At 36.8% G+C, this 125,038-nt stretch overlaps 4 protein-coding genes across 12 annotated transcripts; 3 read left to right on the top strand and 1 right to left on the bottom strand.

The window, feature by feature from the left end:
- Positions 1-14,519: 14,519 nt before the first annotated feature.
- On the top strand, positions 14,520-18,674 carry PMCH (pro-melanin concentrating hormone). Its single transcript, XM_037390340.1, has 2 exons — positions 14,520-17,767; positions 18,296-18,674. Exons 1-2 carry the CDS (start codon positions 17,528-17,530, stop codon positions 18,650-18,652), a joined length of 597 nt encoding a protein of 198 aa, XP_037246237.1. The 5' UTR covers positions 14,520-17,527; the 3' UTR covers positions 18,653-18,674.
- A 45-nt stretch (positions 18,675-18,719) lies between these two features.
- LOC119149258 (PARP1 binding protein) lies at positions 18,720-76,157 on the bottom strand. Of its 4 annotated transcripts, none has more exons than XM_037390328.1 (11): positions 76,052-76,157; positions 74,247-74,399; positions 64,300-64,530; positions 62,470-62,580; positions 60,923-61,093; positions 56,691-56,845; positions 41,325-41,508; positions 35,867-36,045; positions 31,427-31,503; positions 20,116-20,268; positions 18,720-19,464 (listed from the first exon to the last, which is right to left on the bottom strand). In XM_037390328.1, exons 2-11 carry the CDS (start codon positions 74,394-74,396, stop codon positions 19,130-19,132), a joined length of 1,746 nt encoding a protein of 581 aa, XP_037246225.1. In that variant the 5' UTR covers positions 74,397-74,399; positions 76,052-76,157; the 3' UTR covers positions 18,720-19,129. The 4 variants fall into 4 exon arrangements, with proteins under 4 accessions (XP_037246225.1, XP_037246224.1, XP_037246226.1 ...); XM_037390327.1 differs by having other exon boundaries at positions 20,116-20,266; positions 31,422-31,503; XM_037390329.1 differs by lacking the exon at positions 18,720-19,464 and adding an exon at positions 19,547-19,583 and having other exon boundaries at positions 20,116-20,266; positions 31,422-31,503.
- Positions 76,158-76,164: 7 nt separating this feature from the next.
- NUP37 (nucleoporin 37) lies at positions 76,165-101,011 on the top strand. Of its 3 annotated transcripts, XM_037390332.1 has the most exons (11): positions 76,200-76,269; positions 76,651-76,703; positions 77,631-77,850; positions 80,064-80,188; positions 81,167-81,239; positions 87,189-87,283; positions 96,757-96,847; positions 98,613-98,794; positions 99,328-99,378; positions 99,759-99,852; positions 100,668-101,007. In XM_037390332.1, the coding sequence occupies exons 3-11, from the start codon at positions 77,695-77,697 to the stop codon at positions 100,779-100,781; spliced, it is 981 nt and encodes a 326-aa protein (XP_037246229.1). In that variant the 5' UTR covers positions 76,200-76,269; positions 76,651-76,703; positions 77,631-77,694; the 3' UTR covers positions 100,782-101,007. The 3 variants fall into 3 exon arrangements, with proteins under 3 accessions (XP_037246228.1, XP_037246229.1, XP_037246231.1); XM_037390331.1 differs by lacking the exon at positions 76,651-76,703 and having other exon boundaries at positions 76,165-76,269; positions 100,668-101,011; XM_037390334.1 differs by lacking the exons at positions 76,200-76,269; positions 76,651-76,703 and adding an exon at positions 79,538-79,565 and having other exon boundaries at positions 77,741-77,850; positions 100,668-101,011.
- A 3,904-nt stretch (positions 101,012-104,915) lies between these two features.
- On the top strand, positions 104,916-121,106 carry WASHC3 (WASH complex subunit 3). 4 transcript variants are annotated; one of them, XM_037390336.1, is made up of 8 exons: positions 104,916-105,070; positions 106,712-106,810; positions 109,099-109,164; positions 110,554-110,682; positions 112,181-112,288; positions 114,695-114,787; positions 115,992-116,056; positions 119,326-121,106. In XM_037390336.1, the coding sequence occupies exons 1-8, from the start codon at positions 105,020-105,022 to the stop codon at positions 119,408-119,410; spliced, it is 696 nt and encodes a 231-aa protein (XP_037246233.1). In that variant the 5' UTR covers positions 104,916-105,019; the 3' UTR covers positions 119,411-121,106. The 4 variants fall into 4 exon arrangements, with proteins under 4 accessions (XP_037246233.1, XP_037246232.1, XP_037246235.1 ...); XM_037390335.1 differs by having other exon boundaries at positions 104,918-105,070; positions 112,178-112,288; XM_037390338.1 differs by lacking the exon at positions 114,695-114,787 and having other exon boundaries at positions 104,923-105,070.
- The last annotated feature ends 3,932 nt before the right edge of the window (positions 121,107-125,038 follow it).

A 125,038-nucleotide genomic window follows, 5' to 3' on the forward strand; every position in this document is an offset into this window, starting at 1 on the left:
CATCCATTCATTCCCTGGAGTCTAAGAAAGCATGAACTCAGACAGAAGGTTGTCTTTCAGTTGGGAAACTTAATGGGTCTCTCTTCTTCTAGCCATTTTAATGAAACCAAAATGAAAGTTAATGGAAGTTGATTAGTTGTTATTAATCATTAATATTAATAACTTTCATGAAAACTCTTTATTTGCAAGAGCTCTACTTCTCCTACACTCTCCAGACAAATTTGGTTGAAATTGGCAGGGAGGTAGAAGATGACAACACACTTACAAAATCTACACACTCTGTGACTGCCCAAGTCTCATTTCCTTAAGGAGTCAGGTTAAAAAACATCAGGTATGTGTCAGAAATTTTGTCATTCTTTTTTAGGTTACAGATCATTGAATTTCTTGTGGAACATGCTTTCTGTGCTCAATCAGCCCCAAGTTTGCTGGGATTTCTTTGTTCGTCTCACTATAATATACAATGCACTTAGCCATGATCAGCTGTACTATTTTCCCTCAGTGAAAACTAAAAGATGTTCCATTGAAAACAAATAGTATACAAATTGCCTGACCATTGGGCCATGGGTAGACGGTGAATAGCATCACGATAATCTTGTGAATTTTTCCCTGTATTTGCAGATCAGACAAGGTCAGGCAATAAATTCTGCTTCTATTCAGATACAATGTTAAGCCACAAGTACATTTCTCAGTGAATAATCTACAGGTAGATAAATTACCTACATCTAGTGAGGCATATGTAAAATATGCAGTGCAAATGCTCTTAATTCCTACCAGTTTCTGAAGCCAGCTAGATATAAAGCTAAGAACTGAATATGATGGTGTATGTCAGAGGTACTTGTTCCCCAGTGTTCTGCTGAAGAACAGAGGTTTTGTCAAATCAGTGTAGGGTTGTATTACAGTTGGACTACACTAATGTAGATTTTTTTATTTGAGGGTAAAATTAAATGCCAGTGAAAAAAACTAATATTCACCATCATCGTACTAAATTTCCCCCATTACACACAGAATCACTAAACTGGAACTAGGAAAGAGCTGTTACAATGCCACTGTCAATCCTATTGCAGTATATTACCTGCCCTGATTATGCAACCGGATTTGATGAACAGATATACAATGACATTAAAAGCCATTTTAGGAACTTTGATGGCAATAGAACAGGTTAATCATTGTAACACAGGCAGCAACACAGGACCAGTGCTGCAAAATACATTACCCAAGTTAATCACTGGCTCTACTGTTGAAATGCATAAGTTAGCAATAGGGTTAAGTGCTTTGTTGATATAAATCCACTTTTCTTTTTATTCTCTAAATAAGATGAGGTAGAAGTGATTATTTACCATCTCATTTGCAGCAATTCTTTGTCACCCTTTCCACAAATAGCATTCCTGCTACCAGTTGTCTCTCACTTTCAGAAGCACTTAGCACAAATGTGCTTCCACAGAATAAATCCCTAACAAAAACTATTTTTATGGCTATATATGTACGTATTTTACGTGAAAGGTCACACATAACAAGCGTTCCAGTTAAAATGTAGTAATTGTGTATCTGTGAATCCTTCAGACCCTATTTTGACTCTCTTACTAAGTGCCTAACTAACACATTTCACTTCTGGAAGTGAGAAATGAACCCCATGGATAAATTACACAAAATCTAATTATGTTATTTACCTTGCCCAGATACCAAATCACCACAGAGATCAGGAAAGTGATGATTAAAAGGATGAACTTAAAGGATTTAGCTCAAAACCTGTCTTATTAGCTAACTACTGCTCCAGTTCTTTTAAACTTTTCCATTTATAGCTTAAACTCCTACAGCTGGATTACTACTCATTGCCTTATAATTTTAGAAGGCCAAATTCTCCATGGTGTTGCAAACTCAGAATATTTTCAAGGACAGCAAACGTCATGTGGTAAACAAATTAATTAACAAAGAATAAAATATGTTCTATAATTTCCTAAATTTTCATCAAAATTATCCTCCCAAATGCCTTTTTATCTTAATTAATCCTTTTAAAATTATCTTGGCGCTACAACCAATTCTGGGTATAAATGATACAAAAACAGCAGAGCATATTACACTAATAAAGGAATGATAATAGATATAAAGATTAAGCTGCAGAAGTTAATGAATGGTTTGTAACATGTTGTATGCCAGAAAAATGTATGCAAAATCAAATATAAAAATTCTCACATACCTACCTATGCAAATGGACATCAAAAGTAGAGTTCTGGTTTTTACAACTTACTGTTACAATTTAAAAATATAGCTTCTGTTCTCTTCACTCCAAAGATTTTTGCTTATATAAAAGATCAAATAATGGGCTCCAGTCACAGTCTCAGACATGTGTGCATGAACCTAATCACTTATGCAGGTATTTCTTTTGTTAACAGGATACTTTTTTCAATGGCTGAATAGATAGTTAGTCATACTTAAGCATGATTATTAGGCAATTGCTGTGCAGTTGCAGTTTCTTGCTCTTAGTATAGCCTTTTGGATAGCTCACAAGGGACTCCAAAGACTGAAGAGGGATGCTCTCTCATTAGTTTTGTGACTATCAAGCATCATAATATAAACTGTATATAGCATACTTCATGCTGACTCAAGCTTTATATAGCAAAACAGAGAAAAAAATATATTTCTGCATGTACTTTTTTTTATTTTAGGCACTACAGTTGATTCATAATTTACCGATTAAGACTACTTCCTAATTTGAAAACTTAAAAGGAACAGAAAGGTCATAATTTACCATAGGTGTCTATATAAACCTCTGATTAAACTGAGACTTATCTGTCAAAAAAAGAATTGATATCTCACCTATTCCCAAAAGCACAGAGCCATTGTCCTTGAACTTCTAGAGTTATCTTGCATTTTCAACTCAATGTCGATTCAAAAGGCCCATTCTGCAGAGTATCAAGATACAGTTCCATTGATACTGGAACTAGTAAACAGTCTTGCTTTTAATTTACAGACTAACCATGATTCTTAGGAAAGAACACACAATTTAAAAACAATCTATGTTTATAGATTACATGAAGATTACAGGAAAATTAGGAAGGATGATACTTTTTGTGAAGGTGAAGAAAAGAGGAGTCACGGTCCTCTTTTCAACAGCAAAAATTATGTTAGACATGCAGGTAAAAGGTACTATCTATAAGTAAAGGGAGCCTCTGTTTATTCAGCATCAGTGGTCACATCAAGAAAGGACTTACAGCCACAAACAAACATAAAAATTCAGCTATAATGAAAGGAACCACTCTTACTCAAACAAGCAAAACACCTAAGCACTCTTCTCCAAAGAGGACACAGCACATAATCAGCTTGAAAGGGACAAAGTTACATTTAGTTCACAACATAACCTATCCTCATCAGCAAGACCTACAAACATCTCTAAATCACAGACAAGTCTTACAGTCCCTTGACTTGGTGCTTCTATCTTCATCAGCTGGCAATATCTAGGCTTTCTGTTTGGAAGCCTCCAAGGACATGTGTTCTGCCCAGAGCAGCAAACATATCCCTTTTCTCTTCTGCAAATTAGGCTGCTCACAGAATTAGTATTTACATACATATCTGATCTCTCACTCTTTAACAAATGTAGCCACCTGTCTCCAATAGCCAGTATTGCTAGACACATAAACGTCATGTAATACCACAAAATTTATTACTGACCTTTGACTGCATTACCTGTCTTTTGCCACCCTTTGCCAAGACTAACATGCCTAGCGTTTGAAGATTCCAATAAACTAATAATTAATACTAGTAACTACTGTTATTAGTATTATAAATCTTGACAGAGAAACATTTACACTTCTCCATGGGAATTTGCCCCCCAAATACCAAATACTCCTACTCTAGGCTGAGTTCGTTTCAGTCACATGCCAACGACATGGTTTTTTTTAATCTTGTGATATTTTAATATGTAAGATCAGTTATTTCATAGTCTGGCTGAGCTAGAAATGTCAAGTAATGCAAAGATCTCAACAAGACCCATTTCCCAGTCTCAGAATACTCAATGTTATACTCAAAAGAACTAACTTGACTATGTTTTTGTGTATGCATACATTTACACATAGAGCTTTATGTTAATGAAAAGCTATTGCTGGTTAATACCAGAATTGTTTTACATTTATATTCATTGTACTCTACCTACAATCTCTTTCGGACTAATAGTAAGTAAATATTCTGGCTGGTTTTAACAAACAAATGCAATAAATTGCATTCAGAGTTTTTCATTCTTAAAACAATTGTTCTGTAGAAGGTAGTATATACAGAATGTATTAAATGACATTACTATATATCTCATGGATTTAACATTTGTGAGAGCATAAGACCGCAACCTCCCACACGTGATGTTTCTGTGTGACAGAGACCCACTATGTTTTCAAACTATTGTAAGTGTAGGCATATACATACAAGTAACAAAACACTGCATTTTCATTCAGAGCCTTAGTTCAACACAGATCATACTTTTCAAAATAAATAGTGGAATACATCATCAATATAAATTTCTTATCTTTACATTTAAACTATAATTAACAATAACTTTTGATATAAAAACAACCTGCTTTCTATTTCACCACGTTTTCACTGTTCTAGTTCATTATCTGATGGCCAAATTCTGCTGTTTCCTAAAACAGGTATATTAATTATAAGTTTAACTTTAGTGATCTCTTTTGGTTGATAAAATGCTTACTGGTTTGACAAGCTTCATCTCTAAATGATTACAAGAAGTAACACGTCAGTGTTTAAAATGGGAAGGAAATATTATATAAACTTCTTGTCATAATTAAAACCAATTTTCCATTAAGCCCTCCAGCTCTCAAAAAATATGTAAAGTTAATGACAATACCTAGCAAAATGTAGAGCTTGCCTATTTCTAATGAAAAATTATTTGAAGGACTGCAATTAAGTACGTCATCGGAAGCATGATTTTGCAAAATCATCATGTGGCGAATACTGCAGGGACGATCTTATTCAATATAATCAATGTCATATGTAACTGTTTAGCTTTTGTACCCATTTTCATATGCTGATGATAAACAATTTCCTTACCATTCTAGAAATGTTTGCCTGTTTATGAAAGAAAATTCAACAGCAGAAAAAAATCCAGATGACTGCAATTGGTACAGTTCTCTAACATCCAAACACTGTTGTTTTTTAAGATTATCTTTGACTTCATCTACAAAAATATTCAAGAGATTATGCAATCAGAAATGATAGTGCAAGTGGAGTGCCAAATGTATGTAAGTATGCTTCACCAGTTTACCATAAAAATATCATAATAATGGGAAGAAACACTTTTTTTTATCTTTTGACTTCCATATGGGACAAGAAGGCAAATGAACCAGCTTGGCATCTACCCTGGACATCTTCATATCTTACCACACAGTTCTTCACATATTAATCCATGATTTTGATAGCTTATATGTTCAGTGTAGAGAAAATATTACATACTATGCATATATCAAAAATTAAGTCAGATTCAGAACTCAAGTAGGTCATATTCCTTGTAAAAAACTGTCAATAATTGTGGAACCATACCACATGGGTCGACTTCTCTATATTTTCTCCAACTTCCGTTTCTATTCATGCTTAACAACCGTATGGAATGTAATAAATATGCACTTGTTGCGCACTCATTAAATATGAAGAAAAAAATTGATCACCGCCACTTTCTACCAAAGAATGTATGGCTATATATATGGCTTTCCATAATTTGCCACCAATAAATATAATGTTCCCTTATTCAAAGGTCCTGTATTACATTTTCTGGAATTTTCTATGGCAGTAATTTAAGAAGTGTTACTGTAATTACATTTTAAAATTAAAAGTCATTGTAAATGTGTATGAAGTAGAAGTCACAAATACAGATGCTGAGAAAAGTCATTAATCATTAAAACTGTTCTTGCAAAAAGCAGTGATATTGCAAGACATATTTCAGACTTGCAAGACAGAAAACAAGATCATCACTTCAGGTTAAAAATACTTACCTAAATGCTAAACCCAGACGTATTTCCATTAAGTAAACTAATAAGAATAATTTTCACTACAAAAGATCAGAAAGAAAACTAGTTCACTCTGATCATATACAGATCACATTGTTATTAAACCTTTTCCCACTCACTTTTATCCCTGAAGAAACCATTTTTGTTTAATATTCCAGATTCTTTGATAGATAAACTAATAAATCAGGTAGCCCATGCAGGTTAAATATACATCTGCTGAAGCTGGAGATATAAATTGAAAGAAAGGTAAGGTAGTGTTATACAAATGGTCAGGAAAATGTAAATTTAGCAAACATGAGATTCCACCAATGTAAAAGTGGATCCAGAATTTTAAATCACTGAATAGTTGAAGCTGGAATGGACATCGTGATCTTCTAGTCCAACCCACTGCTCAAAGCAGGAACATCCCCTTTATGCATGTCCAGTTTCTTTAAATGCCCCCTAACCTGATCCTCCTCCACCAAAGGAAAGTCCTTGTTACTCCAGATGCTCCCTCTGGACTTGGGGATGTGGGATTCTTGAAGGCAAAACCTATCAGTAAAGACTGAGGCAAAACCAGCACTGAGCATCCTAGCATTTTTATGTCCTTTGGTGCCCAGTCCCCTGCCCCATTCAGCAGCAGACTCACATTTTCCAGATTCTTCCTTTTTCTGCTGAGAAACCTGCAGTCACTTTTGCCCTTCACACTCCTCACCAGATTCAACCCCATCTGGTCTTTGGTTTTTCTAAGCCAGTCCCCACACACTCAGTGTGTCTCTACAGTCTCCCAGGTCCCTACTTCCACATCCTTTATGATAATTGGTTGAGTCTCATTAGGAGCTTCTTGTTGATCAATGCAGGCCTCCTGCCACCTTCCCTTAACTTTCAGATAAACAAAACTTGAGTTTAGAGGAGGTGACTCAGCAACCCTGGACACACCTTCTCTCCAGGATTTCAACCCATGGTTTTGTCCCAAGCTAAACCCTAAAATGAGCAAAGTTTGTTCTTCTCGAATTCAAAGCTGTGATCCTATTTGCCCTGTCCTCTTCTCTCAGGATCCTGAACTGCACCATTTCATGGTCACTGCAGCCAAGGCCACGCCAGTCTTTACACCCAGTACCTAATTACTGATACCATGTCCATCAGAGTGCTTTCCCACATTGGCTTTTCTATCAATCTGTGTCAAGAAGTCATAATCAGTGCACTCCATATGTTTCCTGGACTGCTTGTGTTGCCCATCCAGCAGGCAGGAGTTTATAGATTTTATGATAAAAACTGATCTTAAAACCTGATTGTTCCTTTACAGGAATTGTCCAGCATGTTTCTTTAAAATTAATGATTGTAATTACAGATGGCATCTCTGAATCAGCAGGTAGTGTTAGCCATTTCTTGATGATGACTGCATATTAGCCACATCTTAGAAACTCTAGATTAGTTCAACTGAATCCAATTTCAGTAGTTCAGAAAAATAGCTAACGGCTAAAATTTCATTAAACAGAATTTTTTAAGCAATAAATCTGTGAAATGATCAGTAAGTCAAGTTTCCAAAAATTTTGAATTACGCTTGGGTAAGCAATGGGTAAACGCAATTTCTACCTCCCGTTTTGGTCAAGAAACACATCTGTCAAAAACATAGATGAGATTTCAATTTTGACTATCCCTACATAATACTAATTAAGAAAATCGTGGGGATTTTATTTATTTATTTTGCAATAAGCCCATTATTTTGAAGGACAAGCTGGTTTGAAGTGTGAAACAGTAAACAAGGGTACAGTAGATGGTGAGGAACAAAATCTGGCAAACCACTATATATCCAAATAAAATCACAATCCATGCAAAACAGCAATGACTCATCCAGCTGAAGCTGTAAACTATATCGGTTCCATTCTTTGTGTATAAGAACAACTTCCATTAAAAAGAAAATAAATTAAGATCTCACATATAAACACAATGTATGCTCAGCTGCCTCATACCCACATGTATAGCATAAAGGGCAAGGAACCCTTGTTTCCTTAAAAATCACCTACAACTCAATGTCTATAGCGGGCAGGGCCAGCAAAACCGAAAACAGAGTATGTTATGGGATGCATGCTGATAACATCTCAGAGAATCAGACATAACGTCAGCAAGTCATTATTCTTTGACTGTGAATCAATGTGGATACCACTATGAATGCAGACAGCATCCTCCCCCAAATGATCAGATAGAGTAACTGCATCTGCAAACAGCACTTTTGTCTGAAACTTGACATCTAAATGAATGACCAAGTTAAAGTCATAATGCTTGGCAAATTCATTGCAGCAGTACATTTTCCAAAGAAGACAGCTGATGTTGCTTTCCTTCAGGCAAAATGACCCTTAATATTCAAAATATGAGGTATGCCAAACAAATATTAAACATAGGGATATACTAGGCTAACCATTTTGATTTTTTGGTGGGAAATTAACTGAATATTACAAAATAGAGCTCTGGCTAAGGAAAATGTTTCACAATTCTGTATCATTGCAAATAATTATTGATATTCCACTAACAGTGCTATCGTAGTTAAAAGACATCCCTGATTAAAACAACCAGCATTAGTTCATAACTAGACATAATTTAAAAGCAGGTTGGTTTTGTTTCTAAATAACTGAAGTTTTGTGTAATTCTTTATCTTGTGGCATTGATCTTTGTAGACCTTGATGCTCATCTGTCCAGTGGATTGCTGCCCCAGTTAACAATCCCAGCACCAGTGTTTATAGACTTGTTAGAAGCTTGCTGACAGCACTGGATAAACAACAATTCACCCATAGGGATTGTCAAGACCAAAGCAGCAGGTGTCTGCCAGAGTAATTTGGCTGACTCCAACAGGCCCTGATTTAAGGGAATTATGAGGCAGGCTGGCATAGAGGTACATAATATGTCTAGAAACTTACATGATTTCTCCTGTGTAGCTTCCACTGGAATCGCCAGTGTGACTGCCATTCTGTGCAGTAACTCTTGAAAACTTTTATAAGTATCTGGCTGTACTTTTGACTATTAATGGTAACACAGTCTCATCTATAGACATAGGTAATTTAGTATAGAAACTGTATGATTAGCAGCCTGCAACTCCTCTTCCTCAGAGCCTGTGAGTCAGATGTTTCAAACATATACAAACTTCACATGCTTGAGATGATTAAGACCTGACTGTAATTAATATAACAGCAGTAGGTACAATTTGGCTAGATTGCTAGCATAGATAATAGTCAAGAAAAAATGTTGCAAGGATACAATAGTCACTAAATCATAATGTCACTCCTAGATCTTGATTAACAATTACAGGCATTGCTGTGACCTACTGCTTTAATTAAGAGATCAGAAATATTGTAAGGTTCTGTACACCACAGTGATAATACTGTTTGAATGGCAGGAGTAGAATTGTAGAATGGTCTGGGTTGGAAGGGACTTTAAAGTTTATCGAGTTCCAACCCCCCTGCCATGGGCAGGGACACCTTCCACTAGACTAGGTTGCTAGTGTAGACAGGGTTGCTAGAGTAAATAGTAGAATAGTCAGTATCAAGGTCTGGTATGGCAAACGAAAGAGGGAATACCAGGTGAGTCCTTTGTAGGTTTTGAATTCCACTTCACAGTAAGTATCAGTGATCAGTAAGGTATCTGATTCCCCATGCTAGGACCCAGGAGGAGAAACCCAGACCCATGCCTTAGTACATGACTCAGCTTACCACATGAAAAGTATAATAGAGTATTTCTGTGTTCTCTTCAGGCATCACAGGTGCTTGCAAACAACTCTGACTTTTGTACTTGTTTCAAGAATTACCTACAAAATAGCATATCTAAAGGACATACTTCACATGCAAAGCAGTGTAAAAATAATTTGTGGACTCATAATGCAATGTTATTCCTTCACAAGAAACCACATCTTAAAACTTGAGGGTTGTACTCTGTCATAAGAACAAAACATTAGTAGAAACAGTTCCGATGAAAATGCAATTCTTTTTAAAAGGGAATGAAAGCTAAAACCCAATTAAATAAAAATAAACATTATTGGTTTAAAAAAATAATCAGGTAACAACCAACCAGCTGTTTGGATTTTTACTGAGTCTCAGTTTATGTACAGCTGGTCTGTGGAAAGGAATTGTGGTAGAGTTGGTTTCATTCATCTTACAGCCCCAGGTGAGCAGTATGTCAAGTCTCCTCATGCAGACAGACTCAGAAGATCCAGCTCACTAAAAGAATCTGTACTGGCATGCTTGGAACCCAAATACACCTTCTGTAGAATTTATGGGTAAGACCTGTGACAACATTGGTAATAACATCCTTTACCTTACCCAGACTTCTTTCATATAAAGTTGCAAATAGAACTGCTGCTCGTCTCAAAAGCAAGCCCTGATCAGTCTTACGATCACTGTCTATCAGCACCAGTATTCACAGCCCCTCAGAGGGCTTGATCCGCTAACAGCTCTGGTAGCATTGGTCCAGCACTTTCAAAAGGCAATACTTCTAGAGAAATTCTCCTGCCTCAGTGTTAGTTATGCAGAACAAATGACTCACATCAGCACCATCAAAACCACATGAACAGTAATGGTGAAGAATAGAAATCACGGAATCCTAGTAGACTTGCACTGGACAGCCAGGTTCATGGCCTTTCCCAGATATCACGTACTCAGATGAAGTTCAAAATTGCAATTGCACTGCCTGCTTTTTCCTGTATTTTTTTAATTGGCTGAAATCCTCTCACCTGCCTGTAAAGAAAATGAGCCTGGTCTTTCTTAGCCTCTTTATTACTCTTATAATAACAGTAAGTTATAATAACAGGAAGTTCCTGCTGTTAGTTGGTTTCAGCAAAACTGACTGTGGCTCCCCCACAACAATTTTGCGTACTAGGGACTTCTCTCAGAAATGCAGATTCTTACATCAAAACAGACTAATTCAAACTCTTTTTACAGAATAAAAATGTAAGTGCAAAATAGACATAAAAAATTGTATTGAGTTTGCATGGCAAGGTTTTGGTACTGGGGGTGCCTACAGGGGTGGCTTCTGTGAGATGCCAGAAGCTTCCCCTATGTCTGATGGAGCCAGTGCCAGCTGGCTCCAAGACAGACCCACCGCTGGCCAAGGCCGAGCCCATCAGTGGCAGTGCCTCTGGGCTAACATATTTAAGAAGGGGGAAAAGTTGCTGTGCAACAGCAGCAGCAGCGATCAGAAGATAAGAGTGAGAGCATGAGAGGAACAACTCTGCAGACACCAGGGTCAGTGAATAAGGAGCAGGAGGCGGTGCTCCAGGTGCTGGAGAAGACCATGGTGAGGCAGGCTGTGCCCCTGCAGCCCATGGAGGTTAACAGTGGAGCAGATACCCACCTGCAGCCCATGGAGGACCCCACACCAGAGCAGGTGGATGCCCAAAGGAGGCTGTGACCCTGTGGGAAGCCCACACTGGAGCAGGGTCCTGGCAGGACCTGTGTCCCCATGGAGAAAGGAGCCCAGGCTGGAGCAGGTTTGCTGGCAGGACTTGTGACCCCATGGGGGACCTACGCTGGAGCAGTGTGTGGAGAGCTGCAGCCTGTGGGAAGAACTCACGCTGGAGAAGTTCATAGAAGACTCCCCTGTGTGGGAGGGACCTCATGCTGGAGCAGGGAAAATGTGCGAGGAATTCTCCCCCCAAGGAGAGTGGAGCAGCAGAAACAAGGTGTGATGAACTGACTGCCACCACCATTCCCCATCACCCTGTCCTGCTGGTGGGGAGGAGGCAGAAAAAACTGGGAGTAAAGTTAAGCCCAGGAAGGAGGGAGGAGTGGGAGGGAAGGTGTTTTAAGATTTGGTTTTATTTCTCATTATCCTACTCTGATTTGAGTGGTAATAAATTAAATCTTCCCCCAAGTCAATTCTGTTTTGCCCGAGTCAGTAGCTGGTGAATGATCTCCCTGTCCTTACCCTGATCCATAAGCCTTTCCTTATATTTTCTCTTCCCTGTCAAGCAGAGGAGGGGAGTGATAGAGTGGCTTTGGTGGGCACCTGGTGTCCAGCTAGGGTCAAACCAGCACAAGAATATAGTTTTTTTTGATGACGTACCATTGACTGAAGGGAAACAAAATAGTCTAAAGATATTCAAAAAGGTCAGGCATTCTGGCAGATACAGCAAAGCCTTCTAAAGACAGACTGAGGTTAATAAAGCTTAAAAAAAATTACATAAGGATTTAATCTATACTCTGAAGTCCAAAGCTATTCCTTGGGTTCTGATACTAATAAGCTTCTCTGCTTACAGATTTATCTTGAATCCAACAGCAGATAAAAATTTATTTGACTCTGCTGTAATCAATATATCAATATTTATAATTCTGCTATTCAATTTTTGCCTAGTAGGCAAGCTTTTATACAACATGTTCACCATCACCACTGCTTATTTATTCAGTAAGAAGCTAATATTGCTTGAGGAATCTTCCTTCCTCTTTCCACTTTACTGATTAATTGGGAATCCCTCAAGAGTTACATATGGACTGTTCCACAAAGTCTCTTGGAATAAGAAACTTAGTTATTGGGAGAGGGGATTGGTTTCAGGGTTTTTTTACTTGTTTTTAAACAGTGAAAAGAACAGTTCAATTCATTTAAAGCGTAGTCTATTGGCAATTCCCACAAGAGCAAACCGTTTTGTTCAGTAGGACGAATCCTAAGAAAGGACAGACACAATGACCAATACACCTATCATTATCATTTGCTAAAAGGAACTGTATATGCAACGTTCAGTTCTTCTGCTCGATAATTCTTTAAGAAAAATGTCTCTATGCAGTTCCTCCACATGAAATTCTGAAATTCCTTTCAAAATAACAAACAGCAGAAAATATTTTAACATTTTCCCAACTGTGGAATTTATTTATAATGCAAGCAAATGCAACGCTTCATTCTATAAATACATTGACTATAATTCAACAGAGGACTGAAATGGGTATACTGGATCTTGGGCAGAAACTCAGTAACTGTCACCTAAGATTGCAGGGATCCATCCCCACACTTTCCTTGTACAGTCTCCTGCCACATAAACAGAAGACGACTGAGTTCTCCAAATATTCAGAGCTGTACTCCTGCACAAGTCCAGAGCTGTTCTGCGTTATAAGCAGCATAGTGCCTACTTCACACTAAATCACCTTGTTGATTCTAGGTGAGGTGACTACCAAGTCAGCAGGGAGGAACAAGAAATCAGTGCTAGGCAAGAGTCTTAATTTCCTGCAGTCAGTAATGAAGTGTGTTAATTACCTATGTTACGTCCTGTGAACTGCTGATCAGAGGTTCTTTCCATTAATAGCACAGGGAATCTCCACTTTAATATTGCTTGCTAGATCAGGGGTGGGAGGGGTTTGCAACTAAAACATTTATGTTAGGTATTGAAGATAGACAGCCTATATAATGAGGCACTAACGTCACTGAAAGAAAGTGTTCACCTCCATGAGAAAGTTCCGGACTCTGGGTCCAAAATGAGCAAATGTACATGTAATGTAAGTGATACACCTAATACCCAAGAGGGGACTGGGATTTCAGATACAACTTATAACCTCATTAATTCCTGCTGACCAGCTGTAGCCAGCTTCTTGTCAAATGTGCTTGCTAGATTCCATTCACACTCCAGTTTGAAGCAGAATAACTGTCTAGCCCAAAACCAATACAGAAAACCAGGATTCCTCCTCAAGGCTTAAGAGGGATCTGCAGTTTTTAAACAAATAAATCTTTTCTGGATCTTTTTTGTTTTAACCTGCATTTGTATCAGTGCTAAACAAAATGCACAAATCCATTAACACCACAGGTCTATTCTTTTTAATCTGTCCAAGATCACCAGAAAAAGTATCAGGAGAAAAATAAATCTATGGCTGAAAAATTAAACATACTCACCTAAGTCTCAACACAATGCACAATGTATACTTCTAACTCTGTTGCCAAAATGTGTCTCTTAAAATAAATGCCAGAAATTTATTTTTTCTACCACAAAAAATATAAATCTAATATATTCGGTTATTTATCAAGGTAAGGAAATGCTATGTGGTTACTTAAAACTACCCAAATGTTTTAGGTGCCCCAGAAATAAGTCTCATGCACACAATTCCATGCTTCTGCATTCCGTAGGAATAAGACAGTCTGCATTTCCTTTTCTGCTACTAGAGGATCACACAAATGAAGGATTTCATGAAGATTTTGGATTTGGTTTTAAATGAGTCTTCCAAAGTGTCAGTATGTGTGGCTCTTGGTTCAATTGACAAATACTTTCTAACTGCACTCAAAAAGGACTGAAATAAGCTGTTTATACAAAATTTACAAGATCCAAAATTAAAAAAAAAAAAAAAAGCCCAAAACCCAAACAAAAACAAACCCTGAAAAAACATCAAAAGAAAAAAAAACCCACACCAACTTTTAAAATCAGAAGTATATGCTATTGGGCAAATTAACATTGACCAGGTACCTTTCTGCTATTTTAAGATTCACTAAAATTATTTCTTAAGGTTGCTCAAATGCTCGGTTGCCTTGCAAAGTTTTTAAATTCTGATAACAGTTAAAAAAAAAAAAGGCTTTATGTAAGATATGAGATACACCCGTTTTATTTATTGTTCAGTCATTACTAGGCATTGGGCTCAAACACTTAAACATGGCAATTACAGTAGATACAAGACCAAATAAAACTATTACAATTGTTTTATAACCCATTCTAGAAGTATTGAAAATGGGCATGAGGCAAATTCCAGACACATTATCACTTAGATTTTATTTACTTACATATACCACATCAAATTTCAGATGTTAAGAGTTTATATTTCCTTGTAACAAAATGCAATGTAAAAGCAAGATGACCTTATCAAAATAATTGTTATTACTCTATATGCAGCATTAGGTTATTATAAAAATAAAAAAGTTTTATAAACAATGATAAAAACGTAGAAGCTGGTATATTAAAACTTTTTACATTTTCACTAAAACGGCAAGTTTCAAGATGACAAGGAAAAAATGCAGGCAGTGTTAGGACTTACAAAGGCATTATGAAGAGGTGTACACAGTGCATTGCAAATCTGCAGGTGTACAAATGTTATCTACTGCTCTGAACAGTCAGAAAGTCACCGAATTTACAGACATATGCTATTGATTTTTTAGCGGTCTAATTAGGAGGTTCTACTAGTTATCATTAGAACCACCTCAGATCTTCAACGATCCTTAAAAATGAACAACCAGTTCGAAAAGTGCTAGAGGATACTGAATGGCGTACCCTAAGTTTGCCCTGATATTGTATTCTTCCATAGACATCAGCTTATAGACACAGTAGACAACTGATTAGACACTGTAGATGGACTTTTCAATTAATGCATGTCAATTGTTCTTATTTTACCTGTGTTTTGTATTAAATGAAAGAGAAGTGTTTGAAAGCAAGTCATGTGTGATCTATGCTGCATACCTGTGGGTATTACAGCTTCAGATAAGCAGAAACTCTTGCCACATACACAACGACTGGGGTGGATGTTTCCCAACTCTTAACTCATATGCCAGCATATAAAAAGAAAGGTTTGTTGCCAATGGCAGCTCCAAAGCACTCCTCTTGTTCTCCTAGGCTGAGCGAAATGAAAAGTACCATTAGAGAACAGAGATGGCTTTTGCTTTATCAAACTGAACAAAACTGTACAAATATTGAATGTGAGGGAAGAATACAAATCAGCAAAGGGCGGTTGGATCAGAAATATAAAACTGTATACAATTGACTTTCAAATTTGTCTCCTCTGTAGCCAGGCAATTAAAAGTCAAAGAAAAGAAACCATTTCAATTGCCCAGAGGCAAGCGCAGGCTCTACAGCAAGGAAATGAAAAGAATGAGAAGTAGTAGTTCTATTTGGCAGAGACACTCTGCCTGGAAAGGATTAAAAGCACTTTCCTCATTTGAGGAAAAGTGGGTATACCCAAAATGTCTCAGTCAAAATCTGCTTAGTCCAGCAGGATGTGTTTTCCCATGAAACTTCTTACCAAGAAGTTACTTTGGCAAGGCAGTCTGCTTTTCCAGGAAGTTTAGCAGCGAGCAGTGATTAAAAATACCACAGTTCCAATAACACCGGTCAGCCCTTCTACACAATGTCCTCAGTCTGTGGATTAGAGGGGTATCCTTGCCTGCTTTCAGCAGGAATCGTTTATTCTTTCCATACTTCCCTAGGACTATGCAACACCTCTCTAGCAGCAGTCATATTTCTTCCTTGGAATTTGTTCAATGGGTATAAAGACAAATTGTATACTTGCTATATGTGACTACCACTGATGTGTTGTAGGCTTGTCCAGGCAATTAAATATTGATCTTAATTTCTCCTTCACACCACATTAGTGGTAGGTACTAGTGAAGACCGTCAGAAAATCAGTAAAAGAAAAAAAAAAAAAAAAAGAGAGAACCACTATAAGAAATCACTTTTGCTAATAAAAATTTACATTTTATTCCTAGCATATGACAATACAGACAAAAAGCCAGAACAGCAAAATGGAGAGTGAGGGAAGAAGACAAGGGGGAACTGGTACTCCTTCCGCATAGTCAGTTTCTTGCTCAGTTTCCTAGTGGTTTGCCTTGTCTAGCAGGATGTTTGGCTTTCTCCACTAGAGTAAAACAAACATGAATTGAAGAGATGGGTACCAACTAAGAGGCACACAGCCACTGAATAGGTGGTTTGTATCACTGACATTGAAATTAGCTAAATTAGAGCTGGTCCCATTTGCTTTCCACATAAGGTAAAATAAATTAAAGAAATTTTATATATATATATATATATATATATGCTGAGACTCCTACATTTCCTTCCACAGAGTAATAGGTAGACTTCAAAGACTTTTAAAATGAAAAACTGAAGTTTACTTTTCCTTCTACATTCTTAGCAAGCATATCTGACTACATTACATTTGTAGCTGGAAAAGCTCCATTTTCAGAAAGAAGATGCAGATAAATATAATTACTTGGGCATTAATAAAGATTTCTAGACATAAGCTCTGAATAATGTAACCTGACATAATGGACATAGAAATACAAATTAATGATTTCAGCTCTAACCCAGTAAAGCAGTGTAAGCTATTGTTAAATGTCAAGCTTTTCAACTCTTTTGTGAATCACTTTTGATCAAAAACTATGATAGATTACACCTCTACAACAGTCCTGCTTACTTATGTAGATTAGTTCCTTTTCTTAAATTGCCTTAACTGGAGGTAAGGCTTTAAAAACAACACAAATGGACATCACTTTTTTCTGTGCACTCTGTTATAGTGACCCATCAAGAGGAATTAATCTGTGCTGTTCTAAAAACATACAAAGAAACAAATCATCCATGCTGAAAAAAACCCCACATTTAAGCAGTTCTAAGCAACAGATGGGATTAGAGGGATTATAGAAAAGGTTACTCCTTAATATGAGTCATTTTAAAAAGACTGAACTCATCAGCCATTGAAGTAGTTTCCATTCAATCCATAAAATATATAAAGTGGGCATAGATAGAGAACATCTTAATTTACAACTGGAAAAGACTTCTTAAAATTTGAAAACTGCTTAACTTCTATGCAAGTATTGAGTAACTAAGAATGTGTATCTCATCCTACATGTTAATTCTCTCTCTTTGTCTTTTTTCTCAAGGTTTTCTACTCTCAGTTTCAAAATCTCTGCAGAAGGTAGATGAAGATATGTTGCTAACCACATTAGGAAAAACTTTGCGAAATGGAGATACAACTGGGAACAGAGGAGCTATACCTTTGCTAAAGCATTATAAGACTGAAGACAGTAGTGTTTTGGATGAAGAAGATGACAGAAACGTGAAGTTTTTGGTGAGTTTTCAGTTTTATGTTTTGGCTTAATCATAAAACAAATATTCTCTTTATAGCCCTTTAGAAAACGTACAAGGATTTAAAGCAACAACCTGGTGAATATATAAAAAATAGCATACTATAGTCAAGAATAAATTTTCAACTGTAAGAATATAATTCCAACATTTTAAATGTGTTGGACAGTTGAATAAAAGAAATCTGATTTTTTACAGAATTATGTGTACCCAAAACTTGAGGAGGAAAAAGCCTGTATTTATATTTGATTCAGCATGTCCCTATATGCATCAACAGGTTTTTAACTTCACCAAATACAAGACTCATTATTTTCTCTCATTCCTTACCACAAAACCATTGCAGCCAAAGATGTAAAGCAATTAACTACTTTTAAACATTCTTATTAGATATGATTTTAAATAATCTTGAAATATAAATCACTTGCACTGCTAAGTATAAAGTATAAAAAGTCAAGTATAAAAAGTGACCACAACTGACTTTATTTACTGCTACTCTTGTTTTCCCTTAAAATAGGACACAGGCTCCAGACATGATTTCTTAAATCATGTTATGTCAATCAACTTAAGTAGAAAGCAACTACCTTATCTTGCACTGAAGGGAGCCATGGCTTTCCCAGCTGACACTGAAATTCGAAACATTGAATCAATACAGCAAAGAGAGACTGCAGATGAAGAAAATTTGCCTAAATTCCCTATAGGAAGAAGAGATTTTGATGGTAAAGATATTTTCATTTTACACAAAAATTATTTCATTCTCATAAAGTATAATGCAATGCCTATACAGGAATTTGATAAAGATTCATTTAGAAACTTCATGTCTATTGTGTTCAGTGCACGGGAGAGGAAGTATTTGTTAAGCTTGTTCAATTAGTATTTCCAGAGGCCATAAAGAATTCTAGATCTTTGATATTTTAAACTTCCAGATATTTTTTTTTCTCTGTAGTGCTCAGGTGTATGCTGGGAAGAGTCTATCGACCTTGTTGGCAAGTCTGAAAACTTCTGACCTACACCACCTTCTTTGAAGACCAAACATTTTATTATGAGTTTAATGTAACTTGAAGTTACTGTGTTTCAGTGTGGCTATACATATGCATCCAAAAATGCTTTCCCATAGCATTGTAGAAGGAGAAGTAATTCATTATCAAAAAAGAACATAGCTGTAACTACTAACAATGTATTGTTATCAAAAAATAAAAGACTTCCGCATAATCTAGGCTTGTAATTAATTGTCTAATATTACACACAAGCTCCTTCCATGTATTTTAGTATGAAAGGAAGCAGTTCATTAATTTCACCCTTTTCTTGCAAATCTGAACCAGCCAACATACCATATATGTCGAACAAAACCTTATAGTCGAAAAAAGTGAGTTAATTTTGCCTGACCAGCAATCAGCTTATTCTTGCTCGCAGTTTTGCTGTGTTTTCTTTTTCCACCAGTTTTGCTGTCTAATTCCTTCTGAGGATTGTTTGAAGTCTTAGGTCTTTTAGCAATTTTTTGCAAAGACAGTTCGCTTTCCTTATCGCAGATTACTTTGTCATTATTCAAATCCATCTGTTCATTCTTGGAGTTCTCACTTCTTGGCTGACAACTCAGCTTTCCCATTTCTGTGTAACTTCTAGTCTGGTGAACATTTTCAGAAATAGTTCCAAGCACTGGTACATCAAGACAGGAATTCATACCTTCTGTCATGTAAGAATATCAAAAACATATGTGAAGAAATAAAAAGTTACCTGGGATTATTCATTCTTTTTCTATCAGCGGACTGCCTGTGTGTTTTTTTAAATCAAAACTAGTGCTTTATCTGTAAAACAAAACTATGCTGGTCATTGCAGTTACATTTGCTAAGTGTTCCTAAGTGTATTGACAATTTAAAATGACATTGCTCAAAAACATGTAATAGCAACTAACTTAGGGATTTGGATTTATAATATTAAGGTATTGGAAAATATGATTAAAGAGCTTATAAGTTATATATATGATATGGTTTAGGGTGGAGTAAAAAATGTTTTCCCTTTTTAATGGCAAAAGATATAATTTAGCTTTCTTTTGTAAAGTAAGAAGAAACTTTTTCATAATATATGTAAAATGTATCAATTTTTTAACCAAGACAGCATCAATGCATATTTTTTTGAAACAGATTTATATTTCCAAAGCATTAACATTACAGTTTTGATGCTAAGACAGTTAACTGATCATAGCTTACAGACAGCAATGAGATGTCTTTTTTTTTTTTCTTGAAAACTCATTTGTACTTGAGTTTTACTAAAGCCTGGTTTGATAACACTTGAAATATTAACTATCACATTTACTTATTCAATCCTACTACAGCTTACCTGTGAGATACCCAGCTTTTAAATGTTGCTTTGGTGCAGGATGCATGCAGGTTGGAATTCGGCTACTGCTGAGGAAATGCTGATCCTTTGTTTCACTCAACTCGTTTTTATATGTACATGCAAACTGAGATTTGATTGAAGATGGTTTCATCTGCAAATAACAATCTGGTATTAGCTTTAATTATTTACAAAAGTAAAAGACAACACCTGCAAGATTAGTGAAATAATAAGTTTCCCCATTCTTCTTCCTTGAAAACTTTTTAGACCACATAAATACCAGAAAAATGAGTACACTCATGTAAAAAATATTTATGAAGTACTTATTTACAAAGTGTAAAGCCTTTCAAGAATATTTATAAATTCTTCTATTAAAGTCCTAAAACAATTTTTTTCACCTCTTTCAGAAAGTTACACATTAACTTTTAAAGCTTCAAGCTAAGATTTTCTGTCAAATTTAGCCCCCTCTTTCAGTAGACTGCAGATTCTAGACTCCGCCACTTTGAGTAGTTGTCCTAGCTGCTACGGTCAATTATCATACTTCTACGGGTCATCACCTTTGATTTGTCAGTTCATAAATGCCAAGTATATGACAAGTCTCACCACTTAACCAATTTATATGGAGGTAAGCATAACAGCAACACTGAAAAGTAATGATAAGGAATATAAACTAAGCTTCAATATACTTATACCTAAAATTGGAATATAAAGTATTATTTCAGATCTTTCTTTGGCAAATTTCAGATTTCCCATTTACTCACAAAATAAAGCCATTCCGTCTTTGAATGCCAATGCCTAATTCCACATTTGTCAAAACATACCCATACAGTGTAAGCTGCCAGAAACCTACAATAGTAAAAAGCACTGTTGTATCTGGTTGTGCATGCTCATGTCCACCTTCTAGTCTTGGAAGCAGGGAACCTAGTCTCAGCACAGGGAAATCAAAATATCGGGCTCAATGACAGAAAAAATATTTCAATATATTAAATATATCCATATTTAATGAATCCATGTTTACAGGTCAAACTTCCTCAGTTTACACTTAAATTACAGCTTCACAACAGCTTGGAATTTCAGGGTCAAGCTTTGTAATTTCTGACCAGTTTATCACAAATGCTATAGACTCTGCAAAATATATTCTACTCTCATTCCCACTGGATTATACAAAATCTGTTGAAAGGTACAGCACAGAAGAGATAATTACAATATATTACTTTTTTTAGCTAATAATTCTATTATAACATCACAGATTAAGTCATATTTGAGCTGAACAGGTGCTACATACAAATATCAGGAAAAAGCTAAAGCAAGAAACGTCACAAAAAATATTAGTGTATATATAGATAGATAAAAGGAATGATTTGTCAAGTATGAGGTTACAGCCACTTTTCTGCTGATTAAAAATTTTGTATTATGCAAGTCTATTTTTCCTCTTAACACAAGCATGTTTAAATTTTGCAGTTCAGGTTTGACCCTTATAGATATGTTTTTCTTCTAACTCAAAACCTCAGATTTAGACAGAATGAAATAAAATAATATGTTCCCAGAAACTTCCTTTCCCAGGGGCCTTCATCCACAAAATCCAGTCACAATTTACACCACTTTCATCAAATACTGGGTTTGTTCATAATAAGCTAACAGACTAACTTTTTATCATTGACATGCAACCTAAGTGTCTCTTCTTCTTCCTGATACTGCAGCTGACTACGTGAACACACCTAGTCTTTTCGGAAAAAAAGTAACCCATTTATTTACAGAAATGTAGTTCCTTCTGACTTAATATATCTGTACATATATAGTATTACCTTAAACCTCAGTATTCCCTTCTAGAGTTAAAAAGATCCAGTTGTCCATCCCTCCCAAACAGCCTGAGAAAGAAAGGTGGATTCATCAGGAGGAACTAGCCAGCCTGACTCTCAGCAATTCTAATCTTTTCCAAGTGTTAATCTACTCTGTACTTAAAACATTTCCTGTAAGGTAAGACTATATACATAGATATTTACAAGGTTTTGTGTGCTTTAAGTTTGTGCCTTAGCTCAATGAGTCATTAAGTGTATGTCATTAACTTTATACTCTTTTCAGAAAATGTTTTGAAGGCTAGAGAAGCCATATACAGAATAAGCTTAAAAAAAATTTAAGTAATTAAAAATGCAACTCTAATCCAATTTAAACCTAATCAACATCCTATTATATAATTACAATATTCAGACTATATGGGCTTACATTTTCTTTAATGTTACTGTAATATTAAAAAAAAAATATTCCTGTATTTGCTGTTTCTGAAACACTTCACCTTAATCCTTTAAAATTCCCTCAATTCTTAATTACTGTTCAGCAAGTGACAGACATAAAAAATTACACAATAATGCGCACAGGGTTCTATCACATATTCCTATTGCAAGAGGCAAATAACTTACTATTTGTGCTGAGCTGATGATCAACACAGCACAACAGCCATCAAACTTGAGCAAGAAAGCCTGACAGTTACCATTCTATAACCAATAAATCCAGTTATGTCTGGCGGTTTCTTTTTACCACCCCCATTCAACACTTCAATAATTCAGTTTGTGGGGATTTGAATATGTGAAGTCAAAAGGACAGAAATCTAGCTTAAATACAGAAAACTTGCAGCACAAACCCATCTGCCTGTTTCAACTTCACTGAAGCTTGAAATATGCCTCAAAACTTCACTCTACTGCACCACATACCAGTTAGCCATTTGCAAACAGTATACAAAGCTCTACCAAATATGACTGTTTCAGATGATGTTAGTACTAATCTAGAGGGTACATATAAATCACGAGTGCAAGACTGAATTTGTTGAAGCAGTCAAACTTCCCAGCTAGTCTAGGAATGTATATTTGCCAGTAAACACAAGTGAATGACACTGAGTGAAATAGCAGTAAGTAATTTTAGGAGGCTGAAGGCAGAACACAAAAGAGCACAAGTCTAGCGCTGAATTAAAAAGTAGAGTTTCACTGGAATGTTTTTAAAGAAAAAAAAAAGAAAAAAAAGGAGGAACTTAAAGCTTGATTGGAGTACACATAATAAAGCCTATCAACAGCTTGAAATAGCTTTCAGAAATTAGAGGTTTTTTATATTAGATTTCCTGAAATCCACTGCTTTGAGGGGACCCAGCTCTGGGAGAGCAAAAAGATGTTGGGAGCTCAATTTGCTAACCAAGTAGTTGCACACAAATGGCGTACAATGAATTCAGACTTAATATCCCCTCTCCTATTCACAAGCAAGCGGGATGCTGCTGTTATTCCTATACAAAGAAAGAAGTTCTGCTGTGTTTCAGAAAAAGGGGTTTGTTGTTATCACTGCTCAGCTGGAAGACAGTATGATAGAATTTAAGACAGCGTTTCAGAACATGTAGGTCAATTAGTAGCCCTAATGAGTAGATAAAGCAGGACATTCTCCCACCTTGACTTCTACATCTAGAGAAGTTTTTCAGTTGTTTGAGATGCTAATGTAAAACATCCATTTTTATATGAAGTATTAATGGTGCATGCTCTATTTATTTCTAAAAGTTAGTTGATAATCTATTCCAGATCTCCTTCGAGCAGCTACATACAGACAGTACTGCCAATATTTAGTCACTAAGAATGTTCAGATTTGGGTTTTGTACACTGGAATGGCATAATAGAATTTGAAAACCTACATCAGTAACAACAAACACATGTTTTTATTTTCTAGCCAAGCAATTAGAGTACAATTTGGAAGAGTAAAAGAGATGAAAAGAGAAAATGTATTTTCTCCACCCTTACCCTTGTCCTTAAAGAAAAATATATTAAAGGTAAGTTGAAAGACAAAGTTGAAAAAGCGAAGGGATGCAAAGGGAAGAGTTACAAAACAATAAATGGTAAGTATCATTGCCAAACCAAGGCATTATGTTACTCAAACATGAAAAATGTCCTGAATAGCTCAGGTAATGGCAAGCTTTTACTGTACTGAAACTCTCAGTTTTTTGTAGCATGATATCGTAGCAGTCTTTTGCTATCCCAAATTAATCTACAACTTTTGTGAGAACATTTAGCCTCAAATCACCTCATTACTGGGTTTCAAAAATACTCAAAACTCACAGCTGTGGGTCCTAGGAAAGTAGTTTAGGGGACTTGTAGAAACAAAAATGGTATTTTCTACACAAGTGCAGTTTATCAACTGACACTATAATAAAGTCTTTCTTCCAATTCTGTGCTGAACATAACCTTTTCCCCCTCCCCCTCTGTCCTCAAGATACTAATTTTTAGCAAACTCCATACACATCAAAGCTACTAGTCAGCTTAGTATTCTCCACAGTTATAATCCACTTAGAAATAAATATTTCTTGCTACAATAGATGAGACTACTATCTGAGGAAGATTGTTTTCTCTATTACTATGAATTTTCTGTTCACAATTACAGTGGGCATAAAGAAAACTCTTCATAACTTCCTGTTAATAGTTTTCCAAGTCACAGTTTATTTGTACTGGAATCACAAATAGGCAAAACAATTCTCTCAAATAACAGCATTTAGAGAACTAAGCAATAAAAAGTAACAGCAGTGCATGAAGCTAGATATTAAGTCATTTTATATAGGCACAAACAAGTCACATGAGAAAGGCAGACTGATGTTTTCCTTTGTGGAGCTTTTTCCTTGGAAGGATTTCTATACACAGCAAAATTACAATGAACTTCAAGCATGCCAGGATTTGTTAGAGTTCTTAAGACACAAATTCTTTTTAAAACTAAAACTACCGTTTCACTCCAAATTGGAGGGAAATGGTGCCTCATATACGAAAAGCTGTCTCCAGTTACATTAAGAAAAAAAGTGCCAAAGTCCTTGCAGCTGTTTCAGAGTAAATGTGTTAACAATGCAGCAGGATTTCTAAAACAATGTATTAAAAGGCCAAAACAATCCTGAGTTTATGAAAAAAGAACTGTCACCCTCATACACTGCATTCTGACAGCCTAATACCTTTTATTCCTTCTTAACGCCTGGAGTTCTGTTTCACCCGATCCCATCAGTTCAGAAAAGTATTTTACCTATAGCTTGAAAATCTAATTATTTTTTTATGGTACAGAGGACAAATGAAAATCTTATTCTGCAACAGTTTTGTTGTCTTAAGTTGCTCTTTAACCTAAACAAAGCACCAATAAGCAGGAGTTGCACAACCCCTTTGAAATCAACAGAAATAGTCAAACAATACGGTAGGATACCTATTTCAGATACATGAGTCTGATGCAAAGAAGTAGACATGAGGTTGGATGAACATTTCTTAGATAAAATACCCCTCTCCTGTCCCATTAAAATTTCTATATATTTTTTATAAAGCAGAAAAGAGTGATAAGAACAACTGACAATAAGAGACATAATTCAACAGATGCTCTATAGTCCTTTCTGCATTACAGAATCCTTCCACAAAACACCATTCACCAGAAAACACTCCACTTAAACACAACAAACTTGAAACTCTAAATCGTCTTCCAAAGGAAGATTGAGATTCTTACTCTTACCTGGTTCTGCTGGAGGGAATCAAAAAAATGCAACATGCTAGTTCCCCAGACTTCTTTCTCCTCAAGGGATCAGAGCTACAGCTTTGCCTCCTAACAAATGCCATTACAGTTAGGTGATCTTTCTGCATCTCTTCCAGTATTTAATGAGGATTGAAAGACAAAAATATTTCTTTGTCTTTCATTGCTGCCAAGAATTTGTTTTGGCACAATGGAAATACCCACAGATTTATTTTATTTTTAAACACCAATTCCAGTTTACTTTATCCACTCTCCGTATTTTTAGACACTAAACGCATATGCATGATGTTATGCCCTAGGTCTACTATTATCAATCTTTACTCCTCCACATAATTCTGCAGAAGTTGAGAACAGTTCCTCTTAAGGAAGGAGAGGGCATAATTAATTTTTTTTCTTTTTAAGTTTAGAGAAGTGTTTCTCCTTTCGCTTTACAGAGTTTCCTAAATTTCTTTATTTGATGGGACTCAGCATACAACCAAACCAACCATCACTACTGTGGTTTTCTTCCCCTCTCAAATATGGAAAAGGAGACTTTTATGGGACGAGTTCTAATGAGAGATCGTTAATTTGTACTACACACTATCTATAGAACCACCTACCAGAGGCAGCATGGTAAAAAGGTCCTTAGGACAATTTTATGGAACTAATGCTAACATCACACATACTGCATAAGAAACTTCTCAGAAGAATCACTGACATTGAGAAGAAACATCATATTGCTATTGTCTTATTCAAAAAAATAAATGTATGTTATCTCTTCCGAGTCAGTTAAAATTAGTGCATTATGCATAACAAAATTTACAACTGTGAATTTTACAAGCAATCTGTACACATTTCAAATAATAATGGAGACTGATATTCAGTGTTAAGAAGGTGATATTACTACAGTACTTGAGATCTGTGGTCATGGACAAGGAATTCATTGTGCTACGTGCTGCACAATAAAGACAGAACAAAATTTATTTCTACCAAGAGGCATTACAATTCAAGACAAGAAAATATATGGATTCACAGAGAAAGGAATTTAAGTTAGTCATTGTAACGGGCATCCATCTCAACACAACGCACAGCTAAGTTTTGGGGAGAGGTTGATTTAAAGGTATTGAAAAAGGTTTTAAAGGAGGATAATGAGTTCTGCAGATACCTGTTGGAAATCCCTGCAGCTGTAAGAAACAGTATAAAACAGACAGCTGAAAAAGCTGGCCTGAAAATTAACAAATGAACAATGAATATTGCTATTGCAGACAATGTAAGCAAGGATAGATACTCAAAGCAGAAAATCAGAAATAACTAGTGGGTTGAGATAGGTTAAAATAAGTAGCTTATATGTACTACAACTTAAAGGAACAGATTGAGATGCAAACAGAAGAATGGCATCTAGTGTCTAATCCCTTTAATAACAACTTTTTGTACAGCAATCTCAGTGGAGAAAGACAAGCTAAAGCTGCAACTACGAAGTCCAAGAAAAATACATGGGAGCACATGAAAAAGCAAAATGAACATTTAATAAGTTATAGTTGAGTGGAGATACTGATAGAGAAGAACATATTCCAGAAGTGTTCTGGAGTGAAAAAGTAACAGGTAGGATACCATCCTCAATGTTAAGTATACCAGGAAAGATAAACATACCATCTCAAGATCAACAACAGGATGGCATACAAGTAACAAAAGATGTCAGTATCAACACAAGGGACACTTAGGTCAGATGTAGATCTGTGAACTGTTCACAAAGACAATAGCTGAACTTCTGTTTGTAGATGTATTCATCCACAAAGAAGGTACCAGAAGAGAAAAGTAAAGACAGAGCTCTATAAAGTCTTCATAGAAAAAGGAAGAAAGGAAGAAGTAGAAACACGCAAAAGAAACTCTGTAGAAATTGTTAGAAAGGTAGAAAGAAAACCAGAAAAAGACAAAATGAAAGACGAAGATTGCAAGAAAGCAAGCAGAATCTTAAGTGAGAGGATGGAGGTTAAAGATTAATGGCAGAGAACTATCTGAGTTTTAGTTACAAAAGTCATTAATTGTTTGGCAACAGCAATTTTAGTTGACTGGAAGGAGAAGACAACTAAAGTGAACACAGGAATACCAGAAGAATAATTCCAGACTTCACAGGAATATAGTGTAGTTTAGGTGGCAATGTTTGGCTGACACACAGAAAATAGAAATGCAAACATAATGTGAAACACTCCGATATCTTATCTTGAGTAAGAGAACTCCATGCTGATACATAACTGAGGAACATTTACACTCCGAACCGCATGATTTTTATATTCACTTTTTTAAATGTAAAAACATCTTGAGATATTTGGCTGCAGTTCTGTCTCTGGTACAACAGGATACACTGGAAGAAAGCCAGTGAGGATGACTGATTGTGACTGCTAGAGGCAGTTTAGCAGCTTGAATGTTGCTCTAAGATATGAGCTGCATAGCCCCAAGCAGACAGTCAGTCATGTTACCATCCACATTGCTCAAGTAGGGGAACAGAGTCCACCATCACAGATCTAAACTACAAAAGATAACATCCTAACAAAGGTTTACAGTCTTCTAAAATGCCAAAGAAAGTTTAATAGTGTAAACCACAGCCTTTAGACCTTTTGATTGTTCTCTTTGAATTTTGATTTTCCTAAGAAAAAAGATCATTTATCATAGAATCATTTAGATTGGAAAATACCTTTGAGGTTATCAAGTCCAACTGTTAACCCAGGACTGCCAAGTCAATCACTAAACCATGTCCCTAAGAACCATACCTATGTGTTTTTTGAACACCTCCAGGGATGGTGATTCCACTACCTCCCTGGGCAGCCTGTTCCAATGCTTGACCACCCTTTCAGTGAAGAAATTTTTCCTAACATCCAATCTAAGCCTCCCCTGGTGTAACTTGAGGCTGTTTCCTCTTGTCTTTCCTTGTTATCTGGGAGAAGAAACCTACCCCCACCTGCCTACAACCTCCTTTCAGGCCGTTGTAGAGAGCAATTATGGTTCCCCCTGAGTGTCTTCCTCTCCAAACTAAACAACCCCAGTTCCCTCAGCTGCTCCTCATAACACTTGGGCTCCAGACCCTTCACCAGCTGCATTGGACTTCTCTGGACATGCTCCAGCACCTCAGTGTCCCTCTTGTAGTGAGTGGCCCAAAACTGAACATAGTGTTCGAGATGCAGCCTCACTGGTGCCGAGTACAGGGGGACAATCACTTCCCTTGTCCTGCTGGCTACACTCTTTTGGATACAAGCCAGGATGCTGCTGGTCTTTTCTTGGCCACCTGGGCACCCTGCTGGCTCATGTTCAGCTGGCTCTTAACCAGCACCCCCAGATCCTTTTCAGCCAGGCAGCTTTCCAGCCGCTCTGCCCCCAGCCTGTAGCGCTGTGTGGGGCTGGTGTGACCCAAGTGCAGGACCCAGCACTGAGCCTTGCTGAACCTCATACAGCTGGCCTCAGCCCATCATCCGTCCTGCCTGTCCTGATCCCTCTGCAGAGCCTTCCTGCCCTCCAGCAGATCAACACTTCCTCCAGCTTGGTGTCATATGCAAACTTACTGAGGGTGCACTCAATCTCCTTGTCCTGATCATCAGTAAAGATATTAAACCGGGCTGGCCCCAATACTAAGCCCTGGGGAAGACCATTTGTGACCAGCCACCAGCTGGATGTAACCCCATTCACCACCGCTCTTTGAGCTCAGCCATCCAGCCAGCTTTTAACCCACCACAGAATACACTCGTCCCAGACATGAGCAGGTGGTTTCTTCAGCAGAATACTGTGGAAGACTTGTCAAAGGCTTTACTAAGGTCCAGGTAGACAACATCCACAGCCTTTCCCTCATCCACTGGAGGGGTTATCTTGTCATAGAAGGAGATCAGGTTGGTCAAGAAGGACCTGCCTTTCATAAATCCATGTTGTCCTGGCCTGATCCCCCGGCTGTCCTGCAAGTGCCCTGTGATGGTGCTCAGGATGATCTGCTCCATAACCTCCCCCAGCACCGATGTCAGGCTATACATATTTCAATATAGTCATCCTCAATTATATTAGGAGGCACCAGGAGAGCACCACAATCAGTTCTAGAAGTTACCTGAAAGATCTCAAGAACTATTGGGTAAAACCATCACTATTGGGTAAAACCATTCTGTTTTGCTACAGGAACATTCTATTTCACCAATCATGGTGAAGCAAGGCTAGGACAAGAGTCCTATTGAAAAAGTCAGATTCTTTATTGTGTTAACAAGAATCACAGGGGTCACAGGACCCTTATTAGAGCCAAGCACTAAAAAAGCAGCACAGGAATGTCACTTTTGCATGCAATTCCTGCTCCTGAAGTAGAACTCATTCAATTACTCCGAGACCTCTGAAAGAACTACTCTTTGCACGGAAATGATGGTAGCTATTCTAGTATTTTTGATTAGCAAAAAAGTACTTCCCAAAAAAGTTAAAATAGTTTCATAATATGAATCAGTCTCAAGACTCATATTTTTGGTAGTTTCTGTCAAAAATCTTGTAAGTTTCCAGTAAAGGTCTCAAATGTGACAGGTAATTGCTTTTAGATAATAGTTTTTTCTATTTTGATACTGAACACATCTGTTCATGAATCCAATTACAAAACCTTCATTTAGATAAGGAAACTGTGTCAATGTATTATGCAAACAGCATATCACATTTTTGCTATGAGAAGCTATAATTTAAATATGCTGCTTATTGTAAAATTAATATGAAGATCCTTTATCAGCTTAAATCTTTCATTATTTGCCTATGAGTTTTAAGCTAAATAATTAGTGCATGTATACAAAATACCCATCACCCACCCCACTCCCATTCCAAAAAAAGCACATGGAACAAAGTTGGAGAATATTTAAAACATGCTGGAAATACTGACAGTGCTTTTCATTTTACTTCCTTTTCATGACCACCTACTTATCAAACATGTAACGTTAAAATTCCCATCAAGTCCAGTGGCTGTTCTAGAACCAATTCTGATGGCTTAAAACACCTCTGTTTTGTTCCTTATATACCAATTACATTTATGTTTCTATCTGTTGTCAGGACTGTTTGTAAAAAATATTAAATCACTACTTTAATTTAGTGCTCTGTTGAAATGCTGTGGAAAATACAAGCTTTGCCACTTTCCATAGTCCCAACATTCAAGTTTGACAATTTTGAGGAAAAAAGACTACATAAAATGCAGTACCCTGGAAGACTGCAATTTTCAGTCACATTGAAGTTGTTCTTTTTAATATTGCCACTCACAATACCAACATACTCCTGTAATGTTCCATTTCACCTACAAAATAGCAAACATTAGCATCTTTATTTTATTATTCACAAAGCAATGTTATGAAAATGTTCTCAGAATTTTATAAATAAAAAGCATCCCTCCCCCCCAAAAATGCAATGAAAAAGTCATTATTACACTTTTAGAATGCCTATATTATCAGAACTGAAATCAAGTGCCTGTGTTCAGTTCTAGTTCTGTTTTCACATAGCTTCAGATTTATTTCAATAAACCTATTGAAATACACAGATGGTTAAATGAAGAGATATATACTAACTCAGCATATACCCATTAAAATATCTTCATTAGAAGTACTTTTAAGTTTAAAGCCTTTCTCTTCTGGAGTTTTAGATATTTCCATTCATATTAGAACCCTGTTTGAGTTCAGCTAATCACCACAAGTAAATCAAATCACATTTCTTTAGCTATAGGACACATTTCAGCCAAGTATTTGAGAATTTGAACACCATTTTTTTTTTTTATTTTAACATTATTTCAGTGTATCTATAGTTGCATAGCAATTTGTACACGGTACCTTTTTTTTTTTTTCATCCATAGATTTCTGAATACGTTGTCTAAGAGGTTTTGGAGAAGATCCACTGGACTGTGCTGGAGATCTATATTAAAAAGAGATAAGAAGTATTTAGAATATGTAAAATAAATTAGTTAAGAAAAATAGTTACCATATTAAGTTCCTCAGAAGCAGGAAGGCAAGTATCTTAGCTCTCCAAGCCTTACTTTGTTTTCTCCCTTTCTAACCACGTGTACTGTGACAACTGAAGACAGCATAATGAAAACAAACATACAGTTCCAATTTCTGGTATCATTTTGCAGTATGTTTACACCATTGTAATTCTGCAGCTATAGTATTATTATTCGTAATGGTGGTGATGAGTTACCAAGTCACCATTCTACTTACACCCCTCTGAATAGCATCTGGTTGACATCCAGAATAGTTTTCCTCATATTTACAGACTTTTCAATAGAAATACTCACACAAAGAAAATGCTTCCGCCCTCCTATATTGCAGTATGTGAATAGTTACATACATTAACGAATCTCTTTAATGCATATAATGCAAAAAAATTATTGATACTTATAAGAGGGGATTTTTTGATCTTGAAATAAGAACTAATCTGTGCATCTGTAAATATTACTTCTCTGTTTATGCTCATAGCAGGCCAGTGTGCATGAGGGCAGTTTTTTTCAAAAATAACTCATTTTTATTTGATTTGTTTAGCTCATTCTATTCAATAATTCCATAAACAACATTTATTTTATTTAGCTTATTCTTTATTTTATTTATTTCTGTTTCTCTGTGATGCAAAATTTCTGCAGGACCTTGCAATGTTTTTACCATTTAAATTGCCAAAATACATAGCTTCAGCATGCTCCCATCTATGCTGATCTCATTCATGAGTCCTCTTTGTAACCTGCAACGACAAAATTCTCAGCATTCCACTTTTCCAACAACTAATGATTCCTCAGGCTAAGCAACTGATTAAATGATCACTGCTTCTCCAGTGCATGGATAGGTATTCTTTTCAGTGCCCACAGAAATGTGTTTTCAAAAGATTCTTTGTTTTGTACACCAGATCAACACCGCTATTCCTTAAACAGAAGGAAATTTTAAGAACCAAGAAAAGAATGAGCAAGTAGTAATGACTGACTTTAACATTACTAGGATAGGAAGATGATGGGAATGATATAAAAACAGCAGCAAAAAAAAAGTTGCCCCAAACCTCAAATAACTGTTGAACCTGCAAATCCAGAAAGAGAACCTTTATTGTAGAAAGTTATGAAAATACTTATCCATGGTCATGCAGAGTTTAACTCTAAAACATAAGTAATACCATTAATTATATCAGAATTACCTTACTTGGATTTCAATATCATCACTACATTTTTTATGTTTGCTTAAAAATTTAAAAATATTACGGGAAAAATAGCACACTTCTGCCTTGTAAGCAAGCAGCTTCAAAATACAAAAAAATAGCAACATAATTTTATTTGAACTTCTATAATGCAAATCTAAAAAGAGTATTTTCCAGAAGACTGAAAAATGAGGTGCTTACAGAAGGAAAACATCTGATTAATATATTAAAGGACAGATTAAATAAGAAAAACTTCAGCTTGGTTATGATGTTCTGAAACACTGAGGATGTATTGTCAGTGCTTACATTTTCAGTTCCCAAACACATGCATTTCATAAATTACAATTAAAATACTTCTAATTAAAGAAAGCCAAAAAAAATTACACCCCACAATAGCTGCTTCTTAGCAATAGCTTTTTTGCAGGATTTCACTGCAGAAAAATAAATCTACCCTACTGATCTAGAAATTTATTAAAAGAAAACAAAGCAAGAAAAATTCCTGAAATGCTGAAGTTTGAAAAAAAAGAGGTGCTCTCATTTAACCTCAGCCTTCACCTGAAAATTAACAGTGCTCTCTCAAACTGACCAGAGCACCTACAAAACTATTCACGAGCTTTAAACATATTTCTTCAATAATGAAAACTCTAGAAGTAAAACCTAAAACCAATGACTAACAGGTTGTCAGAAAACATAAAACAATAACTACCATATGGGATGACCATCAATCTGATACACAGAATCAGATTAGGAAAAAGAATCTGAAAACTGTAGAGATGTTTCCTGCCAAAGGTACTGCCATTCATCCTGTAAATTGTTCCAGATTTACTCTTAACAGCAGCTTGGCAAAAAGACTGCAGCAAACACTCTAGATCAAATATCTGAGACATAAGCATTAACAAAAATGTGCTGTACCATAGAGGTGCCTTACATTGACGTAAATCATAGTGACACCTTAGCTACTATCCTGTGTAGTATTAAGGTGTTCAGCATTCATAAAGCAATTGCAGCCTTACAGTAAAGCTGCTAGAGAAATGCAGAACACAAAGATTTGATAAAAATTGAGAACAGGTGTTATTTGCAAGTTTTATTTCAGTTTTTGTGATTTTTTTTATTCCTAAAATAATTATTTAGGATCAAAAACCAATGAATGAATTACTTCTTAATATTTTTTTTAAATGGAAGCATGCAGATAATATTTAAAAAAATACAGAAAAATGAAATCTAAAACAAATTGACCACTAATAATTACTAAGGAAAACACAAGAATTGTCTTGACCACAATATTAATTCCCAGAGAGCAGTACCTGCTTACACCTACACTGAGAAGATTTTAAGTCAAACAAATGTTTCTCCTGTTGGAGAAAACTCCAGAAAATTAATTCAGTTGACAAATCAAATGAGTAACTGAAACCAAAGCACTTACTGGGCACTGTTATTCAGAAATAAGTGCTTTAAAATCCATTTTAAATTGAAGAGCTACCTTTAAAAAAAAATAATCAAGATTGCTATCTCTGAATAGCAGCAATGTTTAATTCAGAAGAATTCAGATGGGCCTTGATTCCATTCACATAGAGCATTAACCTAGATCTGATTAAGCTCCTTTTTCATACTGATAAAAATACAGCCACGGTGAGGTTTATTAAATTAATGAAACAATTTAAAAAGCAATGTGGATCACTTTTTCTGAATCTGAAGTAATGGAAAATGGAAAAATAAGAGACTGAAATCAGGGTTATTTTAAGATTGTTACATAATGAAGTAGAAATTTATAGCTACAGCTATTCGCAGATATTTGAGAGATGAAAGAAATATTCCACAATATTTTGTTACAAGCTGCCTTTGGTATTCAAAATTATTACAGGTTTATTTAGAATTCTTATTAGTGAAACTAATTTTTTTTTTAATTTTTTATTAGAATGTGCTTCTTCCTTTGGTTTCAATAAAAGAGCTCAAACAGTAAATCTAATAGAACCCTTAAATTCTTTGACTTTTAGGATCCTCCATCTTCTAATTTAGGACTTATCACTTTTTCCTTCCTGTTACCTTCACAGCCTTGCACCTGCACACTCTGTTAGTGTTGTTATAGTGAGCTTTCATGGGAAACAACTGCAACCAGCAGAAGAAACATCCTCTGCTTCCCCACTTTTCCTACCCTTTTCATTGTAGCTCTTCTTTTATGTTAGGGAACCCAAAAATGTGCATACACAGAGTTTAATAAGCAACTGGCCACACAGCCCCTGCCCTGATGAACAGATAGATGCTCCAACCACCACTAAAGGCATCACCAGCAGTGACAACCAATATGGGATTTGATCAGGTCCTTATGATGACGATACAGTTGCTCTGGGAAAAGCACTATTGGGGAACCGACTGCTGTACTACAGAAGATGCTTGTCTGGGAAGCCTGGCTGCTTTACCTCCCAGCTGGCCACCAAGAGAGTTTTCTCTTTCCTCTCCTCTCCCTCTTTTATTCTTCCTCAAAAGCAACTTTCACCATTACAGTCAATGTATGCTACCAGCTACAGACCCTACTGAAATCTTTATGCATGTGAATTTGTTTCAACATCCTTTGTGGAGTACTATCCTGATTGGTGGATGATGATATGTAAAACTATTTTACTATTTAAAACTGAATCTGCAAAATAATTACTGTGTAGGAAGGAAACATGATATAATACAAACATTTCTTGTGTCATAGCTAGACAAAGGAGGCATCTTCAAGTTGAATTGTAATCTAATTAGCTACTGAACAGACAGCATTTGAACTTAGGACTTCAAACTCAACAGGTATTTGTACAGTTTGTTGCAAATGATCTTCTTTCATGGTTTTTGTGCAGCCCAGAAGCGTACTAGCTCAAAAAGTCCATATTACAAAAATGGAAGATATTTTCTGAAGATACAGAAAATGCAAATGAGGAGGTAGAATACTTCTGAGAACTTGAGACTATTCTAAGAATGCCTTCCCTTTACATCTAACCTCACAACAGACTGCACTTTGGTCATTTGCTTTGTGTAAGTAGTATCAATGCCTTTTTAGCCACTCAGTATAAGACCTTTAAAAATAAACAAACATAACACAAACACAAAAAAACCTTCTAGTACTCACCTGAAGAGTGTCAAAACAGAGGTGGTTCCGAACAAATTTAATCTTTCATCATCATATAATAGTTCTGCTGTGTTCTGGGTAGGAGGACTGACTGCTTCTTCATCCAGAAGAACGAGTAAGACCTTTACAGTGTGTCTGCCACAATACACAGTGCCATGATTTATGGAATGCAATTTTGGCTGAAAGTAAATAAAATTAAAAGGAATATACAACAGGAAAAGGTCAATGAGCAAGACCAACAGCTTGCTTCCAAAAGCAACCCATATCAGCACAAGGTGTTAAGAAGCCCCTCCTTCCCTTCCGCAGTAAGCATTTATGGGGAACCTGCCCATGGGTAAGTTTCTTCCTCATCCCAAGAAATGAGAAGAGTTTAGATCACTGCCAACTGGAGGTATACACTGATGAGCAAGTCACACAGATAAATATACAAATCTGTGATGAAGCCATGTAGCAGAAATTAACATACATTTTCTCACAACCAGTTTGAGTGCTATGTGGTACACAAACACATTCTGGTGAAGTCCAACTCCTCTGATTAACTGAATCTGGTAAAGCAGTTGGTTAAAAGTGAGGTTTCCATCAAGATTTGACAACAGAGGTACTTAACACAATCTCCCGTTGTTTGGAACAGGATGAATTCCTCACAATTTTCAAAAGAATAAAGAATTCCTTAAAGAAAATAATAATCCACATCTGGAAGTGCTCAATGCTACAGTCAACAGTACAGATGTAGAATTCCATAGCCACTATGGGACTGCAAGAATTGCAAGTTTGCTGTATTTTTCTTTAAAAGTACTAGGAGTTCCACAGAGAAATTTAGTGCTTAATACACACTAGTAGATTTTAAAAACTGTAGGCTTTCTTACTCACCAATACACAGAAACACTGAGTAGCCTGACTTTGTTCAGGACAGGACAAGCAATGAACTGCATTTATCTAATCAGTTAACTGCTTCTAAACACAGTCTTGAAAAGATCAAATTCTATTTCTCTCTCTATTTGATTACATCAATTAGTGTATGTAGCTTTCAAGAAACCATAGCAACACATGTCAGTCAGTTACTATAAGTTATAATCAATAGCTAGAAATAGCAATTACAGAAATGGTTGTTACTTGGCTTTACAGAATTGGCCTATTTCAGTACCATTTAATTTCCTCAAAATTTATTCTGAACCTCTTCAGTCATTACATCACCTCATAATAGATTTTTATAAAATGTCATGTGTGTCACAGTAAATCTGTCTTAATGAGAGAAGTACAAATTTGGCATCATCTTGACTAATTATACAAAAAGGAAAAAAAATAATCTTTAGAATATAACAAGCTCCTAACTGCCAAAAGATGACCTTCAGAAATCTCATGTACTACAAGAAGTGACCTGGTGTACCAACCATGGACTAAAAACTTATTGTCCAAGGCACAATAAGAACTTTAGGCAAGACAAGAATCCTTGCCATAAAAATCTTGTTTGTTAGTAAGTTTAAAATCATAATTCAAATTATTTTTTCAAGAAAATAGTTCATCAGTCTTTCAAGGATAGTGACCATTAGCTACTCCAGAGTATTCTTGTTAGGTCCAGAAACACCAGATCCCATTTACAGTAGTAATTTTCTCGGGAAGAAATTAATCATAATTCCCATTAGTCACTTTGCAGGCTTCATTCAACACAAGGTAGTGCTTAAAAGCAATAACTTTTCCTGGATCTCTAGATTCTTGAAAAACAAACAATGATCGAAGAAAACTGTCACTGCCAGCAGGGGAAAAAAAAAAAAAAGAAAAAAAAAAAAGGATTTTTCTAACAAAATAACTCTTTTCAGGTACATTTCATGAGGAAGCGGCCTTCCCAGGAGTTAGTGAAGGCATAATTTTCAGCTCTATAGTTAAGATCATATTTTAAATCTGCACTCAAAGAAATGATGCAATCTCTTACGTATGAAAAAACATAACATCCTGTCAAAGCCAGAACTTATTCTGAATATAGACTGTCTTTTCTGAAAAATTATAGCATCAGGGTTTGGGGGGTTCTATATAAAGTAAAAAAGAAAACAAAATAAAAAAACAAGCTTTATGTGAAACTCAGCATAGAACATGAATCTTTGCTGTCCTGAGATCTTAATGGAACAATACAGATGCTTTACATTTTTTATACAGCTCAAACTAATTTGGAAAACTTATGGGCTTTTTTGGTTTTTTTGGTTTTTTTTTTTTTCATTAGTAATGGTACCTACCCCTCTATACGGTTAGTAAAAAAATGTTCTTCTACACTAAGCTCTACTAAAATATGTAATTTGATAATAGTCTCAACATTTGCCTAAGCTCCCTTTTCCATCCCGTGTCTCTGTGAATCACACATTTAAGAATTATCATTACAATATGCATTCATCACACTCTCCACAAACTTCATTTACATTAACAAAAAAAAATTCCCTACACCAAAATCAAATAAGCATCATCAACAAATCAACACAACACCAACAAAGGCAGACAATTTACACACACTCCACCCCTTGTCCCTTCACCGCAATTACAAAAACAAAATTTCCCCAAACTTACTCTGTACTCTAGTGATGTTTAGTCCATATTTTGTCCGTTACCTCTCCCAATTAATGTCCTTATCTCCAGTTCCTCAGGCACCACATTGGGCACCACAAAGGACCATTGTGTGTTGACCTTGCCTAGCCACCAGGTGCCCACCAGGCTGCTCTATCACTCACCCTCTTCAACAGGACAGTGAGAGAAAATACGATGAAAAGCTCATGGGGTTGAGATAAGGACAGGGAGTTCATTATCAATTACCAACATGGGCAAAACAGACTTGACTTAAGGAAATTAATGTAATTCATTGCCAGTTAATCAGAATACAACCCCTACCTTCTTCCCATACTCAACTTCACGCCCTGCTCTTCTACCACCTTCCCCCAAGTGGCACAGGGGGGATGCAGAATGAGGAATGAGGGTTGTGGCCAATTTCTAACACTTTGTCTCTGCTGCTGCTTCTTCCTCACACTCTTCCTCTGCTCCTGCATGTGGTACCTCCAATGGGATACAGGCCTTCACAAACTTCTCCAGTGCAGGTCCTTCCCACAGGCTGTAGTTCTTCAAGAACTGCTGCAGCATCGGTCCTCTCCACCATGTACAGTCCTTCAGGAACAGACTGCTCCAGCATGGGTTGCCCATAAGGTCCTGCCAGAAAATGCGCTTCTGTGTGAGTTCCTCTCCATGGGCTACTGTTTCTGCCAGGAACCTGCTCCAGTGCGGGCTCTCCATGGGGTCACAGTTTCCTTCAGGGCACACCTGCTCCAGCATGGGGTCTTCCACAGGCTGCAGGGTGGATATCTGCTCTACTGTGTATCTCCATAGGCTGCAGAGGGACAACCTGCATCACACCATGGTCTTCAGTACAGGCTGCAGGGGAAATCTCTGCTCTGGTGCCTGGAGCACCTCCTTGCCCTCCTTCTTCACTGAGTTTGGTGTCTGTAGAGTTGCTTCTCTCACACGTTCTCACTCCTCTCTCCCCACTTCTGTTGCGCAGCACTTTTTACCCTTTCTTAAATGTTATCGCAGAGGCACTATGACCATTGCTGATTGCCTCAGCTTTGGCCAGCAACAGACCCACCCTGGAGCCAGCTGGAATTGGCTTTGTCCAATATGGGGGCAGCTTCTGGTGTCTTTTCACAGAAGCCACCCCTGCAGCCCTCCCTACTACCAAAACACAGCCACATAAACCCAATACTGCACTAGATTTGTCAAGCCAAGTGGCAGCTTAGTCACATCCAGACCACAGTCATGTCTGATGGCTCTCAGTTATATCCATATGGTAGTGAGTATGGATATACTGTAGTGAGTACATTGAAAAGAATTAGCTTCAAATCTATCATCCTCTGCTATGTACTCAAGTTTACTCACCGAGAAAAGCTGTGGTAGAATCTGACCATTCAGGAGCAGATGGGATGTTCCAACAATCAATTAACTTAAACTCAAGAATTGGCAAAAACTTCAACATAGAACCACAGCCTCACAGTAATATAATTACGTTCATAAGCTGCTTTCAGGTGCCCATTTTGAGAAAAATAACTTCACACTGCTATCAGTGGCATTAAGTATTTCACCACATTTCTTAACAATACCAGGATAAAACCACCTTTACTATCTTCTGCCTCAACAAGGATACTGGTAAACAGTCCTATAGAGTCATTAGACTGTGAATTGAAGAGCAATAAGAAACATGAACCATTTTGGAAAAGCAATTTTTTGGTGAATTCCTCTGAAGAATGAAGTTTTAAAAAAATAGTTTATTAACCTAGCTTATAATGATCTAATTTTTTTAAAATCTTATCAGTAATACAAGTAGCTAAAGACAGAACTGATATCTGTGATCAGTTTTTCAGATAGGGAAGAGAAAGAAACAGAATGATATGAAATGGAAACAGGGAAATACAATGATGAAAGATTCAGGGGTAACAGGAAAATAAGGATGAAATAGATACTCCAGCTGCTCAGTGGAAACACACGTTTAAACCATTTTAACTAGCCACTAGGATATGTCTGGTTTTAGCTCTCTCTCATAGACAAGAAAAAGCACATTGGAAGTCTAATTAAAAATTTGTTAAAAGTCTTATGTTACCACGGGGTAATTCCAGCAATTTCACAAAACAAACTAGTCTAACAACATACACACATTCAAAGTGCCTGTAAGGTTTTAAAAGTTTCCTAGACAAAAATACATGACATTAGATATTTTTTATATATCAACAACGTAAAATAAAATAAAGCAGATTTATGTTTTCAAAACCTGTATTTCACTCTCCACACCTGACTTAAAGAACTTCAAATATGCTGATACTTTCCATGAAATTAAAACCATTAATAGTTTCATTAATGTCTTGAAATACTAAAAGAGAAAAACCTACACATTGATTATTGGGGGGTTATTTTTATTCCTCTCCCACTCCACATTTCACCATATTTTGGAATTGTTTCATATTTAACCTTATTTTAAATGCCTTACCCTGAGAAATATGATGAGCTAATTAAAACCTGTGTATTTTAATCAAAATTACTGACACATGTTCTCCAATCTTAATTCCACCTTCAATGAGGCTTTTTTGTTTGGAAATTTGTTACAGCTCTACTGCCTTGAAATTACTGGCAAACCTGACAGTTATAAGTATCTACTACATGAACAAATTACATTTTGCAAAGTATTTTATTTACAGTTTTGAGGTAAGACATTTAAGTAAATCAGCTTTTTGAAATCCACACTGTAATCCTCAAATATAAGTCTCTCAACAAGTTTAAAACCACAGTGTAAAGGAAATGACACTGCACTGTACTGTTAGGAAAAGATAATACACTATGTAAAGTCCTTTAAAAAGTAAAAAAAGAAGCAAACCAGACAAAAGGCATTTGCTTTCTTGTTAAAGCTCAATAGTAAAAAGAACAAAAGAAGTCCCATTACCCGTGCTGGACTGACTCCAGTAGTGCTGGCAGTCAAGACTTCATGTTGTGAATCAATAATATTTTTAATCTTCAAATCCAAATCTTCTACAACCTCCTCTATTGCCTGACAGAAAGGATCCCCATTGCTTCGGTCTTTTATCAAATGCATCTTCACTGTTGACAGAATTCGCTCCCCTGCAATTCTGAAAATAGGCACGGGGTCATCTCCACATTAACCTTGGCAGCACTCTAGTATACCTATTAGTGTTGAACATAGCCAGTCTTCACAGCTAATCAAAACTCTTCAAAGAACAGCTTTGATCTTTTAAATCAAACAGCAGCATAGAAGTATTATTCAACATAATAGTTTGGGGAAAAAAAAAAGAAAAATATTATAAGGAAAGGTAATGAATTCAGCATTTAGTGATAGTCTGAGCTGCAACATAAAACTGACTTCATAAAAGTTCAGAGAAAACTACTTTCTTTAAACCTACCGCTACTGTTTTGCTCATAAGTTGTTTACGTGTAAAAAAAAAATGTTTCATTGGAACACGCATTCCAATTTAACAGCCCATTAGATTTTTGAGTTTTTTGTACTTCAAACTATCAATCTGCCTTCAATTTTATTTAAATAGATAGTAATTAGACTAGATGAACATCACTGCCATAAAGGCACACACTATTAATCTTTTTTCATCATCTAGAAAAAAATGCTTACAGAAAAGAACTTAGTTTAATCATGAAATGTCCGTGCAGTTTGACATCAAAAGTATAAATAATTGAATCTAATTGATAGAAGAACTTTATTTTAACTCTTATAAAAGGATAAGGTGACATTTGTGAGTGCACCTAAACTATGTTTAGACTGTTAATTTCATTTTTTGTCCTGTACCTTGAACCACATTGCATGTATGACAGACTACTTTGGGGATCACTTCTGGATTAGAACTACCAGGTCTCTTCAAAAGACTCTTGAGTGATTAGCAGTTACAGTTGTACAGATGTTGTTCCAATAGGCAGTACTGAGAGAACTACACCATGTCTTGCTCCCTCAGACTTGCAAGATCCACATATTCTATAAAAATGGTAATATAACAGGCTGCCAGGTAGAACGCATTACCCTGAGTATGTAAAAAAAAAAAAAAAAAAATTCTTGAAGAAGCACAAAAAACCCCACAATTCTGTGTCCAAAAATTGGTTACAGGGACCAAAGCTCTTGTGACAGCACACCTTGATTTACCCAGACCTAGTGAATGAGAAGAAGCAGTTAAAATTCCAAGAATTCCACTGGCCATTTATAAGTGCATCTTTCCGCTTGGGTTGAAAATGCTGCCCTGAACAATGCTGCTCAAATATAATAAAAGAACTCAAACCTTGTAACGACAGTGAGCATAGTCCCATGACAATAATGGAAAATTCAAGTGTTAGGAGTGAATTGCTTATTTTGCAGGAGTTGCGTGGTGAGTAGGTGCAAAAGCCATATGGAGGTACAAAGGTAAGAATCACTAGTTATCCACCACTACTATGAACTATGACTATGAACCAGCTTAAGTAAATTAGCTAGGGGATCACAGATCTTATCTCAGAGATTATAAAAAACTATATTGAGACAGCAAATGTGTCTTGGCTACTTTAAAGATTTAGTGAAAGACAGAATAAACCCCTTGAGTTAAGAGCTTAATAATTTTGTCCAGTATCTACACAGAACATATAGTCTTTCACTTAATGTTTTGCCATTGCTTGAGGTTGGGCAAACAACAAACAAACAAACAACAACAGCAAAAAAGCACTACAAGAACCACTCAGCTTTCCTACATCATAATGCATCTCTTCGCAAAAAGCTTTTTGAAGTTGCATGCTTTATCAATTCTTCAGTCTTCTGAGAACATGAACCCATCACCCAGGCCAACAAAGTTGATTATAATCAAGATTCACCTCACCTCACCAAGCAACCATTTATCTTCTCTTCAACATCATATGTCTAAGAACTTCATTATTTCCCTGTGACACACTGTCTTCAATTTCATTCTCTCTCTGCTTATCTTCCTCAACGATTTCAGAGTGAGATAATCTGTAATTTATTTTTAGCTCTAATTTATAATTGTTTGTTGTTGTTTTTTGGTTTTTTATTAATTCCCTCCCCTTTTACTTTCTTATGTACAGAGTAATTTTCACCTTTGAATACCAGCTAATAACACACACAATAATAATGGAAAAAAATCATAACAAGAGGTACAAAGGACCTGTTCTTAAAAAAAACACAAACAAAACAATTCCCAGGACAAATAGGTAGAACTCTGTGTTTAGGACACACTCTGAACTAAGATTAGAGATTGAGACAGCACTCAGGAGAAGTATCATAAAGACTTTCTCTGTTCATACAAGGCATGTATTTATTGCCAGTGTTGGAGACAAGATCCTGTACTTGTGGACCTTTCTTCTGAAGTTGTACAATCACATTTCATATCTTTAATAGAGATTCTCTGCGGTGACAGCAGTGACTCAAAAAATTAAAACAAGCAAAAAAACCCAAACCCCAGCCTTCCAGGCACCATCTGATTTCCTATTGCAATAATCCATCTTCCCTTTCCAATTAACCTACAGTTTCTTTCTCCAGACTTTAAGAAACACTAGCCATTTTCCTGCAACATCTAATAATTGGATAGGATGGCCAACCCTGAAAAAGGGTAGCCTGTTAAATCTTGCCTTTAAAAGCAGAATTACTGAAGTTTTACCTTTTTTTCCCCCTGAGAGTTCGGTTTATAGTCCGAATCAAAGCAGAAAGGCAGAATGTAGAGAATAACCTAACATCAGTCTACCTAGCTCAGAAACCAATTGTTTTAACTATTGTACATGGGCTGTACAAAATGACTCCATATTTATTCACACACCCTGAACTCCTGAGCTGCTATTGGCGCCTACAGTAAAATTTTTAGATACATCAATGATGCTGAAAACTGCCAAAAACTCAAGGCAATGGCAATGGTTTTATTACTCCAGGTGGCATATCCAAGAGTGAAATGATGACAAATTTTTCAACTTCCTCCATGCTTACTGGCTTCCTCCATTCTCCTGCCTACTTACCCTAAAAGCATATCTTGCAAATTGAAAGAAAGTTACTATTTTGTACACATCAAATTCTGAAGATTAATTTTAGAATTCTGGTTGGGAGAACTTCAATCAAATGAAACTGTATGTCTACATTCATATAAAATAAAAGGGCAGAGGTAAGAACAGGAATTTAGTCAGAGGAAAACTAGATGGTTTATATTGCTTCCTGTTAAAATACATGGAGGGAACTGGGCCAGAGACCTTGCTGTTTTGGCTTATCCTGGCTGAACAAGACTCCTGTAAATAACTTAGAAAATGTGAAGTTAACTTGAAACTTTTTTTTTTTTGGCTTTTTTCCAGGTCAAAACCAAACATTTCCCCAGAATTCTCAGCTTTAACATTAATCTGTAAAAGTTTATTCAATTTACATTAAATTTGCAGTCTTGGTTAAACAGAAAAACTGCTTTGCAGAAATCTAAGCACAACGTATGCACTTAGACAAAAGAAAAGTCACCATGTGAAGTCTCTCTGCACACAGGTCAAGAACCATCCAGATCTTAGAAAGGATAGTTAAAAAAAAAAAAAAAAAAAAGATGCTGGTGTACCTCTGCTCCAGAAACCACAAAAACCACAATTCAATCTAACCACAAGAGAATGAAAAGTTCAAGGGCTGGGGGAATCATCCAGTGCAAGTTGTCAAGAGGTAAGAACAGATCACTGTTGAAGAAAAGTTCTGTCTCAGAGATGCATATAGGAACTGTAGCCAAGTCTCCTGATGCTTCTTGCTAAACTGCTTTATTTCCTTCAGCCCCAAATTGACACTTTCCAAAATAATACCCTCAAATGGGAAAAGCATTGTGTTAAATGTATAGTATCTATTCTATAAATACTGTGCTCAACCTAGAACTCCAAGACAAACAAGCTGGTGAAGGGACTGACTGAACTTGTCTTTGTTTAGTCCTTTCTGTCTAGAGATATCCTGAGCTTATCTACATCATTCCACACATTTTACATACATATACACGTATGTATACCGGAAGAAAAAGTATTACCATACATATAGCACCGGGCATCAGTTAATTAAGATGATTATGCCCTTAATTTAAATGCTGTGCTCTGTATATGCCTATTACCTTGTAGCTTTTCACAGAGGGGAAAAAAACCACCAAAAAACAACTGTGATAAAAACATTTTCTACGTTGTTTTTTTTTGCCTCTACTGCTCAATGCCAACTAAGGATATTTGCTAGTAGAAGTAAAGTTCATTTAATCTCTTTTTTTCCCCATATTCCTCCTTTTCCAGGGAAGAGTTCCAGTCCCCCATCAGATATACACAGTACTAACTGGAGCAAAGAAAAGGAAAAGTTTATTCATACTTCAACTAGAATTTATATAAACAAGCCAAGACATAAAATGTTGATCTAATGTGTGTGGATTAGTACTGAAACACTGTGCCACAGCTTATGCCATCTTACATCAGGATATAACAAAATAAGTTACATTGTAAGGTTTCTTTTCTTAATCTTGAATATATTTATAAAATGTTGAATTTGTCTCATTTGTGCTATTTCATGAATATTTCAAAGCTTACTACAGAAAGCCCTAACTAACCATGTCTAGCAGTTTCAGAAAGTACTGTCAAGAAAGTCTCAGTAGGAGAAGCATTCTTTTCATCTCTTTATATAGGCAATCTAGAGCACAAATGGAGATAGCTAGGACTTGGTCTAAATTTAGAGAGTCCTTTCTGTGGTAAAAAGGATCTCATTCTTTTCCCAGAAAACACAACTCACTGGCAAAAAACAACTTGAGAAACAACCATCAAGAAGATGAAACTATAAATTAACAATAAATATAGTAGTTCTATCTAAAGCAATCAGATAAGTTACCTGAGCAACTTCAGAACCACTAGTAGTATACTTTATTGTTAGTGAGATTTAAAAAGATTAACTAAAAGCACGAAGATAAAAGGAAAATGTGGTAAAAATGCAACTTGGGATTTGGGGGTTTTGTTTGTAGGGAGGTTTTTTGTTTGGTTGGGTTTTGGGGTTTGGGGTTTTTTTGTTTTGCTTTGTGTTTTGTTTGGCTTTTTTATTTATACAAAATGGAGAGTCTATGCCAGATTGCTGTGATATTACTCTTTTATAGGTTTATATTATGTAGAAAATCAGTTGAACTTAAATGAACTTCAAAATATCTGGCATGGTACTAGAAAATAAATGTTTATACGAACACAGTAAGGTTGAACACTGTTACCCACTTTGCAGTTCCTAACAGCTAGAAAGGCAGCAAAGTTTGTTTTGAATATGGAATTAAATGGGCAAAGTTATCCATCTTCAGATAATTTTTACAGCAGCAAAGGTGAAGAATTCTAGTTCTTAAATCTGAAAGAGGAGCAAGAAATCTAACTGAATTCAAGAATGAACTTGATATATTAAACAAAGCAATGCTATTTGTCTAAGGCAATTGAGAACTGGAGAGACCTTGTCCCTTTCCACTCAGGGTGCCTGCTAACAAGGTTCCTCTGATGTTTTATTCAGACCATAACCTGCTGACATGGAACATTCTAGGACAAAGTGCTTTAATCTCACATCCATGGTCTTTTAAATCGTATCAAAGGACGACTCATCAAATCCAGTTAGTAGTAAACATCTGTCAACTACCACTATAAGAGGTTGTAAAATAGCAATTTTTTTAGACTCTAATAATATGATTTTCTGTTCAGCGTCATGTGCAACAATGTTTCTTTGTTCAAAAGGTATGAACTGCAAGAAACCTCAACTAGAAAACCTACTGCTACCTTCAGCTATGATAGAAATAACCAGAGAAAATCTATCAGAGCAATTATAAATGCTAAAAAAACCCAACCGTTCAGAAGCATCCACCTTCCACTGCCCATCCAGCTGGGAATGTTAAGACACAAAAGCCTGGATCCAACAGTACAGTGTCGATCTTCAGCTGAGTGGACTTGGCAAAGATCAAATGTGACCATCAGTGTGTCTGTCCAGTATTCCATGGTAAGTCCATAGCAGAAGAGACATAGAACCAAGCACCCTTTCCCTCCTTTGATGGCCTGTATGACTTTTCATTTGCTTCAGCAGCTTGGAAGGGTCCAACAAAGACTACTGTCTTCCATTACACAGCCTCAATTTGCACTCTTATTTCCTAGCCACAAAAGCTAGGACTGCTGGGTGGGTGGATGAGGGGAAAGTATTTGATCACACAATTAAAGACTGCTAATGCATGCATTTCGGGTGACTGAACTAAGACTTCGCTAGCAGCCTCTAAGTGCTTAGTTTTACAGACAACATTCAGTTAACTTTTTTTAAATTAACAAGCTTCTAAACATTTTACGTCAACTGACAGAATGAATAGCTTACCATCTTCAGCACGAACCAGTGCTAAGAGGAGCAGACAGTTCAGGTGTCTTGTAACCAGAGAAAAACAGATGTCTAAGGTAAAATGAATCATATGCTAGAAATGCCTTATTTGCACCAGTGCTTCTAAAGGGAGTTTAAAAAACCACAGTACAATGTAAAACTCTACTTGTTAACTAGGCATTGTATAAACCATATCTTCTGTCACTGGTTACTTATACTAAAAATATTCTTAATCTTGTGCCCACTTGAACCCTTTTGCCTTACATCATCTGTGTCCCAGTCCTATCACATTTCCAACTCATTTTCCTTATCAAACTTGTCTATTCTGTTCCTAATAAAATTACCACAAATACAAGCTTCTCTGCTAACCTAAAAACTAAATCACAATGGCAAGAGCTCTTCTTACAGAACTGGGGCCTCAGTGTGCAAAATTAATGTGATGCAGAAGCACTTTTATTTATTTTCTGGAAATAGATCTTTTGTGGAAAAGACTATAGAGTAGCATACAGAAGAAAAAATGTTGAGGATATGGACAATATTCAAAACCTGATAAAAAGCAGAACAGACTCCTGAAGCCTATTCCAAGAACAGAAAACAATATATGAAAATTCTATTATAGTAAGGTCAACATTTTTATTCATTCATTTCAACTTCTCCAACAGAGGTTAAAAAATAGATGACAAACATATCTATCTAACTTACGTAGCAGGAAAAAATGCCTTAAACCAGATTACAAACGCCTAGTGATTATGGGTTGCAAGAGTAGCACAGCCTTTTTCTTTGTTATGGATTTACAAAGCTGTTTTAGAACTTAGTAAAACCTGAACAGTCAGCCAACTTTTTAATTTAGAACTATATGAAGAGAATAGCAGTCTAATTCTACTCTCAAACACAAAGCAGCAAGATGACAACTACAGCCTCATCTACCTGGTTAGAAGAGCGGGACAAATTTTATCTAAGAAACAATATAAAATACACATGCTCTTAACAGAGCAATAACTGTGCCTTTAAAGCAAACCCTTTTTTTTTGTTATATGCATAAATTTAAAAAGATTACTTCACATTAATTTCATAAATTGTTATCAGTGAACTTATCTAGATTTTAAATATATCTGTAAAAGAAAAAAGTGATATTAAAACACTCCTAATAATCAAAAATTCTACCTCAAACAATGGATGCATGCATTATTACTCTAGTTTTTCAAACTATAAACAATTAAATATTAGCTGAAGACCCTACTTTAGGCCCTTTGGAGTTTTGCAGTTTATTAGATTTGTAATAAAATACAGCAAAAAATAATCCTGTTGCTAAGTATTTTTCCATCTTGCCGCTGCCACTTTTGCTGTACTGCCAAAAATTTCTTTTACTGTAGTGGAAAAAAAACAGGGTGACTCTTCCTCAGGAAGTACCACCATCTAGAAGATCTAGTGCCTTCCCAAGAACTTACTGCAAACAAAGTTGGTGTTCTGTCAGTGTCTGCTCTCACCAGGATTAATTTTGGATATTCTCCCTACCAAGCAATGTTCCTCAAGTCCAGTGACAAAGATACTATAAAACTAAAGAAGTATTCTTCTCAGAACAAGATTCCTGATGAGCAGCCATGTGCATTCCATGCTACAGTTCAATTGTTCTACCGTAACATATCCAGCTTAGTAGTTCCCTCCACACATTATTACTTTCCTGCAATTTAATGAAAGTTATCAGGATAGAAATTATGGGCAGGGAGCTGCCAGACTGCTTCTCGAATATGGATTAAAGGTAGGCTGTGGAAACAGATGAACTGGTAGTTTGGTGTCTGTATGATGGCTTAAGGGTAAGATTTTTCAATCCAGCACTAATACTAGAGTGCCATAGCCTTCATGTCTTCTTTTTAATTAAGGGTCTATATCTGACTTTCCATATCTAGGACGTAATGGTCAGTGTATTCTCCAGCACCAGCCTAAATTAGGAAGGAAAAGGACAGTAAATTACAAAAAGCACTTTTTTAATTGAATGCTTTATTTTACAAGTGGGGCACTTAAGATACCACACTTCAACTGTGATGTCTGAAGTTGGACTTAACCTCAAAAGATCACCTTTTTCCACCAAATTTTTTTGTTTTCTTGTAAATCCATTTCAAATCACAATTAAGTTTATTTGTAAAATTATTTACTTCTCAACATATTTTAAAACATTTTTGACATTAAGTTTAAATGAAAAAATCAGATTAAAGCATATCAGTATTTCTATTGTAAAGTTATGTTAAAGCACATTAGTCTGAAGTGGCAAGTACTTTCAAGGAAAATTTGAGAGTCTGGTTTAAACCTAATTTTTTTTTTTCTTATAAAATAATTATTTACTTACATAAGATTTTTTGGTATTTTTCTATTTCTCCAAACACAGGAACATTTTTAGTTAAGTCACAAACACAATGTTTGTTAACATGGTGCAATGGTAATACAGTCTTAATTTGGATCATTCTATAGAATCAGTAACTTACACTGTAAATATTTAAACATCAAAATAGTCTTCATTTCAATGATGCTAAGAGTTGAGAAACTAAGGTTAGTGGCTAAGTTCTCAGTATTTTACTGAAAAACAGTACATTGCATACACTCTAAAACAGTCTAAAGAGATTTACCCATTAAAACACAATAAAAAAAGGTTAGAAGGAATATAAGCTACTCATGATTACACAACTACAACTTCATTGGAATAACCAAGACATGGTGGGACAGCCTGACAGCTGGAGTGCTACAAAGGATGAATATAATATTGGCTTTTCAGGAAAGACAAGTGGGAAGTGTCCTCTACATGTAGGAGCAGCTCAGACGTATGGAGGAGCTCTTCTTTACTGTGAGGGTGGTGAGGCACAAAACCAGGTTGCCCAGAGAAGCTGGGGATGCCCCATCCCTGCAGGTGCTCAAGGCCAGGCTGGATGGGGCTCCAAGCAACTTGATCTAGTGGAAGGTGTCCCAGCCCATGGCAGGAGGGTTGGAACTAGGTGATCTTTAAGGTCCTTTCCAACCCAACCCATTCTATGATTCTATTGGACAGACAAGAGGGTTGTTGAGAGCTGGTGAACCAGGGTAAGGATTTGTTATAGGCAACCCAACAGACATGAGGAAATGGGCAAAGCATACTTAAAGCAACTCTCAGCAGGTTTTGTATTACAGACCCTGGTTTTTACAGGACACTTAAAGGACACCCCAACATCTGTTGGAAGAACATCACAATGGGATGCAAGCAGTCAAGATTTCTGGAGAGCATCAGGGATACTGGATGAGTGATATATGGAGTTACACACAGCTGAGTCTGCTATTCACTAACAAGGAAGAATTGGTCAGGGACACAGAGGGGAAAAAATAATAATAATAATAAAAAAATAATCAATGGCAACCTTGGCTGTAGCAATCATGAAGTAGTGGAGTTCAAGATCTGAGGGAAGCAAGGAGTACAGACTGGTTTTTTAGGAGAGCAGATTTCAGTTTATTCAGTGAACTGGTCCACGGAAACCCATGTGAGAAAGTTCTAAATGACAAAGAGGTTAAGAAAGCTGACATGTTATTAATGTCAGCATATTAAAAGCACAAGAACAGTCCATCACAATACTCAGGAAAACATGTAGAAATATCAGACCAGCTTGGCTAGACAGTGAACTGACAACAGAGTTTCAATGCAAAAAAGGCTTTACACGGGATGGTAAAGAAGGGACAGGTTACAAAGAAATATCTAGAAACGTTGCCTGGGCATTTAGGGATGTTGTCAGGAAAGCCAAAACTCAGCTGGACTTGAGACTTACAAGGAATGTTAAAAGTAGCTTCATCTGCTGCTTGTGTACTAATATGCTGAACAAAAGGCTGAAAAGGAGGGACCTTTGCTAAAGGCAGGAGAATTTGCAACACTGGACAGACATAAAACTGAGGTACTTGATGCTGCCTTTGACTCAGCCTTCACCAACATGGTCTCCCAGCCCTCTGATTAGAGACAGTTTTCAGAGAACTGCCAGCTGGGGGTGGGAGGGCAAGTCATTGTGATCAGGAAGGTCCCTGACAAATGGAGAAAAGCAAACGTTTGCAAAAAAAGGCCAAAAAGACAGTTTTTTCCTTGAGAAAATAATGTGAAAAGTCTTCTAAGAAAACATTTCTGGGCATGTGAAGGATTAGGTGCTGGCTGGTAACTGTAAACACGGATTTATTATATATTTGTAAATTATGCCTAATTGATTTGTTTGTTACCTACACTAAAATGACTGGATGACTGGCTTTGCAGATCAGGAGAGAATGGTGGGCGCCATTTACCTTGACTGTAGTAAGGCTTTCAACACTGTCAGAAAATACCCTCAATGTACAAGTTTGGATGTTACAATCTGGATGGGTGGACAACTAGATGAGTTAAAAACTGGTTGGATGATCAGGCTCAGAAGGTATTAAATGTGTTGCACTGTATCTAGAGGCCAGTAACAAATGGACTACCATAGGGGCCAATCCTGGAAATTGGGTTTTTTCTTTTAAATATCTTTGCCAGTGACTCAGTGATAAAAATACATGCTCATCAAGTTTGCAGATGATACCGAATTGGTCATGGTATGGAATGGTCAATATGTTTGAGGGCAGAGCTGCCATGCAGAGATACCTAAACAGATGGGAGGAATAGGCTGACAGCAACCACATGAAATTCAACAGGACATGCAAAGTCTTGGAAAGGGATAACCCCTTGCAATGATACAGGCTGGGAAGCAGCTCTATGTAAAAAAAAACCCAAGAGTCTTGGTGCATGTTCAGCAAGCTAACCATGAACGAGGACTGTCCCTTGGCAGCAAAGGTCAACAGTACCCTTGGCTGCACCAACAGCAGCGTAGCCAGTAGTCTAAGGAACGTGATTATCCCTCTCTAATCAGCACTTGGACCAAATTTAGAATACTGCATCCAGTTTTGCTCCCCCCGCCCCCCAGTCCAGGAAAGACACTGATAAAACGGAGCAAGTACAACAAAGGGCTGCCAGGATGGTCAGGGAGACAGGCCCTGTGAGAAGCAAAAGGGAACAGCTTGTCCAGTCTGGAGAAGAGAAGGCTTCAGGGGGATCTAGTAACAGTTTTCTAATACCTAGAAGAAGAAAACCAATGAGATTGAGCCAGGCTGTTCATGTTGGCAGTTAGTGGAAGGAAAAGAGACATGAAGCATAAATTGAAACAAAAGAGGTGCTAACTGGATATAAGGGAGGGAAAAAAAACCACACAAGGACACTCAAGCAGTGGAACAGGTTGTCAAGAGGGAGACTGAAAACCTCCAAGGATGGAGACTGCACAAAGCTTGACTGTATAAAGCCCCAGCTAACCTAGACTGACCCCAAAACTGAACTTCCTTTGAGCAGGATGTTGAACTAAAATCTTCCTGATGTTCCAACCTGAATTACTCTGTGATCCTAGGTTTAAGGAGTCATACAGCCAATGTCTTACACACATTTGCACACTTTCCAGCAACTTCAGAACACGAAACTCCAATGCTGTGTGAATGCTACCCAATTAACTCAAACATTCATCACAGGACTAGATAGTCTCATATGCTTTCTCTCCCAAAATGCTATTGCATATCCAGATGTAACCACAGTTTCACAAAGCCAACACGTAAGAAAGAGCATTTTCCACACAGATAATCAAGTCAAGCTGTATAGCTTCTACAATTGACTACAGAAGACTGCGCACAGACCTGAAATGAAGACCCACTCCAAAGCATCACAGTCACTCAAATGTGTTGAATGAGACAATACAGCTAACTTTAGACTTAAACAGCTACTAATGTGAGCTGTACAATAGTGTCACCTAGTGCTCAGTGCTTACAGCAAAGTCAGGGCCCAACTCAAGAACAGTATTTACTGTCCATATATGCCAACTTTGCTACAAAATCGGGGGGGCCTTTTAAAGTATATGTATGTATATATAAACACACACACCCCCTATATGAACCAACAAGTGCAGTAACCAACAAGTGCAGTAACCAATAAGACAAATCCCTTTTCATCATTCAATTTTAAGTCACACATGTTTTACAAACTTGAAAACAGACGTTCCAGAAATAAGTTCTTTCCAGATGCCAGAAGCATTGACTGGCCTAAAAGAGAAGGATTTCCAGGATGATGGATTAGTACTGACATTTTTAATTTATACCAACAGAAAAGAGTTTCCAGATCCTCAGGTGTGTAATAATCATCCACTTCACTGGCAAATACAACATTGATATGTTTCTTGTCAAGAAACAGGCACAAATAGAACATCCAGGCTCTCTATTTACTGCATAAACGTTGTTCAAGTCTTATATGTACAGAATCTGTAAATAGTTTTAGGGTTACAAGTCTTATGGCATCCCCAGACTGCAAGGAATGTTCATGATACTGATTCTTGAAAGATTAGTGATTTCTTCTAATCAAAAAACTGCAGAATGAGGAAAGACAAGCTTACCTATTTCAAAACCCAGAGATTTGTAAGAATGTTAGATCTGCTCAGTGAATACACCTTGAAACTACCAAAGTTCATTGTATCTTTCAATTTCTCCTGCTATCAGGTCTGCTCACACTTTGTGCCATATCTGAATCAAATCATTATCATTTCATTAGATTTCCACTCTATTTGATAGCTTTCCCTTCCCTCCTCTCATCTACTGTTCACTTAGTTAGCCAAATGACTTGAGGAAGAAAACCACATTTTTGCTGTTCTCCATAGACTAGCAGATACTTGGCTGCACCGTATTGCCATGTTCAAAAATTCTTAAGTGTGTCCCATCACTGTCCGACATCATTGATTCAGTTTCTAGGTTTCCAAAGCAAAGGAACTTGACTTCAGTTGATGAAGAAAGCTTCTTTTCAACATGTATTTCAGAATGACACAGCAATTATTTGGCTACTTTGCATTTTATGCAAGTTCAAGTTTCATAAGATCTCCACTGTAACAAGATTTAACTGAAATAACAGACTTCTAATCATTAAGTAAACAACCAAAACCACTGCATTTTTCTTGTGGCATAGCAAATACTGAGACCTGTTTTTTGCAGCTTGGCAAATCTCTACATCAGAGAACCAGCAATACCACAGACAGGTTGTCCAGTTTGCTCTTAGATTTCCCAGCAGGCTTCTAAAGACCAAGCAACCAAATCTTTTGCTGCATTGTTGCTTTTTTCCCCCCTCTGGTCTTTAGAGTGCAGTAGTAACAGAACTACGGAAGTTTCTTCTGTAAAACTGCATCTTCTGTAATTCGTAACAACTGTCACATCACAGGCAGGGCATATAGATAGTCCTCACTCATATGGCTTACCAGACACTTAAGAAAAATACATTTTTGTTTACTAATGTTTTGATCATAAGCTTTTTACTAGTCCTAAAATATTTCAGAACTTTAGCATACTAATGAAGACTCTTTCAGACCGCCAACTGCTTACTCTATTTCTGTAAGCACTGAGCTACTACATAGATACATACAGAAAAACAATAGTAGTATTTTACATCGTGAGGTTATAAAGCCCATACAGAATACAAAAGATCCTATAAACACCACAGTACAGCTAGCTTCCATTGTTGGTCAATGATACAACCAATGACACCTACATGTACACATGCAATCTGATGAGCATGCCAGAATCTGACATTAACGAGATTTGTATCCCAGAATAAATGGGACAGCAGATACAGCACAGAAAGCAACAGAATAAACAGCTGAATGCTGAAAAGAATTTCCAAGCTCCAGGGAATTCTCCCAAGCAGAAACTACTAAGTTCCAGCAACTATCCCACTCTGATTTTTCTCACGTGCCTTGAACAGAAGGGTAATTAACAAGATGTATCATTTTACGTTATACTTTAATGAACTGTATATACCTGACAAAGCAGGATTTGCACCCTAAGTGGTAAGGTCATGCACATAAATCTTTTTTATCTCTCATTTTTATCAATGTACAGTGTCATATATGATTTAAATTTTAAAAAGCATACATTAGATGCAGAGTCAAAACTTTTTTTTAATTGCCACCACAGACAGCAAGTGTCTGGCATCCAGGATGTTGAAATGAAAGAACAAAGAAGCAAAATTAAAAAGTAAAACAAAAACTGCAAAACAACTTCAGAAATACTTCCCACTTCTAGCTTCAATGTAATCTGAATGGTAATTTACATAATGCTTATGGTTTGCTTACAACATTTTGTTTTGAACTGTGTCGATTAGACTCAATTCAAACTAAAAAAAGGCTCTTTAGTATCAAGGACAGAACTATTACAGCTGATTTGCTACAGTTTTGTATAGAAAAATTACTGATTATAAATGAAAAAAATTACTAACTTCTATAATGCTTAAGAAAATTGCTCTTCTCTCTGTACTAATGCCAGCACTTACCAATTCAAATTCCTGTGTTACATTTACACTTCTCTCTAATTTCATGTTTATAAGCTTGCCCAAAAACTAATCTCAGGTCTTCAAAAACATTCAAAATCAGTGACTTCCCTAGACCCTTACTTAGAAATAATTCTTATGCTTCGCTTATGTAGTTGAGAAGAGAAAAGAAAGGCTAAATAACCAAAGTTGCCATTTGTCAGCAGCAATAAAAACTCCTTTATATAAGGGTAGATCCAACAAAATGACAAAAAAGGGAGTATTCGATGAGCACAAAGTAAAGCACATATCAGTTTATGTACTTACCAGACTCACAGGACTGAAATCTTTGGAAGTTCATTTACAAGTAGGGAACTAACCAAATAGCCATACATACATTGATTTGATAGAAATTTAATAGAAAGAATAACCTCAAAAATTTCTAAGCTTACAAAATATAAATATTTGAATAACAGCTGGGGTAATAAGGTTTAAGGTGTAAACATTTACTCTGAAGTATTAAATCATCAGATTTTCTTTTGTTCCTTTTCCTCCAGACACATGCACAAGAAAAAAAACCCAAAAGCAGGTGCTCAGCAAGACAATAATATAACATTGGGGATTACCTTGGATTTAAGATTTCACCAACAATGTCTTGCAGCTTGTCAATAAAATTAACAAGATTTGAAAGCCCCTTTACATGGACTCTTAAAGGATCAAATAATGAAGATTTACAGCCTCTTCTTCCAAGTTCTACGGTTCGGATAAAAGATGTTGCCATCTATTAGGAGAAATATTCAGAGATATGAAACTGTAGACATACATGAAATGTACGCATGTTGAAGTGAACCTGTCCTACAGATTTTCAAAGTGTGTAACAGCTGGTTGATAGCAGAAATAATTTAACGGGAATCAATCAAGAATAAGTCTTAATGGCAAGCTTTGTAGATCTTATGATAAATATTTGCAAGATCAATACTTTAATAGTGCAGCAGTATAAAAAAACCATACAAGTCAAAGCAAAAATGACCCGGCTAATCTGATATCTAGATTGGCCTTTTAACAGCTTAAAAAAATGTTAACATAACATTTTATACAGTTTATATAATTTTTTCATTGTTGCTGCTGTTTAAATGCTTGTACTGACCTCAAAAACTAGTCTTGGAGTCAGAGGACTGTCTGTGACCCAAGAACAATTTTAACATAAGTATGTAAAAGTTGACATCAGTAGTGTATCTGTTTTCAGAGATGCAAATGAAAATAACGTATATTCAAAGCTTCTGAAAAAATACAACAGTTAAGGCTTCTATCATCACAGGTACCCAATTTGGAAAGTCTCCATATGTTTTTAAATGCTATAAAGACACTGAAAACAAGAGATGTCCCAAAGCAGTACCAAAACCTTAAATGACAACCCCTCAAACTTTAAGGCAACAGTCAGAATAAAAAGCTTAGTAGTTCTTCAGAATGGTGAAAGATAACAATCCAATATGCTTAACACAGATTCAGTAATATTAATTCTACATAGAAGTTTTAATTTCAGACTTTACAGCTAAATCATAAAGCTTGTAGGACTGGAAAGAGTACAATGGGATTACTCTAGCAAAGAATGTATACCTCTCAGTATCCCTGCCTTTTTGTTAAAGATTACCTGTGGATGAAGTACAGTTCATAGGACCCTGCCTTCCCAATGGGAAATATACTAGCTTTGCAAGATTTCTACAAAACACAGATGCCAGAAAAGAAGACTTCTTTACATGGTAGAGAAGTTTTCCCTCTGGCAACTCTGAGGAAGAAGTAATAAATCCAGTCCAAACACATACTTTTTTTTTTTTTTTTTTTTTTTTTTTTACACAATGTTAACAGAACATTAGGAGCTAAAATAATTAATCCTGGAACTGAGATTTCATAAATTTTCCACATTTATTCAACCATAAAAATCTGAGAATGCAGCTTCTTCAGTGACTTTTACATACCCATACTGCTTTTCCTTGGTCTGCTGTTGTCTGGACTGAGGCCACTGTGCATGCAAAATTTGATTATTTAGAATATGAGGGACTATAGTGGTTCTTTGGAGAAAGAATTCTTACTTATCTTATCCCAAGTATTTTTGAGATGGCTCTGTGTTGATTATAACTACTGTAAGCATAAATGCACCTCACATACCAAACCAGATTCTTTAACCTCTGTGAGCACTGCACATTAATGCTGTAAGCTTCTTATATTCCCATACAAGGGCATTGAGGGAAGAGTATACCACTGTCTTGAGGGTGTTTTTTCCAGCTCTGTGCCTTTCAGAATAAAATGAGCAGGACTCTCCCATATCAATGACATTTTGAAGAGTATTTCAAGGCTGATCAAGCTGCAAATGACTGGAAAGTATTACCCTCCCCGAATTCTGAGTGAAAGCTGAAAAAACTGCAATACCGCCCTTTTAAACCTTGGCCTCTTTTTTAGTGAGCATGTCAAGGCAGGGTTTTGTCACCAGGTTGCTCTCAGAGCAATTTGTAGACAGAAATCCTTCAGATTCTAGACATCTCAAGTTTAACAAATGCACAGAAAAATGCTGGTTTACTATTTAACAAAAATACTTACACCACTTTAAAACTTAATCAGATTGTAATGCATTGTTAATGGCTTGGCTTTCTTATTGTTAATACTGCTTTGTGATGTTTGTTTAACTCAGCCTCATTGCTATATTGGGTTTGCATGGTGAGGTTTTGCTAGCAGGGGGGCTACAGGGGTGGCTTCTAGGGGAACCTTCTAGCAGCCTCTCACATCTGGCAGAGCCAATGCCAATTGGTTCCAAAATGGACCCACTTCTGGCCAAGGCCAAGTCCATCAGCAACACTGGTTAGCACCTCTGTGATAACATTTTTAAGAAAGGCAAAAAAGCCCAACAAAAGCTGCACAACTGCAGCTGGAGAGGAGAGTGAGAATACATGAGAGGAACAACTCTGCAGACACCAGGGTCAGTGAAGGAGGAGGGCAAGAGATGCTCCAGGCACCAGAGCAAAGATTCCCCTGCAGCCCTTAGTGAAGGCCATGGTGAGGCAGCTGTGCCCCTGCAGCCCCACAGAGGTTAACAGTGAAACCGATATCCACCTGCAGCCTGTGGAAGACCCCACACCAGAGCAGACAGATGCCTGAAAGAGGCTGTGACCCCATGGGAAGCCCACACTGGAGCAGGCTTCTGGCAGAACCTGTGGCCCTGTAGAGAGAAGAGCCCACACTGGAGCAGTCTGTTCCTGGAGGACTGTACCTCATGGAAGGGCCCCACGCCGGAGCAGTTTGTGGAGAACTGCAGCCTGTGGGAAGGACTCACACTGGAGAGGTTCAGGGAAGACTGCCTCCTGTGGAAGGGACTCTATGCTGGAGCCAGGTAAGAGTGTGAGGAGTTCTCCCCCCAAGGAGGAAGGAGCAGCAAAATGAACATGTGATGAACAGACTGCAACCATTGTTCTCCATCCCCCTGTGCCACTTTGCAAGGAGGAGGTAGAGAAAACTGGAAGTGAAGTTAAGCTGGGGAAGAAGGGTATGGTGGAAGGGAAGGTGTTTTAAGATTTGGTTTTATTTCTCATTATCCTACTCTGATTTGATTGGTAATAAATTAAATTATTCCCCCCCCCCCCCTGAAGTTGAGTCTTTTTTGCCTGTGACAGTAATTGGTGGATGATCTCTCTCTGTCCCCATTTCAACACATGAGCTTTTCTTTATATTTTCTTTCCCCTGTCCAGCTGAGGAGGGGAGTGATAGCATGGCTTTGGTGGGCATCTGGTGTCCAGCCAGGGTCAACTCACCAGGACTGATTTCAGAGATATTTGGTCTAATGCCATCTTTTCCTTCCTTTGCCTTTTTTCTTTGATATGAATATTCATGACCTCACTTCACACTGTCTACCAGGACTTCAAAATTTTAAAAGCAATAATAAAACCCCCATATATTTTTTTTAAGAAAGCTGAACTTTTTCAGGATTTCAGTCACTGTTTGGTATGAACAGTCTTGATGCCTGTTTTTATGATATCATGTTTTAGAGCTCTAGAGGTACTCATGCACACAGTTGTTCCTCTGTGCATCATTAGATCTCATGACCAAGCCAGCACCCGTTTCTTCACACAGATTCTCTGTTGTCTCTTTTTAACCTAGGAATCACATTTACGGTGGTATTTGACTTGGCTTGCAAACGTCAGCCTTGCACATGAGATTAAAGCAACATTTTGTGTTTATAGATCTATTACATTGCCCCTGGTCTACAGCAAGTTTCATTCGATACACTGTTATGGTTCAACCCCAGCCAGCAACTAAGTATCATGAAGCAGCTCATTCAATCCTCCCACCCTGGTGGGGTGAGGAGGTGAATCAGAAAAAGGTAAAACCCATGGGTTGAGATAAGATAAGACAAGTTTAATAATTGAAATGAAGTAAAATATTATTATTATAGTAATAAAAAGGAAAGAGGGAGATATAAGAATAAAACTCAAGAAAAATAATTGATGCACAATACAACTGCTCACCACCCACTGACGGATGCCCAGCCAGTCCCTGAGCAGCTATCAGCCCCTCCCAGCCAGCTCCCCCCAGTTTATATATTGAGCATGACATCCTGTGGTATGGAATATCTCTGTGGCTAGTTTGGGTCAGCTGGATTCTGCTCCCCACAGCTTCTTGTGCACCTCCTCACTGGCAGAGCATGGGAAACCGAGAAGTCCTTGACTTAAGAGTAAGCACTATTCAGCAATAACTAAAACATCAGTGTGTTATCAACATTATTCTCATAGTAAATCCAAAACACAGAACTGTGCCAGCTACTGGGAAAAAAAATAACTCTATCCCAGACAAAACCAGGACATACACTTACCAAGAAAATAGACATTTCGCTCTTCTGTGAGGCATGTTTTAGGTTAGTGAAGGCATCTCTACCAAGTCCTCTGTCAGGAACATTTAAAATACGAGCCAATGCCAGATCATCCTTAGAATTCACCAGCAAGCTTAAATATGAACAAACACACTTCTTTGCTAGGCCTGTCACCTGTATAAGAAAGCATCACACAAATGGTCATCCTGCTGCTGAATTATGGTGGGGTTTTTTAAATATATTTAGGTATGTACTGACATGATTTTTGGAAAGAGTAAGAATTTCACCTTGCATAATTTCAAAATGTTACTTCATGTATGGGGATTCTGGAAGCATTGACAAAAGCAGGTATGATTACTATGTTAAAGTTACATATAGTGTGCTTGAATATTCACAAAATATTTGAGGGTTGGATCTCTAGCTATTAAAATTGGCTATCAATTTCTATTTGGACACCTCTTCAGATATTCCTTTTCTATCCCAAGGTAAAATACTAGCACCATTAAACCACATAAGGATTTGTCATTAACCTCAAATAGGCTAAGATTTTAAACAACTTGCCAGCTCTGCAGAAGATTCAGTAATTTTTGCCTTGGCTCCCAGGGGATGTCAATCACAGAAACTCCACTGATTGAGTTTGGACATAAATTGTGGCCTAGATCCACCCACATAACCAAAACATAACATTGTATGCTTATATTGCAGCACTGTTCTGGACCCTGTAAGAACAACGGTCCCAGAACTGAGGAATTTACAGTTTTGTCACAAGCAAAGAAAAGATGAAGAAAAGGCCATGAACAAAAGGAAAGATAATGAGAAGACCTATTTTTTCTACGGAATTTCCTCCTTATTCAACAGGATGTATACAACAAAAATCTAGGCAGTAAACAAACCAAACATATATGTGTGACAGTGAAAAGATAGACAAGAGAAGGAAAAAAAAGGAAGGAGTATTTTTACTACACAAGTCAGAGCAGCAAGAAAGCCATTATGTTAGTGGTAGAAGAAGTACTATCTAGGGGAGAACCTCAGTTCAGAAAATATTTTCTTGTTCAGAAATATTTTGAATTGTACCCACATATTGAATTGAAATTGCCACTTATGAGAAAAGCAAGTTTGGAAATTAACTAAAGTGCCAGCATTTTAAGCGTTGTTATAGAGTATTCTGAGATTCTTGTTTTAAGGGTTGAAAGGGTAAAAGGAAAAAATCCAGTATTCCAGAAAGTTCTCAAGTCCTCTACTATGACAGACAAACCTTGTTTCCTTTGCTACAGCTAACACTGCAGTGGGTATTCAGATTTCTTCTGTAAGAGAGAATGAGCTAACAAAGTGAAATCAAAGAAGTTTACTTCACCTACAACTTTACTTTGTAGCATTGGGCAAATCATTTAACTCTTAGTCAAGACAATGTTTTATTGATGGTGTACTTGTAGAAAAATTTATTCCCTGGTGATTCAAGGCAGATTAAGTCTACAGCAAATGCCTGCTTCACAGAAGGACTGTCTTCAATATATATGGAACATTACAAAAGAGATAGAAATAATTTTTACCTTCACATTCTCCTGGCCCTGTCTGTTGACCGGTGTGGGAGGAGTAGAAGGAACAGAAACATTATTTTCTTGTGCATTCTGTATGCCAGAAATAAATTCCAACAGTTGAGCCTGTAGTAAAAAGATCAGAATAAACTTAAATATGAAGATGACTAGAAAGCAAAAGTAGTATTACAACCAGGTGAAACTACGTCACTGCCAGTTTACTACTGTTTTGAGTTAACACAGACCTCATGACCTACTTTTGGTTTACAGTCTTTAGCAGAGAAATGAGGTGTAAGGGTCAAACTATCTTAGAAAAGGTATCTCAAACAATTACCTAATACACTCAAACTAAAAGTGGCTGCTTATGTTTTGGAGAACTTCTAATATGTTCTACCATGTTCAGGGAGAGCTCTTTAACCTACCAGAGTTCTCTACCTTCCCTATGAAAACAGGAAGAAAAGAAACCCCAAAATCGCAGTTTCCATGCCTTTCTCCTGTGCTTCAGTTCTCCTTGTAATCTTTTTTTGTGTTTAATAATTACATGAGTGTTTTGAATGTAGGTTCTCTGAACCTTTAAGGAAGTAGACAAGCTGGTTACAAGCATACTTGTCACAGAATCATACAATAATTTAGGTTAAAAGGGACCTATAGGGATCACCTAGTACAAACCCATGCTTGAAGCAGGACCAGTTTGACCAGGTTGCTCAGTGACATGTTGAGTGAGCTAAGTTTTTAATATCTCCAAAGACGAGATTCCATATGTTCTCTGGGCAACCTGTTAGTGATATTTGACCACTTTTTCATGGAGAAAGCTATTCTTACTAGGCCTGGAAGGTAAACAGTTTTAATCATGCTGTAACTAATAACTCATGGTACATTCATAATATACCTCAGTCCAATTATGTTCAGTAACTGGCATATCTTCCCTCATATTAAAATTGCCATCTAATTAAACATATATCAAATGAAGAAGATTAAATAAACATAATTTAAGTCTGCAATGCTGAGAGCAGGCAGTAAAAGCAGACAACTACTCTCTAATTCTCATTACAAACTAGAAGTATATGCATCTAAATCCAACATTCATTAACTTTTTCAGTATCAATATCCTCTGTCCTTTGACTTTTCTATGCTCTAGAAGCACAGGATCAAATAAAATCATGCGGAATGTTTGTTTTTCAAACTTGTCTTAATTGCTACTTACATATATTTTTATTCAATAACAGAGATTAATCAAATTCATTTTTCATACTTTATTAGAGTAAGAGTGGAATACACACAAAAACTTCTCTAGAGTATAGCCCCACATGCAGTGTCATAAGAGCATCTGAAGATGCAATAAACTGCAATAGTACTGCAGACTGGCTGAAGTGGAATCTTTTCTGGTTTCTGGAAAAATCTAAAATGGAACTATATGTAGTATAGGGTAGTTTCTGCTGTTAAGTGAGTGGTATTTTTAAGGTGATGATCATCAAAAATATTTTGACTGCATATCAACATACAACCAAAACTCCATGACACATGTTAATCACTAAGCTTTGTTCCAGTCTTACCAAATCTCTACAGTTCATTTTTCAGTTCCATTTCTGGCAAAGTGTGATATACTTATAGAAGAGCTGTGGGACCCACCCATTTAGCAGGAAAACAGAAAGAAATAATTTTGAGTAAATTTAAGATCTCTTTAAAAGATTTAGTAATTTAAAGTCATTGCTTCCCCAATAGAAGAGCAAAGTAACTTGTGAATAATTCGGAGCTCCTGCTTATATTTAGAAGTGTCATAAATCCGTAACTGGAATCAAAATTATGTCAGAACAATATAAGAGATCAAGCAAACAAAATACTTACAGGGGCTATGCTTTCATCTTCAGATACAAGTCCAAGACCACAGCATTTCTGACATATGTCTATTAGATCTAACATATTGCTTCTTTCTAAGAAGGCATGATAGGCTTTTTTTACGTCAGCATAATTTTCAGGTTCTTTCATGTTTTTGTATGATAATCCCAGTTTGTCATGTAAAAAATACTTCCAAGTTTCCAACACGTCACTAAGTGATACTGTGAAATCTCCATGGTGCTAATAAAACAGAAAAATGCAAAAATAGTATTGGTTATAAATAAAAAAGTATTCAGCATAGGTTTAAAACTAACTTTTAAAAAAGATGCATTTCAAAAAATAAACCTCTTACAACCTAAATATTTATTATAAACAAAGTCTTACTTGAAGTTCTTCCAGTGCTTTGCCTTTACAGTTGAGTATTGTTACATGCAGTATTTGTTCCTGATACCAGGTATGTACCTTGAACTTCACTCATAAGAAAAAACATTGACTTTTTTACAGGACTGCGGCTTACATAAAGTTATTTGCAGAAATAGTTTTCAGTGTGGCAGGCATTTACATCCCAAAGGCAGTAGATATAGCTCTATTACCTTGCTTCAAGCAGTCATCTGGGAAAATACATGCTATGTCAAAAAAAAAAACCAAACAAACCTGCTTTTCCTTTGTTAGTATAGTTATACTTTATCATAACACTGATAGTGTTACTAACAAATACATTAAAACAATGCACACCTACCCATTACTAGGACCTTGACTAATGTTAACTGTACAGTATAGGCCAGAATCTTATACCCAGCTTCTGGCCCACTCTCCCTGTCAAAATTATTAGATTACATTCCATGTACCCCTCTGCCTTCTCCCCAACCTCCAAAATGGAAAAAAAAAAAAGTTTTACAGTTTATCAGAAATTTATCAAGAATTAGAGATTAACAAAGAGTTAAATTAAAAGAGCAGATAAAGGGGGTACATGACAACAAATACATGGGTAGCAAAAAAACCTAAGCATTTTCTTTGCAACTGGAGAACCTTTTCCTATTCTAGGCAAAAAAAAAGAAAATTAAAATTTATCACAAACTTAAGAGGCTTGTAACACAGTTAAAGTCCCTCTTTTCTTTCCAACTCTTGAGAGGAATGCTCTGTTGACCTTTGGTGGACAGAAGCAGAAAATGTATAAAACTAATGACTAAAGGTTTAATTTACATACTAGTTCATAATTTTTTTCAAAAGATTTACAGTGAGGGCATCTGCTATTGCTACACTTCTAGGCAGAGGTTTATTAAGTAATCATGCCTAACTAGTTAGAAGAGTGAAGCAATAAGCTTGCAGTTTTCTTGTGCAGTTCTAAACTAAAGGGTAAAAAAAGAATAAACTTTTCTTTAAAAGTTATCTCTACATGGGAGAACAGAAGAGACTAAGAAAAAGAGAATGTATGCAGTCCATAATGCTACATGGCATCTCATTTATGAGGGAGAAGTAACTAAAGAACCATAGGTTTTAACAAAACTGGCATGGCTGAAGTTTATAAGTATGGCAGCAGGGCACGAATGGCAAACAAAAAGGTGAAAGCATCACCACAGATACGAACAGACAGTGGAATTCAAATTCAGAGGAATTTAAAAAACAAGCCAAGTAAGCAACAAAGCCTTGTTACTTGAGTCACAGATCAAGTGATGTTACTGAATGCAAGGCAGCTAACCATCCAGTTGTATCAGTAAAACTAGAGGAGAGAGCAGTTACTGCTGAACTCTTGAGCAAGAAATAATTAGGTACAATACATAGCCCTATAGCAAAGTATTGTTATTTTTTAAACCAAGTGATTCACGCTTGCGAGGAAGGGGTGGAGGGAATCAGCTCACTGAGCATCAGAGGTTTTAAGTCTTCCAGTTCAGCACAGGTGTAACAAGGAACTGCAAGAAACCTGAGCCTGTCTCTTGTGGCTGCCAACAAAGGAGATGAGTGTATTGTCAGTGGTCAAAGACTGCAATACTGAAGAAGCCAGAAAAATCAGTTTCAATCTGTGTAAACCAAGCTATGCACAGGAAGAATTCCATTAAGATGCAACTTATATAAGTGAAAATACATGCTAACATAGAATTCTGCTACTGATTAGATTGAGCTAAAGACTGCAGAGACAAAACACAGTGTCTGGGATGCAGGATTACATACATATTCCTGGCCTCTGCAATTCAGAATCTGGTCCTTTATTCAATTGTTAACCTGTTTTTTTATCTCTTGACCACTGCCCCTGGATTTGCACTACTGTACTGTTCTCTGCCTTGCCAAAATTCGGCCTAAGAGATGCTGATCTCCCTTACACACCCATACCTCATTATATCCTGTGCCTATTTTCGCCTTGCTCCCAAATCTTGATGTCTTACTCAACATCCACCACAATCTGTTTTCTCATAGCCATGTTTATTGCAGTCCTTTCCATACTACCATACTCTAAAACCTCCCAGTGTCAACTTGCCCACCACCACTTCCTCTTTCTCCTGTAATCTTGCAGCTTCCTTACTACTTGCTCTTACCTCTCCTCTGAAACAGAGCAAGGTCTTAAAAAGATTAGTCGGAATGAGCTTGGTACAATGCTCTGGGTGATGCTCTGTTTGTGTTGAGTAAAGAATGTACTCTGAAAAGTACTCTGAATAAGGAAAGGTTCCACTAACAAAATTAAAGGAATGTACCACTGATGATAAAGGAACGTGCTCTGAATAATTAGAAAAGATAAGGTGGGCACCTGAAAGAGATAAGGAGACCAGGAGTCAGGAAATTGTTGAACAAAGGAAGTTGAAAGGCTTAGTCTACCTAGATCCCACTTATGAATAGAATGATTACGTGTCAAAATCAAATGAATATGTATGTAAAGATGTTGTAACCTCTCACAAACTTTTTAAAATACCTAACTTTTCACTGAAAACTTTGGAGCTAGTTTGTCCAATGTGAATTGGCTAGCTCCCCAATTTGGCACGAAATACCTTTGCTGCTTAAAGACAAAATCCATCTCTGAGCAGTTACTCTGCTGTTTTGGCATCATTTCACAACTACTATTTTTGTCCACACTCAGCTCTGATCTACAGACTAGTCCCTACTTCGTACCCTTACTTTTTCAGCTAAGGTCCTTCTATTTGAGTTAGACCTCAGAACACATGCAACAAGTAATTTTGCATCTGTAGCAAATTTTCCAGTTTTCACTAAGGAAACTGAGTTCATGCTACTGGTACCTAAAGCATATGACAGAAAAAAAAAAAAAAAAAAAAAGGAAAAAAAAAAAAAAAGAGCTGTATTATACAGTCATGTAACATGACATAAATGTCCTGCGACTGAGTGACAAGCTTTGCTTTGCTACATCAATAATGGCAGATAACTCCCATCTAGCCCAAAGGTTTTATTTCATGTTTTAACATTAAGCGACTTTAATCTGCATAAAAGTGATTACTTACTAACACCATTAGCAACTGAATACAAAACTAAATACGCAAACAGGTCAGCAGCAATTGTAATTATTTAAGTTGTTCCAGCCCAAAAGATCCCTCCTTAGGGTTCTAGCATACTTAGCACAACTTTCCCAATAGACCTGGTTAAATATACAATTCCAAAGTCCTGAAAGTCAACTCCTTCAATATTGCCTAAGCAGAGAACTAGGAGTGAAAATGAAAGAGTACTCACAGATATTATTTTTAGAGCACTTTTTTGCCTTCTAGTTTGTGCATGGGCTACAATAATTCAGCACTATGAACTTGCCTGCTATCCCACAGATTACCACAATATTAAAATGGCATACATGTTTTCTGAAAAGCACTTATTTTCCATTTCAGACCTCAAAAAATTAAACATGTAATCATATTATAATCCAATTTAAACATACCAAAACAGCAGTAGGTTGAATAAAAAAGAAGATTAAAAAGTTTTCTCACTTTGTTTTGAAACAAAATTCTCCAGAACTACCAAGTTAAAGTACAACTTCAATATGATATCTAATAAATCAAAACCTTTCCTCATCAGACCAAGGACCTGCAGAAATTCACAAAATTTATACTAGTGCTGCAAAAATATTTTAAATCCAAATAAAACCGCACTCCAGATATTAACCTTCATGATCAAGTGCTCACTATGACAGTGTATTCCATTAATTATAGAGTCAATTTGTCAAGAATCTCTGGTTTTAAAATTAATTTTAAAAAATATTGGTGTTTCAGTAAGCATGTACCAACTAGCTAATACCTTAAGGAAGTTAAAAAAGTTCCATACTTTCATTCCATGATGTTGTAAGTATTGTGTTTCATAGGCATAGAAACAATGAAGTATTATGAAGCACTTTCACTTCTTGTTAGTGCAGTATTCTCAGTTTCCTTGGACTCTTGCCTTAGAAAGTCTGAAATCCAGCAGCAACATTTAATGCCTACAGACAACATATTTTAGTATTTTGTAAGTATTGCAAGCTTTCTAGGGCTAACTACACAGCCAAGCAGCTTCCATTTTGACAGAAAATTGTTTTAAAAAACATGAAGTCACGTGTGTGTCAGCAATATCACATTCTTTCCTGCCCTTCTCAAACAAATGGTCACTGCCCATTTTTGGAATATGTGTGTTCAAGACTGCCATGCTTAACCTCCACAGAAGTGTTGTCTCTAGTTCTATTATTTTCAGGCATACTCCTCAAATGCAGTATTGTTGTCTGGTATTGCCCTCAAGCTGTGTGATTCTGCAGTCTTGTCACTTCTGGTCCTACTGAGTCTTGCTTGCTTCTGTACACTTTCACACAAGACATAAGTTCCCAAACTGTGGTATATAAAGCACACTAAAGTATTTTAAAGCAGCATTTTTAGTAAGTTTCCCACTCCAGTGAACGCCGATAGTGCCATGCACAGATTTAGAAGGTGGTTCATACATGTGCAAGTGAATAGACATATGCATCTAATATTTATTATATTGCAATCTGCCAGAAGCAAAGCCAGTGAAGATACAGGCCAATATCCCAAGCTTGGAGAAATGCCAGTATACCTTGCATGGATAATTGTTTGGGACTGAACACCTTTTTTTGGGGGGGCAGGGGCAAGCAACACTGTGGGGTGTCAAGGGGAAAAGTACCAGGATCAAAGAGAGTAGAAGTATGCTCAGTTTAAGGAGGTCTGGAGAGCTACAGTAGGGTGAGTAGAAGAGTTAGTAGTTGCAACAGTAAGATCCTGAAACAGACAAAGTAAGAACTGTACTCATCCAAGCAACAAACTCCTACTTTCTAAAGTTAACACTATCAACTATAGCAGTAATAAAAACAAGACAGAAAATGTAGCACACTCTTGGTTAAAAAAACAAAACAAAAGAGCCCTACACCACATTCTTGCTTCCCCTTCCACCCCTCAAAACAGAAGCATGTAATACTATAGAGAAGAAAGGGAGGCGGGGAGAAGAGGAAGCCTTATCAAAAAACTAAAGAGGGTGCCTCAAGATTTAAGTAGCAACAGTTTAACACAGTTAAAACTACTCCAGCTGTTAAGCAACCCAAAAACACTAGAAACAGTAACTACTAATGCTTTGGTTACACAGGGTATAGGGAAAGACAGCAGAACAGTCTCAGGGCATCATTTGCTTTTAAAAAAATGCAATTAAATATGCATTACTTCAACCTTTCTTCTATAAAATGTCAATGTTTGGTTGGGTTTTTTTTCCTCAAAAAAGAGCCTGTCCCTTGTAGAGAAGACTACTCAGCACTAGTGAGACCACATCTGAATACTGTGTCCAGTTCTGGGCTCCTCAGTACAAGGGAGACATACTGACATACTGGAGAGAGTACAAAGTCCAGAGAATCACCCACAAAGATTAAGGGACGGGAGCATCTCACGTATGAGGAAAGGCTAAGAAAGTTGGGGTCATTTAGGCTGGAAAAGAGAATGCCCAGGGAGGATGTAATCAATGTATATAAATATCTAGAGAGAGGGTACAAAGAGGATGGAGCCAGGCTCTTTTTTAAGGTGCTCAGTGGCAAGCCCAGAGACACTGGGTACAAACAGAACGAAACACAGGAGGTTCCCGCTGAACATTAGGAAGCACTCTTCTACTGTGAGGGTGATTAAGTACTGGCACAGTCTGCTCAGGGAGGTTGTGGAGTCTCCATTCTTGGAAATACTCAAAAGCCATCTGCACATGGTCCTGGACAACTGGCATTATGTGGCCCTGCTTGAGGAGACAGGTTGGACAAGGTAACCTCCAGAGGTCCCCTACAACATCAACCATTCTGTGAAAAATTAATTATACTGAAGAACAGCCAAGACAATGCCTCTTGGTAGCATCCTTACATATGTTACAAGCAACATCGTATAAAATTGCTACAAAGTTGGTAGGAGTCTCATTACCAAAAGGAAGACAGATAAAACTATTTAAGGGAGTAAGGCTGTAAAGCAACTTTGCATTTTTCTTTATTTGTCAACATAGAAACAAGATTATTTGGGAAAACAATTCAAGAAATGCAAGAACCTCAACAGAACATATTTTTTCAGATAGTGTACAAAATGTAGTCATGGAAGCACAGGGTAGAACTAACCACACACAAAGCTGGATTTCATGCAGAATCAGAAAGAGACAAAAACAAATTTCTGAAGGGAAAATGTATTTCTGAAAACAACAACGAAGCACTTTTTCCTCCAGTCTCACAGTCCCAGTGCTAGAATAGAGATTTACAAAATATTTAAGACAAGTCTAAGAATCTAAATGGACAGACTCGAGAAAAAAAAGAAGTTTTATATGATGTCTCATTTTCCCCCAATAGTAGCTAAAACAGCCATGGTCTGAAAATGACAAGTAAGTATTTGTCCTAATAGCTACAACACAAAGTATTTTCAGAGGAATTCAAAGCATATGATTTTTTTTCCTTTTATCCCCGCTATTTGATCAATGTTTATCACACTGCTTGCTACCCTTATTTTTGGTGAAATTTAAGACTAGTAAGTTAGAAGACTTTGAAACTTTTCTGGATTTCTCAAAAAAAGCTTTGTTATTTTTCATTTTTACTGCTGATACAGATAACATTAAAACACCAATACCATCACAACTGTCCAGGTTCCTAAAGAAAGAGAATAGGTTTTTGTTGTTTGTGGTAGCTTAGGGTTTTTTTCAACCCAGTGAGTCAATAGCATGTTAGCACAGTTATTTTTCATGCAGTAACTTACTTCATCATAATAGACTTCTATTCCATGGGTGTTATGTTAACAATATGAAATTATTGTACTTAAATGAGAGATCTAACAAGGGACATAACATGGTGAAAATTTATTAAATTGATTACCGCTTATGAAAAAGACTTTGTCTTTAGTTAGGAATCATTTAACTTGGACAGTGAGCTCAGGGAGCTCAAGGATATCTTTAAGGAGCAGGTGGTGTTTGCCCTGAGCCCCACGAACAAGCAAGAGATGAGCAGAACCATCGAGACAACAAGTATTGTGTGCAGCTGTGTCACAATGGTAACATCACCACATTCGGGCATTGGGCCAACATCCCTGGCACGTGTGAACCTTACAAATCACAAAATACTGCACGCCTGCACTTAGCCTAAACTTAAAAGTTTACATACATAGGTGTGTAAACTATTTTTGTTTTTCACCGAGTATAAAGGTGGGCAAGCTCCAGGACTGGGACAGAAGCCTCACCTACAGATGGACACACAGTGTAGGAATTTTCCCAGTTACCATGAGACTCCTGGTGCCAGCTGCAACTGGGCTTCCCAGCCGAAGTGTGGGCTTGGATGATATTAAGGTGGTAACTGGTGATGTATCCTTTTCTTATTAAAGATCCTTTTGTAGTAAGGATTTGATGTTTCGCTCCTATTGCTCTTTCATCATATTGGGCATAATAACTAGTACTGTTTCCTTTTATCATATTGCATACTATTTTCCTTTATTATATTGTAATATAATAAACTGTGTTTATTCTTATATTTGATTTGGAATTCATTTTTGCTTGGTATCCAGTCAATCAGCAAAACACATGCCCTACAACAATAATACTCTGCATCTTAGTTTGATATTTCAGCACTGAACCAAATAAAACAGCCATATTTAACACTATAAACATCAAAATGGACATCCAACTGAAGAAACTGGATTTCAGAGGCAGCACATGCAAATGCTGGAAAAGTTTTAATCCACATATGGCAGACAAAGTTTATACATACTGTTAATTTGTCTTATCAGACCAACTAGTATAATCAGAAAAAGCAAATTAGGTTTTGAGCACTTGGTCCTTCAGATTTGAAGTAAAAGCAGTATATTTCAAATTTTAATTGTTTGAATTTTTGTTCGATCATATCTGAGAGAAAAGATACTTATAGAGGGGAGGACTGCTTGCTAGAGAAGAAAAAAGGAGAAAGCAGAATGAACTAGTTACTTCTAGGGGAAGGAAAGAGCTTTTTATAAGCTGTTAGGAAGGAAATAACAATGAACCATAAAAATATCATCTTTACCATGTCTGCAATTTTTGACATCCAGCAGAATAACAAGTTCTAGTCCCCCGAGTTAGCTTTGGAAAAATGTTTGTGATTCTCAATGGAGAGTCACACCAAACACGACAAACAGTGATTGCCTCCACAGGTAGTTTTACACTATTGTCTTTTATCACTTATTTTAGAGTTTCTTTTGATGTGCAATAATTTTCTAGTTTTACCTACACAGGTACTGTGAAGACACTGGAATCCTGGCTGGAATATATTACATTCTATGAAGTACAAATGTAGAATCTTGGGATTCTAATATTTCTGCTGTAACATTTTATTTTTTTTAGTGGGGATGAATTGACCAGTGTTATATTTAATGTTCAGACAACAGATACCCCCATTCTGCACATTTTAGACTACAAAACATTTTCTGGTGATTAATTTAGTTAGGTTAAAGAGTGTTCTAGAAATATTTCTTCCAAGACTTAAGCTTCTTCCAGTACAAGTGGTAATTTTTTTAAAGAATACACTGCACCTAGAAGTGCACAAAGTGAAGCAGGTTTTCTGTTTGTTTGGGGTTCTTTGTTGGTTTGAGGGGTTGTTTTTGTTGTTTGTGTTGTGTTTGGTTGGGTTTTTTTTTTAAACTAAAGATTTGTACTACATGTTTAATTTAATATGCAACATTTGGGTAAGTCTTCCAACAACAGTAATTTGTTTTCATCAGTAATTAAGATTATTGACCTAAAAAGATATCTTTAGATTATTAAAGTGACTATTGCAATTGTTCTCATTAGATGAGACACATGCAAAGGCCTGACTGTATGTTGCATCAGTTTTCGGTATGTTTCATATGATTGCTAATGCCCAACCTTCCAGCTGTGACAAGCCACAGTACTTCTTACGGAGGCTCTTAAAAGTTACATCTCCTGTTTGTCTTTTGACAGATACTTCTTGTACACATGCAAAGGCGGCCATGTATTTCCTAGTGGTACTGGGAGCATGCTCCAACTTGTATGTATAGGTCTTCATCTGATGAGCCTCAGGAAAAACAGCAGCCAAGAACAGACTTCTACAAGCACAACTCATGCAGCTTATACCAAATCAGTTATGTATGCATACTGTCATGTCATTCCGAAGCGGTTTTGGAGCACTCAGAAAAAAGGTGCATCCCAAATGCCATAGTTCTCCCACCCTCATCTACAGCATAGAAGAAACATATGATGGAAATAAAAAGAGGTTACATGATCAGGAAAAAAATACACTAGTATTTAATATTAAAAGTTTTAAACTCAGATATACACTTAGAAAACTTCCATCCTCCCATTTGTCTTGTTTTTCTTTTTCTAAGCCCTTATTCAACAGTATGCTTAATTATACTAATTTTAGTGCCTTGCTGCATCTGACCCTCAGTTAAATCAACAACGAAGTAACCAAAACAGCCATTTCAGGTAGGTGCCTAAGCAAGAAGTCCAGGAATTAAACAAAGTTCAAGATGTACCAAGTCCCAAGAAGTTACTGAATGAATGCTAACCTGTTTATTGACTTCAGCCATCGACAGCTGTAACGCCATCAGCATGTAGTCTGCTCCACATACAGTAGTCCTTTCAGAGTTTGAAAATAAAACCCATTGTCTTCTGAAACACTTGATCCAGTTTAAAATTTTTTGCTGGAAAGCAATCATTGTCTATAATAGAAGATAGAAATAATTAAGAGAAATAAAAATTACTATAGCTATGCAAGAGGTCTATGCATGTCTTCAGCTTCCAAAGAGCTGTGCAAATCCTGTTGCATCTTCTTGCAAATCAAGTTCCTATGTGGATAACTGGCTAGCTGAAAAGGGTCACATAGACATAGTCCAGCTGGCTGGACAAAAATGCACATCGCTCTCAGCTTATCTGAAGTAAAGCAAAATACACTGTCTTTGGCTGTCCTTGTTACACAATAACAGGAAGATTTTGGTGGGAAAAGAATGTTGCAGGTGGGAACAGAAAACTACAGAAGAGAAACTAGGGGTGGGCTTGGTATTTAGGCAACTAACCAATAATGAGCTTAACTTTTGTAATATGTATGAGCTAATTATAAGAAGGCATAAAAGGTGACTGTAAGGTATAATAAACAAAGTCTGCTGATCACTCATATTGAGTGACTGTGTCTTCCCTCCGTCGCAACATTCCTACAATAAACTCTTCCCACTAAACCAAAAGTCTGGTGACGCTTGCTACAACACAGCAGGCATGAAGATAAGGGTTTAAAAGTGCTTATGACTGGCAGGTCTTCATGAAGACTCCTTACTTGCCTTGTACATTATACCAACATAAAAAAATAACCATTATCATAAACATGATAGCGTTTTGCTGCTGAAAGCAGCCAGTCTGAATGCCCCAGAGAGCACCTTCTATACTACCTACATTCTCTATACATCCAGGCTGGTGTCTATCCAAAAGTTTTAAACCTGGAAACACATTTAACATTTCTAAGACTTACTACCAAACATATCTCTAAATGCTTTTATTACCCATGTAGTCTTTTTCTCCATTCCATAAGTCATTATCTCCCCTATTTCCTTTAGCAATGACTTTCAGTACCAGTTTTGAGTTTGACCTCTTCATGCTTTCATCTTTTTCACCTTCTTGTACTTGTTCTTTCCTGAAACAGTTCCCTATGTGACAGTAGAGGAGCAACACCCATACCACTCACTTTCAGAACACAGAACCAACCTCTTCCTTCATTTCACCAAGCTATGGCACAGTCCACAGCTTTTACTTTTGGTTTTTGGGGGGGTTTTTTATTGGTATAATCAGGAAAAAAATTAAGTGTGGGAGAGGGGCAGGAAAACAGGAGACATCAGGTAACAAGCAGGACCGCAGCAGCAACCACAATTACTTAAACTCTCCAAAATGTTTGGAGGGGCCAATCGACTTTATTATTTTACATTAACATGAACAAAATATGAGGGCCATAGGTGATGAAGCAGGTGGGCAGGTGCAAGTCAGTGTAAGGCTGACAAAAAACCTCTCCCTCCCCCCTCTGAGACCTGTCACTCGGAGCCAGCGCCCAGCCAAACAGCCCGAACAAGCCCAAAGCCTGAGAAACAAGCCCCAATCCCTAAACCTTAAGGACCGACATTACCACTAGCGCCACTGCCCTCCCCCCGTCCCGGTTCCCCCGCTGACAACTCCCAGCTGGGGCCTCCTCAGGGGCCGGGCCGGCCCGGGCCGGTCCCCCGCCTCAGGCCCACCGCGGGGCCGCAGCACCCTCGCCTCCGCGGGAGGCCCGCCGCGGCCTTCACGCCCCCCGCACAGCCCGGCGCACTTCCTGCTTCTCTAGCGACATTACCTGCGCGACCAGGAGGACAGCGGCGCCCGCAGCGCAGCAGCCCGGAGGCACGGCTGCCCTCCCCGGCGGTTTGGATTTAAACCCGCCGCCGCCGCCGCCCAATGGGAGCGGGGGAGCCGCTGCCCCGGAAGCATAAGGTTGCCGCTCCTGGGCCGGGAGGTGCTGCGCTGTTGGCGGGAGAGGCGGTGGCAGCGCCGCTGGTGTCTGGGGCCGCAGAGGTGTGTGTGTCCCCGTGTGAGGCGGGGGTAGGGAGCTCTGCGCCAGGGCCGGGGGGAAGCCGGTGCTTCACCCTACCAGGCCCGGGAGCCGGGCTGGCCTGCCTGCTGAGTGGGTGCGTGGGTGGGTGGGTGTGGGCCCGGGCTCTCGGCCTTGCTTGAGGGCCGGCTGCGCTGTGGGACCGGCACAGCCTCCGGTAGCCTCGCTCGGGAGTAGCAGCTATAGGTCCTGAGGGACAAAGGAGAGAGCAGTAGATTAAAGCGGGGAGAAAGGCGGGGGAGATGCGGGTGCGTAGGTAACCCGCACGCCCACGGCTCGGTGTCCCGAACTGTGTTTCCTAAAGGAATGAATCTAATGGCTTTTTTGATATTTTCACTTAAAAGGTAGTCTGGTGGCCTGTGTTCAGGGGAAGACTTCAACAAAAAGAAAAATACGGGTAGAGTTAAAATTTGTATTTGGTCTTAAAAGCATAGCTATATACAAGTTATATGGCTAAAGTATTAATGTGGTGGTTTGTTGTATTACTTAATAAACAAACATTGCAACTATGGAGAGTGTCATTGCATCTCAGTGATGCCCGTGTCAAACCTGGGTGGCTCCCAAGCAAAATATTCAGTCTTGGATGCTGAGACCTTCATGTCGTTAACGCGGCAAAATCTGTCAAAGGTCTGAGATTTAAGGCTGTTTTTTCCATGTGGTGTGTAATTAAAGGTCTGATTTCCCAAAAAGGCTTAAACTGGTGGGACTACAAGGAGTGATTCTGAAATTAGTTGGGTTTCTCATCCTCTTGGTTCTAGCACAGGAACCTGATTTTCTTAAAAATTGTTGAACAGTAAAGTATGAGTTCTCTGGTACACAGAGGTGTAGGTGCTCTGTCCACAGTTGGAATGGCTTATGTCATGAAACCATGTTTAAATGTTATGCGTGACAGTATTCTCATTTACAGTTTTGCAGCCTTGATTCACTCTGCTTTTAGTTAGATACATAGTCTTTAAAGAGGTATGCAAGAGAAGCTGAAGGTGGTAATTTATCATTTCTTGTCATTTGGCTGAAAACTTAAAAATTCTGTATGTGACTTTTCTGGTGTGTACAGTTGCTTAATTGCTTGTCTAGGCGTTTTCAACAGCAGCACAAAATTTGCAGTTATTGCTGGAAGTCTGAAGAGGCAGTTTTGAATGTATATTAGTTATGTTAGTTAATCTTTTGATTTATACATGCTACATTTACAAATAATGACCATATGTGCAGCTTTTGTGTTCTTAAACATGTTAGAAGAAATTTTGATTTATTGTGCCACAAATGCCTTCCACATTTTTTCTTTGTGCAAATGAGTAATGCGTGGGTTTTAAAATTTTCCGTTTAGGAATGTAGATTTTCAGCCTGGAGAAGACATCACTTCCATGACACCTTAACCTAGTCCACTGAAAATGAAGCAAGATTCTACTAGAAACACTGCTTACACTGTGGATTGTGAAGATTATGTGCACGTGGTAAAATTCAATCCATTTGATAGTGGAGATGCATGTTCCCTCATTGCATATGGTGGTAATAACTACGTAGTTGTTGGGACATGTAGATTTCAGGTTAGTTTGTGTTATTGTTCATTTTATTAGTTGCTTCCTAAAACTTACTTTGCCAGCACCCTTACTGCACAAAGGCCTTGGTCACTTTCCTGTTTCCTCCCCTCCCCATGTAATCAAGGGAAGGTTTTACCTGTTTATTACGTTAACAGTGCTCAGATATTTTTCTTCAAGAATATATATATACACATAAACATATAAAATACACATTGGTATAAATTACTGTCCTGCTTTGAACAGAGTAATAGAATCATAGAGTGGGTTGGGTTGGAAGGGACCTCACAGATCACCTAGTTCCAACCCCCTTGCCGTGGTCTGGGGCACCTTCCACTAGACCAGGTTGCTCCAAGCCCCATCCAACCTGGCCTTGAGCACTTCTAGGGATGGGGCATCTACAGCTTCTCTAGGAAACCTGGTCTAGTGTCTCGCCACCCGCACAGTAAAGCATTTCTTCCTAATATTTAATCTAAATCTACCCACTTTCAGTTTAAAACCATTGTTACTCGTCCTGTCCCTACACTCCCTTAATAGATGCGAAGAAAACAGGACTATTCCACTGAAAGAGTAATCCCATTTTAGTACCTATTACTAATGTTGGTGACTGCTATCTGAGAACTATAAGCACATGACTTTGGAAGTATGTGACTTAATATTTGCTCTATGTTGTTCTTTATCATCACAGGATAATTGGCTCCTTTTTTTGCAGTTATATTTTGTTCTATGTACATTTGCTATTTAGATTAAATTAGTTTCTAAAGCTTTCAGCTAGTTTGTGAAACAGCAAAGGCTATAACTACTTGCAGCTTTACAATTAAGGTGTCTGTGTTAATTTTATAGATACTTCTGTAGAAATAATTACCTAATTTAACTCCTTTTTTTGTTGTTGTTTTTTGCTTTCCCAATTGTTTTTATTGGATCTCTCACAGACTGTTGGAAACAGTAAAACATGTTTTCTTACCTTGAAATTTAGTCATTGAATGAAAATGTAAAACACTGTACTGTATATTTTTATAATGTGTAAGATTTTTTTAATTAGGGATATTTTTTGCCTAGGTGCTTGAAAATCAATAGAAGACAACTGTTCTTTGGAATCTATTTTTAAACTTTTTTCTTCATCTTGCTTCCCTATTATACAGTGGGTTGTCTTTTTTACTTTATCTAATACAAATAACAGCATAACTGCTCTTTTTATTATTATTCTCTAAAGCCTTACTGTTGGAAATTTTCTGAAAAACAACTGGTTCTAACCACAAAAACCTACTGTCATCTGTATTTCCCTCTGTCTTGTTTCTGGTGAAAAGAAACTAATCAAAATTTTGACAACCACTGGTACAAGGTATATTTTCTATAATTTTCATATCCTCCCTTCCCTTCCACATATGGAGTCATTGAGTATTTTGGAGTAGGGGAAGAAGATGCTATTCTTGCTCCTTGCTTCAGGAAGTATTGAAAAACTCTGGGTAATTTCATGCTTCCTCAGCTAGCTTCTTCTTAGTCTTTACATTACTCAGAGGGCACGCAGGGACATTCTTTACCCTGAAGCAGAATCCTGACATAGAGAAAATTTTGTAGAACTATTCTTTGAGGTGCTCCATTAGATGTTTTTAAAACTTTTTAAAGTTTTATAGAGGTCAACTGATTGACTGAATCAACAACCCCAACTCCTTGTTTCATATTTCCCACCATCCAGTGTGCTCACCAGTGGGAAGAATAGACAGGTTAGTAATTCTGGTCATGTTAGATGACAAAAGGTACCTTTCTAGCTCATGCTGTTTGAAGGATGATGTTCATGAAGTGCTGGCATTTTTCTATAGTCCAAAAACAGTTCAGAGAGAAAATAGCTTAAATGATGTGCTTGCTTTTGTTTCTGTTACTTCTTTTCATTGCAGTGTATGCTTACCATGCTTTCGTAAGTAGATTTAATTGTATCTGTGAAGATACTACTTGTACAAAGAATGGGTTCAGTATATTTGTAGCTCAGTTCCGATTTTTGTGCTCTGCATTTGGCCTCTGACTTGAGACTGCAATCATTTCATGTATTTTTAAGTACTTATATTCAAGTTGATACTTTCTTTATGTTCCTAGTTTTCACTATGAGGGTGTTAACAATCTACAGATACATGTAATTTTGAAAGCCTTCCAATTTCGTATCAGTCTGAATTGTTAGAAGTCATCAAAACATTGTTCTGGATTAGCTAACTACAATATTTCTATAGGAGGAGGATGCAGAAGTGGAAGGCATGCAATATAAGACACTAAGAATGTTTCATCATGGAATCCGAGTTGATGCCATAGCATGGAGTCCAGAAACTAGACTTGACGCTTTACCTCCCCAGATAAGGTATTTTGTAGTAAATGAGTACAATGAATCCTTGTCTCTTACTTGTTCTCCCTAATTCCTTAATGTTGGACTAAGCTTAAAACTTATGGATAAAATCTGACTCTTTAGAAATCACTGACAAAGTCTAAGTAGAACATTTTCATTCTTAGTCGTGCTTTTTTGTTTTGTTTTGTTCTACTTCTTGTGTCTCTTGCCCCTCCCCCCAGTGAACTAGCAGGAAATAATTTTTTCCCCTTTTTCATTATTTTAATGGACCTAAAATGTAGTCAGTTCTTTGTACATCTGTGAAGAAGGAATTATTTTAGGAACTTTACTAAGGATGAGACTATTGTAGCGGCCTGCTTTATAAAGTTATTTGTAATGGTCTGCATAGTATGGGCTGTGTTTAGGAGTAGGTCAGATGCTATTTGTGAGACCTGTTGAGGTGTAAATCTAGAAAAATAGTTAACTATTAAATATGCACTTAGGAATTAAAATGTTCTCAGTAGCTTCTGAGCCTATTCACAATTATGGTTGCTTACTGCTGCATTTTTTTACAGTCTTTTTTTAAAAAATACGTTAGAAATTGGTTTATGAATTTGTTTCGGTATTTTAAAAGACTGATGATGAGTGTTCTTTTTTGTGCTCTGCCACTTAACTTCTTCCAAGGCAAGTTTCAATGGCAGTTGTAAGAGGTATTTCAGGTAATTGATAGTGGATTCAGATTTAGCTTTGAAAATGTTTCGCATTTCTTTCCATGGAAAAGTATTCCTGGCACTTAATACACACTATTTTATAAGTAAGTTCCAATTATAACCCTGCTTGTTGCCAAAGCAGAAAAGTTAAAATAGAAGCTTTTGTGTTTTGGGTTGTTTTTTTTTAAATTGGAATTTTCATTTGCATGTCACTTTACAGGTTTAAACTGAAGGGAAACTGATAAAAAGTCAACTATTGCAGTGTTAATTGACTGAAGGGCTTTTTTTTGTCTGTTGGGTGTAGGTTTTGTACTGCGGCTTCTGATAAGAAGTTAAGGCTATTTACGTCAGACCTGCAGGATAAGAATGAATTTAAGGTAAGGGCAGCTAAGCTGATTTTTAAAAAGTTCTTTAGTCTTTAATCTTTAAGTGCCCTTCTGCCCAGTTTTGCTTAATGTATTGTTTGAGGTACAGCACTGAACTGTGACAGATCCTATATCCATTATTTCTAGAGCAAATCATTGTATTGTATACCTTTTTGCCTTGAAGTGGGAATAGCTGTACTTATAAGCTACCTGATCTTTTGATTTTAAAATATTTGTGTAACAATTTAACCAAATTGAAGAAAAGCAAGTAGAGGCTTACTGATCTTCTAATATACTCATAAACAGTGTCCTACAGGTGAATTTCGAGTACCATGTTGGATAAGGTTCCTTTATGTACAGACCTGTAAGATTTTAAGTGGTATAGGTGATTGGATTTCTCTATAAGAAAAGAAAGTTTAGTAATTTCCCTGTCATGGGGAACTGGAAGTTGCAATTCAACTCTTTCAAACTGTAGAAAATTTAAAGAAAGAATACTGAATTTGATACATAACTGCAGACAGGTACACTAGACATGCCCATAGGCTGTCACTTTTTTATGTCTAAGATTGAAACACAGGAAATGTCTACTTCAAATACAATTTTGTTTCCCCTTCTTTCAATGTAGATGGTAGTGTTCTTAAACGAGGTCTAAATATTGTCTTCACTTCATAAACTGAAGATTGGTTTTCTGGAGATTTCTGTTTTTGCAAGACATCAACTCCTATCTCACTCTGATGTGTACATATTTTTCAAAATTCTGCCTTTGAAACAATGGCCCAGTCCAAGTTCTAACGTTAATTAGATGTTTGTGCTAACCAGTTTGAATTTGTTTTGTTGAGATCTCAACCAAAAATGTAAGCAAGGCTAGTTAGACTAAAAAATTGTGGAAAAGGGTTCCTTCTTTTAGTGCTTTTGAATATGATAATGCCTCTTTTGGTGGCAGCTGTGTATGGAGTATTATAGTGTACTATTTTCAAGGAGAAAATAATAGATTTTCACTTGTGGTTTGGTAATTTGTATTAGTAAGACAATAATATTTGTCACACAGGAAGTAAGTGAATTGCAGATGTCACATGTGGCTGTACTGATAATGGAGTGAATAAAGCATAGCATAAGAAGTAAAGATGGATAATAATGAAAAACAGAATGGCTTTTCTTTAAAGAAACTACTTTTTATGTTACTTGATATGTGCACATACTGTTAATTCCCTTCCTTCACCTTTGGTCATCTTGCACAGCTTTGTCACCCAGGCAGGGGGATAGCTGACATAGTTATAATCAACTTGGGTGGCACTTCTATCAAAATATTTATATAAGTTTTTAATGCTGATTGCTTGTGAGTTGATTTCTGTCGTTCCTTATTAAAGTTATCTATTGATATAATATCTGCCAGTTTTATGATATTGCAGACAACAGCAGCTTTAATTTAAGTTATTAATTAAATCTTTTGACAGAATGTAAAGTTACTTATGTCTCTTGCAATTTGAGAAATTTATAGAACTGTTCATAAGCATGCAGAAGCAAGAAAATGGATGAAATTGTTAATAACTGTAGATAATTGATGGTTAATAAGTGGAAATAATCAAACATATGGGTGAACCTGGTACTACAGGCTTTATTCAGCTAAATTCAGCATCTAAATTCTGATATTTTTTTTTTTATTATTTTGGATTAACAAGGGACCTGATCAACAATCTGCTAAAATCTATGAGAAGTCTCTTGACTTCAGTGGACACTGGTTCAAGCCATGGATGAGTGTTTTCTCCCACATAGTTAATAAATAGGAAAGCTGTTAATTATTTTTATTGGGGGTTAATTATTGTTCAACAATTTTTTGCCAAAAGCTGAACGTGACAGCTGTCATAGTGCATAACTTTCATAACTCCTCCTGTTTCTACATCATCTGGTACTTAGCAAAAGGCTAAAAAAAAAAAGCTTCTATACTCTCCAGAGCAGACTTCATGTCTACACCAGCTTTCAGACTCTCCACACTGATGTGGGATACAACCCAGACATAACACTAGGAATTACCAATGGATCTGCCAGTTTGCTTGTTAGGAACTAATTGCTTCCAGAGAAATAATCAGTATATTCTAACTTCACACAAGCTCATCTTTGATAATTCATGAGCTTAAACTTTTAACACACAAGTTCAAATAAGCAAGTTTATTCCAATGCAGAATTCTAGTAAGCCTTTTATTACTGAATTAGATTGAGATATACAAACAGCACACTTCTGAAATAATAATTTTGACTATACCAAATGAGATGATTCTCTTCTAGCTTATTATCAGTGCATGGTGTGTATTACAAGCAGAGCAGCAAAGGGGGCAACTCAGTAGTACAGTCTGGTGAGTGCTCTTTTTTCAGAGTAGGATTTCTGTGATAAGTTATTGTTTCCCCAGTTCTGACAAGGTATTTTTCTGGTTATCAGACCAACACAAATGACATTTTAAACATGCAGTTCTAATTTAGGGGATTTTTATAACACAGTAGCTCTGACTGGATGCCTGGAAATACATTTGAAATGCCACATTTACATTTCCATTAAGATAGCAATTATTTTTCATACAAGAAGGTTCATTGGAGAACTGATTCATCTACCCTTAGGACTTCTTTCTACTCAAAATGCTCTGACTTGCAGTTATAAACTTCTACTGCAAAAGTGTGTTCATGGCATAACGCGTCAGAATAATTTTTTATGACAGGTAGTGAGTACAGAGACTACAGAGCATTAGACATTAGAATGTGGTATTTAGTGTTGGACATCAGAATGTGGTATTTAGGCTGAACAGCCACAGATCTAAGTACTGTAAGTACAGAATTTATTTTGCCCCAGAAGGAAACAAGCAATTAGAATATCTTAATTATTCATCTCTTGTATAAACTATTCCAGTGTTCAATGTAGACAGAAGGATCATAGAATTTGAGTTTCGTCAGCTGAAGATACCATGGGTTGCTTCTTCATTTTTGACACTATAGAGGACTAAAGATCATTTGGTACTTACACAATACAAATGAGAAATGTTGGCTTCAATTTAAAAGTAAAGATATTAGTGTTGTTTGTGCCAGCTCCATCACTGGAATTAACAGTGTAAGAACTTCAGTAAGGATGTACTGAGACTGAGGAAAAAGTAAAAATCCATATTGTTACTGGGTCAGGCTTGGTCTAATGTCAAAAATAATCAGGAAACAGGAAATAAAAATTACCTAATAGTGAGGAACTCACTAGTGAAAAGGAAGAATGTGGATTAGTGTGTTTATGTCCTTCAGACTACCTTCTGGTTTTTTTTGACAAAATGTGTGGAAATAATTTCTCCAGATAATTATCTTGATTTCTTATACCTGGATTATCATTGTACTATCTACTTCTTGTCAAGAAAAATGTAACGCCTTACTCTGATTGAAAGTATTTGGAGTATCTCTGATGTTCACAAATACTTGGTTAGCTATGCTGAGCTGGCTTTCAAAAAAGTTTGATATAATGGTTTCTTAGTAATGGTCAATTGATAATACCTCAGAAAAGCTATTTCATAAACCTGAGGCTGAACTCATGATGAACACATTCAAGACTTTGATCCGTTGTACGGTGCATACTTTACATGTGGGATTTTCAGGAGAGGTACAAAATGTGCAAAGCTGAAGGAAGTATGTGATTACAGTCAAAATGTAATCTCTGAACATTTTGTCTTTTATAGTAAACAATTAGTATGTGTTGCTTTTGGAGGGATAGACGGAGTAATCTTACTCTGTTTTCCCAGTGGAAAAACTGTCTTGATGTAATTATCAACAAGGAACTTGAAGCATACTGAGTTTTCCATTACTTTGTCAACACGACTAATCCAAAATTTATGGGTTGGATCAAGCCCAGAACAACAAACAAAAGGTAAAATATGACTGATGGATCTTCATGAAACCTTTTTCTTCTTTTGAGGTTTTCATTTGGAAATGAATTGTGGCTTCCTTCTCCTGCATCAAATTTTGTTTAATAAAAAGCATATTTCATCAGAACTGCACAAGTAAAATGAGGCAGGATATTTGAATTTGGAATGCTGAAAATTTTCAAAAGACTTGGCATTTCTGTCTAAATAGTTTAGCATCATCTTAGGATGTATTAGTTCTAGTATAATCCACTAGGTTTTAATAAAATTAGAAGCTATTGGAAAACATTCAGTTGGCTGCTGAAAATGTTTCTGTATTGAATTGATGAGGCATTCATCAAATTTTAAGAGAGGGGGATTTAGTTATTGTGTATGCTTGAGAGAGGTTTGTTTTTTGGGTTTTATCAATTCTGCATTTGTTCTTCAGAATAGCTACACTTAGAGAACAGATAGTGTGTTTTCTTTTCAGAAAACTGTAGAACTGCTTGTTTTCATTTGCCCTTGTTTTCCACTGCAATCTCTCCATGTCATGCTATTAACCAGAGAATATTTTCATTTTATGATACCTTGCTGAGCAAAACAAGAGAAGCTATACCTTGAAACTTAATTGGTGGGACTGAGGAGGATGGAACAGTAAGAGATATAACATCTACCCATGGACTTTGCCTGACATAAAATTTTGAGATCTCTGTCAGAAAGACCATAGATGCAGTTAGTGAGGGAAAATACATGTAAATCCTCAGATGGAGCAAACTGATACCTTAACTAGCTACAGATTTTCTAATGAGACCAGAGATGATTTATTCATATCTAGCCCCCATGTGAATGAATTTGAATGTACTTTAAACTTTGACTGGACCCTAAATGAGATGAGTTTTGCATGCTTGCTTAATGCTAAATGTGTATAAGTTCTTTAACTTAGATTTTTGAGGATACTGTAAGCATCAAAATATCAGTGATACCTGTAGGTAAATGCAAAGCACTGAGTATAAAGGGGGGGGGGGGGGGAAAGGTGCCTTGATATTATGGCCAAGATAACTGAAAAGCCTTTGAAATACGTAAAAGTTATCTAACTTTTAATTTTTACAAAAACTAAGATTTTTATTCAGGAAATCTATGCTGCGAAGTTGGTTTTTGTTACAGATAAATTATTGTTAGCACTTTGAAATAAAAATGTCATGATTAAGAAACTTCGGGCAAGAACAGTTACACAGGTACAAGGTCATGCTTTGATACAACAGTAAATGTTTACTTTTGAGTGACAGTTCATGTGTGCATTCACATGGCAAGTGCTTTTATCCTATTGTTTGAGAATGGATTATCTATTAGTTCACAAGAAGAGAAATATGCATTATACCTGATCTTCTTTCCTTTTCAGCACAACAGCATATAAACACAAGGCATCGTGTCTGTTCTTCTCAAATGCTTCATAGATACTGTGCTTAATTGCTAAGGTGTTGTATGGCTTGCTTGCTTTTGCTTGTACAGTTGTTCTTCATTTTTGGATTTCTTAGTCTTCAGCCTGTGCTGTCTTCTGTTTCATCTTCTTACAATTAAATTTTTAACTGTGTTTTCTAAAGGTAGCCTTTTCATCTGCCGCCTTTAGTGGACATATCCTCTTAGGCAATTTGTGTGCTGACTGCTTGGAAAAGGACACATACTGGACAAGTGGCTGGTTTACTGCTCCTTCAGGAACTCTTGCTGGTTGCAGGAACCCCTAGCGAAAACTAGTATTCAGAGATGAGAGGTACTTACCAGTAATCAGAGTTCTTTAAGATACCTAGATCATGCATACATTCGCTCCCTGGTCATTCTTTTTCTTTCTGACATTTGTTATGTTCTAACTTCAAAATTCAGTGGTCAAAAGGAGGATAAAAAACTCCAGTGCAACTCACTGATCTGTCAAGCAAGATATTTTAAAGAACTCGTTACTGATAAATACTTTTTTTACCTTCCATGTGAAATGACAGCTTTATCTTAACACTCATACATCTTTTCTTTAGTGGTTCTGTTAAATACATTGTGGACTGATGGATCAGTCAGCTCTAAGGTAAAAGTATTTCTTTTTTCTGGTTGACAGACATTTGATGGCCACTCAGATTACATTAATGATCTGGTGTTTGCTCCCAAAGAAGGTCAGGAAGTTGCAAGTGTAAGTGACGACCACACCTGCAGGTATGCATTTTGTTCAAAACATTATTGAAATAGTACTTTTTCTGTGAGTGTATGCTTTATGTGCTTGCTTAAATAAATAAGAATTTTTTATTTTTAGTGGGCCTTCATAGCCCACTAACAAGACGACAGATGGACTAGTCTTGTTAACTAGGTTGTGGACTGGCTTTTTGTTGTGACTTGCGAGTTCGGTTTTTTTCAAAGCAATATTTTGAACTAACTAGATACAATGTGAAGAAAACTGTTCAGTCTTGGAATGACACACTGTATATAATTTCTCCTGCTGGGACAGGGATAAGAGGCACGAGAACAGAAGAGAAGAGACATGCATAGCTCAGCACTGAACTGTACAGTCCCCTATCCATTCTGTCATCAGATGACTCAACTTTAAAACCAGTGTGTGTGAATTTGTCTGCTTTCCCAAATTTACTAGCCTTACTAGGAGGTGGGATTACATAGCATAAGGACAGTACCATACTAATACAGTGGTATTGGCAGCTCATAATGCCATGATTATAGCTGCTTCAAACCTATTTATGAAATTATTTGTAACTGGAAGTAAAAGAGAAAAATGGTTAAATAATTTGAAAAATGCTGGTTAAGGTTTTGTAGTACAGGAGTTTTTACCCCCATCCTCCTCTTCTAGTAATGCACATGAATGTGTAAAGCTGTTACTCTTATCCCTTCAGTATAGCTTACAGTTGGAGGGATCAGGAGGGCGGCTATGCAGGCTTTGCAAGTTGTTGCAGTAGCAGCAAGAGACTTGAGAAAGTATCATCTTTGACTTTTCTTTGTAATAGCTGTGATAATTGAAAACCTGTCTCAGTTAAAGGATCAGTTTTAGTTTTTTCTCTGATTATATGAATTATGTATTTGCTCTTTGAAGTTACCACCATATCAATTCCTATATAAATGACCAGGTAGTACTCAGAGGGGAAAAAAGTTATTTTTTACTTAAGCCTTCTTCTACCTGATAGGAGAGAAGAGAATAGCTCTTAGAATGATTACACTGTGTATGAGATTTTGTAAAAGGCAGATCATCAACTGGCATAAATCACAGTTTAGTAGCTTTAGTTGAGCTACTCTGTCCTACATAAATAGAAAATTTAAAAGGCTTGTGATTTTAACACCCCTAGGGAACTTAGAAATAACTAATGTGACAAGTAGGCAGATTTTCCATAGACGCCCTGTGCATATTCCCAACAAAATCATTAGGAATGAACAGTATTATTCGTAACTTGTTCTGATTTATTTCCTATCCTTGATTTCTTCATCAAATCTAAACTAATACTGGGTTTATTCAGCAAAGAGCTGTTTGAATGTGTGGCCTTTTTTTATTTTATGAAATGCTCAGTGTTCCTGGGATGAAAGAGAACTTTTAAAACCAGTAGTCTCATTGACACTAAAATAAGGGGAAATGGGAAGTATATAATTAATGTATACTCTCAAGATTTCAACTTCATAACTCTGAAAGACATTTTATGCAGTAAACCATAAAGGCTTTGGTTAAAAGCCATGGGAAATAGTAGGATTTTTTTTTTTCGGCTACTTGAGTTCTTATTTTTTCCATTCATGCATGCGGAGCATGAAGACTTTTTTATTGAATTTAAAGGTTACACTTTCAAAACCAATGGAAAATGCATTCCTTGGGACTTACCAAAATCATTCCTTACTTAATGTGTAATTTGCTTCAGCAGTAATGTAAGAAGAGGAATAATTATTCTGTCTGTAGATTTCTGTCCTGAAATTGTTCTCAGAATACATCATCTGTTAATACCTTTGGAATAAAGCTCTAGAACAATTAGTATAAGAATATGAAGTTATGAATGTTTGGGTATTGTTCTGTTAGAGTTCCACTTTCAAGTCTTAATACGATGTCTCATTATGTCCAGAATATATACAAACATGTTTTGATCTTCCCTGGTTTTCACTCAGTTTTAAATTTAGCAGAGATCTTTAAAGAACTTGAATTTTCAGTTTTCATGTACTAAACAATCTTGCCACAAGCTGCTGCAATAGTGACATCTCAGAGCTGGACTCAGTCATTTTGGTTGGAAGACAGTTTAAGTCAGATACGGGTTATATTCAGTGTTCTTCTTACCTTTAAATTGCTGCTGTGTCATTCAGAAATCCTTGTTGTTTCTTGTATGTAGTCTTTGTTGGCCTTGCTGGTCTGACAACATACGACTTTTTCCCAGCTTGATGTAGATCTGAATTAAAAATACTCTTGCATAAAATAATTGCAGTAGCTATGTTATGTAATTGTGAATAAAAGTATTATGTGCATTCATAGACAGCTGAAGAGGTGTTGGTATGTAAATGTGCTGTACACTTCAATAATCTTGCGTTTCACTGCACTGAGAATCTCAAAACTAATATGACAAACTTAAAAAGAATTGCTTTTCTGAAAGAAGATACCTTTGGAAGACTCTTAAAACCTACCATGTTGCAGTTACTCACAACTGTATATATTAGAGATAAAATTCTTGTAGCTAAAAATTACATCTGCAAAGTTGATTGAAAAATTCAAATTCTGGATCCTAAATATCATACATGACTTCCATCATTTTGTTCCAAGGACGGCTACGTTCCAAGATGGATGAAGCTGTTCATAATCATATAGTTAATTTATATTTTGGGCAGGCTATTGTAATTTTCAAATTTTGCTTTGTTTCACTTTTTTACACTTTTCATAATTATTTTTCTTTAAAAAATAGAAAAAATATTTTTAAAGTTTGCAAAATTCTAAAGAAAATGCTAAAAGACTGGCAGAGAAAATAACTTGTTATATTAAACAAAAATTTGAATCAGTTTTATTTATGTCTTATGTGTTAACATACTGAATACAATTGAGGTAAAAATGAAAGTTTTTTGTGTATACATAAAAAAATCAAATTAAGATATCTATGTTTCTGCTGAAAGCCAAACTTTGTCATGGCAGAGAAGTGAATTGCCTCTTGGATTTAATCTAATTGTTTTCCTTCAGATCTAGTTGTTTTTTCTTCATGATCTGCCTTTCATATCTTGGTTTCAAAATTCTATATAATATTTATGTGTAATTAAAGTAATTTGCTTGTCCATTTCTTGGTATCGTAAGGTTGGGTTAATGAATAAGAAAAAATCTTTTATGATAGGTTTAAGGACTATTTCATTTAATTCCTTAAAATTATAATGCATTATACACTTTGAACATTTGTCTTAAGCGTAGCAACATATGTATCCCACTTTGCTAATGAGAACTGTGTGTGCTACTCCCTGTGAACCACTCTTAAAAATTATTGCTGGCTTTTTCGTTATGATTTAGAAACAGTACAGGAGACTGCAGGGATTCAGATATACAAATCATTTGGTTTTGGTACTTTAATGAAGGCTCTGCAAAAACAGCATAGGACGTGTTTGGAAAACAGCACAAGCTTAACAATACCTGATGTTTCTTGAATTATTTCATGCAAAATACCATCCTAGTAAAACCCACTAGTCTCATATGCATGCTAAAAATTAACCTCTGACTGTTAAAAGGTTAATTCAGTCTGGCTGATAACCACCACATACTCCATCCTCATGCTGAACTGCAAGATTACTGACAGTGTCAGGCCCTTAATAATGGGAGCATGGCAATTTCTTTTGTTCATCAAGTGCTGGATAGCCCTGTATTTTAAAAAGCTGAAAAGGACTCATCCATCCCTCTGTCTCCCTCTCTATTTTTTTTATTACCCCTTAAACTATATAATTTTCCTCTCTTTCTGTGTGTGTAATAGAAAAGAATGTACAGCTGACTTATCTTCCACTTCATCTGTGAATGTGCTTGCTCTTTGATTCCTTTCTGAGTTCTGTACAGTTACTTAAGCTGTGGCTTATGCTGCTTCATAGAAAAGGACTTACGTGAATTTATCAGCCACTGTCAAGTTCAGCCTTCTCTGTTCCACATACCACAAATGCCAGTCCATCAGAAGGTTAGTTTTTCTCCCTGGACAGAGATCTGGGGGAATGGTTTGGTATCACTGGAAACTAAATTAACTAGAGTCTCAAAATTTATTGTAGTGTTTCATCTGTTTTTAGGGTTTTTTAGTCTGTGGTGTATTGGTTTACATGGTTACTCCTGTGTCTTATTTTGTGTGTTATTTTGTGTAGGTCTTTCTCCAGACAATGTGAAGTGAAAGCCAATGGGAACTCCTGTTTGGTTTTTTATGTCTTCTGTTCTTTAATGTGTTGCCAGCACCTGTTGCCCTTGAGTCTTACCTTGTTAATTCAATAAATATTTCAGTCTTTGCCTATATTGAAAAGCTGTCATTCTCACTCCTGCCTCCAAAACTATGTTTTATTTCCATCTTCCCATTCCTAGTGCACTCAGTTACGGATTTTTGCCAAAATTTTTTTAAAAGTTATCATATTTCATGTTGTTCTGTCTTCATCTGTGTGATAAATTCCCTAGTGTTTCTTCATATAAGACATGCCATTCTGAAATATTTATCCTTTTTGAGGTGGGATGATTACAATTATCAAGCTATGCATTATAATTGATGAAAATATAGGAAAGTCTTGGATTATTTTTAAGAGTCTAGTCTTTGACTTCGCACACTTTTTGTATACGTCCCTGTATGTCTCCCAAATGTAATCTTACACAATTTCTGTTGTCCTTTACAGCCATGATGAAAGTATTAACCAATAACTTATGTTATACTTCACAATCACTATGCAAGTATAACCGGTCTCCTGTTAATGGTATCCAGTCAGCTGAAAAAAAAAAAAAATTTTTAAAAACCTCACTTTCTGAATCAGATGTGCAGAATGTGTTTCAGTCTGTCTTAAGTGTGAATGAATAAGCCTTTAGTTAGGAAATTTTCAGAATATATGGATAAAGTGGTAGGTAATTCCTGTGTGATGCATTATGACTTATGTTAAGGGTCACACAGTCCTAGAATGTAGTCTAGCCTGTAAATTGTTTTAAATAGAAATCATTGCATTATATTTGTTTAGCATTTACCTTTGTATTTTAGGAAGTTATTGGCAAAATTGCAGTTTTGAGTCTCTCGGTCATACCATAGGAGCATTTAGCTTTGCATTTACATTGGAAACAATTAGCTGGTAACGCTAACAGCTAATTTTTCTTCAGTTGAAAGGATACAACTGTTGCGTCATGTTTTTGTAAATGCTGCTTAGTCTCTAGCTTTATTTTAGATAACTTTTAAAGGTATTTCAGTAGTAGTAGTAATGTATATTTCTTGGACTTATTTCTGAGTGTGCATGTTCTGAAGTGCGTATTGGCAAAGAACAGTCAGTTGAGACACTTGAGATACTATATGTGCAGTTCCCCTGCTTCTCCCACTTCTAGCAATGTTGCAGGGGTTAATCAGAATTACATCCCTCAGTTACGCATGAAAAATAGATCAATGCTTGCATACCCAAATAGATATTACAAGAAGCCAGAGGTAACATGGATTTTAATGCCAAAATTGGAAAGATTCTAATTACTAATTTTTTAATAACATTGACATTTCCATTGACCACCAAAAGAAAGTGGTGAACATGGTCAACTTTCTGAAAGAGCATTTACACATTTACTCTATGAAAATGCTTTTATTTCATGGATCAGAAGTAAGTGAAGGAAATGCTCTACAGGCACAAATTTAGGAACCTGTATGCTGAGTCAGGAGATAATTTAAGATGGCTGTGTGTGGTGACCTAGTGCTAGGCGGCACAGATGGATTTCCCCTTTCTCCCCATGCAACCACTTTTGTGGCTTGTTTTGCACAGTGTGCTGAATAGGGAGTTCTGATACCTGATTCTGCTACAGATTTTGCAGCAATGAACTGTTAGTTTGACAGTGCATTAACTGATTTATTAAAAGTTAGTCTTTTATTTTCTCAGTAAAATAAAATAAATCACTGGAAATTGTCTTTAATATTACACCTTTCTCTTCTTCTGAACAGCTAGAGGGGATTTCTGCAGTTCTGCTTCAGCCTTCTGTTCTTTCATGTCCTGCCTTAAATCCTTTTCCAATCTTTGATAACCACCTCCATATGGAGTTTGCAGAAGACCTGAGACAAGGCCAGTGTTGGGTATATTGTCCACGGTGTTAACTAATCTCTGCACTTTCATTTTCTTTTTCTGAGATCTTCCTTTTCTCACTCCTTGTGCTCAATGAGGAACAGCTTTGCTGTACCTTTGTTGTGTGAGCTCTGTAAAAGGAATCTCTCCTTTCTCCATAGTCCTCGAAGCTTTTCAGAGGTCATAGGATTTTCCTCTCATGTGCAGTATCTCTGATGGAGGTATCAAGAAACATCAGCAAGGGGTATTTTAAGTTAGATATTACTATTTAAAAAACATGTTGGGCATTTTTAAGAGTAGGTCAGACAGTAATCTGTGAGTAATGGTACAAGTATAGTTGATCATGCCTTGTGGTTGGGAATGGTATTGGATGACAAGGTTTTGTTCTAGCACCCACCCCACTCACTAAAATTGCTGGCAATCCTATGGTGCAAGAATTCCCTTTTTTACTTAAATCTTCTGGGGATTTGAGAAATGCCTGAAGGTTGAAATATAGTTTTGTTCTTTTACTATTGCAAATGATTATTTTTATTCCGTTAGGATTTGGTTTTGCTCTCTAGTTCAAATTAATCAGAAAGTTAGAATCTAAAATAAGGATAATCTCCATTGCCACAAGACAGGTTTTCAGATGTTCTAATGAATACTTTGCCAATTTTAATGAAAGTCCATTGTGTGATAAAATTACTGCACATATGCAGCATGTCATTATCCATATTCATGCATATGACATACAATATAGTTGTTCCAATGTAGTTTGAATATCTTAATGCTTTGAGAGAACTGCAGTTGTTATTTATTTGTTTAATCATAGGATATGAGTGACAAGAGAAACATACTAATACCTCAGGAATTTTCTTTAAGGACATTTGCAACTATCTGTATTTCCTGTTAGTTTAAATTTTATGAGCACTGCAGTATGTAATTTCTCCTTAGTTACTTTAAAAATAATGAATTTACTGAGCAGATCACATAGTATTTTTGAGGCTTTCCATTATTCAAACTTTGGCCCTCATTTCAACTGTGGTTATTCAGACTTTTCTCCATTAAATTTATGTTGAAACTTTTTTTAATATAAAAAAAAAATACGACAAGGCCAAATAACAAGTCTATACAATGGTTGGTGGGAGGAGGAGGAGAATTAAGAGGGTGACATATTGCAAGGTTACAAAAAATCAGGATGTTTGGAGAAGCATAGACACTAGTTTGATATAAAATCATCGTAATATTAGTAAAGTTTCAAGGGCTTTGAATGGGAGACAAAATGCTCATTCTTTTTGGATTGATTTACATGATAGGAATGTGGACAAAACGAGAGGGTTTTTTAGCATCTGTAGCTGATTTGCTTATGATTACTGAGTAATTGAGTAACTGCAATTCAGTTTGGCTAAATTTTTGGTCTTTGCACATTTTTTACTTGGGTTAGAGACAAAGAAATATTTTAAAAAGTTAATTGAACACATATGTAATTGTAAACTTCCATACCAGCAATGGACTTGATGCATCAGACAAGTATCTATTCTGATATGTATTGCATGGTTTGTTTGGGGTTTTGTTTTGGGGTCCCTCCCCACCCTGCACCCCTCCACCCTGAATGATACCATTTTTGTTATCAGTAAAGAAACCCAAAAATAATAATAAGGGCATTTATCCTTTTTTTCCCCCTCCTGTACTGTTTGTTACTAACAGTGTTACCATTCTTACAAAGTAAGAGATACAAGTTTTGCATTTTATAAATAACAAAGTTAGGGAGGTAGAAAGCATAAATTTCTGTCTCAACACCTAATAACCTTGCTCACTTCAGGGAAGGAAATATGATGGCATGCTCCTTTGGTCAAAATGATTCACCATCTTCTGTTGTATCATAATTTTCTCTCTGCACAGTAAATACACACGGAAAGTGTTGATTTGACTTGGACAAATCTACAAGGCAACATTTTTGGCAGTAGAAGAAAGTATTGTATGTTTCTAAATTACCTAATCAAGTAGATATTTCATTTTTTAAACAATTTTCAGGTTTTTGTTTTGACTTTTTTTAATAAGGACACTGATTCTTCAATATTAGAGACCCTGTGTTTTCTGCAGGGAAAGCAAATATTTGATCTATTGTGGTTTGGCATAAGAAAACAGCATTGTTCATTAAATATATTTACTTTATTCCCATATATTTTGTCTAGACTTATGATGTATTATTTAAGAGTTTTTTTGAAATCTCTTAAATACAAGGCTCTAAGCACCCTGGTGAGATATAAACCAAAAAAGTCTGGAGGAAGTCAGCAAAAATCCTCTAGAATAAACAATAATAGTACATAACTACTCATCTAACTCAAAAGACTGGGCAGAACACTACTTCAAAAAAATTGGCTTTTTCTAGGGTTTTGGATGTCAGCAAGGCCTTAAGGATATATGTGTATGTTTCATTGCTCAAATGCATATAAATAGTATGCAGCATTGTGGTTCAGACTAATGTTCACAACTGTGATGTCTTTGTCCTACAACTGAGCCGCTGATTTTGTGGGAAAAGAGGCAGTTGAGCAGTGGCTGTGAGTCTCGGTTTTGGTTTTGTTGCATTTTATAAGCAAAGTAGCTTCATGGCTCACTACCACTCAGACTGAATGCATCCAAAGAAAACTCACTCATCATCTAACCTAGTTACTCAACATCTAACTTAAGAGTGTTTCAGCATACACTTCCCTGTCAATCCATACTGACCCAAATATTGTTGATTTTTTTATTATTAAATTTAAACTGCTTGATATGTACTGTAGGTGATGTTAAAGGAAAAGATTAAACTGGCACATATGATTTATTGGTTGAAAGCTTGCCAGGATCCTTTGTTGGGCTAGTGTTAACCTCTGCTGTAGATCCTTTTGTTTGCCTTAGCTTCATTTGTAGTTTCTTGTATTTCCATTACACAATCTTGTCTTACCAGGAAAAATTGGAAATTCGTGTATTAGACAAGCAAAATACTTTAGTGGTATTGTAATAGTGGATAATGGTCTTATCCTTTATGTGGTAATATGGATGATTTAAGTTACTTGGTACTGTAGGTTGCTTGTATCAGCTAGACCAACACTGACCTTTCTGCTTTGTATTGTGTCACTGTTACTCATGGTATAGTACAAAGGCTGTGACTTAAGAATAAAGTGGAACATCTCCTCTAGATTTCATGTCTAGACAACTAAACTTGTCAAATTACTTTATATTCCCCTTTTAAACAGAGGCTGTGCCTAGTTCATCAATGTTAAAATACCTTCACTTCAGCACTGACCGCTTTTACTGACTTCTTGAAGTGATAAAGCACAAACACTATTTCACGTGGTCGCTTCCTTTGTGAATGTATTGAGGCACTGAAAGTTTATGTATTTGCAGTCAGATGGCAATAAATTGATTAATACTTTGCCTTTTTTGTTTGTTTTTTTTTGCTTTAGGGTTTGGGATTTGGAAGGAAATGAGAAGGCCCATTTTGTTTTACGTTCTCCTGGAATGAGTGTTTGCTGGCATCCTGAGGAGGCTTTTAAGGTTGTGTGTTTCAGCTCTTCACCCTCATCACCTTTCAAATAACAGGAGGGTGGTCTTACCTAAACTATGAATCTTCAGTGCTGTACTAAGATTAAAGCTTGGGGAGCTAGTATCCATTGTAACTGGATATTGGTTGGATCTGATAATGTGAATTCTCATTCCCATTCTTGTCATTTTACCCTCAGTTCCTCACTCCTCTCATCAGAATTATTCCTTCTTGATCACATTTGATCACATATATCAAATATGTTGTTGATAACTGTTCTGCCAATTGCATGTTAACTTACTGCTATTGTAGAAAAGTTGAATTTTTTCTCAGTTATGGTAACACTGTTCACCAACAACATAGATTCTTATAAAGCATGCCAAGTTTTGAAAAGTACCCGTTTGAAGTTAGCAAGAGATTTTTTTTTATTTTTTTTTTGCTTGGAACATATGAAATACGTGCTGAAAAATAAAAATAAATCAATAAACTGTGATTTTATACCTACCTGTTTATTGCACTGGGGAGGATTAACCAGCTGATGTGTACCAAAATGTTCAGCTTCTTTAATCGTCTAGTCCTTGTAGTCTTGGATTTATTATTCCTGTTGTGTTACTCAATAACTGCCTTAAGTAGCTACAGATAGTTTTTCAGATTACCACAAAAGCACACACTTAAAATAGAAAAGCAGTCAAATAAGGTATCAAAATATTTACATAGCGATAGGGAAGAAAGATCAGTAATTTCATCATACTTTCCACCAATATCAATATCCAGTCCTTACTAAGAAAACTAGGAAAACTGTTGATTCAAGTGGTATCACGAATGTGCTTGCTACTGTTTGCTAGCAAAGTTGCCCAGTAGCACAACAAAAGTACTAGATATGCCCAAAAATTGCGGTATTACACTGATCTTACACATTAGCTTGTCTTTTCTTGGACCCTTATGAAAGAGTAAGCACAGGATTTTAAATTTTTTTTAAAGAGAAACCGCCTTCAAAAATCTTGTAAAACTTGACAGACTTGATGGTTGCTGAAAAGCTTACTGCAGGTCAAAATGCTTACTGTACCATGTCCTTTAGTTTGCAGAAGAGCATGTTTTGCTGACAGCTCTCTTTTTCCAAACAAACTTGGAGTATTGTTTTTAATGGTTCTTTCCCTTCCTTAATTGTTGTTCATGACTGTCTGAGCACATAATTTCCTCATGGAGAAAACCTCTTTCATCATTTAATCAGGAAGCTCTTTCTACAATACATAATAAACTGCTTGAAAATATTACTATAATGAAAACAGTTTAGATAAAATCTGTTGCAAAATTTGTGATGTTATATAAAACCATTAAGTGTGAATTCAAATTCTACAGTTACGCTGATTAATACTGTTATTTCCTTATACAGCACTATATCCGTCAGTTCCTTGTACTCGGAACAAGGACTCTTTAATTTTAAAAGAATAATTTTTGCTTTACAATTCTAAAAGCACAGTGCATTGGTGGTTAAGAACTGGTGCTTCTAAGCACCAAAATTATATGCATAGATTTCTAACAAGATATATAGATAATGTAATCGTTAAAACAATGTGACAGTAATACAGATTAAAGTGCTTTTTATTTATTGGTGGAAGAGTGTTCAGAAGAATGCTTTCTGAAACAAAGTGAAAATGATACCTATTTTAATATTACTAATATTTGCTTGAAACTCTGCTAGGTTTGCTATAGAGTAGAAAACATACTAAGATTCATTACACGCTGAGTTTACAACGTTATATTAATTTCTCTTAACAGCTGATGGTAGCAGAGAAGAATGGAACAATCCGATTCTATGATCTAATTACACAGCAAGCCATCCTCTCCCTAGAGTGTGAACAGACGCCGCTGATGTCAGCAGACTGGTGTTTAAAAAATACTCTTAAAATTGGAGCAGTTGCTGGAAGTGATTGGCTAATCTGGGATATCACTTGCTCCAGGTATTTTCATACATGAATATGTTTCTTTATTCTATTCTTAGGCAGCCATGAAGAGATGTAGCTACTTTGCTATTATAGCACTCAAATGCACTATATATTTATATCACCTGTTCAGTAAATAAATGAACATTCATCAGGAATTACAATATCAGTGCAGATCATTCCTTGGTATTGTTTGTTTCATCTTTATCGATATTTATCTGGTAAAAATAACATTGTCTTTTTGCCCATTTGAGAGAGCATCTCACTACTGTTTACCACTCACTGTAATGTTTATGTGTTAGTTAAAATTTCATTCTAAGTCATAAATAGATAATTACTGAACCGTAACTGAACCGTAATAAACTGGAAAACTACTTAAGTTTTCCTACCCCAAATTGAGATGTAAGCTGCAGGAATGCTCAGGTCTTCCCTCAGCTTCTTCACAGAGAGTAGATTTTCTTCACTGTTTAATAGATACATGCTTTTGGTACTTACAGTATGAGCTGTCACTGTTTGCAGAACAGTTTTTTTACCCTGAATGTCTGTTTTAGTTATCCACAGGATAAAAGACCTGTCCATCTTGATCGAGCCAGATTATTCAGGTATTAGCGTTGTTTCTATTCCGTGGATTTTGTCTATATAAACCTAAGTATACACAAGGAGTTGTGAGTTTAGGGAACTGCTTGTGTCTCACTTAAGTAATTTTTAAGGGGACCTGGTCTATAAACTTTGCAAAATTTGTGAATGAGCTAAATTTAGTATATATGTCTAAAATTCTCATGATTTTTTTCTGTTTTACAATGATGGGCATATGGGGCTGTGGGTGGTGAATCATTTACAAGCCATTTCTCTGAATTTCTCTGGTGTTGGTGGAATATTTGACAGCTTCACACAGTTAACCGCAAGGGACAGAACTCCACTTTCTGTGCACTTCTGATAGTCTGATAGCGATATTTGAAAAGTACATTAATTTTATTAATAGGTGGTCCCGAGTAAATGAAAATCTGTTTGCAACCACTGGATATCCAGGAAAGACAACTAGTCAACTGCTTGTTCATCATTTAGGACATCCCCAGGTAAGTTTTTGAGATCGGCTTTTGGCTGGAATTGCATTTGTTCCCTTCAAATCAGGCTCATAGATACTTAAAAGCTACAATTAAAAGCTAGCCCAAACTGTCCAGAAATGCTGCTTGGTATACCTATTTTATTTTGTGTTATCCCTGCTAAGAAAAAAAAAAAAAAAACCACACCACACTTAACCTGCTATTTTAAAAGCTGCTTCATCTTTGTTTTATTTTACTTTGTCTTACTGGTGCTAAGGAGAAGAATAACACATTAACCCATTATTTAATAAATTTTTCAGTATTTCTAGTTCTAAAGAGACTAGAAGCAGCTGGTTGTGTATTTTACAGGTTTGAACTAATTATATTTTAAATCATTAATGAAAATATATGAATACAAAGCATACAAAATATTTTAGTTTTGCTGGAGTTAGTATACATTTGTAATGCTTACAGTAAAAATACTACCTCCAAACATACAAGTTGTGAGTACACTTAAATAACAGGAAGTAATTTCATTAAAAAAGGTTTCTAAGTTTGAAAATATGCCTTTAAAATAATAATAATGTTAATGAAAATAGTTAAAACTATTTGTTACGGAATATTTTGCTGTATCTTACTTAAATGCAGTAAGTAGCTACTGGAACTAAGCAGATAATCAAGATTTTTCAATTGGATTTCTGTTGTATTTTAACTGTATTTGTTAAGGAGTACTAAATCTGTGGTGTTTTATTTGTGCAACTTGGTATATCTGGTATAAAAATAATCTATATGGTAAATGGTATTGATATTTCTCCCTCCCTCTCTCTTTCTATTTTTTTTTTTCAAAGCCCATTCTTACTGGCACTGCAGCTGTAGGATCTGGTTTGACATGGCATAGAACTCTTCCATTATGTGCAGTTGGAGGAGATCATAAAATTTTCTTCTGGGTAACTGAAATGTAAAATAAGCATTTGCCTTCAATATGAAATTTTACAACACAACGTCTCTTTTGTGGTAAAACGAAGGAATTTACTCTTTGTACTGGTATTTATTCACTTGGAGAACGTAAGAAAGGAACAAGTAAAATATGAAACATTTGTGTTTGATTTTTAGCTTGCAAATACAAGAACTTTTGTAAAATCAGCTATGCATCTGATACTTGGTTACTTAAAATACTTTTTTTAACATGGTATTTGGTGTGAAATTAATTTTTTTTTAAGAGATTTTGTGTCTATCAATCTCAGCCTGGCAATGTTGTGCAGTTAACACGGCTCAAATACTTTGCAATTGTCCAGAGTACCTACAGAAGGAACACCTGTGTCTGTATTAACTTTCCTGACTATCGCTATAAGAAACAAACGCAATAGTGTACTGTCATAAAATGTTGTCTGTGAATCTGTTTGCTGAATAAGCTAGTTACCACTAACAGTGGTAGGAAGCTAATGGTATTATCAGAATGATAATTTTAAGAAGTATTTCTCTTAAGATGACCAAGGGATTTACTTCAAATATGCCAAAGAACATGTGGCTGTTTACAGACTTTTTACAGGAAAATCAAACACATTCTGCTTTCTAGAAGTGTATTTTGCTTGTCCCTCCCATACAAGACTCAGAAATGAAGTAAAAGAGGAAGAGGACAGAGGCAACTTCTGTCTTCGGTATCCTTTTTGCATGGTTTTGCAAGTGAAGTGATACCAAGATGTTTAGCTAGCATAACACCTCCTTACAGCATTGTAGCCATCTAGCCATCCCTATTAGCATTAGTTAGATTTTTAAATATTTTTTATTTGTCCCTATTTATGCTGGACACATAAAACCAATTCAGAATTAGGACAGCAAAAAGTGAGATTATAGTCACCTTTTAAAAAGTAAGACCATATGTTATTTCTCGTTATTTCTTATCGTTTCTTACCCTTGAGAAATTTTGCTTCCAACTGCCACCAAAATTTACTTAAAAGATGAATATAAAGTTCCTCATATGTTCCAGTCTTGACTGGTGTTGGCTTAAACTGTAAAAAAAAGCAGACTGGAGGATGTTTCAAGATACACAGCACTTCGTGTGTCTTGTATCCATAGTCTGACCAGAGAGCACTGGCTGAATGGGAGATTTAATTGGCTCATAGACGTAGCTAAAATTCTCTGTGGGTCTGAAAGGAAGGATTGGACTAGGATGCTGCTGTAGTTCTGGGTGTATAGTGAAACTGAAACAGATTGTTGTTTGGTTGTTTTCCTGTGCATTCAGAGCAAAGCTTTACATAGCACCTAGTTATGCAGAATATCATACTCGGTACCCATATTGACAAAGGCAGCGTGTGTTAGGTATGTGCAGGTGCATCTGACTGAGACATTTTTTATTTAGAATTGCTTAAAACCCAAGGGGGCAGAGGGCAGAAATTCTTTTGTTCTGTAGTTAATTCAGAAGCCAGGATGCTTCTTTTTTTATGCTTCTTCTTTTATGCTTTTAATAAGTTTTAAGTAGTCCTTAAAAACAATTTACATAGGATTGGAATGATCATGTTAAGTTCAAGGCTCTTCGTATTACTTATTTCTGGTATAAAATGGGTATGTAGAAAAAAAAATAAAAAGCAGCTAATGTTCTTAGTATGTTCCCTATGTTCTTCTGTACAGAACAAAATAATGAGTTAAGGCTTTGATGCTGTCTTAGCAGTGCTTGGAAAACTGAAACTTGAAGAGCCATTTTCAGAGAACTGCAAAGCATTTATCATTTCATTTATTTTTTCAAATGAACCTACATAACACCTGACATTTGTATTTCTTAGTCTATTTAACTGTCAAAGGTTTATGATAATTCTCTGAACCTTCTGTTTGCTAAATTTGTACATTCTGACACACCTAGATTTATAGACTTTTTTAAAAAAACTCAGTTGGGATTAATTCAGAGGGGAAAATCATCAAGGCAATATCAGTTTCATATACAAAACTTTACCAAAATACCCTTTGCAAGCATGGATTTAGAAGACTTTATGGGAAAACAAAAAAATGTTAATCCACACTCTGGCTGTTTCAGCTGTTCATTGGACCACCTTAATAAAAACAACTGTTGCCCCTGTGGAGGATCAGGTGACACCATGTCTGGAAATTTTTTTGGATCAGCTTTTTGTTTCTGTTTAACTTGCTTCTCAGTTGTATAGCTACTTGAGTTCTGTGCTGATTCTGACAGAATATGATTTCTTGGGACCTGTAAGACAGTATATTAAGCATACAAAGTGCATATGAACATGGTAAGTTGCAGTAGCGCTTGCCAGTTTTTTTCACCCTGTGTAATTTTGTTTTGCAATTGACTAGAGGTTCTGATTTTGTGCAATATAAAAATCTATGTAGCAGATCAGTTTCAGTACTTTAAAACCCATGCTAAACTTTTTAGTGTGTGCTAATCACAAGACAAAATATTTACTAATGATGAAGACAAAGCTTTGATCAGTGTTCTGTACACACAGCTTTGGCACTCCAAGTTAGCCTCAGCATCTCTAAGGTGAACGTCTTCAAAATACTATGTTCAGCTGAACTGCGTTTCAGTAACTCTTAAACGGTCTTTAATCTTTCCTTCACTAAAAGGTGGAGCTATATGACTGTGTCTTTAAATGCCTGTGTATATATGTGTACACATACATAGTATATAAATGGCCAGCAGTTTATGTACTGTACCATTTTTATTCCTTAATTTGACATTTATCATCCAGTGCGGATGCTGGTACAAAATACATTTTCAAATCACACACTGTAAATCTGCATATTACCACTCAATTATTTTTTTATAAATTCTCCCATGGCGGGGTTCAGTCATTAGTAGTTCCAGTGTAACAAACCAGTTTAATTGAAACATTTTTTTAAGAGGTTTTGGAAAAAATTGGATCATTTTCCTCTACTCTCTGTTTCTCACTTTTCATACCTTGCATTTCCTAATTCCAGCTGGGAGAAGAAGTGCTGTGTTGCACTTTTCTATGCAATGTTTTTGGCCAAATTAAAAGCAGGAAGTACCAGAAAGCTCACCAAAGAGCATATTCTGAGATTTCTTTCCCAGCTTTACAGACCAAGAGATTCAGATAAAACTTGACTAAGCATTTACATACACAGAAACAAAAGTTTCTGTGGCATTGCCTAGAAAACTTGTATTATGGAAATGTTACGGTAAATGGGATTAATTTTTCTTGAATAGAACTTGGGAGTTTTTTGAAGGTTTGGTGGGTTTTTTTGAGGTAATAAAGATGGGAAGATGACTCACTTAGATAATTTAAACAGAGAGCTCCTCTGCCCAACAAAAATTTGCCCAATTCCTATAAACTAGATTAAACCTACTGAACTCTGTAGGTGAACCCCCTGTCCTTCCTTTGGAGGTGTGAGAAATGCCCCCGTCGCTCTGGAGCATGGTACATCGGAGGTTCCTTGGCTGAAACGGAATAGTCCTACTTACGCCCTATGCTTGAGAATCAAGTGAAAGCGGTGATAGGTACTGCTGAACAAAACAAAACCGTTACAGGTAGCCCACAGCTAAGTTTACCATACCCCCTTTTTTCCTGTTGTGTAAGCATTAAGGTACAGGAATGTTTTGTAACGTGATTTCAATGACGCTTTTGTATTTTTCAGAAGATCCAGGGTCATTCAGTGCTTGTTATTTTTACATATATTCCAAGTGTGGCCCTTCACCACTCCAAGCATGCATGTGGGCACAGAAACCGTGTCTTCACTGTCATTTCTCACTATTTCTTGGATGCTTGACTGTGGGGGAAGCCTCTTTATCTTCACAACCTGCACGACCAAGGCCTTGTCCTGAAGCCGTGCTGGTGCCCATACCGGCGCGAGTCAATGCGGGCCCCCTCAGCGGCACGGACGCTTTGCAGAACAAACCACGCAATCCCTGGCAAAGCCCGTGCGTTTCTCCTCCGGGATCACCCGGCCCGCACGCTGCCCGGCCGCAGGCAGGGGTGGCGGCGGCGAGGGGGCGAACGCCCGCCCTCCCCCGGATTGCGCCTCCCATGCTGCACCGCGCGGGAGAGGCGGCTGCGCGCGCGCAAGCCCCGGGCACGGCCCCGCTGCCGCTCGCGGCGGGGTTTTGCTTCCGGGCCGAGGCGGAGAGGCCGCGAGCGGCGCGGCGGCGCTTCCGGAGTGCGGCGGGAGGCGCCGCGGCCCGGCTGCGTGCTGCCGGGCGCGGGGCTGTGCTGCGGCCGGCGGCGCCGCGGGGATGGACGAGGACGGGCTGCCCATTGTGGGCTCCGGCATTGACCTCACCAAGGTACGGGCGGCGCTCGCCTGCGGGCCCGGGGCTGGCCCGTTGCCTGGCCCGGCCGCGGCTGCGCTGGCCCTGGTGCTGGGCGAGCCCAGGCCGCCCCCGCCGCGCTCCGCTGCCCAGCGGGGCCACCCCTGAGCACGGCCGGGCGCCCGGGGCCGGCCGGGGCGCGCCGCTGCGGGCGGGAGGGCGGCAGGGCGAGCTGCGGGTGTCGCGCCGGGGCTGCCGAGGCGGTGCCGCCAGCACCCGCTGCCTCCGCAGCACCCGCTGCCTCCGCAGCAGCCGCGCAGGTCCCGCCGCGGGGCCTCGCCGCCAGCCGTGCCCCAGGGCGCCGCGGGCTGCTCCAAGGGCGCTTCGCTGCGCCTCTTCCGCTGGCCTTACAGGTAACGGCTAAGCCGTTTCACTCTTAAAACTGTGAGGCAAATGCCGTGCGAAGCTGCTTGTTCATGGCTTTCAGTGATGCAGAAACACTTTTTTAGCTTTGTTTCTCGACTATAGAGCATAAAGACGGTTTGCTTCCAGCTGCCACGGTGGCCGTTCCATCTTTTGTGCTACCCCATAAATTTCTGAGGTCTTAAGCACCGTTTGACAGGTTCAGAACTACGGTATTGAGCTTCAGCAAACCTTGCCATACAGGGGCACAGGCTGAAAACTTGAGATAGTAGCAACAAAGTCACACAAAGAATAAGGACATCTTAAGACTGGTGAAGTGTAGCAAATGACTGCGCTGACAGATGAAAGACCAAAGAGGTGAAGACCAGAGGCTCACCGTAATCACACACTGTTGTTCAGGGCAGCTGAAGCTTGGCTGCAAGTGGTTTTGCTTGTAAATCCTTCACTGTAACCAACTGCAATTCAATACAGTGATTTCCTATGTGAAGTTTAAGACAAACAATTGTCCAAGGTGATTAACCCTGAGGTGCTGTAATTTTATACGTAAACATTTGTGTGAATGTTCCTGATTCCAGTCTTGTGTAATGGTGTAAATAAAAATGCCAACTGACTGTTACATTATGAGCACCAGCCTTTTTTTTTTGACAAATGTATCATTCTACCTTTTAGTCTGAGAAGTTTGTGTGCATCAGATCTCACTTGGCGGAGTGACACTAAAGTGTAATTTTAGGGTAGTCTGGACTTGCAAATAAGTAGTATAGGTGGCCACTAAAAATTGAGACAGCAATTTCACTACTCTCCGTTTTTTTTTATTTTAATGTTGGTTGTAACTATTTGTCTGGATAAGTCTGCTTTTCCTTCTTAAGCTTCAGAAGGAAAAATTCTGATTTCCTCTGTTTTTTAAAAATGTTAGCACTTAATTTCAGGAATGTTGTTAATTTCATCTGAAAATGTTTTCTTAAATAAGATAACAGACCTTAATATATGGGGATCTTGTCTTTTCTGTGTATCCTGCAACTTTTCAACAGTCATGTTAGTAGACTTTTAGTGAAAAAGGATTTGTATACTGTATAGGTATATATATCAAAAAATGGTTTGTATATATATATATATGCATTTGTAGCGAGTGCACTTAAGGCAGATTTCTAAAATAATTTCTTCTAAAACTTTTACATTTTTTTAACAGGTCTTTGAATCCAAATGTGGCAATTGACATCTATGTATAATCTAATTTTCTTATATTATTTAATGCAGGTTCCTGCTATTCAGCAGAAAAGAACTGTAGCATTTCTAAACCAGTTTGTGGTTCACACAGTGCAGTTTCTCAACCGCTTTTCTACTGTTTGTGAAGAGGTATGTTTATTATTTTCCCAGATGTCAATTCATACAATGGAAAAAAAATTCTAGAAATAAGAGCCATTCACTTAAATATTTTTGATGCAGTAATAGTGGTAGCTTAAACTGGAAAATTTAATCTGCTTTCTGTTCAGGTTTCTCTTGAGAAAGTGCTTAAGACAGTTGGGTTTTTTTCCCCAAGATGCCCAAGTGAACTGCTGATTATACCACACCTAATCCTGTTTCCTCAAACTTTTGCATTTGGCACTGCCTTTGAACTTTTTGATACATGGAATTTGTTCTGAGCAGCTCTGTCTGTGGAGATCATCTTGTTTTGGAAGAAGGATGCCATATTCCTATGGTGCTGCATCCATTTTGACAGTCAGTATCCCCCTCATCTGTGTCTTTGGATATAGCATCAGAACTTGCTTTCAGATTTTACCCCCTGTAATTTAAAAGGGTGTTACACTAAGCTCTGAATGTAAATAATTTTGATGTGGAAGAAAAGACATTTTTGGCAAGTGATTAGTATGGAACATGAAGCAGTTAATTTTAGTGTCTTGTAAACAAAAGAAAAATAAAAATATTTAGTGTTAATAAGTTTTTTGTGGTGTCTTCAGCATCAATGGAAACATACCAGACCGACAGGACTAGATTTGCCTACTGAACAGGACAAGAGTGCTTCCTCGTAGGAAGAGTGTTTTCTAATGCGGCTTTGAGCTTAACCTTTTTGTCATTAGTGGTTTCTTTGTAACTGTTCACTAGTTTATTCAACAAAGACTACTATACAGCCCTAGCCAGCAGGGCTGGGGCAGCAGTCAAATACAATTAGACTAAGCCGTGTAATCTGAGAAATTTCTGTTGTTAGTGAAGTTTAGAGCCAGACCCGTGACAAGTATAAAATTTGACTACCACATCAACGTATAGAGCTTCAGAGGAAAAAAATAATTACCTTTTTTTCCTAGATTTTTAAACTTACTGTAATTTGATATGTGGGATGGTGTAACTGCCTGGTGATGCTGTTGTCAGTTGTCCAAAACGTGGTTGTCACATGATCGCAATATTACCTATTATATAGGCACTGTGGAAGTCAGAACACATATATTTAAAACCATCTTGAGCATGCAGCAACTCTGTGAAGTCTACTTAATAAAACATTACTGGTTAACCTAAATGTGTTGTTACCCCAGAAACTAAATGGTTGCTTTCTAAATTCCTTGAAAATTTTTTTTGTATTTAGAAAGTGCAGAATCGTTTTTAATGTGAAAGGTCCCAGTGTAAATCAACAGAAGCCAAGAAATTCAAAATTAGGGCTGACACTGTCCTTAACTCTAGATTTCTTTCTCTAGTCAAACTCACCCATAAAGTTATGTAACTGTCTTGTACATCTTTCCTCCCCTTTCCCCAGCAACATGTAGGGCACATAGTTCTTTTCAATAGGAACAAACTCCTCATGAACAAAAAGCCATCTGTAAATAAGTTGGTGCACTATCCAAAAAGACTAATTCCTGTCAGTCTCTTTTTACTTTTTCTAGCATATTGGCAGAACTGCCATTTTCTTGGGGTGTTAAAGTTCTGCTTCAGAGCCAGGCAGAATCTTGCCAGTGTGCCAGAAAGCTGTCAGAGTGGTACATATCTGCCAGCCAGCATGCTAGCCAACTTCACTTGGACAGGTCTGGTGGAGTATGGTAGTGATTAGTTAAAAGAGTGACAGTTCTTATAGAGTAATGTAGAAAAAGTTGTCTTTTTTTTAAAAAAAAAAAGTGTTAAAATTTGATCGAGGTACACCTGGAGCATGTAAAGTTGGTGAGTTCTGGTTCACTATGCATTTTGACTTTCAGTCACCTGCTGTATTCTTTATCAGATTTTTTTACTTTGTATTTGCTCAGTTACATACATACACTTCATATCTTTTCACCTTCCACATTTGGAAAAAGCTTTGGAGAAAGTTGGTTTGTAAACTGTGAGAGTACAGTATGTCTACCATTATTCTCCAGTTGCCCAAAGTAATACCCTATTTACTTTGGCTTTCCTTTGTGCATAGTCTGTCTTCATTTCTGTTATTCATTATTTGGGAAAACTAACTGCCTAGTAAGATTACTTAAAATTTGAACCATTGTAGCTACTGTACTAAAAAGGGATGTCGTTGCTTCATTTATTTTGAAATGTTATCATTTCACTTATACTCTATTCTGCCTTCACCAGGTAGAAGACGAAAGTGATTTTTTTTAGCTAGATGTGAACCATTTTATATGTACAAGTGCCTAGGGGAGTGTTTATGTGTTCAATTTTTTTTTCTATTCTAGAAATTATCAGCACTCTCTCTCCGTATCCAACAAATTGAAACAACACTCAATATTTTGGATGCAAAGGTTTGTATGTGTACAGACTTTGTCTTCTAACAGTGACAGCCTCCTGAGTTACATGAACTAGCTTCCTGATCATAGTCTAAATTGATCAAATAAGTTTTCATAATGATTTGAAGGAGCTAATATAAAATGCTTACATGGCAATTTCTCTCTTTGCATGTCTTGCCACTTATATTGTGTAACATTTAAACATGTAGTTGATATGGAAAAAAGGAACCAACAGCACATAGTGGAAATGTTGGTTCGGTCTCTGTTAAACATACTGAACAGGAAAGGAGCACTTGGATCTTGAGAGGGCAGCTGAACTGTATGGCAATTTTATGGTTGATTTTATGTTTGGTTTTAAGAAAATGGAGAGAAGTTTTCCAATATTAAAGTATGTTGCAGGGTTGTGGTATGAAATTGCATTTGCCATGCAAACTCTAGTAAGAAATGCTACTCTCTTTGTACAAGCGAAATATCTTTGTGTTACCAGACTATAAGGTTCTCAACTGGTATAAGTAGCTAGACAGAGCCTTTGTAAATCTTCTGGTATTGAAATGTGACCTGAATTGGATCTAAGGTAATACAATGTGTCTGATGTATCTTTAGCTAAAATGACAAAAGGATATAATCTATACTCAGATATTATCATTTAAGTTGCTAGAAGAAAACAAACAAACAAACTGGAAACAAATACCAAAGCCCAAACACCCACTGTAAAGGTTTAACCAGTCCTTCTTTAAATGATGGAAGCAGTTTTGGTTGTCTTTTCTGGGAGCAGGGATAGGACATTTTGAAACCATTCATTAAGATCTTTGTGAAGAAAATACTGTAGTAGTACAAACAGTGCTTACTAACTCTTATTTATTTCAAAGTATTTAGGAATAATCAGTATTGATCATTTTTATAGAATTCTTCATAATCATGGTAAACAGAATTTCCTTCAAGTAGATATGTAACGTATTTAATATCCACTCTCAGCATTTCCTTAAAAATGTGTGAAAGATGTAGAAGATTGCAAAATCTGTAACCAGTCACCCATCTGTTAGATAACAGAGCTTTTCTTGTTAACGATTTCTTTCACTGTAGGGGAAGTAGCAGAGAAGATGGCCTGGCTCTTGTGGGGTTGATAAAGCGCAGCTGGAAAGGTGTTGAAGCCTTTCCTGCGCTGCAGTGCTGTTAACAGTGAAAGCTCCAATGCAGTGTTTTGGGGTTTTTGTTGTAGAAGCCACCTGAATAAAATTATTTTTTTCCCCTCCCAATCAAAATATGAAAACTAGTGATAAAAAGTTATGATTATACTAATGTGAAAACTACCTGGGGAATATGTGGTAAGCAGCATGCTGCAGATTTTATTGTACACATAGACTTAATGTTCATTGCTTATTTGATAATGTTTTGTACATTTAGTTATCCTCTATTCCTGGCCTAGAAGATGTCAGATTTGAAGTGTCCAGTGCAAATATGAATAGCGTTACAAATGGTCCTATGGCACAGACTACTGTGGATCAACAGACAGCTGTATCACCTCAGTCTGGAGTGAGTAATGAAGCATAACTAACAGATTGAAGGAATATACCTCTCTGTGTCCAGTGTCTCTCTTTCTAGTCTTATTTGAAATAGTTAGAAGCAAGCCTATTGGAAGAGAGAAATCAACTGTAAAGATCTAAAACTGCGTTTTTCACTAATGAAACTGTTCTAACGAGTGATTTAAAACAAAAAAGTCACTTGTTAAAAAAGTATCTCCTTTCTTGAATTTGTGGCTTAAATAATTAGAACTAACTCAAATCTAGTGGTAAATGTCTACTTCCTCTTCTTCAATCACACTAAAATATGAACGTGAATTACATGAGGGGACTGGGAAGGTCATGAATGAAAGTAAGTTTGAATCACATGACTCCAGCTCTTCTCTGCCTTCTTTAGAACGTGAGCTTTCAGCTGAAATCGGAGTTTCTAGCATACTTTATTTTAAAGAGGTTGTTACATGAATATTTTCTGTATATTACCATCTATGTACAGAAAATGCCAGCTTATAATAAAGTGATCGATATTAAGATCCTATCCCTGCAATTAATTTTTTGTTGGGTTATTGGGGTTTTTTTTATGTATGTGTGTGTTTGGTTGTTTTTTTAACCCAGATTTAAATCCTGTGATCACCACTTCACTAGGGGAGACTTTCTGGCTCATTTGTACATGGGGTTCTTTCCCCAGTTTCCTACAATAGTTTCTTTTCTTGGAATCTCCAAGTCCAGTCTCTGCTTGTTCTCTTATTTGGTGGAAGTTGTCGTGGAGCAGCCTGTTAAAGGTTGTAACTCTTCAGCCAGCAGCGTGGGAGACAGAATAGACAGTTAGCATTCCATGTTTCAGCCATGTTAGAGAATGACTCCTGGTTATTTTGTTTTCTTTAAAATGTTCCTCCTCTTAGATACTGAAGTAGGAACAAATACTCCTGAAATGAGGTTTCCAGTGCTGCTTTCAGATGGTTAGTTTAATAGCAAACATTCTCTTGTCATTTTCTTCTTTTTTTTCTAATTCTTTACTCTCAAGGATTCTTTTGATTTCATTATGATATCCTTGAGATTAATGCTTTATACTGAAAACTATAGTTTAAAAATTATATGATCTGTACGAAACCTTTCTTATGGAATCAAATATTTTGAGTAAAAAATGCATTAGACCACTAGAAGAGATATGTAGAAATAATCCTTAAAAATATATATATGTATAAAGTGAACATTTAGATTTAGTTCTGTTTTATTCATTAAATACAACAAACTTCAGAGTGCTATTATAGGTGGGTTTTTCTCATGTATTTTGCTTAAAATTGTGACTAAAAGTAGAAAGTCACACTTGTAACTGCAGATAGTAAGAGCTGAGTTTTGTGTATTCATTCATCTTGGAAATATTTAATACTACGAGTGAGAATAATCTAGATGAAGAAGAGTTGCACTTTACCCTTAAATTACAGATTTTATGGTTTGAAGTCTCCGTGCTTCTGCATACCTAACCATTAAAGTGTTCTCTTTGTACACAGAAGAACAATATACATGAAGAAGGGTTACAGAAAACAGAGGTAGTAACAGAAAATGTCAGAACTGTGGCCAAGGATCCTCGATATGCCAGATATCTCAAAATGGTACAAGTGGTAAGTCAGTTGTCTTATCATTCTTTATGTACTTACTTATTTTTAGGTGGAATGTCACACACATCAAAGTGAATGTAAGTGAACATTAGATGTCTGAAGACATCTATTGCAACAATAATCTTTAAGCTAGGATAAGATCATAATATTTCTAGCACATCTCTAATAAATGAATTGATGTAATACATTCCCTCAGCCAGCTTCAGGCAAGGTCTTTCTACAAAATTTTGCCAATATACTTCTGAACTGAAGGTGTGAAGATGTGTAAATGCAGACAGAAGTTGCCACTGAAAGTGTAGTTATTCTGGTAGAATTGGTATCATTCCCTACACACAGACATGATTACAGTTTGATTTTGCTGTAGGGTACAAAATACAGCTTTGCCCATGTACTCAAGAGCATGAGTATTTGGTATTTCTGTAGGGTTCAAAATAGAGATACAAGAATTGCTTCACTACTTGGTTCCACATCAGTTTCCTGTTATTCATGATGCAGGTTTTGCTTACCTCTTTATATGTGGGCTGTTCTACAGATAAGTAGGAAATAAATGAATGTAATCTCAATATTTACATGTGTGAAAACTAATGAAGGAGTGAAAAGGTGAATGGGAGACTCGGTGACATTTTTTAAGAGCTCTTTTTTTCATGTCCACAAAATTAAAAATGAGATTGGAAACAGAAAAAACCTGGCTTTATTTTCAAGCTGTCAGTGGAAATTTTCCTCTAAAATAAATATTATAATTCTGGAAAATGTGACTATGTCATAGTATGAGTAAAATGTTGCCTATGTTAAAACTAACTTCATAGTTTTATTCCCTCTTCAAACAAATTATTACAATTGGTGTGCTTGGTGCTTTGGATGACACTCCAGACCTTATTTTTCATTTGAATCACAAATTGTCACTTTATGGGTAGCTTATTACAAGCCATTTGGGAAACCTGGCAGTGGGGTAGTAGCAGAGAGTAGAACACTATGTTATTTTTTTATGCCAGACTTGAAAGTGGATGTGAAAGAGCTAGATGGTCTAATTGCTTTGACTTTTTTTGTGTGTGACTGCTAGAGGAGTGAGATCTCACCTTCTGCATTTGTACTTTGTACTGGCAGTTCCTGGTGGTTCCTCTGCCAGTTGTAAACAGTGTGGTAAAGTCAGACTAACATACTACACACTGATGCGTGGTTTTGTATTTGCCAAACTTGTCTTGTCATCCAGTCAGGTATTTTAGTTAGTGTCATTTATTTGCCCAAATTAAGCTTCTAGCTGAAGATTTGTTTGAACTAAACATTTATTTATTGTTCACAATATTTTTATTTTTTAAGAACTAGCACTATGAAGACATATTTCTTTTACACTAAACATAGCTGTTCTGTGAGATAGTAACAAACTCATTTCAATGAAGTGCGGTTGACCGTACTAAATTCGTAATTTTTAAAATATACAATAATATTCAAGCAAACCTTACAAAGGCAATATTGTATTTGCTACAACAAATGTTCAGAACACTTCTGTTGACAGTTTGAGAGGAGCAGTCTATGACTTCAGATAAACAACATCTTTAAATAACAAATATGACTGCATAGATGCCAAGATACTGACTGGCCTGATACAGATGGGTCCTTGCTTTCAAGCACTGAAATAAAAACCAAACATGGAGAGTGCACTGATCTTCAGGAATTGCCAGCACTTAGAGTATTTGACCTCTTTCTGCACTATGAAGAACCAAAACCTATTTTGCAACAAGATTGCTACTTGCACTCTGGCTTCTCCAGGACCTGCATGCTTCCCGGGCTGCGGGGCCAGGCTGGGAGTAGGGCTGGCTTACACTGTGTTGAATGTGTGGTGATTTGGATTATTTAAAATCTTAACTGAGCAGAGACAAATGCGATGGAAATTTAGTATTTTCTCCTCTGTTAGAAAAGTGCACTTTTGCCATTTCAGTGGACCTGTATGATCCGTGTAGTTACTGTTTATGTTTAATATACTTCCTGTTTTATTTTAGTAAGATTTAGGGTCACAGCAGTGTTAAGCTCTGATTTGCCAGATTCTGCTTTGCCTGATCTGACTCAGTCTTGCTTTCACTTGGTTTGAATTGATGCATAAACACTTCATCAGTGATTTCTGAGCTGGGGAAAGAAACCCTAAGAGCAGTCAAGTGAGGGAAAAAGCATTAGATAGTTTGAGATGGTGTATAGGCACACAATTCCTGGTGTCCAAATCTGTTACTAGAATAAGTGAATATTTTAAACTGTCATGAAATGCTCAAATGCTTTCCCCTTTGTAGTGTACATTAGTTGTGAATTACTGAGAAATTCTTTATTACAAGCTAATACCTTACAACTATTTGAGTCACATTTTTCCTGATATGCCTGATAGGTTGTTAAAACTATGTACCTGTCTGTGTGCTATTCCAGAATCTTCATGCACAAGTCTTGATTGTGATTCTTGCTGTGAAACTGCACAAGGAAAACACAGTAAGACAGCTAGCTCAGCTCTCACTTTGCCAGGTTAGCAACTGTCACTAGTACCACATGCTTCTCTGGAACATTAGTCATGGCTGCCCTTTATTTTATCACTATTTTACTTACGTTGGACAAAAGATATTTGTCCTGTGCCAAAACAGTGCTACACTACTTTTTATTTAGGTTGTGAGGCCTCTGCTGACTTTCCTTGACCACCAGTAGCTGTGTCTCTTGGAAATCAGAAATTATAGCATCCTTCTTCCTTGTTTGTTTTCCTTGTTTCCTTTTTTTTTTTTCCTTTCTTTTTCTTTGTTTTTTCTTTTTTTCTTTCTTTTTTTTCCTTTTTTTTTAATTTTTTTTTCTAACTATCTTGGCATGCAGTGATCCAGGTGGTATTTCTGATGGTTTGCAACAGGGGATGGCAAAGCAACAAGTTGTCTTTGAGCAACTCTAGTGGAAACATAGGAGCAGTTTGTTGGAATGTGTCTTTTAAGACGACGTGGGTCAAAGTGTTCTTGGATACGCAATCCATGATGAGGGGATGCTTAGGTGTTGCTGAGTAAAATAAAGTACAGAAGCTGTGGAAGAACTTGCAGTGAAAGGAAGGAATTTTTTTAACACATATAGTTGGCTAAAATCTGTCCACAAGTCATAGAAGATTCAAGCCTGACTGTACAGGCACTTTGTATTCAGTGGAATCACTTTTAAATTGCACTCCTGTTCTCATGTCCTGTTTGCCTTTTTCTGCATGCTTTTTAAAGACTTTTCCAATTTTTAGCTCTGCGTTAAGGTATTCTTCTGGAGTGGTAGTAGATGCATCTTCTGTTTTGCTCCCTCTTTGGCTATACCTTTAGCATGTCCAAGTGTTCTTCATCTGTCTAGCACAACCATTCTCTTCTGTCTTTGTGCTACTCTGTTCTTTCTTCACGTTCTCATCCATACATATCACTTCAGCTTCCTGGTTTTGTCTGCATGAATTGCAGATCTATCTGCCCATTCCTGATTCTTTCCCTGCAACTTTCTGTAGAAGTTTTGCCATAAATATGAGAAGGATTAAAAGGGCTTTTGATCTCAGTCATTTCTCGCCTCTAGGTTCATACTGATGGCAACTGAGATTATCATTCCATGCTTTTGTTCAACAAATGACATGCATAAATTTGTATGAAAGTGTAACCTAAAAGAACCTGTGGAATTTAGTTCACCTGTTTGTGTTCAGTAGTTTCATATTATTCTTCCTCCTCCTACACAGGGTGTTCCTGTAATGGCAATACGAAACAAAATGATTTCTGAAGGGCTAAATCCAGATCTTCTCGAGTAAGTAATATGCAACTCTCAGTAGGGCTGGAAAGCAACTGTGTGTTTAAAAAACTTGGAAAAAAGTTTGCTTAGAAGAGCTTGTTTATGGTATTTTGAATCTAAATGATGAGCATTAAAATAGGTTTTGAAGTCTTCTGTGAGAGGTGGTTTAAGCATTTTGTATGTCTGAATAGGGCCATCAGGGCCAAAGGGGGAGCCATGCTGTCTCAAGTTCGGGTTTTTTCAGTATTGTCTAGCCCAAGGCAAAGCCCAGGAAATAGAGACTGGGTAAGTACTGCACTCTCCCAAACAGAAAGTTGTAGGACTTTACTATTAAGACTTGAGAGGAAATGGAAGGACTTCTTCCAAGCCAAGCAGAGGGGATGCAGTTCAAGGAAAAAGATACTGCAATGACAAGGTAACATTTGACAACGTTCATTTAGTGATGAGAAATCAGGTAATACGTCAGTAGCCATTTTCACTGTACTGTTAAGAATATGAGGTTTTTCCCAGATATTTTCTTTCAACACTTCAATACCAAAATGCCATCATTGTAGAGTAGTAAGAACAAAATCTATTTTATTTTGCTGGATGCATGAGGGACAACGCAGCAGTTTCCCGATTCCCTCAGTAGATGGAATGTACAACTTGATTTCAACATCGACAGTGTAAATTGAAGTCAGCAGTTTGAAATTGTGACTGATTGAGCTAACCTGTTGTGAAGACTACTAAGAATAGATACTCATTTTCAAAGCTACGTGTCTGACTAGAAGCATGAATTTTAGGCTTATTTTAGATTTGACATGTAATTTAGTTTTACTGTACTATTTCACAGAATTTGTTAAACTGATGAAAATACTTTCATTCTTACATTATAGCCACTAAAATGTTCAATACGGTTTTGCATCCTCTTCAGAAAATGTCAATGTATTAGAAAGTCTGCTTCTCCTTTCCAGTGAAGTCTTTTTACATTTTGGAAAGGCTTATTCTGAAACCAGCAACTTGTTTAACAAAATAAATAAAAATATAGGAAAACTGAAGTATCGTCGTAGGTTGAGTCACTTTATCTCCCAGCTACTTCCTGGTTTCTGAATGAGCCTAAAGTAGTTATTCCTCATTTAATATTTTTACCAATCGAATGAGAAATAAGTAAAAGAACGCAAGTAAGAACGTGTGCAAGTGTTACATGTGTTGTATTTTTTACTCTGCATTTCTGATCCACGCCTTTCTGTAAATGCTGCTATTCATGTTTGGGTGGATTATTGTAGTAGATAAAAATAAGGTAATAGGTTAAAATTTCAAAAACTTTAAAAAAGTACCTGCTTTTGAATTGTCTGTTTTGGGCTAAGACAGAAATGTTATTGCTGTGAATTGGGGCTCACAGAATATGTTTGGGGTCAAAGATTCTGTGCAACAGTAAGGCTTAGGCGGATTTTCTTTAAAATGTTAATGGTTTGAAAACTGTATACAAATCTACATGGTTAAAGAAAGCTAATTATTTGGCAAGGTGCACACCACACAATATTTTAAGGAGTCAGGGATGACGCTTCTTTTAATTTTCTTGCTTCCTTGTCTCAATATCATAGACTTTTTTAAAAATATGTATCTTGCCATTCACACCACATTTCTTGGGTCTTCAGGTTCCTTAGTCACTCCTTCCTGCTCACTCAGTCCCAGTGGAAATTAGGAAAACGTACATATCGCTATCGCTGTATGCTCAGTCAGTTCCTGCACACTCTCCCAGCTATTAACCAGTGACTGAGCGTGTGTTTTTGTGTGGCTGCAGAGATGCTAATTCTGATAATATGGATTTGTTTATACTGTCTTCCTTCAGCTGTTTTACTTCTGTTACTGCTCCTTTCTCAACTTTTTGCAGTTTAATAACTCCCTATTCTATCAAGCTCCCAATTTATCTATTTTTAACTTTTGTTTCTTATCCTTTCTCTCTTCTCCTTATAAAATGCTGAGAGGGTTTGTCCTGCTCTTACGAACTAAAGGAATTCATTGCCATCTTCCTTTCCTTACTAGAGGCGAGTTTTTGCACTGGTCTCTCCAGATCACATGTCTTTGCACAGTTCTTCTGTTTTGTCATTACCACGGCAACAAGGAATAATACCGTGAAGTGGTATTTACATAAGAAAGCAAACTCTTTGATTTATTTTAGAGGTGTGCAGGGGGGAGAGGGAAGGCTCTTTCGCATTTCTTTAATGCACTTCTCATTTTTTGTGCCCAAAATGTTTAGAAACACTTCAAAAGTACCTTAGGGATTTCCAACAGAAATTATAATAAACAGAACTAAAGTTGGAAAAGAAATTCTGTAGCATGACACACAGAGGTAGTCCCAAGATAAATATCAACAGGATGAATAATACAATTGTCAGCTTATTTTAATATTTTATCAAAGAGAGCAGTTAACTATCATACAGGAGCCTAGTTTCTGTGAAGATCATTCTTCCCCAAGTGTAATTGCCTGTTTATTTTCTACCTTGGTTTCAGAATTGACCAGGCTCAGTCCTGCTTGTATTGTCAAACTCACTGCATACTTAGGAGGGACACTCCAGGGAGAGACAGCATCTTCAGTCAGTAGTGTTAGTCTGTAGATGACTTGCTTCTGTCCCCTTCATTCCCAATAGATCCCCCTGTGCAAATGTTTTGATGTGAGGTTTAGATCCATCTTAAATTCTCTTCAAAACTAAGCACAAGAGGTCGGATCATTTATAGTCAATAAAAATCCCATGGCTGCTCTTGCATGTCAAATTTAACCCAAAGTTCTAGCCAAATTCCACTCTGAGTAATTCTTTTTTGCTTCTCTAAATTATCCCTGCAGTTTTAGTTGGATACAATATTGTTCATTTCCTGTGTTATTTTTTTCATGTACTATTTACACTGCTTAATAGTGTACAGCGTGTTCCTTTCAGCCCTAGAAACTCTGAAGATTGAAAAATATTGAATTAATCAGTATTGCCTGCTTTCAACTTGTTCTACAAGTGTTTGCCACTTCTTGGTGATCTGTCAGTATTTCCGATAGCCTCAAAGATTTGCATTCAAATCGACGTCTACAGAGTTTTGATGTCCTGTGAGTTACAGTTTCTAGTGCTTTTCAGTTGTAAGTGAAGCAATACCAGTGAGATGAGAGTTTGTAAACTGTAAACAGTTAATGTGTTAAATGTTTTGGAAATAAAGTGCATGCAATTGTAGTGAAAGGACATTAACATGACATGCTAAGTTGCTTGTGTTCTCAGCCACCTTCTGGGAGTTACAACATAGAACATTTTTGTTGCCTGCAGGACCCCGGATGCCCCTGTGCCTGCCTGGGGAGATGATGGGAAAGCAGAAGACAGTTCCGATAGTGAATCTTCATTTAGTGATTAAAGAGACTGATTTCAGCCTTTGGAAACCTCTGTTAAGTGCTAATGTGTTTGGAGCTTTAGCAGACAGTGGTTTTCTGTGAGTCACATGAGTAACATGGTTTATCTGACAGCATTTTTAAGAGCTAAGATCCTCCATGTTCTCTCCCAGAAAGTCTGAACAGGCAGCGTGTTAGTGTGTTTCAACTAGAACCTTTCCACCATGAAAATGAATCGTGAGATCCTTGCAATGTTTGTGCTGCATCATTTCAGATTCCTTTCTGATTCTTCTGAAATTACTTTGTAAAACTCTAAAAATTCCACACCTCTAAACACTGCATTCTGGTCATTATTGGATTTTCTGTGCAACACATTTAACCTGGGTTGTCTTCTTCCTGTCCCATAACTTACAGATAAAGTAACTTTTCAAAATGAAATTGTTTCATTGATGAAAGGTATTATTTTTTTCTAATGTACTATATTCTGTAGTGACACAAGAATTACGTAGAAATCAGCTATCTTATGGTGATTGCAAATCGGTGATACTCTGTTTTGAGAGAAACTAAAATACAACTGAAAATACTAAAAACCAATCTGAATCTATTTTCGAACTATGTACTGCTATTTAGTGTCACGTTAGAGTCTAATACAAAGTTGTTAAAGCAGTTCTTGCTCTTTAGAAGAGTTGATTTATCAGATTCAGGTTACAGCGGTGTAGGCAAGTGCAAACGTTGCAAGACTGGTTTGAAAATGACACTGTGAAAGAAGCAAGTGACTGGGAGATTATTAATGGAATACCAGATTCTCACTGCTTGTTCATTGTCACGTGGGTCAGTAGAAACCACTTTCTGATGGCTGTTGGGCTTATTTGAAAGAAGCTGTGGCTGAGCAGTTTGCGTGGAATAAGAAACCACCTTCAAGCTGATGCCTGTGCTAATAACTCCAGCAAAGAAGCCATAATTCAGTTTGTATGATGATACAACTACCTTGCTACCTGTTGAGGTATGCATTAGGGAACAACATAAAGAAACCCACTTGGAGCCTGACTGGCCCTGAAGACTTCCCTGCAAGTTACTTAATCTACTCCATGAGTCAGAAATGACATTTTATTAAAGAATCTTCTCTAATATAATTTGTTCCACGTGACATTCTTCACAATCTATTTGAATTCCCCAGGTTATTGTGATTATACCAGAATGCTGTGGGCCAGGAATCATTCACTTTCTGGTCTTTCACATTCTTCCTGAGACCAAGAAAAGACTCAAACTGAAGCTCTGAGTATATAGATTTGTTAGCTTTTATGATCGAGTCGTTATCTTCTCTCTCAGTTATTTATGCCACTTCGGTAGGTTAGCTGCTTTTTTTTCCTGTAACTTAAGCATGGCTCCCATTTCAGTCTAGCTGACATATTTAAGTTCTTCATAACCTGCAAATCAGACTAATGCCTGAATCCCTATGAAAGCATATATGCAATGGAAAATGTCTAGAGATGGCATTTCAATAATGAGTTAATTATCATTCAACAGAAACAAAAATATTAAATAATTGAAACTTGGTAAAACTTGAAAAATATTAACATATCAGCAATAAGTATTTCAAAGGTAAATGTTACAGCGTTATTCCAGAAAGCATATATTAAAACACCGGTGACTTTTTAAAATCTGTCTTTGAAAACTCATTGAAGTAATCTGTTTAATTAAAGCTATGCTTTGTAAACCAAAGCTGTGGTTCTGTTTTATTTCCATATGTTGTTTTAAAGAAGTTAATGACAATTCTTCTGAAGTCTTTGCAAGTCATGTTTCTCCAAAGCTGGTTATGCTGAAGTTGCATCAATCTGCTGTCTGAAGGGGGGAGTTTTGGATATAGGGATTTGGAGTTTAACCTAAGCCATACTAGCACTCTGACTAGGGGGGAACTGAATACCCCATAGCCACTATTCTAACAAGAAAATTTAAGGAAGACTGAAATTAATGAGGACTTCAATGAAATTAATGAGGACAGTTCAGTACTCAAACTGATACGAACCTGTGTAAGAAAGTAGCGTGATTTAAAGAGTTAACTTGAGATATAGTAGTTAATTATGTTTTTTAAAAAAAAAGTTACCAAAACACGTTTAAGGAGATACAACTTCAATTGTTTATCATTTGAAAGAAGCTTTTTGTGTAAAGCAATTTTAGTCTGAAAAACCTAAAATCAATTGTCTTTTACACCACTACAGACGTATTTTTATGTGGAATGAAAAAGAAAGCCTCTTAGTCTACTGTCACTTGTTAAAATGAGGGACAATTATTTGGTAATTACATATGTCACAGAATGACAATTTCATTTGTAGGCATGGTGAATTTAATTGCTTAAGACTTCTGGGTTTTTTTCAGGGTAGCTGTTTACTTTGGAACAGTGCACTCTTGGTAGGCTTGCAGAAATGTTAAGAAAAATCTTGCCACTTTTGTCTCATTTCCCACTTGAGTTGTAGCACACTGCACAGTAAAAATTCCAGTGTCTAAACTGTGAGGAACCAGGGAAAAAAAGATAAAACCTTCCTTTTTTACCTTCAGTGCATCAGCAGCCATAGTGCTTCCACCACCTTCGGAACCTCTGACCACATGAAGCGCCTCTGTTCTTGCCAGTCTCATCTGCTAAACACATCCCTGTACTCTTAGATTGTAGCCAAATTCAATCTGAGATGTTTCAGCTTAGGACACATGCTGACCCAAGAAGCTATTAAATATGGGAAGGTTGGTTTGGGACTGAATTATGTCAGCTGTGCTAGTCCTCCTTGATCTACAGCAGTTTTCTAGTGAGATGGTGCTAACCCAGAAAGTTGGAAAGTCCTTAACCGCAAACTAAATACTATAAGCAGAGAATATTCCAACTTGCTCATTATTTGCCATCTGTTTTGGAATAGAAGATGGAGGGAATATTTCAACTTGGCTGTGTAGTAATCAGATATACGTAATACTTTCAGGGAAAAAGTCCATTTTTAAGTGCCTTTGATTTTTAAAAAGCTGCTAACAGCAAAGAGCTTTTAAAGGGTGCAGTATACATTAAGGGTGTCATTCATGCACGTCTAATACACCCAAATTTTACTTGGATTTAAAATCAGCATCTGGGCCAATATTACAATTTGTAGGCATGAGAACTACTTCAGCTTGTTGCTAGAATAACTGTTGAATGTATCTGTTAACACTAATTATGTACTCAATGTTTAAACAAACTTACTTGTTTTTTAGCCCATCACTATCATCCTCATTTTGCAGGTGAACTGGAGTGCAGAATGTATAAAGGTCAGTTTCTTAAAGATATTGCAGGCATTTTAAGTGCATGTAGGTGCCTTAAGACTAGATGCATATCTGTATTTATGTAAGTGAAACCTCAAGCAAATGTCAAAGGCAAAACCAACATCTAGACGTGATAATAACTTTATACTAAAGTCCTAGTTTAGAACTCTTAATCTATTCCCTCTCAACTCTCCTGTTCAGCTACATTTAAAAAGAAAATTGTTGGTTCTTTTTCCAAGTTGGGTCTCTTCCTCTCTTGTTTTCCTTCCAGTGTCATTTACACCAGTGAGTAAGTATATAGTTTGACATTCTGTGAAAAAAAGTCATAAGCTGTAGCCTGTACTTGGGAAAAGAGAATATCCCCAAGATCAGCACTTCAAGTTGCATGTGATCAGTCGATTTTGTGTTCCCAAACGTAACGTAGCAGGAAACCGCAGTTCATCACAATCGGAAGCTTTCTAGGAATCCAGTTTTATCTCTGAAAAGCTCACACAAGGTTTCAGTATTACAATGGATTTGTCTGCAAAACAGAACATGTATTTTCTTAAGTCTTCAGAAAATGTGGCAACCTGTTGACCGAGATGCCAGCAGGTTGAATGCCTGCACTAGTGCCCAAAGCTTTATTGCCCTGATGCTTCATGTGATGTCTCCATTCGGTCCAATTCAGAGCAAAGCAGGACCTGCCGTGCTGCCTCAGGCCTGTAGCTGGCTTGGTCTCGCCGTTCTGTCTCTGGTAAAAATCGATACCGACTGCTTTAACAGAAGATGCAAGGAGTACTGCAGTCTGCCAGCAGTCCCTTTTCCTGCCACCAAGATTTTACTCCAGCTGTGAGCAGAGATTGACATTCAGTGCTAAATTACAAGTTTGTTAGTGCTTCCAAAAATGTTTACATCAGTTCAGGGAGTGCTGAATATTCCTGCCTTGGGTTTGACTGTCTGACTTTGCTAATACAATATTGTTTTGAGGGAGTTCCACGGCCTAGTTCATTATGAGGGAAACTAAGCAGAAAATTAGAATAATGTACCCCATGCCATACATAAAATGAATGACAGAAACAAGCTTAGCATAGGATGTGTCTCCACATACTTATATATTTCAAGGAAACAAGTTTAAATAGCTATAAATCAAAATGTTCGTGGTTGGGTGAGGGCAGGTGTAGCATGAAACACTCCAGTTTTATTTGGAATTTTTTTAAGACGTCGTTTCAGTCAGTGTCTTGACCTTAAACAAGTGGATTATTTTCTCATTCAGTGTATTTCCCATTTTCAGGTAAATGGGCAGAAAGGAAAATATTGAACAGTCACTTTGCAGCCAGTTGATTTTTTGCATCAGACTTCACAACTGGTACCTGCTCCCTGAAGGAATGAAATGGTAAATAACTGTATTTTCTGATTTAGGTAACATACTTTTTGCTTATCAAGCTCTTGTATGTTCCAGTATATGAGCTTTTACATGAAAGCTGCCTACTGTGTCTGAGGACATACTGTTCCCTGTACCCAAAAAATCCTTTTTTGTGCTTCATTATTGCCTCCTGCTCCGGTCTGTGGAATCAGAAGTTGTAGTAAAGTGGATGCTAGGCTTGAGACCAGTCTTTTACTGGAAAGAGCATGCATCTGAGTGCTGAAAAGGACAGGCCAGTAGGAAGGGATCTGGGAGTAATTTTTTGCATATGAACAGATCTTTTTATAGGTGATTACCATCGACTGTTTAATAAACCTTACCCTTTACGTTACTTGTAGTGATGAGAACTTGAGCATACTTGAATTAGCCTGCTGTGAAGAACTGAACAGTGGAAAAAGCTTGTAAGGGCCCATTTTAAATGATAACTTTGCTAAGAATTGTGCTTATCCTTTTTGCTTTCAAACAAATGATCTCTAGCGTTCAGCTGACTCCATGCTCCCCACAGATTCCATAATTCTTCTGTGATTTCTCATAGCACAGTTTACACTGGTTTTCAGGGGCATGGGGAATCCTTCCCCAGTGAGAGCTAAACTGTTCACAATGAATGTCTTACAGTGCTGGTTCCTCTCCATCACTTCCCAGCAGCTCTTTGAAATGGAATACTCTTGCATGCTGAGATGATCCTTTGATCTTCTGTGTTCAGTTCACCTACTTTTAAAGTAGAGTAGAAGTAGGGAGGGGGATGAACAGAAGGAACTAGGAGTGTCTTTTTCTTAGTTGTTTCATCATTCACTTTTTCCTCAGTGCAGTGCTTTTAGGGAATTGCCAAATAATAGCAACAGAGATTTTTGTTCCAAGAAACCTTGAACAACATTGTCTTGTTTGCCCAGCACGATGCCTGGCATCATCAAAAGCAAAGGGTGAAATAGGCAGCAGCCAGTATTTTTATAAAAATGGATTAGGTGAGAAATGG

This window comes from Falco rusticolus, chromosome 5 (genome assembly GCF_015220075.1).
Source record: "Falco rusticolus isolate bFalRus1 chromosome 5, bFalRus1.pri, whole genome shotgun sequence".
Taxonomy (NCBI): Eukaryota; Metazoa; Chordata; class Aves; order Falconiformes; family Falconidae; genus Falco; species Falco rusticolus.

Coding starts and splice junctions, on each gene's coding strand:
- WASHC3 (XM_037390335.1), top strand. CDS start 105,020: ATGGACGAGGACGGGCTGCCCATTGTGGGCTCCGGCATTGACCTCACC. Junction 105,071..106,711: donor CCGGCATTGACCTCACCAAG/GTACGGGCGGCG, acceptor TATTTAATGCAG/GTTCCTGCTATTCAGCAGAA. Junction 106,811..109,098: donor TTTCTACTGTTTGTGAAGAG/GTATGTTTATTA, acceptor TTTCTATTCTAG/AAATTATCAGCACTCTCTCT.
- LOC119149258 (XM_037390327.1), bottom strand. CDS start 74,396: ATGATTGCTTTCCAGCAAAAAATTTTAAACTGGATCAAGTGTTTCAGA. Junction 36,046..41,324: donor CTGGAGTCAGTCCAGCACGG/GTAATGGGACTT, acceptor ATTTACTTTCAG/CCAAAATTGCATTCCATAAA. Junction 31,504..35,866: donor TCTGTTTTGACACTCTTCAG/GTGAGTACTAGA, acceptor TTTTTAATATAG/ATCTCCAGCACAGTCCAGTG.
- NUP37 (XM_037390331.1), top strand. CDS start 77,695: ATGAAGCAAGATTCTACTAGAAACACTGCTTACACTGTGGATTGTGAA. Junction 87,284..96,756: donor AGTGACGACCACACCTGCAG/GTATGCATTTTG, acceptor TTTTTGCTTTAG/GGTTTGGGATTTGGAAGGAA. Junction 98,795..99,327: donor TGGGATATCACTTGCTCCAG/GTATTTTCATAC, acceptor TGTCTGTTTTAG/TTATCCACAGGATAAAAGAC.
- PMCH (XM_037390340.1), top strand. CDS start 17,528: ATGTGTATCTCATCCTACATGTTAATTCTCTCTCTTTGTCTTTTTTCT. Junction 17,768..18,295: donor ACAGAAACGTGAAGTTTTTG/GTGAGTTTTCAG, acceptor CCCTTAAAATAG/GACACAGGCTCCAGACATGA.